A 144,179-nucleotide genomic window follows, 5' to 3' on the forward strand; every position below is an offset into this window, starting at 1 on the left:
TTAACTGCGCCGCCCCACAACGCAGCCTGCTATTCGCTTTTGCAGCTTATGGTAGTATGCCATCTACGAAAAACATTGTCATGTACGGTTTTACTGGCTACTGTTACAGGCTGCTCAGAAATTCAACGTTTGCTAAGGTACATTGGTCCATAAAATTTGTTGTAAAAATTTGTGCACGAACACTCAATCGGTAAGAGCATCGCATGTGTAATGCGGAGAATCAGGGTTTGGCTCCCACCGGCAGCAAGTTGTCCTTTCGTTCATTTTGATTTCCTTTTATTGCGATAGCAATTATATGGACACTCAAAAGCAGATTTCTGCCGTCGGCGTCGCCGTCGCCGTCGGCGTCGCCGTCGCCGTCGCCGTCGCCGTCGCCGTCGCCGTGAGGTTCCGTATGACGTCATTTGGAGATGAAATCGTCGCCGCGCGCCGAACGCTGTATGTGCGAGTGAAAGGGCGCGAGGGGCGCGTCTTTCACGGGGAGTGAACGCACGGCGGAGAACAAACGCGCGTTCTGCGCCGTGCTCGCTTAAGGGCTGCAGAAGTAGGCGTCTCTTTTCTCCTTTACAATCACCATATATGTAGAGCAAACGCGCCTTCTTCGGACGCGCGAGAGGCCGTGGGGGAGGGGGAGGGAAGGGAGGCGACGTTTAGCTGCGGCACCAAGTGCCTATTTATATCAGAGGCTCCAGCAACAGTCACCAACGCCGCACGCATTTTGAGCTAACGCGGGCAAAACGCCGATGGCGTCGACAACAGTTCTGCGTGTTGTTGCTACCAAAGCCGCTCACCTTACTTCGTATGACATTGCTGTGTTGCTATCGCATTCATTGCTTCGCCCTTAGGGCGAAACTGTGACATTTTTTACCTTAACAATATTTTTTCCAAAGTTTCCTTTAGCTTCGTTATCTGTTGGTTTCAGTTTGTTACGACTAACAAAAATTCGGGCCATCGTTTCTCCTCTTCTTCTCGCTCAATGTGTAAATAGGAAGGAGTACGTGCGGTAGCCATGTAGCAAAACAATCATAAAAATAATAGTAATAGTAAATGAAAACAAAATGATGCTGAACTAAGAAAATTGGAAAGAGGAATTACGATCTAGCGGACCTTGGCCAATAACTTATAATGGTTTAAAAGCACGCTGCGCTTGGACAAACACAATTTACTCAAAGTTATCGCAACGCAGTCTACCGCACGAAGCACAATTCGATTAAACCCGAGCGTACGTGATCGCGACTGCAGATGAAAGTACATTTATTTTCGACGCTTTTGAGATTTTCGTTCGATTTCAGGTGTTCCGTATCTAAATAGTGTACATAAAGTATATTTTTTCGACGAATTCGTTGCTGCGAAGTGCACATTACAAATTTTGAAGAGATCAATAATATAATTATTTACCGACGCTGCCTGGTGCCGTTTCTGTTCCCAGGACACTTGAAGTTTACCGTTAAATGAACTTTTGGCTCGGTGCCAACTCACATTTTCCTATTAAAATATTTGTAAAAGTCAGAAAATGCATTGATTAAGCAACCGGTCAGCCACTTTGAATGAAATTTGTTGCGTCAAACATAGCAGAATATTCATGAAGAATATCCATTTAGACCTAGAAATATATCTTAAAATCTGTAAATTATTTAATTTCGAAAATACCTTAACCCTGCATTCAGAAATGTGCCTTAAGTTAAAGCCCATGCTAAGGACAAATTTTTTTCCTCAACTTCGAAACTTTGTAACTTGTAATTTCTTGCCACATTTGTGTTAATGACAATTTTGCCTTTCATTACACTTTCTCCATCTTGCAGTAATCAGCAGAACTGATTTTCCATTTTGATTTAGTCTACAGGACGCATGACGTGAATGCGCCGAAGGAAACGCTATGAGCGCTTTGGGCGCGTTCACGACAGGTGTCATCTAAATGAAGTCAAGCATCAGCTTTAGGTTAAGTCGAATTTCTGAATACGGAGATTAGTTCGAAATTGCGTAGCTGTGTCCTAAAAAGAAAAAGAAAAGCATCGCTATAGCCCAAAATGCGCACATTAATGCTGCTTATTGCAGAGAACAATATTTCTGTCGCAAATCGTTATTGTTTACGTTACTTTCAGAAAATAAATATTCAAACGCTAAGGATATCTTAGTGTCCTGCATTAGAATGCCTTAATTTGGAGTACATTTGACGCGGTCAGATATTTGATGCGGTTCACAGTATATACTCTAAGCGTTCTGTCGAAGAACGAGGCTTGCTTAGTACTTTCATTGATTTAATTCTGTATGTGCACATAAATATCGCCGGGCTTTATTAATTCTGCATTTAACAACGCCAAAAGTTATACTGAATCTATAAAGTATAGAAATTGACAATGATAAATATTTTTCAACAATTCATATAACAATTTCAACAATTCGTATATAGAACACAGGTGCGTTGAATAGAGATCAACATCAAGGCGTAGAATGTTGTGCTGAGTTAACAGACGAGTAATATGGCTGAGATTAGCGTACATTGTTGAGCTAGCAACGGGCTATCGCGCTCAGTACGAGGTACAACGCGCGACTGCTTTGCCACGCGCTTCCGCGTTGTAGCCCGTACTGAGCGCGACAGTACACTGACCTATGCAGCCAGGTAGCCGAGTGCCTAGAAAACTGCGGCTGTTTTGTCCCTTTCTGAAGTTCTGATAGCGGGCAGCGACATGACCTCTTCTTTGTCTTCGGGCATAGTACTGCAAGAACTCCAAGTATACCTATGGCTTCCAAGGGAAAGATGTCGTCGGCTCCTTCTACGTGAGCGACGAGGAAAAGAAATTCATCAGTTTCGACGACTCGAAGGCCTTGGGTATGAAGGTGAGCGAACGAGCGTTGTCTGGCCGCTAATACAAGAGGCGCAAAATCCGACACACACGCACACACAGAAAGAGACAAGAACAATGCCACTACAAATTGTTTCATTGAACCTTCAAGACTGGTCTACAGATTGCACACAATACCTCGAAAATGCGCAGAAGCGCAAGACTACTGAAAAAGACAAAAAATATGCAGAGATCACACACTGTTGGTATCTGTGCTGGGGACATCAAACGGGACATTATAGCATTTACGATGGTTATATATATATATATATATATATATATACAGGGACGTGTGAAGGTCACCCCCTCAAGTTCACATAAACGATCAGTAATTAACATCCAAATACAAAAGGCAGAAGGAGGAGAGGGGTGGGGAGGGTTAAAATCCAACGACACCTATCCTTTTAGAAGACCATGGGCGCGTTAAGTTAAGGCGCTCGAGCGCGCTCTAGCCAGCAGAGTGCGCTCTTTAAACTTAACGGCTAAAAATGACTTCCTTTGCGCGATTACGGAGCGCGCTCTACGCTCTCCACCCGTGGAAACGGTGCGCGAGAGCGCGCGCCTTCTACGGCTTCCGGAAAAATGACGTTAAGTTAAGCTCCGAAGGCGTCGCACTCGAGCGCACTCGAGCCTGCTCCTTTGGAGTTCGGAGCGCGCTAACTTAACGCGCCCCATAGCTGCATGGTTCTTGGCCTCGCGTCGCTAGTTCGAACGATGGAGTTTCTGAAAGACAGAAGATACGGACGTGCGACTGATGCACTTACCTCAGTTTTTTCGTGATGTAATTGGCACCTAAAATTTCCCTAGCTAGCGTGTTCTTGCTTTTGCTATAATGTCTACATTTCAAAACTTCCCCGTCTCGAACGGCCGCACGTGCCAATATGCGCTAGCAGTTAAACATAACGAAGGCGCGCACTTCTCTACACATTGTGGCTCTTGTGGGTATGAGTTGTCGGCTAAGTGGGAAACACATGTGCGACGAAAGTACAAGGTTCAAGGTGGGTAAGCGCCGCGAAAATGGCTGCTCCTGCCTGCTCGAACATATTAACATATTGTAAACTTTTTGGATGAGCTTCCGGTACGGCTAGAGTCGTACGAGGATCTGGTTTCTCCCCACTCATGTAGGAAACACATCTATCCTTGAGGTGCGAGGGTGGCTTTCGACACGACAAATATACACGAGAAACCGACTGCATTGCTTTCGTATAGCCATTGTCTCTACAAATACCCTTCCTCCCCCCTTTGCATACACTGATGTCGTGCCTTATGGGACTTTGGGTTACTAAAAATAAATCAAAAGAAATAAAATATTTCTGCCCATCCTGCATTTTCAACCAAATCAATAGCTTTAACTGCAGTCATGTTCCCAAATTCAACGTTATAACTGCAATGAGTTTAGTTTGCAAGCATTATTTTGTAATTTCAAATATCTGTCTTTGTTTCTTACACATCAGTTCTGCAAAGGCAAAAAAGATCTGATTGACGTCAACTACGGCTTCATCGCGTACAACGTCGAAATGGATGACCCCACCAACAAATGCGGCAAAGGTGCCTACCATCGAGTCAAATTCCTCAGAAGGCTCGCCGAGTTCTTCCGTGACAACTTCACTACACCCGACAATCTGAAAGAGTGCATGAAGTTGACGTAATGACACTGCTTGCGCGAGAAGCCGCGATGCACTGGGCGAGAGAAAAATAAACAAATGGACTTGTTTCCTGAATAGTTGGTGCAGCTAATCGTACGTTCTTTTTAACGGCATTGATGACAGACTATTGTCAGAACAAATGAGTTTGGAATGCCGGCTTTGTCACAGCAGAGAGCTAGACAGCATTGTTACAGAGTATTGAGTGGGGTAGGTGGTGATCCATGATCCAAATTCACAGCGCAGAAGCAAGACAAGGACAAGGAGAATGGTCACGAGCACAGCGCTTGTCCTCGTTCACGTTCATCTCGTCCATGTTCTAATTCTAATGGTCCACCGGTTTTCTGCCCTACTCATTACATGGCCTGCCCAGCTCCATTTTTTGTTATCCTAATGTTGACTGGAATATCGGATACTCCTGCTTGCTCTCTGATCCACACCACTCTCTTCCTGTCTTTCTACGCCTAACATTTTACATTCAATCGTACTTTGCGTGGTCCTCAGCTTGTTTTCGAGATTCTGTGTAAACCTACAGTTTTATGCCTGATATGTTAGCACTGGTAGAATGCACTGGTTGTACACTTTTCAACTACAGTGCTAAGCTCCCATTTGGGATTTCGTAATGCCGGCAATATTCACTCCAACACATTTTTATTCAGTAAATTTCCTTCTAAAGATCAGAGTCCCGCGGGAGTAATTGACCTAAATAATCGTACTCATGTACAGACTCTAGATAAGACTGGCGATCATGAATTCTTGTTCAATTTTCACGCTATTGAACACAACCTTTGCCTTCTGCATATTAATCTTCAAGCCCACTCTTACACTGTCAACGTTGATGTGCTCAATCATTTGTTGTAATTCGTCCCCTGTGTTGCTGAAAAGGACAGTGTCATCTTAAGCCTAAAGTTGTTGATATATATTGGCCGTTGTTTCTCACTCCTAAGCCTTTCCACTCTAACAGCTTGAATTATTCTTCTGGGCATGCATTGAATAGCATTAGAGGTACTATGTCTATTTGCCTGTTTCTTTCTTGATCGGCAATATCTCACTTTTCTTGTGGATAAGCAAGGTAGCTGCGGAACCTTTGTGGGTATTCACTAAGATACTCATGTAGCCCACCTGTACATCTTGATTATGCAATGCCTCCATGACCGCTGATATCTCTGCTGAATCAAATGCATTTTCATAAAAAGTTGTCGCAGTTTCACCTGAAAGGCGAAGCATCAATTGCGATAGCAAATTTGTAGAGAGCTATACGGAGTAATGATAGTAGCTTTACCGGCTGTATAAACTTGGACATGCAGCAGCACCGGTCACACGCAGAACTTGTCGACGCCGTCGGCATTTTGCCCGCGTTCGCACAAAATGCATGGGGCGTTGGTGACTGTTACCGGAGCCTTAAATAGGCACTTGGTGCCGCAACTAAACGTCGCCTCCCTTCCCTCCCCCTCCCCCCCCACGGCCTTTAGTGCGTCAGAAGAAGGCGTGTTTGCTCTACATATATGGTGATTGTAAAGGAGGAAAGAGACGCCTACTTCTGCAGCCCTTAAGGGAGCATGGCGCCGAACGCGCGTTTGTTCTCCGCCGTGGGTTCACTCCCCGTGAAAGCGCGCGTCCCTCGCGCCTTTTCACTCGCACATACAGCGTTCGGCGGCGCGCGGCGACGATTTCATCTCCATTGACGTCATACGGAACATCACGGCGACGGCGACGGCACAAATCTGCTTTGGAGTGTCCATATATAATTGCTATCGCAATAAAACGTTGGAGGGCGCTTAAGCTTCACCTTTAAGAGTGGAACGCCAAAAAAATTATGTAATTTTCAGCTTTCTTTTACTGTTTGGCACATTTAAAATTTCAGTCTGAGAAGATTTAACATAAAATGCATGCGATGTCGGTGATTTGTTTCATGTAATTTGTCTGTGGGCTGTCATTCACAAAATTCTAAAGAATAACTTCGTCAAGAATGTAAGGCAAGGTATGAGCAACATCAGTGATAGAATGGTGTGGCAATACAACCCGCATATGCCATATACGGATACCATATATGAATATCTTCAACTACTTGAAGTATCCGTGGCATATAGATATAACACATACGGTAATTTTCACTCCCGGAAGCTCCGCCGACGCCAGCGTCGACATCGACACCACGTTTTCTGCGACAGGAGACCCTCGTCGCTATCGCGTTAATATATGAAATTCATATATATATATAGATGTTGATTGTACTCTGTCGGTTTCTCGATTACTTTATTATTGCCATAGCAATTATATGGACTAGAGCACCGCACGGGCTCGGGCTTACCAGAAATCCCGGGCGCGGACCGGCCCACAGGCCGGGCCGAGCTGGGTAGAGCAGTTTTCTAACGGGCTCGGGCCGGGCTCGGGCCGGGCTCGGGCACGGCATCTGCTTTTTGACCCGGGCCCAGGCCGGGCTCGGGTTTTTTGAAGCGGGCCCGGGCCGGGCTCGGGATTTCTGGTGGTGTGCATGTAACGTGCAGTGATTTATCCTCGCGCGTCTCAACTCTGAAAAGCATGTACTTTTCGGTCTAGGGCCGGGTTCGGGCTGGTTTCGAGCCGGGCTTGGGCCGGGCTCGGGCCTAAGGTAATGGGGTGGCGGGCCGGGCCGGGCGGGTAACGTAGATAATTTCCAGGCCCGGGCTGGGCCCGGGTCTCGCCATAAATGTTTTGATCGGGCTCGGGCGGGCAGCCCAACGTAAAAACGGGCCCGGGCTGAAAAAATCGGCCCATGCAGTGCTCTAATATGGACACTCTAGGCGAATTCCGGCCGTCGGCGTTATCGTCACTGTGGGGTTTCGTATAAAATCCTCGGGCGATAAAATCGTCGCCGCGTGCCGTACGCTGTATGTGCGAGTGAAAGCTTGCGACGGTCAGCCGGCAATGGCGGCTCGCGCACACGAGGGAGGGAAGCGGGAAGGTCGCTTGCAGTCTTCCAATCAGCGCGACGCTCCGGAGCGAGGGTAGGGAGGTGGAGGGGACGCGCTTTACTGCGGTCGCGCGGTCCCATTAGGATGGAAGGGTCCGGGGGGGGGGGGGGGGGGGGATTTGCGCCGGGACCGCTCTCCCGCGTGGCTGCATCTTGAAAGGCATCTACGGCAGGGGCCGAGTCCGCCCTCCCTGTGTTTTCGCGGCTAAAATCGCGTTGATGCGAGCGCCGACACGAAGCTCAATTCGCTCGCTGCTGCTGCTGCTCTACTGACTCACTCCAGCGTGTTGATAGCAAGTTTCCACAGTCATCGAGTGAGACGCATTCATGTTTACTTGTGCTCGCGTGACACCGTGCTCATTACCGTGCTCTCCAGGGCTTCTACATGAAGGATATATACGCCAGATTGAATTTGTATACCGATGCATGGTTCGCTCAAATGAAGCGATACCTTCATCCCTTCAGGGATTGTTCTTCATCCACTTTTGTTCGAATACTTGAAGAGCAGCGCCCTGTCCTTCTCTCGGGAGAGTAGTTTCCAATATAAGGACGTTGCAGTTTCACCCGAAAGTCGAATAATCGCTATACGAAGTAGGGATGTTAGTGTTATCTGCCGTATGAACATGCAAACATTTGCTTACTAACGAAATTCACAAGCACGGTGTCACGCGCGCACAGGTAAACCTGAAAACACCTGGCTCGACGACCGCGAAAACTCACTGTCAAAACGCTGCAGTCAGGAAGAGCGGCAGCAGCAGAGAAGGAATTTACCTTCGTGCTGTATCTTGCGTCAACGCGAACTAAACGCCGAAAGCACAGTGCATACGAAAATGCCGGAACTGGGCGTTCTTTGCCCACATCGCAGATCGCTTTGAAGATGAGGCCCGCACGGGTGCGCACTTTGTGCACGTCGCAGATCGCTGTCAAGATAGGGCGCCCGCGCGGCCGCGCCGTAAGCAGCAGCCGACGGTAGTAGAAGTAGAACCTTGGTCGATCCAAATAGGTCCCGAAGCTTCGGGCGAAAAGCGGTACAGAACAAATTGTCAGCGACGTCAGCAAGCGCGATTAAGGGTGCAGCGATTGAAGTGCAACTATGTGAGGAGGTAACAAACACTGGTAAAGAAAAAATCGTTCTTTAATTAAAACGAAATACAGTTGATTGAATAAATAAAATAAAATTCCCAATCACTTTATATACACGTGGCGAGGAAAGAAAAGACAACTGTATGTTATTTGTCATTATCAATAAATAACTATCAGCGGAACTGTTTAAGGTCGAGGCTGATCCCTACGGAGTGATGGTGTTCGCAGTTTCGAGCGAAGTGGAGAGAGTGAAATTAGGAGATGAGGTGCAGAGAGAGAAAGAAATTAAGACAGACAGAGAGCGAGAGAAATAAGTAAATAAATAAAACAAAATAATCTTTCTAGGCGAGGCGGCATTGGACCCCGAGTGCCCATGGTCAGAAGGCGAGCAGACGTCATTATCACTAGTATATACACCCACACTTGAAGAACATAAATTTAGGGAACCACATGATTGCGTTGTACCGACGATTGTAACAGAACTTGCTATTGGCGAGAGAGAGAGATACAAAGAGAGACAGAGAGAGGGGGGGGGGATTTGAACTTGGGTATTGTTATCATATTACATAAGCGCGGACTTGACTTTTCTTTAAAGCGCCCTCCATTAGAGGGTGCTTTGCGTTGACGCCGATATCACTTGCAATACAATGCAGCTCTTGAAGTGTGCAGAATGGCGCGCGCGTAATTTTCGCCTGTTGTAATACGCCCCCCCCCCCCCCCCCTCACACATTGTGTCGTTTTGTTTGTCGACGTTTGTCGTAATTTGGTGGCGCGGGTAGTGTTCCCGTTGCTTAACCTGTTCAGTGAAAATGAGTGAGTTACGATCGCCAGAAAATTGATTGCGTTTCCAGCTTTCGTGCGGCTACGCTGGCCGACGGGCTTGGCGTCCGATGATGGGACCAGCACTCTACACCCAAAGCATTCGTCGGCCTCCAAAAAATATGTTCTGTGCAGGGGTGCGATCTCAACTTTCGTACGACAGAGATTTTGCTGCATCGCTGTGTGCACTCAAAGCTCAAAACACCCATCAACTCGAATGTCGGGACATTTGAAAATACAGCTCTAATGGCACGCCACCAAAACAAGTTTCTCGCCTTTCAGAACAAAATGACGTTACTTATGTTTTTCACGGTCATGGCGTCACATTATTTTTTTTCTTCCGCCGGAAGTTTTGCGTCGTGACAGATGTCGCTAAGCCCCATGAACCGTCGATGAATCGGCATGTTTCGAACGTATGGGCTCCTATGAAAGCTTCGCTACGAGGTATATTTACCTTGGTAGAAAGCCCCCTTCACCCCTCCCTGCCTGCCTGCCTCCCCACCATGCCTCGCGCGCGACAGAAGACTGCACGCTTCCGGCCTGCCTTTCTCCCTCACGCTCGAGATTGAGCCGCGATCGCCGGGTAAGGGAGACGGGCCAGGCGCCGGTCTCTGCGAGGGTCTCAGCTCCCCCGAACGTCTCGTGTTGCTGAGACCCTCGCAGAGACCGGCGCCTGGCCCGTCTCCCTTACAGCCGATCTCCGTGCCCTCGGCCACATCGAGCGCCTCTCTCGTGCCCCGGGAGCCGGCTCCATCCTGTCTTGCCTGCGCGAACTTCATAAGTCTCGAGTGGAGAAACTCCTTGAGCAATATGACAGCATCGTTGTCGACAACCCTGCCACCCCTCCGGACTGGCCACCACCAAACAAGCGTGTGCCTTTGCGAGTGTGCCTCGACCTCCCAGGCGTCCGCTCCAAGCACCGCACGCCTCACTGCGCCATCGTGCAGGAGGTTGCTGCACGCATTCAGGACGACCTGGTTGGGAGAGCACACCTTTACACAGACGGCTCTGTGCGTCAGGACGGTTCTGCCGCCGCCGCCTGTGTAGTGCCGCACCTCGACATCGCCAGACAGTGCCGCCTCTCATATCGCGCCTCCTCCACTACGGCTGAGCTTGTCGGGCTCCACCTGGCAGCCGACATCATTGAGGAGATGCCATTTCTCAACAGAGTGGCAATTTTTTGCGACTCTAGGGCCGCTCTTCACCAGCTCCTCCTTGACGAACGCGCGCCACTCCTGGCTCAACGAGTAGCCTGCAGACTCCATACACTCCAACAACAGGGGTGCGACCTCCGCCTCCAGTGGATACCATCCCATGTCGGTATCGCCGGAAACGAGTCTGCAGACGACATTGCCAAGCGCGCCCACGAGCCCTCTTCGCCTCTCTCGCTGCGCGTCAACTCTTTCGACACCGCGCGGCGAAACATCAGACGGGAGCTCGCCCTCCAACACCCGGACACGCCACCCGGACAGCCGCGTCGCACAAGAGCGCCCGCCACGCCCTCTTCCGGAATCCGGTTTTACGAGAAGAGAGCGCGCGTTCCTCCTCGCCCTACGGACCGGTTCCGTCTGGCCAAACGAACGAAAACATCGCCTCCGTGGCGCCCCCTCGCCCCTCTGCTAGGGTCGAGACTAGAGTGTACCTACCTCTGCCACCTACCTCACCCTACCTCTGCCAAGACTAGAGTGTACTAGAATATGGTCGAGTGGGACGAGCGGCTGGGGCGGCGCATGCTTTGCCGTGAGGCGCCCGACGTGGAAAAATACTGGGGCGGCGCTGCGGTCGAAGTGGATTGGGCCGCATCAAGGTCGCGCCGTTGTAAACTGCTGGTGATACTTCTCGGCAGGGTCATTCGTACTACTTCGCGCGCTGGTATTTGCGTTCAGACCGCTCAAATGGGGTTCATAATTGCATATGACATGTATTTATGCCTTAAGAATAAATGACTTTCTTTCTCTTCTTTATTTATTTTTTATTGTTTTTAATACCGCTCGGTCATTGCGCGTGAATGCGGCCGCAGTGTCGGCTTTCATTCTACTATGTTATTGTACGGTTCCCATCGGAGAAAAAATATTTGTCTCGTTGTTCAAGCAGCATGTATCTCTCGTGTGTATTGTTGCACATAAAGTTTTTCATCAGTAGGTCCTGCGAAACGCAGAATGAGAAAGATATGCAACCTTCCTGCTTGCCGCTTCAAACAAATCAAACATAGCTGCCCATCCGGTGCCTTGTCCTCAGATTTACGGGAAGTATTGTTATAGAAAAAAAGGCTGCAGCGCAACATTTCATTCAAGTTTTCGCCTTTCTCGCGTAACAGAATGCGGAGTAATCGTTAACGGGTCATTTATTGCAGTCGGACCTCGAGCGCCGAAAACGGTTTTAGTTAATTAAATCAAATCAAAGGGGAATTTCATTAGACAATAATATAAAAAATGCGTATAACGATATTGGGTCCCATAGCCTAAAGCGGCCATTCTATATGCTAATATTTGGCCGTAAGCCGTACGTGGATTTTTTTTCCAGTTGATACTTCAAAAAAAAAAGAAAAAGAAAAGAAAGCCTGCGCGGTAGCCTAATTAGTGGCTATATAGTATAGTGAATACGGTCGTGAGCACGCGAGTTCAATCCAGGTCGCGGAATTCCATGGGAACTAAATGGAAAAAGACTCGTGTACTTCTATTTAGGTGCACGTTAAAGAACCTCAGGTGGCAAAAACTATATAAACCGGGTGCCTTAATCATATGGTGGTTTTGCCAAGTAAAACCGAAGAATTTGCTTATATTAAAAAAAGAAAAAAGCAGGTGGCTGCGTTCTTCGGCTTATTTCTCGGTGTGTCAATAACATAAATTATTCTCGAGTCTGATTTCCGAGAAAAACATGTTACGCTTATCATACAACTCATGCATAAATGTAATGCAGTTCTCAAATGTATGACCGCTTAACTCAGCAGCTTGTATATTATAAACAGTAATTCGGTGCACTATCATAACGACCATAATGAAACACGTAAAGGAACGGCATGTCTCACATACACGCAGAGATATGTGCAGATCTGTTGCGTTCGTTGAAGAAGATAAGTGTGGCACCACGTGGGGCACTCAGCTTTAATGGGTTGAAAACACGGTGAGTGTGTCAAAAATCCTTATCTGAATCAAGTTAGCAGATTTACAGGCTGCCCTAAAACGGGGCGTTCATATTGATTGAGTGCTAGGAACTTGTTAAGCAGGACTTATTACCACCCGACCGTTAATTCTCTCAGGAACTACGCCCCTGCGCAACAGCCACAACTCTCCGGCAGCACAATCATTCGGAATGACAGTCCTCACTTGCATGCAGTCACTCACCTTTGAGACTTCAATAGAGCTATTATGCGTTACATTCGAACGGAAACGACTATTCGGCGTCGTACACACACACACACACACACACACACACACACACACACACACACACACACACACACACACACACACACACACACATATATATATATATATAAAAGATGGTTTTGCCTGCTATGAATATTATTTCTGCGAATGCGAGTTTTATCTGCAGTATTCACTAGTAAGTGTGTTTGTTACTGCAAACACGTGTGCTTATTCCGGTCGGGAGTTCTCACTTTTTCAATTATTGCATTTCGAAGATGTGTTATTTTTTCCCTTACATGTATATCGTGAATATATATGTCTATGTACCCTTTGATTTAATTACCTAGAAACACATTGGTCATTCTTCGCGCCACGCAGTTAATAAACCTGGTTTATTTCACTCTATTATTGTTTTCTTCGCTCATTGTCCCTGATCAATATCCAGCAACAAGAAGCGCGCGTAAAATGACACGGTATCGATAATAAAATTTTCAACGTAGCCTTCATGGTGCGGAGATACCAGTTACTTTTAGAGGACAGTGGTAAAAACAGCAGTACACCTGGCTAAAACTACATTTGGTACAGGCCGTCAAGAGTCATGGGCACACCGAAGCAACTAAAACATTTAAAAAAAGTACTGCACACAGGTTCTGCGATAAAAACTGGGCGTCCCGCGCTCGCTAGCAGACGACGCGCTTGACAACGACAGCAAAATTGAAGACGTCGCGTTGTATAATCCATGCCTCAAATATATATGTTTGGCAAAATGGTGTAAACATAAATTTACAGTTGAAATAAAGCACTATTTTAAGAGCGTACTATGCGCAATCGGCCTCGGCGCCCGCAGCGAAAGTACGTTGAATATGCCGCGGAGCGCGTCTCCGCCCCAATCCAGTTCGCTCGCAGCGCCCTCGCACTATTTTTCCACACGCGGCGCCTCAGGGGCAGAGCGCCGTTCGGCCCACTCGACCATTGTCTAGTACACTCTAGCCAAGACTGCGGCGCATCCGAAACGCTGCAACATCTCCTCTGCGAGTGCCCTGCATTCTCCACGGCGCGCGCCACCCTCGCCCGCATCTACCGTGCGCACGGCCTCTCATGTTCCACAACAGAGGAAATTCTGCACCCCTCGGGCTGCTCATCAAGTCACGCGAAGCTCTTCCGTGCCCTCCTGAGCTTCGTTGACGACACCGGCCTCACTGGCCGAGTCTAAACCCTCACCTCCCCTTTCCCGCGCCTCCGGCGCATCTGACGCTGCTGCTGCTCTTGCCTCTGCGATCTTTCTCTTCTCTAACTATCACTCCCACTTCCCCTCTGTGCAACGCGGTTGAGGTGTCCTCTATAGAGAGACAGTTATCGCGTTGCACTTAACCCAACATTTCACCCCCCTTTTCCACAAGAATCTCACTCTCTCTCTCTCTCGCAAGCTTTCATTCGCACTAAGAGCGCACGGAGCGCGCCGACGATGTTATCGTATTTGGACTTCTACGGGAACACCACCGCGACGGTGACGGCAGAAATGCTCTTGGAGTGCCCATATAATTGCTACCGCAATAAAAACATTGCCGATCTGTTAACAAAGCTCCCGTGAACATTTGAGCCAAATAATATTGCACTGCATGCAACGGGTAATTTAAAATGCCATGTCAGAAGCAGTGAACGTTGCTTGCACTAGCATGCGCTGTGTCGTCATCGATAGCTGATCGAAAGCAGTTGGCCGACCAATGCTATTGGTTGATTTCGATATCGCGAGAACATGCTCAGTAATACCTAATTACTAATTTCGATATATTTAAACGGAAAGAAATATAGGTCTGCAATCGCAAAGAAAACGCAAAATCGTTTAGGTTTGCACTGCGCTTAGCTGCGTTTGCTGAGCATGGCGTCCGAGACGGTAGTGGCGTGCCGCGTAGCATGGTCGAGCTTCCAGTGCGCTAGCAGAGGCCAAAATATCCGAAAGAAAGCCGGGTGTCGGTGCTATAACTCCAGACTCCAGATATAGTTGAGGATTCGAAATATTTTGCAGCATGAGATTCGTTGGACGACGTACATGCTTTAATAGTGAGGCTATGCTATCAGTTAGAAAAGTGTTTCAGGGACCCCTTAAGCATGCAACGTTTGAGAGCCCAGTAGACCATCCTGCGGATAATTCTTTCGAATAGGAGAGTGTGCGGCCTCGTTCAATGACGAGATGGCGCGTAGATGTGATCTACCGTGTGTCACGTTCCGAAAAAGCTACGAACGAGCATGAAAACGGCCGAAATTTAGAAAAAAAAAGATTGAACAAATGTTTGAAGAAATTGTCTGCAGAAATATTTAAAAAATCAGAGGCACAATTATCGATCAAACAGTGTGAAAGTAATTATGGCGCATGCTGTTCACGTTGAATCGGGTTCCAGATTTCTCACTTTTTTTCACAGCAAAAGCGTGTTACTTTATAGGGCACATTTTAAAATTTTGCGTTTGTGGCAGTATACGCCGTCTTTTACTCAAATTTTAGTGCAGCTTTAGCGCTGCGCCTGGCCGGAAAGCGGACCCTTTCCACAGAGCAGCCGACGCTGTAAGTTGTAGACGTGACCGAAATACGCCATGGATGGATGCCTTTTTATGGACATACGTGGGCAGGCCGACCACGGATACAAATTCAAAGCTGTCTGAGATGTGGCCACCCATTTGCTATATCTTATCATACTAATATACATTTGCTCGATACTTGCACGGATTTGCAGCCATGAGCAGATCACGCCTCGAAACCGCGGCAATGCATAGAAGACAGACGGAGAAAATCGGCTCAAAGCTTTTGCGTTTAGCTTTAGTTGGGAGAGGAATTACACAGACGCTCAAGGCGAATCCAGCTGTCACCGCTTCGGTCGCCGCTGTTGTCGGTCTCTCCAGTGCTGACATAAGGGTTGTGCGCACATACACACTATAAACCCACTAGCGTTCCTGCCGAGCAGCTGTGTGAATGGTGTGGCCTTGGATAGCAACCATCAAGCTGGCGTTGTCTATTACTTCAATGGGCGCAGACCAACGCCGACAGTCTCCATGTCGGCTTCATCCTGCACACTATCGAGGTACAACGCTCGCAAAATGCGAGCTTCACTGTACACAAATTGCGGCACAGAAAGTAAAAAAGAACACCAACAACGACAACATATATTTCAGAAACAGGCGCGCAAAGAAACTGTGGTATAGCGCTGTGTATCTGTAAGCATGGAAGTTAATAACGAAGCTCGAGAACAAGTTAGGGACCTCGCAAAGAACGATGGAACGATGAATGTCAGGCGTAACGCTAAGAGATGGAAAGAGAGCGATCTGGATTAGGGAGAGCAAACGGGGATGGCCGGTATTCTAGTTGACATTAGCATAAAAGAATGGAGCTAGGTAGGCTATGTAATGCGTAGGCCAGACAACCGATGGACCATTAGAATTACAGAATGGGTACCAAAGGGAAGGCAAACGCAGTCGAGGACGGCAGTAAATTAAGTGGGATGATGAAATTGGGAAATTTGCAGGATCAAGCTGGGAAGAAGCTGTCGCAAGACAGGAGGTTGATGAAGATCGCTGGGAGAGGCCTTCGTACTGCAGTGGACATTCGAATACGCTAACGAGGATGATGATGATTATTATTATTTATAAGCACACAACGCCACTGGTGGCACTCATCACGCCAACGATGTAAGACGTTGTTCCTTCTACTCTGCAGGAGTTACCTATCATGCCACGTCGCACCTGCACCTGCACCTGTATACAGTTCGAACATCGCTCGAGATGTTCGAGCGCTACGCTCGAAAGCACATGTACAGGAGGCTTAAAACGATGAGGCCTCCCAAAGCAGTGCGAACAGCAAGTAGAACTCGCTATCAGAACCAAAATATGCATAATTTTACACATCTAAGAAGGACATATATAAAGGAAAGGCTACAGACAAGTGGCTCCGCCAATCTGTGCAAACACTAATCATACCTTGCTATCCCCCCAAAAATAAAAGAAACAAAACAGCCGCAGAAAGGTAAGTCGCCCTATATCTAGACACTGCTAAAGGGCTTTTATAAATGTGTTTGGTCAGCTTGAATGGCTACTATATCGGGCCCAGTAGAGCGTCTCTAAGCATACTTCGAATTATTGCTTGTGTCCGACATAGTCACAGCTGTTTGATAAAATCGGCCAGGAGACTTGATTGGTCTGTTTATAAAATGGTATTACAAATCACAGCGCGCAGCAGAGAGGGACGAGGTGGAGGGACAGAAGATCATGTGCCTGTCCACTGGCGCCGTATTATTTGTAATACCATTAGCCCGGTCCCGGTCCCTGGTGTGGTCAATAAAAGCCGGATGTTTTAGCCAACGTTGCCAGAGCGTCCTTGGCATTTCTTCGGCGTGAGTTTCGTACTTCATTATCGCGACTCTGGCCAGTACCCAAGGAGGGCCGTACTATAGTGTAGAAACATAACTGTGCCTGCCATCTCGCGATTATCCATTGACAAACGAGCGACGAGGAAACTCCACGTATATCCTGTTCTACCTAACGGCCCGCTTCAGCTTTTATAATTCCGCAGGTATGTCTTGCGGAGTTTTTCGAAAAACATACGCAAGAATAGCCCATGTTCTTCCGAGGCGTTGCAGCTTGCTGAGGCTTAGCTATAGTGAATAAATCCAGTGTGTGCTAAAGAGCACCATTTCGATTTAAAACGGCGCACATGAAAACGTAAGGCGAGTAGTTTTGTCAGCCGTATAAGCTTGTAAACATAGGCGCACTAACTAAATTAACAAGCATGACGTCACGTGCGCACACGCATACACGAACGCATCTCGCTCGATGACCGCAGAAACTGGCTGTCAAAACGCCGGAGTGAGTAAGCGCGGCGGCAGCAGGGAGAGAAGCCGGCGCTCGCATCAACGCGATCTTAGCCAGAAAAACACAGGGAGGGTGGACTCTGCCACTCCACAGAACGTTTTTAATATACAACCGCCCGGGCGGAACCGTGATTGCCGGTTCGCCCTCGCATGCTTTCACTCGCACATGCAGCGTACGGCGCGCAGCGACGATTTTATCGCCCGTGGACTTTATACGGAACCTCACGGCGACGACGACGGCAGAAATTCGCATAGAGTGTCCATATAATTGCTATCGCAAAAATAATAAATAAATAAATCAACTACTTTTCTGTAGCCCCAACCAGGAGATTGTCTCTACCTCTGTAACTTCGCGTTTGGCGTACTTTGTTTCTATGTTGCTTACGATACCGGCCGCATTCTACCTGGTAAGCTTCCTAGTTCGTAGTGCGACGCCTGCAACGCCAATGGCGGTGCTCACGACACTGGTAGCTACCAGGGCGCTGTTCCTTCTGCGCAGCAGGAGTTGCCATGAGTGCTGCTTTGCGCCAACACGCCGTAAACGCACACAGTTACAACATCGTAGTCCAAGGAGTTCTAGCGCAATGTTAAAACCTTGCTCTCACTGTCCATGCTTCACCCGTCGGGCGAAATTCTCAATAAAACAATTACAGCAAAACTTCCAGGTTGCACCATCCATGTTGTTTGTGGTTCCTATATACATATGAACTGCCTAACAGAAGGCTGATATATTTTAAGCGCAAACTCAATTAAATTTCTCTCGGTTAAAAGAATATGCTATTACATTAAAATTCGCAAGGTGTGATGGAAATCCTCTGAAAATTTTCCTTCTTGAGCCAGTCGCCGAAAGTGTTGATGCAGCACTTAATAAAAATGCTTGAGCATTTCCAGAGTCGTTACGCCGAATGAGTAAGGTAGCATGCGCTAAGCATTATTGAAGAATGGGCTCCAAAGCAGTCTTGCAATAGTGTGAACGTGTGTAGAGTAGTTCACAGCTAGTATTGCATCGTCCATGCGGTATTACAGTAAAGCAGCTAATGCGACTACACGTTATATGCCTTTTTTCGCGGTTTCAATAGGTAACTCACGAAGTTCCATCCATCCATCTATCCATCCGTGACATCAGTTGTAGTAGCTGTTTTGGCTTCAAAGTTCATTGATCTCGAGGCGGCACCTTCCAAGCATTTCTCCAATGCTATTCACTGCATGCTTAGAAGAAGTGTTGAAGCTCTTAGACTGGGAAGGCTTAGGAGTGAGAATCAACGGCGAATATCTCAGCAACCTTCGGTTTGCAGACGACATTGTCATATGCAACAACAATGGGGACGAATTACAGCAAATGAATCAGGACCTTAACCGAAAAAATGTAGAGTGGGGTTGAATATTATGCAGAAGACAAAGATAATGTTCGAATAGCCTGGCAATGGAACAAGAATTCAGGATCGCCAGTCAGCCTCTAGAGCCTGTAAGGGAGTACGTTTATCTAGGTCAATTACTGACAGGGGACCCTGACCATGAGAAGTAAATTTATAGAAGAATAAAATTGGGCTGGAGTGTATACGGCAGGCATTACCCAATCCTGACTGGGAGATTACCACTGTCGTTGAAAAGAAAAGTGTACAATCATTGCATTCTACCGGTGCTAACATATGGGGCAGAAACTTGGAGGTTAACAAAGAAGCTCGAGAACAAGTTAAGAACCCTACAAAGAGCGATGGAGCCAAAAATGTTAGGCCTAACGTTAAGAGACAGGAAGAGAGCCGTGTGTATCAGAGAACAAACGGAGTGAGTGAGTAAAAGCTTTATTGAAAATACATAAATAAAAGAAGCCCCGCTGGTTGGGGCCCCTATTCCAGGGCTCCACTGGCCCGAGCTGCTCTTTGGGCTTGGTCCAGAAGAGCCATTTGGCTCTCCGGGTCCTCGTCCGCAAGCCATGCCTCCCACTGCCTATTCCTCATGAGTGGATGTTTCAGTATTATTGGGCTGTCTACGTGCGGAGGCCTATTGGGACACTCCTATGTGATGTGTTTTAGTGTGGGTATTTCTGTGCACCACGGGCTCTCGTCAGCGAACCTCGTGGAGTGTATTCTGTGTAGGTGGTGCAGGTTGGGGTATGCATTCGTCTGAATACGACGTCAGTCCCTCTCCTGTTGGCTGTTAAAATTTGAGTGAGGATGTCCAAAACGTCTCCGCTGCTGCCTTTACTGTAAAAGGATCTCACAAGAATTCGCTGGAAGGTCATCGCTGGGCCCTGCCCTTGCTCGGATGTTTAATCCTCGAGCAATACGATCTGCTCTCGCGTTCCCTACCAGTCGCTCGTGTGCTGGACACCATATGATAGTGTGGTGCCCTATTAGTCGATTGCGCAAAATTTTGATTATTGACTGGGGTGCCGTCCCATTTAGAAAAAGGCGGCAAGCTGCTTGTGAGTCGGATAATATGACAGCCGAATTGGTTTGGCGCTCGGCGTCCTGAATGGCCAAGGCGATGGCTGCAGCCTCTGCCACGCATGCCGAGGAGGTTTTGAAGGATGCCATTGTAACGTTGTTCTGACACGTAGAGACTACGGTGAACGTGTCGGAGCTGGTTCGACTAGCATCCGTGTAATACACTCCCGGTCCCATGCCGAAACTCAAGTAGAGGCCATCAGCCTGGTCCACACATTCGTTATCAGCCGCATCACATACGCCCTTCCGTATAAGGCCTTGACGAACCAAGAGATAATACAGGCAAACACGATAATCAGAAAAGCCTTCAAAGCCTCCCTTGGTCTTCCCGAATGCGCTAGCACAGAGAAATACCAAGAGATAATACAGGCAAACACGATAATCAGAAAAGCCTTCAAAGCCGCCCTTGGTCTTCCCGAATGCGCTAGCACAGAGAGATTCGAGGGACTAGGCTTGCACAATACTTTTGACAAGTACGCAGTCACGACGTTATATGCTCAGAAAGAACGACTTTGTTCTTCAATTCAGGGCAGGGAAGTATTGGCGAGGTTGGGCTTTACACCGAGGCCCCAGTATTGCGGTGAGGAAACGGCGCAGATAGACCGCAGTGTTCAATCGCACATCGCGGTGGCCCCAATTCCCAAGAGCGTGCACCCCAAGTACCATCCCAGACGACGCACAACAAGGGCAAAGGCTCTTCACAAACGTTCCGGCAGATAGCCGATATTCTAGTTGACATTAAGCGGAAAAAGTGGAGCTGGGCAGGCCATCTAATGCTTAGGATAGATAACCGGTGGACCATTAGGGTTACAGAAAGGATACCAAGAGAAGGGGAACGCAGTCGAGGACGGCAGAAAACTAGGTGGAGTGATGAAGATAGGAAATTCGCAGGCGCAAGTTTGAATCAGCTAGCGCAAGACAGGGGTAATTGGAGATCGCAGGGAGAGGCCTTCGTCTTGCAGTGGACATAAATATAGGCTTATGATGATGATGATGATGATGATGATGATGATGATGATGAAGAGTAAGCAACAGCCTGAGGACTCACCTGCGCAGCTCAGAAGTCGGAGCTCATGCTTGTATTTAAAAAAAAACGCAATAAGGCCGCCATACCACCAACCATCACATTGCATCTCAATGGCAACCTTATTGGGAGGGTTGACCGACTCCGTAGAAAAAGATGTACTCCGAATCGTGCAAGCCCTCATAATTAGCAGACTAACCTACCACCTCCCTTACTATAACCTGACTCAGACTGAGACGAATCAGATGGACACCCTCCTCTGTACGGCAATAAAGGCAGCACTGGGACTACCCCAACATGCGTCCACGCAGCTCCTACTACGACTCGGGGTACACAAAACCGTCCAAGAACTAGCGGAAGGCCACCTTAACAGCCAGTTACAACGCCTCCAACGAACAAGGCAGGGCAGGTGTCTCATTCTATCCCTTCTAGGATAACAAACACCAACAAAGCCACAACAGGAAGACCGCACACTTCTCACGCTTAGCATTCGAAACAAAATTCACGTAGCCCCAATACCCCGAAATATACACGCTGACCGTGATAAAGGCCGGAGGCAGGCAAGAGCACAAGCCCTGGATCGAATCTTTGCCGATTGCACATCGGATACACCGGCCCTTAAGGGTATGGGTACAGGGTACACATACCCACAAGGGTATGCTGTGTGTGTAGTCGTACTGGATAGCACAAGCACTCTGAGAGCTTCGGTCACGCTCAAGACTGTGCCATCGTACACCATCGTACCAAGACTAGCCGTCGTACATGCTTCAGCTATACCGGCACCGGATGGCCCTATCACAGTGGTCACTGATTCCCAAACCGCATGCAGGACTTTGGAACAAGGGATGGTGACACCCTACGCACACCGCATCATTACATCATTACACCCCACAGCGTTACACAGGGTGCGTATCGTCTGGACACCTGGACATGCCTCTCTCCATGGTAATGAACAGCACTAATGCAGTATGCCGAGAGCTCGCTAACCGGGCGCCATTGTAAGAGCTGTCGAACACAGATGACGCACCGACAGAACCACTGAACTACACTGAAACTCTACAACATTTTATAGATAGCAGGAGACACTTCCCGCCACCACACCAGTATCTTAACCGAGAAGATGCCGTCGTGTGGCGACAGCTACAGTCCAATTCATTCCCGAGTCTCTTCTACCTCCACCTCTTCCACCCCACACAATATCCCTCATAGTGTCCCTTTAGTGGAGCAATGCCCACAGTATGTCATTGCACCTGGGAGTGCTCACACCCTCCGGGCTACTCCCCTATTACTTCACTTTAACCTTCTTCCTGGGAGACTGCACTGACCAGCTCAGACCCGCAAGAGCAGCGACGGCTGATACAGCGGGCACGAGGGGTGGCACGAACCAATAGAGCCCTGAACTAAGTGCTCCACCCTACTTCGAGGAAGTCGCCCACCTAATGAACAATTAATGTTTTCTGTCTCTCTCTTGAGTGACAAACACTGCAATATAGGGCACAACAAAACTAATAAATGGAGACAGGCTTTCTGGGTAGTCAGCTCGATGGGTGTAGTCTTGGTCCTCGGCTTGCAGTATGGAATGTCTTCGCGTCGTGGTGACAGCTGTAGTTTCACTCTCCATAGACAAAATAACAGATGAGCCAAGGACAGACACAACGTCCTGTGAACAGTTTTCAGATTGGGATGACTTCACTTCTGTATGCACGAGAAGACGCTTGTAGGAAGCCATGAACTGGGCTGCTGTTGGATTATTATTGAATCCACCTCTCCCTCCTGTACAACCAAAAATGTATCAGCATGATCTTGGCTCATCTTGTGAGTTAGCAAGCAATTCAAAGGGCCGCTATTAACAAGCTGATCAAAAATGTCAGTGCTTTGCATGTATATTAGAAAGCCGAGAAATCCGGTCTTAACACCTTCTAGAACAGGCCGTCCTGTTGGCTCCTTGACGGCGCTTATACACGCTCGAGCTCAGCTCGGTAGCGCCAGCTACCGAAGCACTCAACATTTGGACTGCCAGCCGGATCTTCATTTTTTGTTTCGCCCACTCGATGTGCATTTTTGTTAGCTTATTCCCAAGCCTCAGTCCTTCCACACACTGCAAAGTGTCTAGTACTTCTATATAAGCCCACTTTACAAACTGCCCGTCAACATCGACGATATGGCTCCCAGTTGCTAACGAGTTTCTGATCACCGTGATCATATGGCAGGCATCTAACATGTACTTTTTAAAGAACCATTTGGGTTTTCAAAACATGCCGAGACGTGCTCACCACCGACGCAAAGCTCAGCATCCAAACTTGCAGCCATGCTAAAATTAGACGATGCACCATCAAATGTCAAAGAGATGACCGCAACACCTACAGAAACTAGTTTTGCAATATACTGATTTGCGAGTTCAGCTCTTTCTGAGCCGGCAAGAGGGTCAATCAGAAAATACCCTGCAGGGACATTAAGCCACATGTTGACCCCAACGAGTACATAAACACACGCATTCCGCGCTTCAGGGAGGCTGTCATCTTCCAAACCCATGCCGAAATCGACATATCTTGCCACTCTGTCACCGACCAGCTCAATATGCTTTCGTAGAGCCATGTCGTCCACAATGAGTGCACAGTCGAGGACTTCAGATCGAGTTTGCACAAGATACTCCATGAAAAGAGAATGCTTCTGCTGTGAAACCCTGACGTTCATCCAGGGATCGACATCACTCACGGAGTGTCCGTTTAGATGGTAGAGCATCATTGAACTTTGAGTGAACGGATTCATACGCTGCTGATGTGCAAAAATGCAGTGCAAGGGTGAAGGTGTGCAATGCTGGAGGAAATTTCCCTTTCTTCTCGGTTCCTGCCCTATGCAGCAGCTGCTGTATGTCACTTGCGAATGCTCCGCTAAATATTTCAGCCCCTTCATGAGACAGAAGTTTCCTCTCTTTGATTGTCTATATAATTTCCAGGGATGCCTCATTTCTTTGCTGTAGCCTTCGTTTTGATTGTTGCAGAAGCTTTCCCTTTTTCTTTAGGTGCACTGTTAATTTTCTTCTATAGAGGTATGCAATCTATTTCTTGTACCATTCCTTGCTAGGTAAAGGAGGTGAAAGTAAGGTAGCTTCCTCATTATCATCAGGTGTTGCCGGCACTTCAGCATCCTCATTACATGGAGATTCTCGGAACATTGGTGGCGGCCGTTTCCTTGTAACCTCAAATATAAAGTTTCCTTTATTCTAGAGCAAGGCAATGTTTCTCTCCAACCTTAATTAAGTGAGTGGGATAATGCTAACATGTCAACTGCTTGTACGTCAACTTTCATAAAAACACCCGGGCGCGCAAGAAAATTTTGGAATCCGCACAGCACCGAGCACGGCAAGATACGACGACCCGAAACGCATAAGCGAACGACACTGAACCACTATCAGGATTTACGCGCGAATGAGAAAGAGTAGAGACACAAGTTCTCAAATGTTCAGCACGCATATCAGAATGACAACTTAAGGGCGCATATGTTGTCGTTTCTTCTCGTACCGTCGTCGGGGCGGCAACCCGTTCCTTATCAGCATGCATCCCACAAAGTAGTTTCAGTTCTCTTAGAATAATAGTCGCACGTGGCTCCGTCTGCCCTCTATCTTTGTCTTGAACATTTATCATGCTTACCGATGCCTGCAGTCGTTCCAGGAACGCAGGAAAGACTGTCAGCACTGTGCCTGAGCGCAGCCGCCTCGTTTGTCCGGTCCGGTCAAAGCATTCGGGAGCAAAATCAGCTGAACAAAAGTGGTCTGCGTCTCTTGCTCGCCAGACCTCGCGACTAACAGCTTGCTCCCAAAGTTTCCGTATCTCATCATCCTTCGGAAACCTAGCAGCAAAGAAATTGACGGTTTTAGGCGTGCAAGTACTCTTACACGCGGCGCAATGCAAGGAGCATGGACAGTTCGGAAGGTTCGGAATAATCTTTCGCGTGGGCAACTTACCTGTGAAATGTCACTCCTCGCGTTCGTCTTCGCACGGTTTGTGCAACCGTAAGCCACGCATGAACCAACCATGCTTGCTCTGCTCGTGTTACATGCCATGCACGTGAATAAAAGCACCACTTGTCCGTATACACACTGGGCGCGCATTGGGGCGCACTTGTCCATCTACGCACTGGTAAAGCCCAGTTCCATAGAGAGCACCTATAAGTGTGGATATAGTTTTTCTTTTTTTTAGGTGAGTCGCTAAGCTTTTTGTCGACTCTTCGTGCCGTGACAGCGCTTTTTTGTATTTTCACGCGTGCGTTAGTTTTCAAGGGCATGTAATGTATAAGTCAATGCCTGTAACTCCTATTCTGTACTTGTTTGTGTGTGTGCACGCGTGTGTGTGTGTGCGTGTATATGTGTCCATGTGTGTATGTGTGTGCATGTATGCGTGTGTATCTGTGTGTGTGTGTGTGTGCATGTGTGCGCGTGTGTTCGTATGTCTGTGCGCATGCGCGCGTGTGTTCCTATGTGTGCGTGTGTGTGCGAGCCGAGGAAAAATACTTCGTAGTTAACGTGGCACTTTTTATGGAACAACCCAGCGGTCCGGTGTGCAACCTTCGGCGCCGCCTAGATCATTCAGTAATTCAGTGCCGTCAGTAATGAAACACTGGTAGCGATTTTAATCGTGCAAAGAAGCGCGAATAAGAATTAATTTGTTGAAATAAACTAAGCAATTGTCCTCTTTCCTGCGTATAGGCTTATGACCGCGTGAGTTCGTTAAGCGAAAGTAAAGATAAGTCAATTACCAACCGCTCAATGATATCTTGGCAGCCGTCGTGAAGTAAATAGTAGTGCGCAAGAAAGCGATGTTACGTATCTGGCATGTATTATTCGCGGATGCTCATAAAGTACAAGCCACGCGCTTTTCATAATCTCCCTGAACTCCGATTAACTTTACATCTTGAATGATGTAAGTTAATTATCAATTGCCATAGTCTGGAAAGTTTCCGTGTCAGCAATCGGCTTTTTTTTTCTTTTTTTAGAAACTTACGGTTGATGGAATAGAATTTCTCGTCGTTTCGTCTTGACGGAATACAGGCGCGTGCAACAAGTTCTATATTGCCTCTTTCGCAAACACAGCACGTATTTTGCACAGTGGAATTGGTACAAAGGCTTCTGGCCCACAGAATCCGGCGAACTTACTTTAAATAAACTATCACCTTTCTTTTGGCTGTCGTCTTTCAGCTTTTTAACAGCCACGATTATAAAACAAGTTCTCGTGTATATTACATGCTGCTTATATTATATGCGCTCAATCCACCTCCGCATTACGGACAGCCTAAGTTGCGACAGAGAGGCAAACCGCTCAGCCACTGCTAGGTACTCATTTTTTCGGAACGCTATCGCTTATCTTTATCGAAGCGTCATCAAAAAAAAAAAGTTACGCCGTTCTATCGGAAGCGTATTTCGTCACGACAGTTTCACAAGGGATAACTTCTCATATAACGCTTCAGAGGGCCGAATAAACAAGCGCGCGCATTGGTTCTAATGCGGCTGCAGCGAGCCACTGGAGGGTTCAGCGTTGGTCTCATTTCGTGGGCCATCGAGATACGGCGCCTGCAGCCCCACTAGCCGTATAGTTAGAACAACCCCGAGCAGTCCAAGCGCTACGCTAAATTTTACTATTGTTGTCAATGCTTCACGCGTCTGGTCAAACAGTCAATATTTAATACGGCAGCGGTAAGGGCCCCGTGTCGCAGAAAATCCGGCGTCGGTGACCGGCGTGCGATGTCGGCTCGGTGGCGCAGAAAATCATCCCAAACTACCCCAACCATCTCGACCGCGCAGGCCCTTCAAGTGGTGCAAGGTTTTGGTGAACAAAAATTGAATTTCTCACAGTGAAATCCATCGGAAAATTGGTAAAGTACGACTTTACCATTTGGCGTCGGATTCGCCGTCGGATTGTAGTTTGAATGTACGAGAAAACCTGATTCTGCTACGAGGAAACTCAAACACAAACCCATTTTCCAGCATTTCTACAAGACCTACAGCCATGCGTTCGGGTACTTGCGAAAATGATATCCAGATGGCGCTCGCATCTATAGGCAGGTTAGGGTTCCTCGATGCGTGCGCCCCCCTCCGCCGCCGTGGAGGGTGGAGACAACCGCGTCGTCTGCTACGGCGTCCGCCATTACGATGCCCTCTCCGCAGGCAGCCTATAGCCAGGATAGGCAGCAAGCGGTACTTTGCGCAGCTGCACATAGAGTTCGTTGTGTAAAACGTGTGGCACTTTAACGATATGACGAGAACACAAAGTTTTCGCATCGGCAGTGTGAAGGTCTCCGATTTACGTTCTGTAATAATTATTTTTAGAGCGGAATTTGCAGCCGGTCTCACTGGCAGCGGAAGACTACCATCCAAGCCAGCTGCGTAAACACCTTAAAAACGCGTCTTGTTGGGCTATATATTGGGTAAACGTGCGAAACACACACACACGCACACACACACACACACAGAGTCCCATCGCATTTCGTTGTGTCTGTGTTTTGTGCCTTCAACGAAATTGTAAAAAAAAAACATTCGTGTTTTCGAATCAGTTATCACTCATCAGCTACCCCATTTACGGACTGCATGCTGCAACGCAGGGTATTCTCAATTTTTTTATTTCGTTTACCGTCCTGTAAATGTGCTGATGGGTAAAAATTGTTGAATACATGTCAGATGATTTGGTGCTCTACACATGGCTTTTGTGGCATTAAATCATGGCTCTCATGCAGGCATTGACTATGGAACCTTGTTGAGCATGTTTTCCGCAGCAATAAAGCGTAAACCGGTAATTGTTATAAAGCGGCCGGTCATCGATATCTTTATTATAAAGCGGCCACACGGCTTCTCAACGTAGAGGAAACAAAATGCATTCAATACATATAGCGACTTTCATGTCGTAGATTGTTTATGTCATTGACGAAACGACCAGGAGAGCACAAAGTTGTAGGCGGCTAGATAGAGAGATAGATAGATACGCTCAAGGTCGCCGAAGTTCCCTAAGAAATGCTTCGCATTTAAAAGCGCACAACGTAGGCGCAGATCTTTACGCACTTGCAGCTCATGCACAACAAGCGTTTAAGAACAGCGCATTTTGTGCTATCCAGAAACGAACAAGTTAAACACGCACGTTTACATGCCAGATATCAAGACTACAATACGGACAAACGCTACGGGAAATAGCGTGCAAATGAACGACTATTATACACGATGCACTGGTGATTGCGATTAATCCCGATCGGGATCTGATTTCTCAACAATGATCGGCTTCCTTCTACAGCTTGCGCAAGGCAGCTGATCAGGATCGAGAAATTTGATCCGGATAAGGCTCGATCGCGACCAAAAGTGCCCGTGTCACACAGCTTTAACTCCCCAAACACAGAAAGGGCATAACTTATGCTGCACGAACAGGAACGGTCCGTGGGTTGCCACTTGTCGCTCCTGATCTTTACCAGCCACAAGAGTCGCCTCTTCGGATCTTTCGGAAATCTGAACATCTTCCAGCCATTTCGCGAATGGTTTGTGCACTGTGGCACGCAACACTCGGGCATTTTGCCCTAGAAGACGCCGCACACGTGTCTCACTTAACCACCCGCGACAATGCGTGGGGAGCGCAATGGCGGCCGCCGGTCGAAAGGCGGCATTCACCCCTTCACAGAATGACTCCACCCTCCACGGCGGCGGAGGGGGCGCACGCATCGAGGAACCCTAAGGCAGGTCAAATTGGGACTTTGCCTGCCGATTCGTTTTGGACACGCGCGCGCGTCGGGGCAATAACAAACAATTAATAAAATAATAAAAAGTGCTAGAGCCTTCACATTTTCATATAAGACGACTTATGTGGCCCCTGGAAAAACGTCTTTCCAGCAATGCATTTCTGTTTAAAAGTGAAGCCGACTTTAAGGTGATCGGTGTAACCTCGGCCTTGGTAAGCTGGCTTTTACACATTCAGTGTTGCAGTATATGTAATCTATTTGCCGTATGCGAACGATGTGATGCGAACGGGTCCCGATAACGCTACCACGTTCTACTCTTTAAGGCAAAGCTTAAGCGTCCTCCACATTTTTTTGTCCTTTACTGCGTACCATTGCTTACCTTTTACCCGCGCTGTGACAGAGTAGCGCTTTTGACCCTAGAAAACTTCCAGTCGAGTGTTACGGCATTCATGTTTATCAACAAAAAGAAATAAATTTGGCGTGCTGTTGAGTATAGGCACATGTTCTTGATGTGTTCAAATATAAGAAACACGCCACATGCGAGGAGCTCGTGTTTGTAGCTTTCCTATGCATTTACGAGGAAAATTTATAAATCGGAGAACATTGTAACTGCGTAGTAAGACTACTGCCAGCTGGGGGGTTTTGTTTACTTTAGACTATTGCAACTGGTTTTAAGCTGCGGTTCACTCAATTCCATTCCTCAGCTCATGCAGTTTCAAGGCTTTGTGAAATGTTGTGTGAGACGGCTGTGCCTTCAGGGACAGCTACTACAAGCACATGGACAGCCAATTCTTCACCTGATTTACCTTCTAAAGTGAAGGATTTTCACTGGCAATATCAGTGGGGTATTCTACCTACAAGAGACAGGCTTGAACGCTGGGATATGGTAGCGAATGATATATGCATACATTGCGCACAAACAGAGACCAACACGCATGTAGTAAAGGAGTGCGTTGTAGCGCGCACCTTCGGGAAGCTGGTTGGAAGACTATTTGGAATATCCATCGTGCGGGCACCACGGCGGCGAGATCGGTTTGCGAATCTCGTCTACTACAGCCTTAGCTACGTTTTGTGGTGCTTCCGCAACATTGCAGAACGATCCCGGCAGCCAAATAGAGCAATGTACCCCAGAGTGCGCAAACTAAGGGTGATAATATGGGGTCATCTTGAAGAACAGCTCTTCAAGCTCGGTGAAGCGGAGTTTCTTCGCCGCTGGTCTACGCGGTACCTAACCGTGTCTCGAGGCAAAGTTTTGCTACAGCCAGAATAATGCTCAAACTTTGTTTGCCTGAGTAGAAAAATGTCAGTTTCGCCCTAAGGGCGAAGCAATGAATGCGATAGCAACACAGCAATGTCATACGAAGTAAGGTGAGCGGCTTTGGTAGCACTATGAATTGTAGTAAACATGAGCTGATTAAGTAAGCAGGTGTGCTGCGGCGTAAGTAGACCGACATGAAGAGAGACTCGATGACCACGAGAAGTCGCGTGTGAAACGGTGGTGTTGATGAGAAGCGCTTCCCGTGGGCAGCGCGTGCGAAGGGACACACCTGTAGCGCTGCACTGCCGATCCGGGCAGCATTGCGTGTGTAGCGTGCGTTGGAAAATGTGGCCCGACTATTACGAACTGAATGAACAAGCGTGGTCTGAGCGCGCACAAACACGAAGAGATCACACTGAATGACAGCAGACAACGACTGTCAAAACGCTGGCAGCAAGCATACGCCGCAGCGGGCGAAGGTACGTGCGGTCTATCGCTTCAACGGAAACTGAGCGGCGAATGTACTTAAAGGTCAGAGCCGTGTGGAGATAAGAGACGGTGCGAGCGAGCGACGAGCGCGGTTGTTGGCAGAGAAGTGCCCCCCCCCCCCTTGCTCCCTCCGGCGCTGGCTTCCTGCTTCCTTGCTTGCGCGTGGGAGATTGAGTGCGTTCGCTCACCGTGATAGCGCGCGTCTCCGCACGCTTCCTCTCGGGCATACGGCGCGCGGCGAAGATTTTATCTATAGGGAACCTCACGGCGACGGCGACGATGACGGCGACGGCGACGCCGACGGCAGAAATCCGGTTCAAGTGTCCATATAGTTGCTATCGCAATAAAACTGTACATGTCTGTGCTTCGGATGTCATTCATGAATCCGAGGCTGACATTTATGATTTTGCATGTACACTGTCGTAGTGTTTGTGAAGTGTGGCAAAGTTAATGTCAAGCAGACGCAATTTACTGTTCTGTTTGCTCATCTGTTCTGTTTATATGAAGTACGATGTATTGCATGCGTGGCATGTTATATTGCATTGTATACGTTCATACAACAGTTGTACGTACGCGTGCCTACGGTTAAATAAATTTCCTTGTCAGCTATTTCAGGTCGCCGTAGAGTACTACTATACACCCGATCAGTTCAAATATTAATTACAGTACAGAGAATTTCAGTACAGAGTACAGTATGCTCGACCACGCCTGGTCTGCAGTACGCATCTCGCGAAACGCGCGTTCCAGACCAGCCGTGGTACGATGCGGTGCGCTCCGTCATCAATAGCGAAATCATACCTTTCTCGCAGAGGACGATGCGGTAATGGGCGATAATAGAACACACAGGTTAAGTCGTTCTGTGTGGTCTTGGGCTGCTGTGTGTTCTCTTCAGCGCCCATTACAGCGAGATGAATCTGTAACAACTAGGCCTGCTTTCAATTTTAACAGCAGCGCTGTTTAAGCTTTTGGTTAGGTGCATACAAAAAATCACATCATCTCACCCTACGGGCAACCATGGTGGGATGCGAAAGCATCGCGAGGGGTGCGCATCGAGTTTCCGTTTCGTTTCACTTGGCAACACAACCCAATGAAAGTTAGAGAGAGAGAATGTATTGAGAATGTATTGTATTATTGCTGAACTGGCGTCGAAGCACGCCGACGGCCGGGTTACACTGACGTTCGTTCTGGACGCTCCCGACCTTGCTCAGGTGGACGTAAGCCGGTCGCATACGTTGCAGCTGTGCCCGAAGCTCTGATCCAGCAAGTAGCGCTTGAACCGCACGTCAGCACCGTCGAAGCCCGGGCGTTGTAATGGCCCCGAACGTGTTGCTGCTCTGGCCTCATGTTGCCCCGTCGCTTCGGGATCGGGAGCGGCCGCTCGACGCTGCCGTTACGCTTCGACTTTCCGAGCCCGGTGTTCGGGGTCGGCTTGATAACGCTGACGTTCCACTTTGTCGTGCAGAGCCCGTGTTGCTTCCGAAAAAGTTTCCTGCCGACGTTGACGTTCACGTTCGGCTTCCCTGGCCCGAAGTTCGGGGTCCGCTTGCCGACGCTGACATTTACGTTGATGATGATGATGTTGTATGGTGTTTAATGGCGCAAGGGCCAAGTATGGCCAAAGAGCGCCATGCCAGTGTTTGTGAGTTTGCAGTGGAGCGATGAATTCTGAGAAATAGATGAAGCGTGGCTGTAAAGAGGCCTAAAATAGTCGCTGTAAAGTGCGTAAAACATACATGTATTAAGATCATGGCAATGGCTAATGAGGTGTGCTATGAAAATGAAGAATGCATTGAGGGAGAATGATACGATTTACAAAATATAACAGATGCAAGAATTGGCCAGAAGCACAATTGCCTAAACAAAGCGCTTGAAACACAAGGGCCTGAAGGCACGTGCTATAAAAATAAACTATCACAGCAGCATCCTCTGGAGAGAGGATGCGCTATGAACTTATTGGGCTAATAACGTGTAGTACAACATCGTTCAAGAAACGGAGAACTGCTTTGGCGTTAAAAAGAGGTTCTTCACCAATAAACATCGTAGGATGAAGAGGGATATGATAGTGGTATGCTACAGGGAAATGTTTCCTTCTCTCTGTTTCGGCTTCCCGACACTCCAGTAAGACGTGGAGTACGGTCAGCCTTTCCCCACATCTGCCACAGAGGGGAGGTTCAGCACCAGTTAAAATATATGAATGTGTACCATATGTATGTCCTATTCTAAGGCGGCAAAAGAGAACTTCAGTGTGTCGTGACTTTGTTAATGATGGCCAGTTGCCCAAAAGGGGCTTAATTACATGGAGTTTGTTCAGTGTTTGTTCATCCCATAAGTGTTGCCAATAGTTTCTGAGTTTTTTGCGTAGAAATGGCTTTAAGTCTGTGGCAGGAACGGGTATGGAAAAATTGCTAGGTTTTGTTGCTATGGAAGTTGCCATTTTGTCGGCAAGCTCGTTACCCTCTATATACCTGTGCCCAGGCACCCAACATATTACAACGTGTTGATTAGAAGCATACATATTGCAGAGTAATGAATAGAGGTTATTTATAACAGGATTTTTCTGTTTTCGTAGAGATTTCAAAGATTTCACGACACTTAAGGAATCTGTGAATATAATGGCCTTTGGGAGCTTGGCTTTCTTGATGTGTTTAGTAGCCGACAGTAAGGCATAGGCCTCTGCCGTGAAGATACTGGCTTCAGGATGTAAAACGTCAGATTCAGAAAACGATGGGCCAACAGCCGCGTAAGAGACGCCGGCTTGTGATTTCGACGCATCCGTGTAAAACTCTGGGCAGGTGTACTTCGACTGAAGCTCTCGAAAGTGCATATGTATGTGCGCCTCTGGGGCGTGTTTTGTTACATCTACAAATGATGTGTCGCATTCAACGATTTGCCATTGCCACGGCGGCAACAGCTCTACTGGAGCCATCAGGCAATTTTCGAGGATTGGGACATTCATTTCATCGAAAAGTTTTCTGACCCGCATTGAGAAAGGCTCTCTCACTGAGGGTCGATTATGGAATAGTGCAGCAGATGCCATATCGTTAAGATGTTTGTAGCAAGGATGTCGAGGGTTAGACTGTACTTTGAAGAAATATGTGAAACTGCTGTATGTTCTTTGTAGGTGAAGGGACCACTCATTTGATTCTACGTATAGACTCTCAATAGGGCTTGTTCTGAAGGCGCCTGTGGCTAATCGGATACCCAGATGGTGGACGGGATCCAGTATTTTTAGCGCGCTTGGCGCGGCTGAGTGGTATACCATGGCACCATAATCCAAACGTGATCGAACAAGGCTCTTATAGAGGTTAATTAGGCACTTCCTATCACTTCCCCATGTTGTATGAGAGAGAATTTTCATTAAGTTTATTGTTTTTAGGCATTTTGCCTTCAGATATTTGATGTGCGGAATGAAGGTCAATTTTGCATCAAGTACAATACCTAAAAACTTGTGCTCCTTGTTCACAGGTATTCGTTGCCCAGACACTTCGATACTGGGATCTGGGACTAGTCCTCGCTTTCTTGTGAAAAGGACACAGGAACTTTTCTGGGGGTTCAGGTTAAATTCGTTTTCGTCTGCCCATTTAGACACTTTGTTTAGGCCTTGCTGTATCTGTCGTTCACAAACTGCGAGGTTACAGGATTTAAAGCCTAATTGCACATCGTCTACATAGACAGAATAGATGATTGCTGGAGGTAGTGATGCACGGAGCGAGGTCATCTTAACAATGAACAGCGTGCAACTGAGCACCCCTCCTTGAGGTACACCAGTTTCTTGTGTAAATGGGCGGGACAATACGTTACCAATTCTGACTCGAAAAGTACGGTTAGACAGGTAGCTTTCTATAGTGCTAAGCATATTACCTCGAATGCCCATGTGCGACAGGTCTCGTAAGATACCGTACCGCCATGTCGTATCGTACGCCTTTGCCATATCGAGAAATATAGACAAGAAATACTGATTGTGTACAAAAGCATCGCGGATGTTTGCTTCGATGCAAACGAGGTGGTCGGTTGTAGATCGGCCTTCCCTAAAGCCACATTGAAATGGGTCAAGCATTTTGTTAGACTCTAAGAAATGTACAAGACGGCGATTGATCATTTTCTCAAAAAGTTTGCAAAGGCAGCTCCTAAGTGCTATAGGCCGGTAGCTGGTCACCAATGATGTATCATTACCGTGCTTTAAATTTGGGATGACAATAGCTTCTTTCCATTTAGCTGCCAGATACCCAGCGGCCCAGATAGTATTAAAAAGTGTGAGTAGTGTGATTTGCGTGTCGGGGTGCAAGTGCTTAATCATATCGTACATGATTCGATCCGGACCCGGTGCAGAGCTCTGACATGCTGACAAGGCAGCTTTAAGTTCGGCAACGCCAAAAGGACGATTATAAGGGTTATTTGGGCTGCATTTTCGGTTTAGTGGCTTACATTCTTCTATTGCTTTGCACTTCAGGAAGCTCGCTGAGTAGTGGGTGGAGCTAGACACATGCTCGAAGTGTTGACCAAGTGCGTTGGCCTGGTCTTCCAACGTGTTTCCTTCTTTATCCACCACGGGCAACGGATGAACTTGTTGTCCCTTAAGCCTCCTTAGTCCGTTCCATACTTTTGCCTCCTGTGTGTATGAATTGATGCCGGACAGGAACTTCTCCCAGCTTGCCCTTTTAGCTTGCCGTCGCGTTCGCCTTCCTTGTGATTTTATGTTTTTAAATTCCATCAAATTTTCTGCAGTTGGGAATCGGCGAAGTATGCCCCACGCTTTATTTTGTTTTTTACGCGCCTCCTTGCACTCATCATTCCACCATGGAACTCTTCTTCGGGATGAGCGACCGCTTGATTGTGGAATGAACTTCTTTGCTGCCTCGATGATAAAATCGGTAAAATACGCTGCCGCGTCATCTATACTAAATTCGCTGATAAAATCACGGGATATAAAAGTCGATTCCTTAAAACGTTTCCAATCAGCAGAGCCTAGTTTCCATCTAGGTACATGTGGAGGGGAGTCACCTTGCGTTACTAGGCTTAGAGTTAATGGAAAGTGGTCACTTCCGAATGGGTTTTTGATTACATTCCATTCTAAGTCAGGAAATAGGGAAGCAGATCCAATCGCCAAGTCTATCGATGAATAGGAATTGTGGTGAGGATTATAATATGTTGGCTCCTTCTTATTAAAGAGGCATGCACCGGAGTTTACTAAAAGGTTTTCTACGAAACGGCCTCTCGCGTCGCATCGTGAGTCTCCCCACAATGTATTGTGGGCGTTAAAATCTCCCACGAGTATGTAGGGCTCGGGAAGTTGATCGATAAGATTATAAAAGTCTGTTTTCTCGAGGTGATGATTTGGGGGTATGTAAATAGAACATACCGTGACCAATTTGTTAAATAGGATAGCCCGAACAGACACTGCCTCAAGGGGCGTCCGAAGGGCGACGTGTCGACAAGCTACGGACTTGTCGGCAACTATTGCTACACCGCCGGAGGCGTTAGCCTCGTTACGGTCTTTTCGGAAGATGGTGAATTGACGAAGGAAGTTTGTGTTTGTAGGTTTCAGATGTGTCTCTTGAACACACAGCAACTTTGGATTATGTTTGTGTAGGAGTTCTGTAATGTCGTCGAGGTTGTGAAGAAGTCCTCTGACATTCCACTGAAGTATTTGTGTCTCCATAATGACAGATGTGTTTGTGCTGTGTGTTTAAGAGGTGAGGATTAGCTCACGGGGCTTTGCAGGCGCCGTGATACGAGATTTTTCTTTTCTGGAGCGGTCGAGAGATTCTCGCCGCTCCTTAGGCGCTGGTGGCGCCGTCTGGCCGGTTGTTGCGTCCATCGCATCTTGCGAGGCGCTGGACACGCGCTCTTGCGAGCGGTTAGTTTGACGTGAAGGCCTCGTCTCGAGGGACGAGACCTTGGAGGCCACCAGCCCTGAGGTCGATGGCCCCGTGTTCTGAGATGGCGGAGCAGCCTGAGCTGCAGCCGCCGAGGGGGCGGATGGCGTCGCTGGCGGCTCACTGCGTGTGAGCCGGACAGCCGCCGGAAACCGTTGTGTCGCTGCCCCCTGACGCGTCACATCGGCAAAGGTGTTTTTGGGCAGGTATGATACCCGCCTACGTGCCTCCTTGAATGATATGTTCTCCTTTACTTTGATTGATACAATTTCTTTTTCTCTTTTCCAGGTAGGGCACGACCGCGAGTATGTGGCGTGCTCCCCATCACAGTTTACACAGTGGAGAGAGTTTTCACATGATTCAGAGAGGTGTTCGTTCGCACTGCATTTCGCACAAGTCTGACGGCCTCGGCAGTTCTGTGAACTGTGGCCAAATCTTTGGCATTTGAAGCAACGGAGAGGGTTGGGGATGCACGGCCTTACTCTGATTTTAATGTAACCTGCCTCGATGGTTTCTGGCAGCACACTGGAACCGAATGTGAGTATTAGATGCTTAGTGTCAATTTCTTTACCATCACGCCTCATTCTGATCCGTTTTACGTTGATTACATTCTGTTCTTTCCATTCTTCCAGAAGTTCAATCTCGGTAAGCTCCATGAGATCAACATCGGAAACTACACCGCGGATGGTGTTCATGGTGCGGTGTGGGGTCACTGAAACGGGTATGTCCCCAAGAGACACTAGGTTAGATAGTTTTTCATGTTGCTTTTTGTCGTGAAGTTCCAAAAGAAGGTCCCCACTTGCTAGTCTGGATGCCTGATAGCCTAGGCCAATTGTCTGAGTTAGACATTTGGAAACGAGGAAAGGCGAGATCATTCTCGTTGTCTTTCCTGGTTTCTCACAGTGAATTACTTGATAGCGGGGGAAGTTCTCGGTGTTACGGCCAAAAAATTTAAATACTTCTTCGGTGCGCCCTCGTTTCTGAGGGCGATCAGGGAGTTTGGGAAAGGATCTATCCATCCAAATTTGCAGTTTTCGGCAGTAACGCCAGCCGCCCACCATGGAGCCCAACAAGGGGACGCCACAGGTCTTACAGAAAACAAGTCCTGCGGACGCCAACTGTACGTCACCACTATAACCGAATGTGAAGTAACCTAGGTTGGCTCCTCACACAGGGTTAACCCTCGCTGCCAAGAAGGTCGGAAGTAATATAGAAGAGAGTAGACGACAGGAAAGATAAAAAGGCGAGAGAGAAAGACGAAGATTGGAGAGAGAAACAGGAAAAGGCAACTACCGATTTCCCCCGGGTGGGTCAGTCCGGGGGTGCCGTCTACGTGAAGCGGAGGCCAAAGAGGTGTGTTGCCTCCGCCGAGGGGCCATGAAGGTCCAAACACCCGGCTTCGGCTCAACCCCCAGGATCCCCTTTTCCCCGGACACGGCTAAGCCGCGCACGGTTAGACGCGGGAGGGTCCAACTGTCGTGTGCTTGGGTACGTGGTGGCGCAACTCACCAAACGCCTGCTTGCGCAGACGCCCCTGCGGGTGACGTTTACGTTCTGCTTCCCGAGCCTCCCTCTGCTCCGCGGCGGTGCCGCTGCCACTGCAACTAGCGCCGACGTTATTCATGACGCTTCGCACATCGTTGCTCAGAGAGAATGACGGAAGCACAGCGAACGCGCGCTTTATCCTGCGCCGCGACACTTGCGCCGTCTACCGGCGTACACTTAGACAGAGAGTGAGAGAGAGTGAGAAAGAGAGTTATATGCAATGATTTGCTGCGCCGCACCTGTGGCGGAGAGGGGGAGAGGGGAGGAGGAGAGCGCGCATCTGCGTAGGAGAGGAGAATGAGGGAGAGTAGCGCATGCGCAGTATGGGTGCGGACGCCGCAGAACTGACACTGCCCCGAGCATAAGATGCTCTCGCATCTAAAAGGTCACAGGCCTGCGCCGCACACGCAGCACAGTCACAGCGTAAGCTGGTGGAGCGGCTCAAGAGTAGCTCCAATTTCAACACGACGCGCATCAGGGTCTTCGCGAGAAAGCTTCTTCGCCTCGTTTTGACGAGAACGATCTGAACTGTCCGCCGGGCGTAGATGGCGAGCTGCGAAAGATGGGTTTGCAGGCACGTTAACTAGATGGCGCCACCATATTTGCGCAGACTGGGGATCGCGTTTTTTAGATGCGAAGGATCTTATGCTCGGGGCTATGTCACTCCCTACCTCCCTTCGTGCATCCCTCCCTCCATCCGCCGTACGGCGTCCACACCCCTACTGCGCATGCGCATCCTCCTCCCCCTCGTCTGCACTCCTTGTCTCATCTCTCTTCTCGGCATTCCTCCTCTCCGGATTGCGCAACGAATGGCAACACCTGCGGCTCCGCGCGCGATAATGCGAAGCAGCTTAGGTTAGAGGCGCGACGGTAGGCGCCCCAGAGGCACCGGCAACAAGCACCAACACCGCGCACGTTCGGTGCGAACGCAGGCAAAACGCCGACGGCGTCGACAACAGTTCTGCGCGTTACTGGTACTGCTGCATGTCCAAGTTTATACAGGTGATAAAACTACCTTGAGTCGACCCCATGGCTGCTTCGCATACTACTCAGGGTTCCCCGTGGTGCGAGCACGAACGGGCTGATATGGCCCATATACTTTGGGAATGTCAACGCCCTGAAGAAGAAGGGCCAAGAGGAAGGGGGAAGATAACAGCAGGACCTTCTGAAGCGGGGCGCCTCGCTGAGAGATGGCAAGCCGCCCTCCTCAGCGAGGCACCCGAGGACCAGGAGTGGGCCGTCCAGCGTGCCAGGGCTATTGCCGAGGATCTCGAAAGATTTTTCTCCGGCGATGGACCCCTGGCAGCCTAGCCCCGGGCATCAACAGCCTTAACCGCTGGACAAATAAAGTTTATTCCTATCCTATCCCATGGGAAGATGGTGTACTGTTTTTTGCGCGCCTCGTTTGAATGGCATCTCTTCGTCTGCGCCTTAACTAGATGGCGCCACGATACTGGCGGAGGCAAGGATCGTCTGCATATGAGTTTATAGGTTTTTTTTTCTAGCTATCACTTGTGTGGCTTGCGTGGCTCAGTAGTGAAGTATCTGACTCGCGCGCAGCGGTCCTAAGTTCGATTCCGGCGGAGACCGTGTCCTTTTTTTCTCATTTTCAGCCATAGCGGTTGCGCGGCGGGGGCGGCGGCGGCATCATCGCGACCCGAAACGGCGATTGGAGTGATCTCATAACAGCTTACGCTGTTAAAGCTGCGCCTGGCAATGACGTCACTGCGCGTTGCCAGCAACCACCTAGCAAGGCGGCGTGTGCTTCGCCTACTCTCCGTGCTGTGCACATGTTGCCATGACATGGGACGTTAAAGAGAGAGAAGGAGAGCATGCGCACCGCTCGCGCTATGCTCGGGAGAGAGAAAGAGAAAATGAGTGCGAGAGAGAGAAAGAAAGAAATTGTAGCAGCACCAACGAGATAACGCGCAGAACTGCTGCCGACGCCGTCCGCGTTACCCCGTTTCTCGCGTTCGCGCCGCACGCGCGCAGTGTCCCGTGACTGCAGCCGGCGCCTGTGGTGGCGGCTCGGAAGGTTCCGACCAGCCACGCCCCGGCAAGTGTGGAGGCGCAGCTTGACCGTGACGTCACCGGGGAGATAAAACTCGGAGCCGCCGCGATGGCGGCAGAACTCTCGTTGACTCTGTGGCGAGTACATATAGCCTTGAGATGGGACCACTAAAGAGGATCCGGACACCCCAAGAAGAAGCCGCTTATGTTGAAGCGCGTCCCGCATCATTGAGTCGTGACTCGCCGCGCCGAGCTCCACCGCCGGTGCGTGCGCTAGCCGCTGCTGGCATGGCTTATGCGCTTTCCGCAGCTGGGTCGTCGCCTGACCACGTGACTCACCGCGCCCCTGGCCAAGAGGAGCGCCGCGCTCGCCTAGTAAGTGCGAGCTTGGGCATGGATGAGAGCGAGACTGGGCCGTCTTCTCTGAGCGTTGCGCGGGAGCAGGAGGCTTTGAGCCGTCGTCGGCAAGCGGCGCTTGACCACCGTACGGATAACGCCCGGCGAGCTGCTTCACTGGAGAGGGTCCGGAATGCCATGCGCGCCAAGCTATAGCATCGGAGACTGAGGAAGAGCGAGCCGTTCGGCTCGCAAAACGCCGGAAGCGCGACCGCAACTTTGGTTAAGCTAATAGAAAGGTTAACCAAGTGAAACCAAGGCTTAACCAGGCGAAACGAAGCTTTCGCTTTGCATATCCAGGGTCAGCTGAGCTTAGCCGCTGCCATTTCTTAACAGGAAGCTTTAACTCGGTGCCTGCTATCTAAATACATAAGAAAGGAGAAATCGTTTTGCTCGGCAACCACTGCACCAAATTGGATGACGTTTGTTGCATTTAAAGAAAAACGTTAAATTCCAGCGATTGCTGGTTGCAAATTTTTTATTTAGTTTGTCAATCTTAATAACAATTGTCAAAAATCGCAAATTTTCAAAAAACAAAATTATCAAGTTTACAATTCCGTAACTGAGCAATGAAAAATGAATAGCACAATTCTCTAAATTGCGCCTAATGGCACATCTAAAGCGGACAAAATTGACACATGGTACATGGCTCTCAAATAGACCACTAATGTGTGAGTAGAACTTTTGCACAACACTTGTAAACAATGTAACAAGTTCACGTAAGGTATGAAAAGATGGAATGTGCCCGCTTTGGATGCTCTAATGAATGCAGTTTACAGAACTGCGATATCTGTTATAGGTACGGAGCTATGAACTTGCAAACATCGTGCTTCTATTTTCTCTTTCAAACTTACCAATTTTTGAACATACCATAAAAAAATTCTTCGGCCCTAAATCGAACTTCCGCATCCAACCCTCACCAGAACTTAACTTTCTCGCTCAAATGCAACAAATTTTATTAAAATCAGACCAGTGGTCATTTCAGAAAAGCGTTTCTGCGTTTTACATGTATCTGAATAGGCGGCATCGGAGTTGGGCCCGAGCTGTAGCTTCCTATTAAGCATGAAATGCTTGTGGCTCCGGTTGTCGGCGACCGTCAAGAGAATTTGAGCCAAAAGCAAGAGCCGTTATCCGGGCACTCAAACGGGAATATCCGGGCATCGTTGCGAGAAAAAAACGAGAACTTCCGGGCAACTAGTGAGAAGTTAATGAAATGCGATCTCTGGCCCCCAACCATTTGTACAGGACCGCATTACATACGCTGGTTGCTCTTCAAACAAGTTGAAGAAAGTATTGCTTCAGAGTTCTTCGTAATGTTTCTTCACAACGTCACTCAAGCTGTAGCTTCCAGAGTACGCTGAAGTTTTATTTGTCACTTCCAATAGCGGCGTTCAAAATGCAGGTCAGGGCACCATACACTTGATGGTCATCTTTTGACGCTGAGACAGGGTTGCCTGTGCTGTTTTCAACGCCAGCGGTCCGCGAGTTCCGCGGCGCGGGTTTGGCGGCACCTCCTTCGAGAGATGGCGCCACGCTGCGTGACCAGTCCGGCGCGCCGCGGATGGCTGAGTTGTGTCGTGTGCTGGGTTGTGCCGTTGCGAACATGGCACTATACCAATTTTAAGATTGAGGCTAGTATCATCTCCAACCAACCTGCTTTGCCGGTAGCCATTTCATGCTTACATCTACTCTCGATTGCGGGACAGCCCGCATTTTTTCCCGGTAATGACTGCAGTCAATCATTAACTCGTTAGTCTAGTTTTAGTCGGTGACACTAATACGTCTATGACAAAAAACAAAACACGCACATAACGAAAGTTGCATTTACGACCGAAAGATGAAGCATCAATTGGGTAGCAAATTATTGGACAGCTATCGGAAGTAAGGATAGTAGGTTTCTAGGGCGTATGAACTTGTAAACGTAGGCATACTAACTAAACTAACAAAGATGGCGTCACGCGCGTACAAGCAAACATGAACACGTCTGACTTGATGACCGCGGAAACTCGCTGTCAAAACGCTGGAGTGAGGAAGCGCGGCCGCAGCAGTCAGTGAATTGACCTAAGTGTGACCTTCCGCATCTACACAACTAAGCTGCGAAGTGCTGCTTGCCTGGGCCAGTTGATTCATACTGTAACTTGAGAAAATCCAGCGAAAAAATTATGAGACCACCGTCGTCGTGTCTCTTCTTTCCTTCGTATTTGCGTCTCATTTTTTTTTGCCGATTTCCTCAAGTTATGTCACAGAAACACAGCACGCGGCAATTTTTCGTGTATTCGCGGGCTTCGTTCGCGCTCGGGAAAACACTTTTATGTTGCAGGTATTGAGGAATAGAAAGCTGGATCGGGAGTGTTTCATGTTCCTCTACAATTTTCTCATTGACACTTTTCATCTAATTGTAATAATTGACAAGTTGAATAATTATTTACACTAATTGCGTATTTAAGCGGAATGCAAGAAATTATCTGAATATCTCCAAGTGCCGGCAATCAACATTCAGCTATGTGGCATCTGCATATTTTGAAATCTTGGTCCATGATCGTTGGGATACCCTGTACAAGAACCCCAACGTTCCTACTCGGTATATGTACTGGTTTGAGCGGAATGGAGAGTAGACGTTATGTAACATTTCACTGGGAGCGCGACGCCTCTAGCACTATATAGTAGCAGCGATCGTTACCGCGCCAGCGTTTTGAGGCGCCTGGTACAGGTGACCGGGAGCTGTTCTTTCTGCGCTGCTAGAGTTGGCTTGCGTAGGGAGCCTACATGCAACGCCGTTTTGCGTTGCATGTAGGCTCCCTAGGCTTGTGTGCTGCGTCGCGCCAACTTGTCACTGCCGGGTACAGTTAGAACACCATCCGATGAGTTCAAGCGCAAGATGTGACTTCGCTATCGCTGTCAATGCATCGTTCTCCGGGTGAAACTGCCATTTATTTTATATACCAGATGGCGCCACACCCCATTTGACATTGGCCATTGGTTCTTCAAGCAGAACGCTCGACTAGAACAATCATGGAAGATGAGGACATTCGTAGATTGTAGCCGTAGCCGTGTTGCGTGCTTTGACGTAAAGAAGCGAAACGCTAGACAAAACTACCTAATTTTGCCGCATCGAATCCGTGCAAAACAGTGCTTAATAAATGGAGCCTATTTTCACTAATTAAAAGTTAGGTCATCGAGTTTGCTCATTTATTGAGGAGACGCTATTCCCCATTTAACGGCACGGAATTCAACGTGCAAGTGTTGAATAAAGAACAAATAAAGGGCTCAATATCTCGTCGGTTCCTGCTTTTGGTCAATATAAGTTACCAGGTACAGACAAATGGAGGAGTCTATAAAGCCTGACAAATAACATACCATTTCGTGCTATTCTTAAGTAAAAAGAAATTTGTCGTTTCACGCCTACCGTGATCAAGCTCAATTTTAGAGCCGTGCGCAGAATTTGTGCCCGACAATATACAGCATTGCTAGAAGAAGCTCTTATGAATATAGTGTGAGACGACGCTCGAGACGAAGGCAGATCTCTTGTATTGTCGCACAGCGCGAGACAGCCCACGAACACCAACCCGACAAAATGATGATGATTATGAGGATGGGTATATACACATGAAGACGATGATGAACTGCACAGTTAGCGCTCACACTAACTTCTCCCCCTCACGAAAGCGGCCGGTAAGGCAGCGAGTCAGAAACGGTCGGAACGCCGAAGATACGGCTTCAGGCGAGAGACGTGAACAATTTCAGTGCTGCGGCAACGGCGGTCAGTAACCGAGGTAACAGGAGCTACGCGATAGTTCACGGCAGATGTTCTTTCAAGCATGGTATATGGGCCGCGATACCTGTGAAGAAATTTTTCACAGAGCCCTGGCACTCGAATAGGTGTCCACAGGAGCACTTCGTCGCCTGGGCGGAACGACATGACACGACGGGTCGCATCACAACGGACTTTCCTTTTGTCCTGAATGGTCGCGGTGTGGGCGCGCGCAATTTCGCGGCAGTGGGCGATGCGGGCGGCGAACTCCTCTGGTAGAGATGTGGATGGAATAGAAGGCGTAGAGAGAAAAGTGGTGTCCAAAACGAAAGACGGTACACGGCCGGACACGAGGAAAAAGGGGGCTGTAGTTTGTTGTGCGTTGAACGGCAGTATTATATGCAAGCGTGACGAAAGGAAGTATAGTGTCCCAGTTTGTGTGGTCGGGTTTCACATACATGGAGATCATGTCGGACAGAGTTCGATGGAAACGCTCGGTAAGACCATTGGTCTGGGGATGGTACGCCGAGGTAGTCTTATGGATGGTGTTTGAGGCTTGCAATAGCAACATTTAAAAGGTGTCGAAAATGGAAACCCTTCTGAGTGTGCTTGTGTTGCAACTTTGTGTGAAATATGCAAGGTCTCTTATTAAAACGAGTTGGAAGGTAGACGACTGATTGTTCACTCTCGGTATTAGTATGCCATCATATATCGGGTTCAGTTCTTTATCCTTTTTTCACCATCTCTCACAATGTTACAAAGTTGACGGATGGATGCTTTTCAAGTATGTTAGACATAAAATATTTAATGTACTCGTATCTGGTGTTCCTGTAGGTAGTTCTAGCATAGATTCCATTATCCTGTAAACATTACAAAACTCACTGAAGGAGTGAAAAATTCTTAATCTGTTTTGCAGCAGTACGCTTTTCATACATCCAAAGATAGAAAACAATTGTGGTGAAAGTAAATTTTCAATGAAAAAATTCATCGACATCTGAAGGAGCTATAAAATTTTGAAATTTGTGACGTACGTTACAACTTTAATACACATGCAGTAACTTTAAGGACGCCCACACGCCGTAAATGCGAATACACGCAGAAAATTTCCTTTATTGCCAAACATTGGACGAGGAGAACGCAGAAACCATTAAAGCGCATAGGCTCATTTCAGAAAAACTGTTTCGCAAATACCAAGTCCCGTGTTCAGCATTAAAGAATTCATGTATAAGAGTCACAGAAGTGCCCTATCAGTACTTTAAATCATCGCAGAGCAAGTTACCTAGAGTAAAAGGAAAGAAAAAAAAAAAAACGACAGACTTCGCCTTGTGCGTTTCCAGAGAGCACGGTTCAGTTTCTTCATAACGGTTACACGGAGTTCCCTCCAGGCGTAAGAACTAATCTCCTGATGAGCTCGTTGTTGCAACAACGACGCCGTTTGCGTGCAGCACGCGCCTTCGGTCCTTACTGGCGCTGTGCATAATTAAAGGCTGTTTCTTCACTAAGATGCAGAGCTTCCAGATATGTTACGGATACGTCAGGATATTAATTGAAGAGGTGAAACGCGGCAAGGATCAGCCAAATGTAAATATATCAGACTGAATTGCACTCACGGATTTGCTTGTAAACCTACAGACTAACATTTTAATGGGCTTTAGGTGCAAGAGAGAAAGTTAGTCATTCTGGCCTTTTTCGTTAATTAGCGCCAGTAGAACGTTGCAATCGAAGTTTTTTTGTAAACACTCAACAGTTACAGGAACAGTGGCTGCTTCTCTTTTCATTCGATTTACTATACATATATTTCCTATTTCATTTCTGCTCTCCTTTCTTCACGTGCAATGTACTTTGACTTCAAAGGTACTGTTTCTTTAATTAGGACCTGCTTATTTCTTCAAGGCAAACTGTCTTCCGTCACCGATGCTCTCGTGGATATGTGCGCGACAGGTCTGAAATATGTAACAGTAAAATAAGATAGTTATATCCCAAAGTCAAATTTGGCTATAAAGTTAGCAACGTCCGGCCCTGAAAGATTTCGATCACCTAGGTTTGTCTAACTTGAAAAGAAAGCTACGTGTGTGAGCGCCCTAGCTATCACTTACATGGAGCTGGGCTGCCACATCGCATTCCGGCCGCAGTGGATCAGAGGCTATGACGCTGCACAGCTGAGCACAAGTCCGGCGGCTGCATGCCACTGGAAGTGGAATGCAAAAAACTGCTTGTTCACCGAGCACTGGCTGCCTGATAAAGAACCTCACTTGGTGAAAGCTATTTCCGAAGTACCCCACTACCACGTCTCCGTAATCAGATCATGGTTTTGGCGCGTAAACCACAGAACTTACTTTGATTATAACGTATGGAGTTATTGGTGCGAGGGACAGATATAGCCACAGAGCACCGTGCAAAAGGCGATGAGTTGTTAATGAAAAAAAATTATTGCGAATCATAGATTTACCATAGTTGTAAAGAGGCCAGAAAATAATCCCTCTGAAAATTGCGTAAACTATATAGATTTTAAAATAATGACAATGAATAGTAATGCGTTCTTTGATCATGAGAGTTTCGGTACAAAGGGATGATGCAAAACACTTCGGTGACAATAGCACGCGCTAGTGGGCCTCTTTGAATATGCAGTCCCGGACTCTCCGCAAACCGTTTGAGGCTTCCGATCTCACTAGTTCTGACAGAAGAGCGCGTCACAGTCACGTGATCCACCTGTAGGGGACTGTTCGAGGTTTCGTTCGAAAGCACCGCGACCTGAAGTCACTCTCTTGGCTGCCGTCGTCTGCTCTTAGCTACTCGTAGATAGCCCTTACCCAGATAATTAGATTGGCCTTCCGAAATGGTGCAGTCTCAGAGGCTACGTCGTCTATGCAATCATAAAGCTTGCATAGTGGAATCGCAGCCTTAGCGCATAGAACGTGTTCGCAAAGCACAGTTTATGTCGCGCTCCCACTGCTTCTTGCACCTTAACCGCTGTGTATAAGCTAGATCATTGCCAGCGAAATTTTGAGCGGCATTCCCACACGGACATAAGCAAAATCACGCTCGTTCCACACCACTGTTCTTGCAGAAAGCACCCACCGATATCCTCAAAGCTCGTGAGATCGTGTTACTAATTAAAGGCCCGACGCGCGTCTTGGACACTGCGCGTGTACACTGTCTACTAATCCCGCATGTCAAAAAGCAAACGCTCGGACTTGGCAACAGAAGGGGTCAACATATATGTCAACAGCAATTGGCGAAGCTCCGATTGTATACCACTCCAGCTACCGGCGTGAAATAGCCACATTCAATATGATATGCTTCAGCGCACACCAGTTTCACTCACCTGAAAAAAAAGTTAAATCTACCGTTTTACTACGCATAGAGCAATTAGCATAACATATTTGCCATGGGTCCATTTGCCATTGTCCATGGCGCCACCACGGCATAACATCCCGTGCTGGCTCCCATGGACCAGCCCTTTCAGATTTACCTCAACCCACACCTCTAAAATCAAAGGGTAATAAATCAGACCTTTCGTTCCTTTATTAGGCGGTTAATGGCACTATACATAGCCCGAAGCTTCTTGATCATGGACAATTTTTCGTGCCTCACAAGTATACCAGGCAGCACTCCGCGATTTCGGCGTGGCCTTGTTGCATTAAATGATGTGTGGTGTTGGCGAAAGGGCCAGCTATGGCCAAAGAGTTATGGCAAAAGACTATCTATGGCTCGACTGCAAAAAAAAGCTTGCCATAAGTCTTCTGGATGTATTGTTATATTTCAGAGCTCATTCCCTGTGATGTGTACAAGTGTAGATAATAATGCTGAATGTTACTCCCTTTTAAACCCACGTCCTTGTTTTCTGTTTCCCCTTTTTGTTTCTCTCCGTCAAAGTGTTTTTTCTACCAGATTGGTATTTTCTGTACATTGTGTTTTGCAAGAACCATGATCTGATTATGAGGCACGCCGCAGTGGGGCACTCCGGATGAATTTTGACCAGCTGGGGTTCTTTAACGTGAACTTGAGCCTAAGTACATGGGTGTGTATGCATTTCGCCCTCCATTGAAATGCGGCCGCCGTGGCCGGAATTCGATCCCGTGACCTAATCCTTAGCAGCGCACCATCAAACCAACTAAGAAGCCACGGCGGGTTAACGCTTGAATGATTCAGCCTACTGGCCAATTGACAAATCGTTGCCAGCATCAGGACAGACTAGAATATTCTTCTACGCACAATTCCAGCATAAGATATTTTTTGCGAATACACGCTCTGGTAAGAGATTGCCAAACACGTGCTTCCTGCTACTTCCAGATAAGCTAAAGCATTGTAAGTGATAAGAATCACTTACAAACAAAAGGCTGATAAATAACATGAAAAAAGGCTAACTAAAGAAATGGTAGAGGACGCAATGTGACACTTAAGCGTGAAATTTAAAAATAAAATAAACCGTAGTTCGAACGCACGCGCACTCTAGTACTTGGACGCAAGTTTGTAAGAAAAAAAAAAGAAAAAAAAACTATACAGCTCATGTTACCCTCAAATATAATGGTCAATGGCGCAAATATGGTAACCACCAGTACAAACATTTATCGAACAATGTTATTTACCTGTGTCGCTAGTGGATCTTTTCTCGAGTCATTTTTTTCAACGGGCCATCACCTTTAAATATGAGTAGTATTGTTTTCTCTTCCCTTTTTTTCAGATAGCCAAGTGTATGAATTCTTATTCACTTCTTTCGTGAGTAGTCACTAATGGCATTCAAAACGCACCACTCAGCCATTTCCCGTGGATGTGCAGAGAGTTCTATTTTCCCTATCTCTCTCTCTCTCTCAGGAGAGAACCGACCAGCTTTCGGATCCCCTGCTTACGTTTTCCATCTCCCTATCCTAACCAAGCCCTCCTATATACAACGTTTACCTGCCTTTTGTTTCTTAGAAAGCGGATTCTAGCCTACCTTGTTTGTTGGCGAGTCGTCGCTGAAGCGTTCACAACTCATTAGCCCCGCTTACGCCCTTAATTGCAAAACACCGCTAAAGCACCAGGCAACATTTGGGAACGCGTGCTTATGACACGGGCTTTGTACTCGCTGCCCTTGGTGCCACCACCAACGCATGCATCAGCCAAACCAAGGCCCGTGTAGCAGTCGCAACAGCACAGAAAGAAAAAAGAGGATGTTGGCGTACCTGGTGTAAAGCTTACTATTAATAGTAATCTCTCTTGTTCAGGAAACACTTTGAGTGACTATGAAGCTCAGAATCTCGGTGACCAAACTGCTAAGTTGTCAATTGCTTGCTTGGTAGTTAGCGAGAGAGACAGAGAAAGGGAGAATAGAAAACGAAAAAGCAGGGACGTCAACCAGTTGGCCTTTTGTTCTGCTACGCTGCGCAGGAAGAAGGGGTGTACTCGCCTTTGGCAGCCTTTTCTCTTCAATTTCATTCGATTGTACTGAACTCACTCGAACTCATTGATAGCCCAAAGTATCCTTCGAACAACAAAATAAGATCTAAAAACAGCTGTACGCTTCGCCCCCAGAGCTTACTCTACATAAACCGTGTTGATATATTTTCAAAGCGAATACACGCTTCTTGACTATTCATGTTATCGGCTTCTTGACTATTCAGTTGACAGTTGCAACAACTTCATTTCTTTATCCACTGATCAACAGTCGACAACGTCAGGGCCAGCGGCTATTAAATTATACGCCAGAATATAGTCCAATAACAACTTCTTTTAAGCGACTGTAATGCAGACAGCCCTGGACTACATCAACATGAAACACCTTATTACGAGGTCTATGTTTGCTAACGCCTCCTCTACAAAGCATAGCGCTTGCTATTGCCTTTTTTTCTTTACATTATGCACGTTTTCATGACGGTCAGAGAGTAATGCCGTCCACATAACCTGAGCTGCATGCACTGCAACAGGTGATCAAACGTATGTTAAGGAAGCGCTAATAATTAACAACGGGCAATTGTAACACATTCCAAAGTACCATCGAAAACTTGTGGATGAAAAACTCCAGATCAACAATTACATTTTCGCCCTTGAGGTAGAATACTTAAGACACTTGGCATTTAGCGCAGGACTTGCAACATTTCAGTGGCTTCCAGAACACTGCAGTATTACAAGAAAAATACGGATGAGGACAGGTATGACACGTAAGACTGGAGGACTGTGTGACAGCCCTAAGGGCCGCTATTGCGTCAGATTTATAAAAGTGTCTTTCTCTTAAAATGAGGCTTCAGCTTTGGGGAAGCATTATGTTCCCATGGCGCAAAACAAGCTGTTAACGTTCCATCAACCATAACGTTTTCTACAATATTGAGTGCAAGTTCAATAAAAGCTAGCACAATTGATTACCGCGGCATCCGGAGACCACCTATAACCGGCTTCAAGCAAGCGTTGCTACATGAGCCATCTTTTTTTTTTTTCACGCAATGGCCAGAATACAATTCCATGTTACGACAACGGCGGCACCGTTGAGTCTCTAGAGCACATCTTGCTTCAGCGCGAAACACGTCCGACTCCGATATCGAATGAACATGGAAAAGCTCTCTACCATGGCCCCTAAAATTTCAAGCGGATGCTGGTTCCCAGGTCGTGCCCAATCGAAACAGCGCCAAGCCTTCAACTTCGTTTGTATATATTTATGGTATATGCGTGCTGAATCAGATGGCTTTCTAAAGTGCGGCCCACGAATTCTATCTTGTAAAGGATTATTTTTTTTCGCAGTAACCGGTCAAGCTTTATAAGAACACCAGTCTTGGAAACATGTTACACTTATTGAGCAGCTGCCGATAACATCAGAAGACGTATACATTTCTCTCGTCATTTGAGGTGCGAAGCACCTTTTGCGCTCGGGCTGTCGGCGTCTCCTGTCGTCGTCGTCACGGTAAAGGTAGCGGCTCGTGCTCGCGCTTGGCACGCGCTCATGAACGAGCGCGTGCTAGGGAGCCTACATTTCACTTGTCTTCTGCCGTCGTAATGGGGAGCCCGCGTTTACGGGGTTATGAGCCATTGCTTAAATTATGAGCCCATTAGCGGCGCATCACGGCATGCTTCGCACCTCCCCAGGTTTCACGGTAGTCGAGCTGCATTTCGCTCAATGGGTCATTTGACACTTACGCGCATAAAATTTAATTCAACGCTCAAACCGAGCCTACGACTTAACTCGGGCTAACTGTAATAACTAATAAAAACCAAAACAGTAAGAAAGGTGTCCATAATGGCCAAATTGCTGAGGGAATTATAGAAAACAATGATGGTTTCGGTAATACTTCATGATGAAGACATCATCAAGCCGGAATACAAATTTTTTATTGGTCTACCCACCTTATTCCAGGGCCTTTCTTTTCCTTCCTCCTATTCCCTGCAAAGTCGCGTATAGACGAATATAGGCCGGTTGGACAACCTTATTTTCGTCAAAGAGTTTTTTCGCTCTCTCTCTAAAAATAAGAATGGGCGAGCCCAGTTTTACCTGAAGACATTTTAACAACTTGCATGATTTCTTTCACATGTCCCCAGCAAACGCTCAAAATGCCTGGAAAACGTATTCACTTTATTCTTATTTCACTATATGGATGCGATGCACTTGAGAGTTATGTTAAAGGCAAGTATTCTTGGTGCGGTCCCTGACATAAGAAATATCGAGTGTTGCTCTCTTGCGCTTCATATCTCACCGTAACGTGACTTTATCGAATTCGCGTGAATGCTGCTTACAAAAGACACTATCTATTTAAAATCCTGTTTGTCCAGCACGCTATTGTGTCCCACTTGTGGAGCTGGCGAGGACTTGGGTAATTTTTGCTGCACTTGTAGTCGCCTGCAACATCAAGGGCTTATTTGAGGAACGCTTTGAAAATGCGACTTGGCACGTGACTTCAGCTGCGAGACGTTCTTTGATCGTGGCAAAGTCCCGAATCTCACTTGCTCCCTACGTAAGCACTTTGGCATTCCGGCGGGATATATGTTTCAGTGTGGTTCGGTAAATAAATTTTGCGTTAGTATATTTGTGTCAGTGTGCGCGTGTGTGCCTCTGTGCGTGTTTGTGCGCGTGCGCTTAGTAAAGTTGTTTTTCTGTTACACCCTTTCTTTGATCCCTCACCATATCACCTCGAGTAGCATGCCAGGCCGGTCGCTACAGGCAGACCACTTCCGATTTTATTAACTTTCTTTCTCCCTCTTCATGTAACACAGAGGACGAAAGGCGAAGCCTGGCCAGTGTTAATGTCAATTCGTTTGGACAACGCCCCAAATAGACACAAATGTGCAATGTTGCGCCAAATATCTTGCATACTGCCGCGGCGGCATACCGTATACAGGTTCGTGGAACATGATTTCTCAATCTGCCGAATCAGCGACAGATGAGTCCGCGTTCAAGGAAACCTGTACATCGAAAAACTACCACTGACGTTGCAGCGTCTGTCTCAGCTTCATCAACATCAAACGGATTGCCGACACCAGAAAAGGGCAATACGAATATACGTGTTCTGGGCATAAACGTAAGCCAGTGAGAAGGGATCTGAACCGGCACTACGGACTGTGCTCTTGCAACAGTTACTTTCGCCACCATTAAAACCAAACGGCTGAAGCAACGTGAGAGGATGCCATGATTTCGTTCCCACAGAAATCGTAAGAAGTTCAACCATGCTGATTTGCTTTCGTCTTGGCAGAAAGTATCAGGGAGCTTACGATATAATATGCAGAGAGGTTGCTGGGCGCATTGCGCTGCAAATCTCGAGGTGGCGGGATGAAATATCGGCCACGACGGCCGCATTTCGATGGGGGGATATCTAAAAAAACAAAAACAAAAAAAACCCATGCACTGGGTGCACGTTAATAAACCCCAAGTCGTCAAAATTAATCCGGAGTTCCCCACTATATGGCGGGCCTCGTAATCAGTAGCCCATGCTGGCACGTAAAAATCGTTATCTTCTTGTAATTCGTGCGCAATGCAGAATAACAAGTATTTATCTTATTTTATTTTTCACATGCATTGCGGCAAATTCTCCCGAAGGAAATAAATAAGAGAAAGTCTCAGCAACTCGAATCCACTTAAATCGCCACATTATGACACAGAGAAGCCGAAGCAATTTAAACCCGCAAGGCACAACCCATCGAAATCATGATTCAAAAGCAGTGCGGTTTCCCGCAGCGGAAAGCTGTTTGGCGGCCTCTTGTGAACAGCCACATCCGCTACGAAGCTGCGGCACATACATAGAGTTCCCGAAGTTTCTGAAAACATGCGTCTGAGTTGCCAGTTTTTATATCCCTGATATAAAAGAGCCGCATTAGAAGCACGATTTATTATCTTTATTTTGTCCTTTTATTTCAAGTTTGCAGCGGAACATTCGGTTCTTTCGTACCTTCAGATTCGATTTAGCTACAAAGTCAGGTGGAGAGATTGGAAGAACGGTCCTTCTGCTACTCTATTTGCGGGCGAAAGCACTACGAGTGATGAGAATTACTCGCGAATTACTCGTGAATGGAGTGCTCTTCACACGTTAAGATCTTGCAAAAGGCCTTGCCGAATTTCGTTATGTTCGTGGCCCAGTATACGGGATGTTTCATTTCATACAGTAGATCAAAAAGAACAGCAATGAAGGAATAACATTTGGCTTTAAGGCAGTACGAGAAAATCTGGCTTCCCATGTGAAATGTACAAACCTCCAGTGCCTTGAAGAGAACGCATCAGCCCCAAATATCTAGCATAGAACTATCCAACAAAATAAATATCTCAGGTGTATTCGATGCATTGAAAAGAAAATATACAGATCGTTTGAACGGACGTTTCTCTCCAAACCCATTTTTAAGCAGTGTCATGCAGTGAAGGAAAGTAATTAAGAAAAGTAATTTTAACGTTTTGGCATCACTTACGAAATAATCATAGACATTTACTTCCGTTACTCGCAAGGTACTAAGAAAATCAGCTTCACTCAATACCGTTGTCTCTTTTCGGTAAATTTTCTGCTGTCGTGAAATAAAACGAATAAACGAACAACCACGTCAGATACAGCCGCATGGATCTTATTAGGGTGTCATAACTTCCACAGACATGACGTTCCTTAGTTTGGATTAGGCTGCTTTCGTCAGAACCGAAACACGCAGCAAGCGAGGTCTAGTGCAATAATATAGCGCAGTGAATATTTTCTTCTTTTTCCACGGAGGTCAAAGACCTCGACGCGTCTATCGAATGATGAAGGCAGACAACTGAAATGTGGTCCACGTGGCCGTGGAATGATTACCCTGAGAACGAGAGAAAAAAATGTCACAGTTTCGCCCTAAGGGCGAAGCAATGAATGCGATAGCAACACAGCAATGTCATACGAAGTAAGGTGAGCGGCCTTGGTAGCAATATGAATTGTAGTAAACATGAGCTGATTAAGTAAGCAGGTGTGCTGCGGCGTAAGTAGACCGACATGAAGAGAGACTCGATGACCACGACAAGGCGCGTGTGAAACGGTGGTGTTGATGAGAAGCGCTTACCGTGGGCAGCGCGTGCGAAGGGACACACCTGTAGTGCTTCACTGCCGATCTGGACAGCATTACATGTGTAGCGTGCGTTGGAAAATGTGGCCCGACTATTACTAACTGAATGAACAAGCGTAGTGTGAGCGCGCACAAACAAACATGAATAGATCACACTGAATGACTGCAGCCAACGACTGTCAAAACGCTGGCAGCGAGCGCATACGCCGCGCAGCGGGCGAAGGTACGTGCGGTCTATCGCTTCAACGGAAACTGAGCGGAGAATGCACGGCGCATAAAGGTCAGAGCCGTGTGGAGATAAGAGACGGTGCGGTCGAACGAACGACGAGCGCGGTTCGTGGCAGCGTATAAGGTACCGCATTTGTGATGCGCCTGGAGTGTCCATACAATTGCTGTCGCAGTAAAATAAAACCTTGGTTGGAAGTCAGCCCTTCTGTTTGTCTTTCCTGTGAGCCTTCAGTTCGCCGATGCGCTGTTTCCGCGTAGACGGCCAACCATCCTGCTCACTAAAGTCGTGCATTGTGAGACCATTGATCCCGATGTATTTCCTATTAAGTGGACCGCGTTGGTGAGGAAAGAATTGTCAAAACCTGGTAAACTCTATTTTCTTTCGTCTTTCTTTTTTGCTTTAGGAGGAATTAAAGTCCTTTATTGGTAAACAATTAAATCTACGCTCGAATAGACGCTGTCAAACCCCTTACGTCACGGATAGCTGGTACTAAAACTAGGGCGGCACTGGTATGTGCCTTCAGCTTTTGAGTCTTTTATAGCTAACCAGTTACCCTATACCTCACTGTAAGTGTGACTGCTTTGGAATTCTAGGATCGTAATTTAATAACAGCGTCTAACGTAACTTGCCTATTTGGCATCCATTTTTAGAGACGATAAGACAAACAGTGGCCATGACCTCTCAGGGACAGCACCTTAAGTTATAATACGTACGCATTTGGCCAATAAGCTAGTGCTGCCTGTGCGTCCAACGCTGCGAAGGTGCTTTTAACTTGCCTGCGAGACATAGATCTCAAGGAGATGCTACAAATACTGTATGTATTTGTGGTACGATGTGTGCGTGGTATGTGATCCTTCGTATGTTGTACCACTCCGTTGTATTAAGTTTCTTTTCTCGTTGCATATAGCTGGAGTTTCACACTGTATTGCCAGGCAATCCTCCCCAGGTTTCAATAAAGGGTATCTCTCCCACTCCCTAGAGATTTCTGTTGAGTCACGAGGTCGTTCCTTATCCCAGCAAAGACCCATTTCCGGGAAGGGTAAATGTGCCTGCTCCATTTCGCCTTACGATCAAATGATGTAAGGCTGCAGCCACGTTCGCCAGTTTCGCTGCCAATTAGGCCGTAATCTCATCAATTTTCGCCCACCTTCACGGCTGCAGACCCTAATTCACAGCGAACAAGAACCGAGGCAGTCAACTACTTTAGATCCGCTTGCACGTATGGAGGATCGGGTAGTGTGCAGAAGCAGGGAAGAAAGTTGGACGAGTTTCGCTTCCTACGTTGTGAGTCGAAGGTGAAATGGAGCTCACGTTCTCTCGCAATTACTCGATTTCTCGTACAGGCTAACGCCTATCTTTAGTTGTGTGTTGCTGGCGGTTGGAAGGCGGCTGATGTAATTTCGTTCTCCAGATACAATACAGTAACTAGTGCTATAGTGGAGCTAAGTTGATAGCAAGTGTCTACCTTTATTGATAGAACACTGTTTTGCGCCAAACATGTGCGCTTTCCTGCTAAATTTGTTCCGGTCTGCAGATAGAGTTATGTTTCTCAGACTGCAAGAGCTACAGCCGGTGTCACAAAAACAAGGCGATCGTTACTGTTTTATGCGGATCACGTAGCAGAGTATAAAAATGACTACCCTTATGATGGAACCGATTTCAGTGGACGCAGATGGTAGACAGGCAGTCATCCTAAGGAAGTTGATTATGATGATGATGCTCTAAGATGGCCCAATCTCACTTTGGTATATCGGCCAAGATTCGAGTTTCTATAGTACAGAAAAGCACAAAAACAAAACAACACTACCTTGAGTGAAATGAAAGTAGTCAAGCTAGGAATTGCAATTACAAACATGAAAGAAAGAAAGAAAGGAAGGAAAGGAAGTCGTCTGGGGAAAGCAATGCCTCACAACGAGAAAGGCCATCTTGCAAATGGCACCAAAAATTGTGCCTGAGTTTAGGTTTCTTTGTAAACAGCGTAATACGATGCCAGGGCTACTTTCATCTTTATCATTGTTTCACCTTGGCAAGCATCTTGTTATCTCTTGCTAGTCACGTCTTGCTCCTTGCGAGACCAAAACAAAAATAGCGGTGGTGAGATTCACGAGCACGACGAGCTGAAATAGCAGCCGAAACTGGCGCGTGCGGCAGCAAACGTTCTTCGCATACATAGTGGTATCGTGGGCGCAGTATAATTTCTCGCAGGCACAGCCGCAAACCAGATGCTGTTTGTTGTAGCTGTGGATTCAACTTGTATATCTCTCTTTATTACGCCAATCTAAGCCATTATCAAAGCATTGGTAAAGGTATTTATGGGAAGATGTTTGCGCTTGTTAGAGGTCCACGGTCTAATTCTCTGTTCTGACGTGTCATTAAAAATGCTTACCGTATGGCCAAAACTCGGGCACAAATTTTGGTGCCATTTGCGAAATGGCCTTTCTCGCTGTCAGGCATTGCTTTCCACAGACGACTTCCCTTTCTTTCCTTCTTTCTTTCTTTTTCTCTTTCTTTCTTTCTTTTTCTCTTTCTTTCTGTCTTTTTCTCTTTCTTCTTTCTTTCTTTTTCTCTTTCTTTTCCTCTTTCTTTCTTTCCTTCAATTGCAATTCCTAGGTTGACTACTTTCATTTCACTCAAGGTAGTGTTGCTTTGTTTTTGTGCTTTTCTGTAATATAGAAACGCGAATCTTGGCCGAGCTCCCAAAGTGACATTGGGCCATCTTGAGCATCATCATCATAATAATCAACTGAAAACGCACAAGAAACGTAAACGAAATACCTTCATAATACAACCTTAGAGTGATAACACAGACGTCCAGTAAGTGTGAAGAAAAAAAAGGGGGTCACATGGGGAGCGTAAGCATTGAAGAAGGAGTTCGAGGCGCTAAGCTCCCAAGAAACAGACATATCGCGCTATATCCCACAGCATGTTGAAACACAATGCCACGAGACATAAGGCGAGAGCAGCATTACGCCAGCACTGACGAAGGCGAAGTAGATGTGTCTCCTCGTCATCTTTGCTTGTGTTATGCCTGTGTAAGTTGCCTTGAATGTTGTTTTCAATATCTATAAAAAACTTGCGTTCTTGTTTAACAATATATGGTACTTGGAAAGGAAATTGGCTTCTATAACAAGCAGACTTGCTTACATCGTGGTACTGACCGACGGACGAGGATATTATGTGAAGCTGCGACGGTGCCGAGATGGATCGAGAGGCGGTGTTGGATGTTTCGACGCAAGACGAGTGGGGCAAAATGCATTACTCAAACATTTCTGTTGCAGTTTTGCTTTGCAAATAACTTTTTCTTGCCGTTCGTGATCGCATACAGACTACGGCGTTTTCTTGCTGGTAGCAGCTGCGCAGTCGCGAAAATAACACATCGATTATTGAAACTAATCAATACAGCGCTATCTGTTTTGGAAGGGAAACCAAGTCGAGGGTAGCAGAGGATTACAAGGAGAAACTGGATCATGAAATTGGCAGGTGTAAGATGAAGTCACCTGGCACTACAAAAATATCTGCAAACGGCTGCGCAAGCCATTTGTCTTGCAGTAGACATATATGGGGTACAGTGACGACGATCGATAAATTCTCACAAGTTTCAACTTTCGCAAAACAGCAAAAAGAAAGAAAAAGACACAAGGCACCTCGTATAGTATCTTTGCCCTTCAACTCGAGTGCGTTTCGTTGCCAAAATATTTGGCAGTTTCGGCTGACGGATGGAGCATTGAAAGCGAGGGCAATGTTGAGCGTTGCGATTGAAGCCCTCGGGCAGTGCTTTAACTATATGCGGCGTGAAGCAGCATGCAAGGCCACTGCGGATGGCCAGAAGGAACAGCGCCCTCAGCTACCAGGCGTCTCAGAACGCTGACATGGTGGGGAGCGCCACCACGTCGGTGGAAGCGCCGCTCACCGCTCGGACGAGATGAGGCCCACTGGGAACCATCAGTATTGGTCAGCACCTATAATCCATTACATACATCAGGTACAATGCTGTAGAAGCTACGCATGAAGTTCCGTCCCCGAAATGTATCATTGCGCCTGTTCTTTCTAAGCTTCACTGCACGCCAGCGGTGTTAGCTCCCGCGAGCATGCACGTGATGCTGCCGCGATGGGCTGCAAATAATGAACACGAAAATAAAAAAAATGGAAAAGCAGATTTATGTTAAAAAACGTGTATATCAGCCGTAAGTTCATGGCTTGTTTCTAAGGATTCAATCTTTTGTCATTTAGAAGTCAGCCTATATAAAGAACATTTTCACAAAAATCGGTCAAAAAAACTCCGAACTATTTCCAATCGTGAACGCAGCGATCGCAACGAGCATCTCTAGCCTCCAGCAGCATTGCACCTGATGCATGAAACGGAGTATAGCGAAATGTTATGTAACGTTAGCATTACATTTGATGTCCGTTCCACTCCGACCATACGTACACACAGCAGCTAAGCTGGAACTCTAGCATGCTTGTAGAATGAGTCCGCGCGGCGCTCATGCCAGCTGGTTGTAGTGGAAGGCAGAGCGCTGTCGTGGCTACATCACCGAGCTGAATAATCGGAGCGTTGACGGCGCGCCTACTACACTTCGCTGTTGTTGTCGTTGCAGCCAGGCACTCAATGTCTCTGGAGACCGTCTAACATTGCGGCGTGAGCTGCACATGCACCATCAATAACGGGACAGCCCGACAACGCCGACACCTGCGCCAGCGGTGGAGGCGTGAACGCGCCTCGAGCGCGCATAGACCTTGTATCACAAGGAAAAAGCGAATGCAACTGCAACGTTCTTGCGAAACCTTCTTTGGAAGCTCCACACCTCGGCATCGGCGTTGTCGCAGGAGACGGAGCATTGATTGCGAACCGAAAGAGGTTCCCATTTGCGTCACGCGAGCCATCGGAAACAATTGGGCGACCGTGTTTCCGGGCACGTTGCCAATAGGGCCAGCGTAAAACAAAAATAAAACGTAAAACTAGTGTGTAGTTTGACGTTCCATAACTAAGCACTAAGACTGCATAGTTTTACGTGCCAAAACCGCGATCTATTTATGAGGCACGCCCGGATCAATTTATACCACGTGGGCTTGCACTAAAATCTCAGTACGAGGCCCCCATCAAAAGAGTCTGCTTCATTCTACTCTGCTCCATGGGTATTGATTGACAAAATTCACTCCTGCGACTGGCAATACCAATTGGCCAGTACTTAAATTACCTCGTGAGGCAAATTTCAGCTCATATGACAGCTGGTTTGTCTGCCTGTCTATGTACTTCTTTCCCGTGCCAGCTTGCATATCTCAACTGCTAAGGTACATGTATAAGTGTAACAATGGCGGTAAATTGTTTTGTCGTTTAAGAGTGTGCCCTCACACTGTACGCTATAGAGACAGGGGTCTGATACTGGTCATAATTTTAATCATCGATATCAATTTCCCTTGCACCAATTCGTTCGAGATATCTGTAGCAGCCTCGCTAAGCGATTGATGTAACAGCTGCCGAGTGCGTGAGAAATCTGGACAACTAATATCAGAACGTACCTGACCGTAACGCACACTTGCTCGTTCGCCGTCAATATCAGGCGAAACGTGTCCTGGCGCTCTAGGCTTACCGTCACTTTTCCATTGCAGATGAGTCAGATACATTCTTGGGGTTATATTGCCGGCGGTTGAACGTCTTTACATCAGCAGTCCAAGCTTCGAAACAGCTGGTAGGAAATGGGAAGCGCTAGGACTCGGGTGCTGTTGATCATCCATTATGGATCTAGCGAAACATAGATGAACGCGAACAGGCGAAACGATCGAACACTGCGCCATGTTCGTGTGCTCATACTGTCACTGTCTGTTCACGGTACGTTTATACTCCGTTATTTGATACATGGCGAACAATACCACGAAGGCTAGATACTTTTCTGATTTCTTGCATCCACGGCCAAATAATAGTTCACGTATGAAAGCAAGATATAATTATGTGCTCTGAAATTTGATGGAAAATTAGGTCTCATATTGCAATGTTGCAAAATATTCGATATTCATTTGATCAACTGCGCCACAGATTTGAAATTACCTACGGCTTAACGGGCGCATTGGCACTGCCTTGACAGCAGCGGTCTCAGTGCACGGCTTGGACTCTCGTCCGCAACGTAGTTCACCGCATATTGGATGCACAAAGATTCACTATAAGACATGATTTAATTGATGCAGCCTTGCGTTCACAAGTTGCACTTGTATTACATTCAATGATGTCGTACGAAGCATCGTAGATCGCAATAAACTGCAGACAGAGATGCGCGTATTGAGACTACTACGACGGCACAACTTGAACAGCTTATGCAGCGTCGTCTGCTAAGTATTAAACGGAGCGTAATATTCCAATATAGCTGGAACATTATCCGAAAAGTTACGGAATAGAAAAAAAATATAACATGCACATTGCATATTTAGGACAAATCCTGAATATCCGTTCACAGTGGCAGTCTTGATGAGTTCATTGCAGCTTTCCGCCTCACTCGTCGCGGTAGCCTTTTGCAGGCTACGGTGTTCTGCTGCGCTCTGATGATGTAGACTCGATACCTACCTCATTGGCCACATTCAGATTAGAGTGGAATGCAACGAAAACCCTCGTGTACCGATCATCGGGTGCGCGTTTAAGAATCCCAAGTGGTCAAAACAGATCCGAGGCCCTCCATTACGATGTTCCTCATTACTCACCGTGCAGTATCGGGACAGAAAATGAGTTATCACCTTGCGCCAGTGTGTGATGTTTTTGTTCAACTAGGTGTCTTTTTTTTTCGTTGAATTTCCCGAGCGACATTCGCGTCACGCTCACTTTCCTCGCAACTCATCAGCGTGCGCGAATGCGTGCTGCTGCCCGACGCACTAATTAATGGGCTGTCGTGCAAAAAAACAGCGGAGTCGGCACGCAGACCGTTTCCGCGGGACGTTTGTTTGATGTCCGCTGCTGCATTCCCGCTGATAAGCTCCGCTGCCTGCTTCAAAGTTGGAGCCAAATCTCACCATAACAAAATGGGTGTCACTTAATAGAAACAGCCCAACAGTAAGCGCGCAATGCCATAACGCGCCACATTTAGAAAGTGCCACGCTTGGAGAAACGGGCATTGTTCACCAGGATGTAGCATAGAAGATGTCGCCTGACTCGTGAGGTTTTTTCCCATGTGGTTGCTTACATTTCTCTAGAACTTTGGTCTCCGGGAACGCAAATGAGGCCAAGCGTAGCGCCAGACTTAAAGATGTAAGAGCGCAGGCGAACAATGAAAATGCTTAAAAGAAATCTAATATTCTTTAAACTTAATTAAGGCAGCGGACACATCGACTGCCAGGGCATCTTGAAGAGCCAGTTCGTTCGAACGTGTCCTCAGAGATCGCAAGTATATGCACCACGCCGGTGTGATTTCTGCCGCCATCGTCCGACTTTACTTTTAGCTACTAGCCTCGTGAAATCGGAACAAAAAAACAGGTTATATCTGAGTTCGAACTTGTGTCGTCTTTTTCAGATGTTTCACAGTAATTACTAAAAAAATGTTGATAAATCTACCAAGTTGTGGGTGACGTCAAAACAAATCATCAAGCCATTCTCAAGTACACATCATTCAGGGCGAACAATAAACTAAAATACAGAGCATGATTAGTTTTCCCTTTGTGCATCAGGTGCTGCACGCCGCGGTGCCTCAGATGCTATAGCGTCCTGCTGGTGAGCACGAGGTCCCGGGATCGATTCCCGAGCCCGACACACGCATTTCAAAGAAAGCTATAATGAATAAAAAAGAAACGACCGTGTACTGCGCTATAGGCGCACGTTAAGAAACCACAAGAAGTCAAAGTTATTCTGGAGCCCTCCACTACGGCGCCCTTTATAGGCCACTGTAGAGTTTCGGGACATTAAACCGCATACAAACTTGTTATAACGAAACTTTACATAACGAAATAATAAACATAACGAAATATGTGAAATTATCATTGAAATCAACGTAGCGATTGATATTATGCAATTACGAATAAAACAAAGTAATGCATATAACTAAGTAGTTTTGGATCTCTCTTCAACTTCGTTATAACGAGGTTTTACAGTAATTAAATTTCGGCACCACGTCCCATGTATACCATGAAGCAGTTAGGTTTACAAAATGTGCTTTATCACTGGAACGCTTTTTTTTTTCAGAACACCTCTTGTTATTACGATTTGATCTTTGCTTGTGGAGAAGCCGGAGAGACGCAATATTGGTCATCATTTTCAAATAATGCAAATACGTCACGCGCCTGCATTAAAATAGACAAGCAGTGGTCGAAATTAAGGCTGTCCAAAAACTACATCGGCCCGCCATGGCAGTGGCTTTGCGAGAAGCCGATCAAGAGAAGTGTTTGCCAGCGTCGACGTCGTCAGTTATTTAAAGCCACATCACCTCAGTCAGCAAAAACACATAAATGAAAATAGGTTCCGATGATGATGTGGCTTGTGGGCAGACCCAGCATGCCTTTCTGCCCTTTTACGGCCATGGTTAGCGGTCAGTAACCCTTCAAACTGCTAATAGGCCGTAATGAAACTGTCACAAAAAAAAAAGAAAAAGACAACTGTATACTTTGAAGCAAAGGTATTTCAGGGTGGATTTACCGAAGACGAGGAATGGCAAATCTTTGTCCCCGTTAATTTTCTTTTTTTTTTTGCATAATGGATCGTGGTCATCAATGTAGACATATAGATACAGGAAACATTCGTAAAGTGCGCAAAAACAACTACTTGCTTAGTATAGTAACTAGGAAGCCTACTGCATCCTTTGAAGAAAGTATATACTATACAAAGAGGTTTAGAGAACATATATCAACCTCGGTGTGTATAGCATAGTTCACCCTTTTTTACTGCTGACCGAAGCCTGAATAATACGTTAAGAAATACGAAAATATGCGGACGAGTATGGCTACAACGAAGGATCCACCATTGCAACAAAGTTCTAGCTGCAATATATATATCGTGTCCCAGCTATCATGCCTCGCGTTTTTAAGAAAGACGGGCCATTCTAAGCGAAAACAACCAAGTGCATATTGTTGCCAGTCGAATAGAGTAGCCACCACGAATTCTTTATTGATGCCATTCTATTTATTAATAAATGCAATTAGCCTTTTTCATTACTGCTCTGAATGACTCAATGTCTGTGAAGAACTTGTAGGAAATTGAAAAAAAAAACTTAAAGTTTGTATGTTTCCCGCCGGGTACTTTTCGTCCGGTTATTTCTTCCGGCTGATGAACAAAACCCGCAAGAAATTAGAAATATCACGTGACTAACTGTCCGACCGCATCAAAAAATGTAGCAGTTTCACCTGAAAGGCGAAGCATCAATTGCGATAGCAAATTTGTAGAGAGCTATACGGAGTAATGATAGTAGCTTTATCAGCTGTATAAACTTGGACATGCAGCAGCACCGGCAACACGCAGAACTGTTGTCGACGCCGTAGGCGTTTTGCCCGCGTTCGCACAAAATGCGTGCGGCGTTGGTGACTGTTGCCGGAGCCTCTGATATAAATAGGCACTTGGTGCCGGAGCTAAATGTCGCCTCCCTTCCCTCCCCCCCACGGCCTTTCGCGCGTCGAAAGAAGGCGCGTTTGCTCTACTAATATGGTGATTGTAAAGGAGGAAAGAGACGCCTACTTCTGCAGCCCTTAAGGGAGCACGGCGCAGAACGCGCGTTTGTTATCCGCCGTGGGTTCACTCCCCGTGAAAGCGCGCGTCCCTCGCGCCCTTTCACTCGCACATACAGCGTTCGGCGGCGCGCGGCGACGATTTCATCTCCATTGACGTCATACGGAACCTCATGGCGACGGCGACGACGACGGCGACGCCGACGGCAGAAATCTGCTTTGAAGTCTCCATATAATTACTATCGCAATAAAAGCAGTGCCCTCCAACAAGCACCGCAGCATTTAGCCGAGCTGCCGGAGCTCGTCTCGTAGCAACACCATCTCCCAGTAACTCCTGTGGAGCTCGTATGAGGACGCTGCTTTTTGATACGGGTTAAGGTGCCTACATGCAACGCCGTTTTAAAACGGCGTTGCATGTAGGCTCCCTAATGCGGGTGTACGGTTAGTCACGTCGTATATAGGTTTCATTTTTCGTGAGGTTTCTTTATCAGGCGGAAAAGATGAACGAGCAAAATTTGCCTGCGTGAAAGCATGACAGTTGTAAGTTTCGTCCAGTTTTCTGCAAAGTCTTCATTGTCAGCACGCCATTGAGAGCAGGAATTGAACAATTAGATAAGTGCAATTAATAAATTGAATGGCATCAACAAAGAATTACTGGCGGCTGCTCTAGTCGACTGAACAATGTGTACTTGGTTATCTTCGCGTAGAACGGCCCGTCTCTTAAAAAGGGGATGCATGAGAGCTGGGACACCCTGTATACTTCCCTTATTCGCAGAGAAACTTCCAAATCAATCACACAGTGGTTATGCACATGCGCATCAAAATCTAAACTGAAGCGTGATATATACGCAATGCTCTGGAGCACAGACGTTTACGCGTAACTCCGTAACTACGCGTCTAGGCGTAAGTGAAAGACTCTCCCCGAATATAGGGTTTACTGAAATAAAATGCCACACTATTGACAAGAAAGTTTTAAAGCTAGTGGAGACACACATAGGGTCCCCGGTCTACTCGGAGCAATTTTCTTTGTCCTATTTATCCACTCTTACAAAATAAAGCACTGAAGAACTAAACTCAGTCATCCGGCAGCTGATTCCGCTCTCGAAGTTGCTTTATACCGGTTAGCCGACGAAATGTCCCTCTAAAGCGTAAGTAAGTCGGTAAGCTCGGCCTACTTGGTCTAGTTTGAGAACAGAATGACTTTAGAGAAAAGTATATTTGCTTGAGCCAAACGCCGTAAAGTGGGACAGCTGGCGTGACTTATCTGTGGTTTCAGAGGACAAGAACTCTTTGGGAGAAACTGCGGTTGCGATGTATCTATAGAGGTTGATGGGTTTTATTTTCGTTTATCTGGCTCGTACGTGCTCCCCAGGGCTACTACATCGAGGATTAGATACGCCAGATTGAATTCGTATACGGTTGGTTCGCTCCAATGAAGCGATACCTTTTTTCCCTTCAGGGATTCATCCAGTTTTGTATAGGATACTCGAAAAACAGCGCACATTCGGCCGAACATCATTTAAATCGACTACCATTAAATTTGAGCTTTAAGCACAACTTCTGCTAGTGAGAGATGGCACGAGTCGGGGCGGGACCATCAGCTAACATGATTACAACGACAGAATATACTCTTGTTTCTGAATACAGTGAGTCGTGGTTTGCTTGTAAATTGACGAGTCTGTTCACGCACTTATTAGCACGTGAAACGGCTTCTGGGATAGCCCAATTTCTGCTCTTCAAAGCTGTGTATCTGTTATATTGATAGAGAGTTCAAAAAAAAAGGACAAGGTTCTCCTGCTGCCGTCAAAAAATGTAAGGCACACTGAACTCAATTGGAAAAAGATGGGAAAATTTTGTGCATAGAATGAAAAAACTATGAGACTCTTGGCTAACTTATATTTATTCTTTGCAGCTCTACTATCCAATACATTATAATTCCGTGCCTGTTATCTTTCTCAAGGGCGAGTGCTAAACAAATAAGTGTGTAAAATGCATATAATTTTAGATTTTCTAGGTTAGGCTTAGAAGAGCCGTACAGCTAGAAGTTCGACATAAGCAGTAGTACCTAGAACTATGATTTCTGACCATTCTAAAATTTTACAGATTTTTTTTACATAGCCTGCTGCAGATAACATAATCCTAGTCCTTAATTGAGCTGGATTATTGAGTGAGGCGGTGATTACTTGCACGAGAAACCGGAACACATTACTTGCACAAGAACTGGTAAACAACATTTCACAAATGAACTTCTAAATTACTTTATGACAATTATCGCAGTTTATGAATGGTAGCCGGTGAGTTTGCAAGGCGTACCCACTTGGAATTTATTTCTAGAATGACACCTGCATGGAGATATGCGTCATCAAACAAGCCATAACAATGCACTGTTGTTCCACTTACCATTTTAACAAAACGTTCTATTGTGAATTGAAGCACTAAAGTAACTGGAAACAACCATGTATTTCGTCCCAGACATTAGGAAATATCATAGCGAAACTGGTGTCATCCTACATATTGCAAGTATATATATCTTGCAATCTCACTGTCTGCAATTCGTAAATTGCAATATGTTCAGTAAACTAACTAATTAGGTAGTTAATTAGTGAACATTTGTTAGCTGCATAAGTGTTTCAAATTTCTTGTGCTAGTATAGTCCGCCCCTTCGAATAAAGCTATCTGCCAAAGGCTATCTTTCAAAATTCCGTAAAACCTAAAAATGATCATCCCGCATGTGCATATCGATAACTTAAATCTAGTCTAAGTGACAGTCATGAAACGCCGTTTTTATGCACATTGTGGCTCTTCCTCACCACCAGTTTTTAAAGACAGTTATTTCAGTTTTGCACGAAGAGCCCTATCGTTTTTAAGTGCGAAGCGCTTTAGGGGCCCGGGCTGTCGGCGTCTGTCGCGTTATCACGCTCAAAAACAAGTGCTCAAAACAGGGTCAAAACAAGTGTAGAATTGATCAAAACCGGTTCAAGATAAACTAACATGATTCAGAATAATTTAAGAGACCGGAATAATCGATCATTAAGCGCATTAATTAACATAAATCCGTTAAAATTGCTTCTAACTGTCATCAGCAAAGGCTTTGGCTCCATGCGCGTGGTGGTTTTCCAACCAGTTGTGCTTTAGCACAGGTGTCAAAACGGGTGATGTATTGCTAACCACAAGATAAACACATGATATAACAAGCTAAACACAACGAGAACACGAGGGAAACATCAGCGAATCACTACTACGCACTTACCCAGCTTTCACGTTGAGTGGAACTACATTTCCGCCGAGTTTACATGCATTCCATTAGCACTGAGCTTTTTTTTTCCAGGTACCGAAGGGCAACAACCAAAAAAATTAAGAAAAGAAAACAGTATAGGCTCATCATGCACTTGTAATCCAGCCTTGCGCAAATGATTTATTCCTGAGGGAGCTTGTTGGGGAATTGCGGGAACGCGAAATAAAGACACAAAAACAAAGCAACCCGGCAGGAAAGATTTATTTTCGCCAGAGCAGTTCCACTGCGCCTTGGAGATTGCACAGAAGTACTCGATTCAATCCTCTGGCTGCCTAAAGTTTCCTTGCACACGAGTGGTTGCTTCGAGATCACCCCATCCCTCTTACCGAGTCCCGAATCTATAGCTGCGATTTACTGCGTCGACCTCAATGTTAGCGGAGAGAAAGTATAAATCACTGTAAATACGCATATATATTTGATTATTGGCGCGATCACTGCCTATGAAGTATAGGTCAGTACGAAATTGTAGAGCGAAGGGGTCACAGCAGCGATTGCTTGTATCAAAGTGGACTATTGGGTGAGTCCATTGTCGGTCATATTTGGAACAGCGCAAACAGCGCGAAATTATAGAAGTACAGTGGACAGCTGCCGTGTACTTTTTTCCACGTTTTCATCCTGTCTTAAATGCCACCATTTTTATCACATGCGCTCAATAACCACACACTGCCGCGCGGTGGGATGTTTTCTTTTAGTCTGTAATTCGATCGCCCAACATCCCACAGCACCACAGCAATTATTGCCAATATGTAGTAGAAAATGTGCGTAATGAAATTAAGCGCCGTCGCATGCATTCGAAATTTGCTACCCTAATAGTTATCTGTGTTTCGGTTACGTAGTCAGTTATACACAGGCACCTCTGAGTAGAAGTTTTGGGGCATTTCTTTTAGCATGAGCGTCCGCGCGAAAAGATAGTAACTCCACGAAGATACGTCGACAGGACGTGTGCAAACCATAAATAAAGTTTAATGCCTGCTGCACGTCAAAATACATACGTCAGTGCAATGTGCTAACGTATGTATTCTGACGCAAAGTCATTTCGTTATACATGAAAGCCGATTGGCTGTATGAGTGCGGCCCCGTGTGTGTGAGGTATTCGTCGACGCAGCAGCAGCATCCATGGTCAGCAATGTAAGGGAGGGATCGTTTAAGAATGCTTCGCTTTAAAGAGCACAAACACGGGGGCTTTAAAATAAGTTTATTTTATTCGGCGTTCCCGCTTTTGATAGCGCGTCGTAAACATCCGGACCAGCTGGGAATAAAATTCAAATGAAGATCACGTGAAAAAACAACCGCGGAAGTTATCTTCAGGCGATGCTTTCTGTCGGAAACAGACCGAGACTGTCAGGCTATCGAAAAAGTACGTTGCCGATTAATTAAACTGGCTCTCAAAAAATGCAGATGAAAATAAAAAAAAGGAAACAGAAAAAAAGAAAGATCACAATGCGCGCAATGTTGACGAAGCGCCCTCGTTATTTCACCTGGGCATAGATTTACAAAAAAAGGGAGATGCCGCTTAGCTATCTCGCTTCACCGAGGTTATCCGAGGAGCGGGTATTTATGACAGCATGCAGCGCCGTCGAAGCAACTTTTGACATCGTTTACTTCAAGTAGTGCCGCTGTTTTTCTCAGCATAAACAAACTGCTGTACGCCGGAGTTTGGTATGGTTTTTGAAACAGCTTTGTCGTAACGCTCATTCTATTGCTGAATCGGAACAACAACCCTACGAAAGATTTGTCGGTCATTCTTGTTGTTAACTCATTCCTATTGCCGGCTTTCTCTGACTGGTGACATGAAAATACTTACGCTTCACATTTAGCGTGTTTCTCCTATTGATGCAGATATGGAAAAGAGTAAATTAAACCTCAACGCCGCGTACCAACTGCATCCCAGTGCAGTTGGTACGCGGGAAAAGCAAGTAATGTGATTGTGCATGCGTGCAGGCTGGCGCAGACAGCCAGTTGGCAAGTTGGATCTTTTTCTGCACCAGTGTATCGAAGCGTCGTTCACAGCTTCTGCGGCTGACCACTGGCTTGTGTGATGGCGCGGACAACCTATAGCTACACTCGCCTATAACACGAGGGCGTGTCAAGCGTGGTACAGCGCTTGCGAACTGCTTGAACAGCTATGATGAACGCAGAAGCAAAGAACGACATAAATGATTTAACGAAAGCCGCTCCATTTGGTGCTTTCTGAACACGCGACATAACTTTTGAAATGCGTCTTATGCCGCAAAGCGAATACTTAAGAACTTCGCATAAATAGCGCCACTAATTATTACCCAATGACACTTAAAAACAATCTAACTGAAGACTATGAACAATGTGCCGTTGGTCTCATTTTTCTGACGTGTTCCGCTGTTTATTTGAGCTAGGCTCTAATCTAATAACCCGGTGTATTCGACGCATGTTCCTGTTCGGCTTTTATACAATGCGCCTGCGGTTCGTCGATACCGACCACACCGCCCTACATTGCCACCACCACCGGCACAACATAGGCCTTGCGGAGCGGGAAAATATAGAATCGACCGTCTCGTCGTGGTTCAGAATTAGGTTGCGCAGGAACCGTCGACAGAGATTGCGAATGCAATCGAATAGCCGATAGCTTCCAGAAAGCTATTCGCATTATTAAAAGATTTATGCACTTGAGAACGCTTACTTGTTGCAGTAAGGATAGTTAGGTAACGCTGGTTGTTTCGCTGTGGAATTCCCCAGACAACGAAGGCGCTTACTAGCCCATCTGTAACCATGATATAGATGGCTATACATGTAAGCCGAATTAAGGCCGCGTTGCGAAACGGGCATGCTCTACCCAATCCCATAATTAACGATTCGGAAGCTCGGTCCAGTTTGTTCGAGCGCAAGCCCCGTGCTTCGGTAAAATACTGACAGCAACTGCAGGTCTCGTTAGGAATTTCCGAAGTAATTAGTCTGAGATACAGGAAGGTTTAGGAAACATCATTAGTTTTAGCTAACCAGGAGATCCACCAAATAGACAGCGCGCCCGCGACAACGGCTAAAGTCTGATCAGAATAATAATTAGTTTAACCTTCGCTGCCGTTGTTGTCTCTCAGCATGTAAAATTAAATTACGATATCCTAAAAAAATCATTTTTTTAAAGATGTTTGCCAATTCAAGTAACTGATGGGTTAAGAACAAGGAAGCAATACAATATAAACGTGTTATTAAAGCCTTCGGAAGTCCCGTTGGCCTGCGTTGCCACTCGCCGTAATCTACCCAAGAACCTACCCAAGAAAAAACAAAATACAGACACGAGGCGAAGAAGCAAGAACTACTCAAACAGAACAGCGTGTTTCTATATACTCCCTCCGCGTAATGAACACTTGCGGCAAAGAGCTTGCTTCTTTCTTTTTTTTTGATATTTTGCTAGGTATTCGCCGGAACTCGTGACCTAGAAAGAATGCTATTGCTATTCCCATGTAGAGACTATCAATAAAAAAAAGTAAATGCCAGTCGACCAATGCCGGCAACGACCTATTGACGTTTGCTATTTGGTGATAGGGCATACTTCTCTTGCTGTTGGCACTAAGGGCAGCCAGCGATGAAAGTGAATGCTTTCTGTTTACGGTTCATCGTAGATCCTATTAAGTTTCTCTGTGGTCTAATGGTTTCTTCGTCAATGACTGGTGGTATAACGATGCGTGCTTATGGGATGCACGAGAAAAAATTCCGGCAGAACTCATCTCAAGATGACTCACGGGTTGCCAGTGTTCCAGTTATTGAAATAACATCGCAAATGTTAGTCGGGGGTATATGTCTACGAGATAACATTGCTCGCTTCCTCGTGTCATAGCAGAATATATATATATATATATATATATATATATATATATATATATATATATATTCCAATTACATTGAGACTGAAGTGTTCTATGATAGTTTATTACGAATAATTTTCTTTTATTTTTTGTTGCCTTTTTTTTTACTGAAAGAACATCAACCATGGCTTTCTAAGGAGGGTTTCTGCGCAAGTAGGCAATGGCAATAACAGAGAAAAAACATTACGTAGCGGCTGGAGTCAATTGCCACAAGACAGGAATACTTACTTGGAGGTTGCTAGAAGAGGCCTTTATCCTGCGGTTGATGCGAATAACTGTTGATGATCATAATGATTACGATTATACATTTTTTTATGCTTTTTGTACTATACAAATGAGAAAATTGCCTCCGGCTTTGATACAATGCATTGGCGGTTTCTTCTTTTTTTTAACTTTCTCGCTTTTTCTCTTGCGACACTGCTTTAACTATACCTAGCATAAGCAAAGCCTCAATATAATGGCGGAAATCTTCAAGGAGCAAATTGGCTTCGAAAGAAGGATAAAGCAAAGCAGACTAGCAAAGAATAAAACAAATTTGAAGAACTGAGCCCGGGTGCTATCAAGGAATGCGTTCAGCATTCTTTGGGAGGTGGTTGTTCCTGGCAATATGTTGCACTATGTGCTTTCATTGACGCCCTTCTTAGCACCGTGTCTCATCCGTACGCGGACGCGAACCGGTATACTTCGAAAGCGCCACTTCCGGAGAGACCAGTTTCAGAACCTCGTGCAGCGTCTGCGGCTGCCTCTGGGGCCACGACCAGAAGTCCAGCGTCTCAACAACAGCGTCTCTAAACGCAAGACTTTCACGCGGGAAGAATGGAGGAACGCTCGCTTCTACACCTCGCCACCAGGTGGTACCGCACTGCACCACGGATACCACCACACCCCCACGATAACACCATACCAGCGTTGTGGTTTTCGCCGCCGAGTCGGACTCCGCTATCCTCAGGATTGGCCCACGGAAATGCTCAGATCACACAATTACTAAACGCTTTAAAACGGCTTTTGCGGTAAACCCTTGGCAAGCAAAACTCATCCACTGATAACAAACCACGCGAATCAGTTTCGCCGGCGCAGTCGTTCATAATCCTAGCCGACCCTCAAGTGGCGCCGGTGAAACGCAGTGTGAAAAAACAAAGATCGCGGACTAAATTCTGAAATTTCCCTCGCAAAGAAATTTGTCTATTAGAGTTAAGTATACGGAAGGTATCTTTTGTTTTATGATCTCTTGTAATGATGTTTCAAAGTAAATTGGGGGCTCCCACGCAAGTCGTATTGGTGGCTGTTTTTTGATGCGGCGCATGGCGCCGAAAGCTGGCCTTCACCCACGGCTAGACGGAAACGACTACGAAACTCCCATTGACAGCTTCACTGTAATATTCTTAGCATGGAAAATTCAATTGCGATATCTTTAATAAAATGAACAGATGTTTACCCATTCAAGCATCTCATAGGTCAAAAACAAGGAAGCAATTTAAACGTGTTATCAGAGCCTGCAGAAGTCCTGGTGGCCTGATCGAGTTGCCACTGCTCGTAATCAACACAAGAACCTACCCAAGAAAAAAAATAATCAAAATACAGACACGAGGAGAATGAGCAAGAAATGCTCAAACAGAGCAGTGTGTTTGAACTCCCTCCGCATAATGAGCACTTGTGACAAAGCGCTTGCTTTCTTTTTTCTTTTCTTTTTTTATATTCTGCTAGGTATTCGCCGGAACTCGTGACCTAGAAAGAATGTTGTTGCTGTTCACATTTACAGCCCATCAAAACAAAAAAAGTAAATGCCAGTCGGCCAATTCCGGCAACAACATATTCCCATTTGCTTTTTGATGATAGAGTGTATATTTCTCTTGCAATTTCTACTACGGGAAGTCCGCGATGAAAGTGAATGCTTTCTGTTTACGGTGCATCGTAGCTGCTATTAAGTTTCTGTTTGTTCTAATTGTTTCTTCGTCAATGACTGGTGGTATAACGAAGCGTGCCATGAAATGCACGAGAAAAAATTCCGGCAGAGCTCATCTCAATATGACTCACGGGTTGCCAGTGATCCAGTTATTGAAGTGACATCTGAAATGTTAGTCGGGGGTATATGTCTGCAACATAACATTGCTCGCTTCCTCGCGTCTTAGCGGAGCATATACGTGTATATTCCACTTACATGGGAATTTAAGTGTGCTATGATAGTTTGTTGCCAGCTATTTTTTTATTTACTTTTTTGTTGCCTCTTTTATTGAAAGAACATCAGCCGTGGCTTGCTAAGGAGGCTTTCTGCGCAAGAAGGCAATGGCAGTAACCGAGAAAAAACATTGCGCTGCCGCTGGAATCAATTACCGCAAGACAGGAATACTTGGAGGCTGCTAAATGTCCTGCGTTGAATTCGAATAACTGTTGATGGTCATAATTATTACGATGATGCCTTTTCGATGCTTTTTGTACTATACAAACGAGAAAATAGCCTCTGGCTTTGATACAATGCACTTGCGTTTTCGTCTTTTCATCTTCCAATACTGTTTAAACTATACCTGGCACAAACACAGCCTTAATGTAGTTCCGAAATATTCCAGAAGGAGAAAACTGGCTTCGAAAGAAGGAGAAAGCAAAGCAGAGTAGAAAAGAATAAAACACATTATAAATAACTAAGCCTGGGTGCTACCAAAGAATGCGTTCAGCAGGCTTTGGGAGGTGGTTGTTTGTGGCACTATGATGGGCAATGTGCTTTCACTGACGCGTTTATTAGCACCGCGCCTTATCCATACACAAAAGCCAGCCGCTACTTCGAGCGCCACTTCTGGAAGGACCAGTTCCGGAACCTCGTGGAGCGTCTACGACTGCCTCTGGGGCTACGACCAGAGGCCCAGCGTCTCAACTAGAGCGTATCTAAACCCAAGACTCTCACGCGGGAAGAATGCAAGAACGCTCGCTTGACCAGCTTGCCACCATGTGGTACCCACCGCACAGTTACAATGACACCATGCCACCGTGTGGTTTTCGCCACCGAGTCGGACCTCGCTATCCTCAGGTTTAGCCCACGGTAATGCTTAGATCCAGAAATTGCTAAACGCTTTAAAACGGCTTTTGCGGTAAAATCTTCGCAAGCAACGCTCATCCACTGATAGCAAGCCACACGAAGCAGTTTCACTGGCGCCGTCGTTCATAATCCTAGCCGACCCTCAACGTGGCGCCGGTGAAACGGAGCGTGAAAAACAAAAATCGCGAACAAAATTCTAAAGTTTCCTGTGCAATGAAATTAGTCTATTACAGTTAAGTATACCGAAGGAAAGTTTTATTTTATGATCTCTTGTAATGATGTTTCAAAGTTAATTGGGTGCTCTCACACAAGTCGTATTCGTGGTTGTTCTTCGATGCTGCGCACGACGCCGAAAGCTAACCTACAACCATGGCTACACGTAAACGACTGCGCAACTCCTACTGACAGCTTCACTGTAATATTCTTTAGCCCGTAATCGCAGTCGCCAGGGTTCAATGACTATAACTACGTAACTAAGAGAAGAAGGCAGAAAAGCTCGCCCGTTGGATGTGTCCTGGTGTGGAAGCCCCCAGCTACGTAGCGCCCAAACTCTGAAAATGCTTCGGGAAGGAATACGTCCCAACGAAATACTTTACCGAATACGACACCCCTCCCCCCCCTCCCCTACCCAGTAATCCCAATGGTCTCCTAGTGCAAGTGTACAGTCCCCACCATAACACGCCTCTCTATACATCATGAAGTTAGACCTGAATTTATTGAGTGGTACAGTCTGCCATCGAGCCAAGGAGGATACTGTTAAAAAAAAACAGAAATGGTTTGACACCACAATCACCCCGTCACAGCGGCTGTTGTACTGTCTAAAGCAAGTAGAAGCAAAAAATCACCGCCCAAGCACTCCGTACAGATGGTTAACCAGCGAAGCTGAAACGTGCGGCCCCGGTGTTTATCATTGCGTTAATCCCGACGGTACATCAAAGTATCTCTCAATAATTGGTTGTGTATTTGTGTATCTTAATAAGGTTACACAGGCGTTCGGCTGCGACGGAGAAAGCGACGTCACTGACGGTATGCCTGCAGCCCGCCGTTGACGCCCATGGCCGCTTGCGATTCTTCGAAATTAAATTGCTTAAAACTCCCGCTTCGTGGACGCGGCAAGATAACCAGGCAGGCAGAAAAGAACGGTAGCTGCTGTCACCGACTACTTGGGCAGAGGAATCGCTAGCGCCTCCACTCACAACGCCACTATCGTGGTAGCAGAAGAAATCGCAATAGCCCTTCCTATCAAAGCGACGGAACCAAACCAACAACAAATAATCATCCTATCAGACTCTCAAACGGCATGCAGAAGCTCCCTCACGGGACGAGCATGCACCGCACCCCATAGGATTATACGACATATAAAACCCCGAGGGCCAGATTTTACCTTTTATGGGTTCCCAGTCATGAGGGAATCAGGGGAAACGAAGAGGCTGACAGAGTAGTTCGTGCGCATGCTACACACCGCGGGTGCTCACGGGACGCCTCTGACGACCTGATCCCGCGTGACCAGAACTACTGTTGTAGTTCATTGTCATTTACCCGACAGTAGCACGAGGCTAACGTTCGTTTTCCACGCAGAAAATCATGCGTATAGGGTAAATGGGTCGGTGTATCGGCGTGCGGGTTAAGGGATTTATGCAATGCTATAAGATTTATAAAATTTATTGGCAGAATGCGTACGTTACAGTGGCAATTCTGTCTTTAGCCCAGTCCAAACATTTACTCCATGAGATTCGAGAAGACCAAGGTAACTACTGAAAGCTTCAGTCATTCAGAAAAAGAAAAATACCCCCTGACTATGTGAGCATACCTAAGGGGGCGTTGGTACAAACGAATATCGACAATAACAAGAAAGAAGCCAGGCACGCAGTGATGAGACCAGGAACATTGCTTTTCATTTCTTTCTTTTCTCTATCTCTCTATGAATTTATCACTTTCGCTCAGCACAAAGGCCTTTTCTATTTAATTCTTTTTCGCAGGGTACGTTTGTGTGAAGTGGTACGCGTGCTAATGAAACAGCTGACAGTAAGTGTAGACTTGCGCTAACGAGACCATACCAAAAGGAATACACGCAGACAGGAATGGCACTGACTACTGACTGTTCATCTTAATTACAGCGATGAAACATATACGCGATTTTTCGTGCGATAGCATCATGCCAAGTCTTAAATATGACTTGTTATTATTTATTCAATTTATTTCAAAATACTGGGAGCCCTAGGGTAGTTACTATAGCAAATAATAAAGCGAATGACAGAAGAAGAAATGCTCACCTAAAGTCGGAAATTAAAACATACGATGTGAGTACGAAAATGCCAAGCAAGAAACAGCTTCCGAAGCAATAGAAGTATTGTTCACTTTCTGCAGCCAAATCACTTTACACGAAAACAGTGGCAAGAAGTGAGTTCCCATCCTCAACAGGAAATATGCCAAATAGTGTAAGCAGGCTTTTTACACGGTATCAAGTTGACCAACACAATATGGCCAACCTTCCGCTCACGGCAGCATTGAACCGAGAGTAGAATTCGAAAGAGCGAGAATGTGGCGTATGAAAGAGATGATCGCAAGTATAGGGGCACCAGCTCGTGCGCTTCAGCTTTACTGATAATACCTCTACGGCGACGAACGGGCCATCTTGTGTAGGTCGAGCGAGATGTGTGCAGAAACGCAGTTAGCGAATTTCGCATGATCTCCTGTAGTTCTCGGCAAGAAACTAAAATTAAAGCCGTTTGTCTTCACAAGTCGGGGTAAGGCGCCTATCTGAGAATCATTACAGCATCGTGTACGGTCTATGTGACTAAGGGACCGAATTCACAACGCTTTTCTTTAGTAAGCACGTTTTTTACCATTGGAGCTGCCTTCGCTAGTGATATGTTCAACATCAGGATTGGCCGCAATTTTGTGTTACGAACAATTATTGCATAGGATGCTTGTTATAGGATAATAACAAGAATAATCAATCAATCAATCAATCAATCAATCAAAGATTTCTTTATCATGCCCAGGAACAAACGTGAGGTCTAGGTGCTGGCGCACGTATACATAGAAAAAGAAATACAGCAGGAGAACATCACTAAAAAAAAACTATGAATAAAAAATAACAATCTTGAACAGAAAAGTTCACGTATACATGTAACCGTAGGCGCAAAATGCATACATTATAAAAAGTAGGAGAAGGGAAGTTGAACAATATGTGAAACTAAGACACAACAACAGAAAGCTGAGAGCAGAACAAAGACAGAGAGTTGTGAAAAATATCAAGCTCATGACAGTGGGCGTTATAAATTCTGTGGACGGTTGAGTGTTGGTGGTGACGGGTAGGAACATGGAAAGGTCTGTGTTCTCTGGTGTTCTTGCGCGGAATACGAAACTTGATACAACTGAGGAGTTCGGGGCACATGAGAATACCGTGAAGGAGTTTGAAAAGGAAAAGCAGGTCAGCGCGATTACGTCGGCAGCAAAGTAAGGGCAATGGCAATAATCCAACAGTGCTAGAGCAGGGCCCAGAGTCCGAGTTAGCAAAGCGGTGATATATGCTTAGAAACTTTTTCTGGACCCGATCTATAATGTCACTGTTGGATCTAGAAATGCCGTTCCAGACGACCGACGCGTATTCGAGTTGAGGAAGACAGATTGTTGTGTATAACTTGCGGAACGGTGTAGGAGAATTGAATTCTCTCGGCAGTCTGAAAACAGAGCCAAGAGTGCGCATGCCCCGCATTGCAACGCGTTCAGTGTGAGCTCAAAAGTGTAAGGTTGTATCAAAAAGCACACCGAGATCATTCATCTCACAGATCTTACGAAATGGTACAGAATCTACTGACTAAGAAAAGGAAATGCTTGCTGTCATCTAATAATAATAATAATAATAATAATAATAATAATAATAATAATAATAATAATAATAATAATAATAATAATAATAATAATAATAATAATAATAACAATAATAATAATAATAATAATAATCATAATAATAGTAATAATAATAATAATAATCTTTTTGTGTTCATCTGGTCTGTGCAAGAATCTAGTAATTTACTGTCATGTGCCAACTACTCATGCTCTTAATTAAGGGAGGAAGATGAAGTCGCCAATGGGAGCGGACGCTTCTCGCAACGGCTCCGTCGATTTATGAGTGTTTCGGCAAGTTTTTTTTAATCATACACCCAAAAGCGGCACATCATCGGAAAGAGCGAGTCACCGTGAACCCAGGGACATCAACTTTTTGGGTGAGCGCGAAGTTTTACGGCAGCAAAATCACACGCGATCTTGGGCCTCGATCTCGAGCGCGCCTTCGATAACGTCGCGCACTCTACTATCCTCGAACGCATCACCCTGCTCAACCTCGGTGAGCGCACCTATACAACTACGTACGAGACTTTCTATCCAACCGACGGGCATTCCTCTCGGTTGGAGATATTAAAACTGAGAAATTCACTCTCGGATGCGCGGGAACCCCACAAGGCTCTGTCATTTCATCAATGCTGTTAAATTTGGTCATGCACGGATTAGCACAGGAACTACAGAAGCTCGACGGCATAGAACATACCATCTATGCCGACGACATTACCATCTGGACAACAACGGGCAGCGACGGACAAATTGAAAACGTTCTGCAAGACGCCATCGATGCCGCCGAAAATTATCTCCAAGGCACGGGACTCCGATGTTCTCCCTACAAGTCAGAGCTCCTCCTATACCACCCCACGCTACGTGGACGCCCACCACTAGGATCTACGCACAAACGCCACTACGAGGAAATCCAACTCCACATGAAGGATGGTGGAACCATGCCCATGGTCTCCACCATCCGGGTCCTCGGCATGACCATCGAAGTCAACGGCGCCAACTCAATGGCTATATCCAAGATCCTCCAACAGACGGCCAATACGTCACGGCTGCTGAAACGGGTCTCCAACCGGCGACAGGGCATGAAGGAAGAAAGCGTCATTCGACTTGTTCAGTCGTTCGTCAGCTGTCACATCACATACGTCGCCGCCTTCCATAATTGGTACAAAGCAGAAAAGACTAAATTGGACATCATTATACGCGGCGCCTACAAGCTAGCCTTAGGACTGCCAAACAACACCAGCACTGAACTTCTACTCCAATTAGGACTCCATAACACCCTAGACGAATTAATCGAAGCACAGCGTCGGTCTCATCTGGAGCGGCTCACCCTCACAGAAATGGGCCGGCACATTCTAACTAAACTCGGCATCACCTACCACCGTCAACATGGAGACAAATACCCAATTCCACGCGACGTACAGACTTGGCTACATGCCGACCCTATTCCCAAAAACATGCATCCGGACTACAATAAAGAACGTCGGAAGGCAAGGGCTGCCTCCCTCATTAAAGCCTATGGCGACACCACGAGTGTCATCTTCATCGACGCAGCTGAATATCAAGACGGGCACCGTTTCGCGGCGGCTACCACAGTAGGCGGCTCGCTCAAACATGCCGCCAGCATCCTAACCCAAAACGCCGAGAAAGCCGAGGAAGTGGCCATCGCCCTGGCCGCCCTCGATCCGTACTGCCACACCATCGTGAGCGATTCCCGCACGGCAATCAGCAATTACATCAAAGGTCGTATTTCAAAACAAGCACTACGCATCCTACAACAAGCCCCTCAACTCACCTGAAAACCAAATCACTTTTTTCTGGTTCCCAGCGCACGCCGGCGACGTACATCCGCACCTCACCAACCTCAACGAGGTCGCTCACTCCGTTACACGAGGCCTTGTCAACCGTGCCAGAGACAGCGCAGGTGCACCCGCGGAACGCGATCGCCTCACTAGCTACAACGACCTTACGAAATCATTCTATCTCGAAAGAAGAGCCTTCCCCATCCCTCATGACAAGCTAAACAGAGCACAGGCAACCACCCTTCGCCTGTTACAAACACGTACCCCTCACTAACACTTTACCACAGGATCTACCCAGACACCCACCCTAGTAACACTTGCAAGATCTGTAAGACTCAGGCAGCATCGCTTCCCCACATGCTATGGGAATGTAAAGACCAATATCCGACAATAAAAACTGTGACCCTCTCGTCGAGATAGCCCGCCGCCCTGGGTAGCGGCGCACTGGGTAGCCCAACTCTGGGCTACCCAGCAAGCCTGCGAGGCGGCGAACAGGCAAGATTTCGACGTCCCCACGTGGGAGGCCTAGGCCCAGCCAACCAAACTGCTGGTTTTAATAAACGTTTGTTCCTCCTCCTCCAAAACTTCGCTTTAAAGAACGCATATAAGGTGACCTGTTTTCGTGTATCAGATTGCTTTTATGTTCACTTTTATGCCATGAACAGAAAGCTAGCCACATCGTGCAAGGACTTAGATAATAGTGTCAACGCAATTGCATGGAATTATGAAGAAAAAAAAAGTTTTTTTTTTCTATAGCATTCCTCCGCCCGGTTTACCACGTTTGTACTTTTCAATCTTTGTTCCAATTCCTGATCCATCCTTAACTATCATGCTTTGCGTCCATTCTGTTTTTAATTATTTTCTTTATTTTCCGTCTCTTTTCCTGCTATACATTATATTTACGCGCTTGAACTACGCTTGTTTACTTTTCCCTGATTGTATTTGTGATTGTGCTGTTTTGTTTACGGTAAAAAATGCGGTACCTAACCATTGGAGCTGGATCTCATGTTCGGTGCCTTGCGACTTGAAACGTTTCAGAATATATATTGTGCAGTTACCGCTGCGTCAGTTCTACTAAAATTCCATATGTCATGGTCCTGGCTGTGAACTGCGTTTCGTAGTCCAGATTCGTTATTATACCATTCCGAACATTTAGTTTGTTCGTTTCTAAAGTAAAAATTAAAAAAAGCATGCAAAATTACTTTCGTCGTTGTACCTTGGTATAAGTGGCACCCGAAAAATGATTGGTTTGAAAGTTTATTTAGCATAAGTAAACAATACAATTAGAAAGTACACACTTTTGGGACCCAACAAATTTGTTAAAGGGTCCCTACCGATTGTCATAAAGGAAAAAGCAATTCTATGGCAGCTATTATTTTATACTCAGAAATCACATAAAACAAAAGCAGCTGAAGTAACTAAGAATAACGGTATGACGTAATATGGGCGCTTCTGGCGTCTACAGTGCGGACAACCACAGCCTTCATAATTGGTTCAACTACTAAGTAGGAGGGAGTGTTATGACCACTATTCGGGGCGCAAACAAAGGCGAATTCGCATTTTTTTATTTCTTACTTGCAAACCGTGCAGAGAACAGTGCCAAATGTAATTAATACGGAGATAACAGCTATAAAATGCAAACTTGCTGCTAAATTTGAGTAATATCAAAGCAGTGGCAAGCGCAAACTGTCTTTGATGTTTTATCAGTAAATCTCACGCAGCTGTTCGAGCAATGTAGTGATCAAAGACGCAGAAGACTAACGGGTAGAGGAGCTGCTTGAAATAACCATAAGAATAAGGATAAAAAAGAAATTATTTGCCCACATTTGTGCATACAGCTGTTACTATAACATTGTTTTCTCATTCAAGCTGTTCTACCACATGTACATCTGCAACTATCTACCACATCTAAATCATCCTTCTATCACTTCTTAATTAAGGAAAATAAACACTTCGGCTCGCTACCATGTATTCTGAGTGTGCTGCATTCTGCGATAGTGCGTGGAAAAAAATAGTCTCCGTTTTACCCGATAAGTGAAACATTGATAGTGACAGCGAAGTAACAGTTTTTTAAGCTATAGAAATTGCAGTCTAAATTTGCTTACTAAGCAAACTTGGTCTCACGCGTGCACAGTAAAACGTGAACCGAGCTCTCTCGACGACCGCGGGCACTCGCTGTCACAACGACGGCGTGGGGATGAGTGCCCGCCACGAGGAACGCGCGCGCGCTTTACTCCAAGCCAACAATTCGCGCTGCCACTCGCTTCACTATTTCAAATATGCTGCACCTCCAAAAGCCAGATCACGCGACCTCCAACGGTATGCGCACCAAAAGATAGCGCGCATGAAACCTCTTGCAATCTCGGCTCACCCTTGGTTTTGGAACCTGCCGCAGACGACCTCCAAGATAGGGCACATGGCCAGCGCATGCGCTTTGTCGAGCAGAGAGCCATGCGCAGCCATTGCCGGGCGGATGAGGAGACGCACGCTCTCCTCTCCTCTCCTAGTGCGCACGCTAGATCACACGACCTCCTGGACCGGGAACGCGGGCGTATCGCGCGCATCAAGACAGAATCCCTATCGACTCTCCTTGGCACGATTGTTATCGCACCCTCATTATTATGATGTGCATGCGGCTCATTCTTCTCACACTTGGGCATTATTCGGAACACCACGGCGACGGTGGTAGTTTTCATGCAGCGCAATTAACAAACGTATGCAGATCCCACGCACGGTGCGTGTATCGAGCTCGTGCGAAGCATTTTGGCGTGTTTAGCAGGACATGCAGGGACGTTTCAGGTTATGGTAAGCGTTACTAGATGAACAAATCTGCTCGTCTAAAGCGAGCAATTGTGCGTGTAATACGAGTAAGTGCTTGACGACAGCAGCGAAACAGAGTAAATAATTCCTGGCACTGTCGTCACGAAGGCAGAAATGTTGAAGGCAGCTCATTAGCACCGCCAAACAATTTTGACAATAGAGCCATTCACGCATATAAAATATTATGAAAGCAACCTTGCGCCCCACCGGGCGCCGTAACATTAGTCCCCCCCCCCCCCCCCACCCTTCTCAAGGAGGGCACCAAGAAAAAATACGTAAAAAAAAAACCTGGCGAATCGCGCGCGATAGCAGGGATGCATTCAGAGCAGCATCAGCGTATATTCTTTTATAAAGAAGAATACGCGCACACTAAGCGTCTGAGTGAAATTGTTCCACTGTTCTGTTTTATTGTACTATGCGGGCGTTCTACCTCCTCAACGTTAGCAAGAAAAAAACTATACTTACAGGGACAGTTATCCTAGAAGAGCAGGGAAAAAATAAACGGGACAAACTTCGAACGTTCTCGATGCTGGCTGATTGAACCCGACGGCGAAACACTAGTACTTCGAAAGACAAAAGTGGAAGCAATTTCACGGCTCAGCGAGTACGCAAAATCTGGGAGCGGAAACCTTTCAGAAAAACTCACTCAACCCTCTGCACTGCAATAAGTTAAAGAGAGCGGAGAAGCGGGCCAAGGCCATATACGGCCTAAATGGTTTAGTGTGTTTGCACTGATGTTCACGTCACATACAGACGCATTCCCTGCAGTTGCTTTTATGACGGCCAACTTTCAGCAGTCGAAGCTCTGTGTCGCTGAGTAAGTTGCAGCAGCACGTTGTTTCGTGAACTATGAAATGAAGCGACTTCATTTCCCGAGAAGTTTGGACAAACATTTATGCTATCGTATTGGGGGAAACGTTGCTCGTAGGCATCTTGAGTTGCGCAATGTGCCGTAGGGAGCAACAAATAACGGGCAAAGCAAGCATGCAAAGAACGAAACATCTCAGAAAAACGGCTATAAGACGTATTAAGGAAACTTCGTGTACAATGGTCTTGAAGAGCAACGCAGAAAACAAAGTAACATCAGCTTGCCTAAAATCTAAAAGCAGTGTAGGAGCCGCGGGGTGCAACTTCATAGAAGCAAAACACACGAACGCATTGTTTGACATAAAACAATAAAATCTATCAAAAATAGTTTTAAAATATTGTATGAAATGAAGCGAGGGCATAAGAATATGCGCATGAAAGGCGGTTAGAAGTGAAATTATACAGAGACGTAATGATGAAGTATTCTATTAGGGGAAACAACTTTAACTTTCACTATGGAAGTGCAATTAAGCAGAGTCGGGAGTGCGTGTTGATATTTTACTTTTGAAAGGTATATAGAATGTCAGTACGAGGCTCACAGAGTTGTCCCATGAATGATAAACTACGAGACTTCAACTTCAACTGCAGCATTCCCTCTGTGTGGCATTGTGTGCTGCGATTTGCCTTCTTCTACTTTCTCCCCTCTTTCTCTGCCCTTCAAGCGGGTGGGTGTTGTACCCTTTCAGGAAAAATTGCTAGCCCGCTTTTCTTTCCCTGGTATTTACATGTTTTTATTCACAGTACTAACACACTTATACATGGGCATACATTATAAGCTGTTATGTTGTGATGGGGCCTTTAAGAAGTGTCTCATAGATGAGTTTTAAGAAGGAAGCATGGGGTCTATTTTGAATGCACCGCGATGTGCAGAAACGTCTTGGACATGACTTGGAGCTAGACGATAAGTTCTTGAGAAGAAAGGAACAAGAATAGGAAGGTCCCTAAATATCACATAAGGATGCAGAAAGCTACGTTTCGTTGGAAGTATGGAATAGGACATGATAAAATGAAAACAAAATGGCAGAAGTCGTCAGGGATTGGACGGTGGGATTGGCAGGAGCAGCAAAGCTGCCCCTACAAGGGTTTTCACACACCTAGCTGTCGATTTCTTTGTCATAGTGCAAATGATATCCGGCAAGTGAATTGTGACAAAAGTGCAAAAAAAAAGCTTAGAAAGTTAACATGCTCTTTAGCGATTACAAACTTCATACAAATTGTGTGTTCGATCAAAGCAGGAAGGTGAAAAGGTGGAAGACTATTTTGATCAGCGGCGAATCCTATAGAGGTCGAGCGCTTCGCGCGATAGGTGAGAGACTGCTGCATGTATCCTAAGGAGGCATCAGGGAACAATGGATTGTTCACTGGCCAATTCTGATGGCTCACTGAAGGTGAGCCAGGAAAAGCATAGGAGACGCGTTTTTTTAAACTAGAAATCTAGAAATAATGGAAGTGCAATTACGTGATAAGTCAAGTTACGGCAGCAGGGACGCAAACAAACATACTACGCATTATGCGCACGGCTGCTGCTTTACCAAGGGCCGCCGGTAAGGCCTTTATATATAGTGACGCTAGCACGCTCAAGGCTAACATCGCACACATAGAATCGTATACAGGTATACGGAACAAAGTTGACGGGAGCACGGCCGCTGTCGTAGCTTACGACCACCACACGCGTAAAATGAAGGGTGTGGGCTCGGTTCCAATCTGCGAAATGTTTTTTTGTTTTCATTCGCTCTTATTTCGTTTTTCCATACCAGTTCCGCATTTGAATTAAACATTACACATTACAGTTACCCCTTTAACGTCCATACTATCATACATAATGCCTCAAAATATTCATTTAGGCGTGGGAGTCCTTGCACAAGGCCCATACTTGCGTTTTTGATGCGCTGGCAGCATGAGAACCATTACAGTTGCCGCAATTCAGGGCCGTAGCCCGACAGGTGTCTTGCGCGTGAGGTTCAACACACCGGGGACGGAGTAACGAGTTCGGCCAGACCCCCTTGACACGTCGAAGCCTAAATCACTGATGACATTGAAGAGGCTTTTGTATAAATGGCCGAACAGGCTGTCGGAAGTGATCGACTTTAACGTGAGATGATATGCAATATCCTTTGAAAATCAGTTTGACGCAGCGCGAAGTTCCAAGGCGGCTCACATGAGTGATGACAACCCCCCTCACTTGCTGGTTTGACGAGGACAGGCAAGTCCGTGTTGGGAATGGCGACATCAATGTCATTGTCATCATCAATGTCATCATCAATTAAACCCGCTTTCTCTACTTTCCTGTCACTTGAGCTCCCCCTACCCGCTCTCTCCAGCGTAGGGTAGCCATACCAGATCTTCCCATCTGGTTAACCTCCCTGCCTTTGCCTTTTCTTCTTTCTCTCTCTCTCTTTTTGATACGCTGGAGCGGAGTTTCAGCTGTGGATACTTCACATTACTACTAACCAATTTCTGTTGTATATTTACTATACCAATTAGGTATACCGTTGGTGTTGCTTTGTGTGCAAATGTACTATCGGCCAAAAAAATTTACGGACCAAGGGATCTGAAAAAAAGCCGGCAGATCCCACGCCATGTGGTAATCGATGTTATGCGAAGCAGTGTGCGGGGAGCCTACCAAGTCAACGAAATGACCATGACAGTACCAAGACGTAGGCGGCTCTTTCATGGCCTACATGACACGCATGCCCTGACATTCATGTGATGAGTCCTCAGGAGTCTCTTTAGCTACACCTAAGAGACTTTAGGGCGAAAGCCTTAGTCATGCTCATGATTATGACATCGACCATTAACCTTTAGCCTTTTCCTTCACTTAGTACCCACGTTCGAATCCATTTCGGTGGTTTTTGAGTGTTAATCTTTTTTCGCTGAGTCATTGTCATTTTTGCCGAGTCACGTTCATGACTATGACTTCTACCATCATCCTTTAGTGTTTCCTTCACTTACTGCCCACGTCCCAACCCAATCCAGTGGCTTTTGAGCGTTAATATTTTTCGCTGCGTCATTGTCATGACCTACTTGACACGCATGTCATGACATTTATGTCATCACCTATCACTTATACTCGTCATACACTCCTTTCATACTATACCAATTTTGGTACCTGCCAAGTTAACGAAACGACCATGAGAGCACCAAGACGTAGGCGGCTGTTTCATGACCTACATGACACGCATGCCATGACATTCATGTCATAACATATCCTCTATGTTCGTCATGTACTCTTGTCATTTATGTTCCTCATGTATGCCAATTTTGGCACATACCAAGTTAATGAAACGACCATGAGAGCACAACGTTGTAGGCGGCTAGATAGATAGATAGATAGATAGACAGATAGACAGATAGATAGATAGATAGATACTGTCAAAGTAGCAAATGTTCGCATTTCCAGCCTCTACTGGTTTCCTTGATTTTCGACGAACATGCCGAAGACGCTCGATATAATCAATAATAATAATATATAAATTCACTATAGCAATGTTCACTACAGCAGACCCGCCGTAGTCAAAGCTTCGCTGCCTTCAACCTTCCCAGTAGTGGAAGGGCTCTGAATGTCTTTCTTTTATCGTTTCCTGTCTTCCTTCTTTCGTTTGTTCTTTCCTTTCATCCGTTTTTAACACGAAAGTGTTTTATGCCGGGGTCCACCAAGACTTGACTGACGTATTTCCGTCACGGAAATACGTCATAGAACATAATACAAAGAAAGAAACCAGAAGAAAAAGTTCCACAAGCATGCAAAATTTGGAAATCGAACCCACGACCTCTCGGTCCGCGACGATAGATCGCCGAGCGTTTAACCCATTGAGCCACAAACGCATTTGCAGAGAGCTACACAGACGCGCCTTATATATCTAAAGCCCAGACCACACGTACGCTTGCAAACGCGCGCGAGCTCGCGTCCGCGCGCCCACGCATGCGCAGACGGTGCGGCACGGCTCGTACGCGTCGAAACGCGGCGCGATCTCGCTGATCAGCTCCTCTCAGTTATCGCGCGCCTGGGCTGCCTCGCGTCGGCGCGCCTGGCTACGCAGCGACGGCGCGGTACATTCAACTCTCAGTTAAGCAGAATTATACCATGCAAGAAAGTGCTTCTTCTTCACTTTTTGGGCTGATCTAACAGCTCCAAAAAGATAAAGATTACGTTTATAAATATCGAAGCATTTTGAAGCACTGCCAACAACGAAATACGAAGTGGCGTCTGCCAAGGTGTAAACAAGTGATGCCAGTGAGCGCGCGCTGTCGCGCGTATTTGTGGATGCAAAACGCCATTCCTCGCTAGGCGCGGCAACCGCAAGGCGCGTAGACGCGAGCTTACGCGCGTCCGCAAGCGTACGTGTGGTCTGGGCTTAACACTCCTCCGTGTACCCGCGCTCTTGCTCGGGGCGGTGCCGCCGCCTACGAGCAGAAAAGAGAAGTACTGCATTATGACACTAACGCGCACCGACAGTGAACGCTTCTGTGGTCTCAGCACTACGACGCCTCGATGCCAGCATTCGAAGGGACGCTGGCATCAAGAAGCACTACCAACGCCATTTAGGTGGCGTTCACCGTACTCAGCACAGCGGAGCGTGGCCTCCGCAATTAGCCTCTGAAAATGTTTCTGAAGTTGATCGCGGAGGCTGCAATTACGACGCGCTGTACGCGCTGATTTGACTCGGTGACGATTCAGTTACGTGCTTTGTCTTGCGCGTTGTATTAGTGTGTCAGTTACGTGCTTCGTCTTTCGCGTTGTGCTAGCGTGTGCAGCGTAGTGCAGCTTCCATATGCACGACGGTTGCTCATGGTCATCGACGTTGGTAGTCGTGATGGAGGAGACGTGCCACCAGGCGTCAGCGTGGGTGCATCAACGCCTAAGGGCGCTTTAGCCACAAAACACCAATAGACATTATATATCAATGTGCAATAAACATTACACTACTTCTGTGAAGACACGTTTCACTTTCGTGTTCTATACCGATTCCTATATAAGAGGGATCAACCACATTTTTTTTTAATTGTCCCCCACTTCCTTTTCCCTTGCTTTCCTTTCATCATTTTCCTTCTCCCTGTTTTAATGTTTAGGTCCTTCATTCCTTCCGCCTTTTTTTGTTTTTGTTTTGTTTCCATTCTTTACTCCCATCCTGGCTCTATTCTTTGGATAACTTACGTCCACCCTCTAGTGTTGCTTTCTTCCCATGTATGACCACTCCTTCTCCTACGACACTCTGCACTCTAGTTCTAGTGTATTGCGTACAACAGATGCTGTCACCTCGTTAGTTCTCGCTTTGTTTCCTTTGTCCCCGACTCGTTGCATGTGCCGTGTGCCACAGCCGCCTCCTGGAGGATCGCGTGATACCACCAGAAGGCTCGGCCTTTGGCGAACAAGCGTTTCTCTTAGTCTTTCTCTCCCTTTTTCGCTTTCTCCAGAGCGGGGTGGTCAACCGGAATCAGTCCTGGTTAAGCTCCCTTCCTTTCGTTTATCATTTTCCCCTCTCTTCAGCTTCACCGTGTAGGCTGTCTGTCGAGCAGAGAGAATTTTCCTTCTAGCTAGCGAGGCCCTCGAGTACTTGAAGACAGCGAAATTTGACGTTTGTCGACTTCTGCGTGCAATTCCTTAAGACATTTTTGTTTTTATTTCCTATCTGCTTCCTCATAGAGCAGCACACTCCTTTCGTGAGTTTTCAAAGACACGGATGAAGTGTTACTTCTTCCTTCACATTTCGTAGACCTAATCTCTACGGCTGCCGTTTTCCGGGGTTGTTTTTATTTTTCGCCAGTGCGGTTGTTTTGCCGTGCCCGTCTCAGATTATTGCGCGAGTTTCTGGATTTGAAAAATGTTGTAGGAAAGGAAAAAGATTACAACATGGCTGTCTTCTATAGACTTGAGCGTACACATATGAGCACTGCGGAAGTACAGTCGTCCACATTTTTTCCACAGCGCTTCAGTGGCGAGTCGTGTAGCCCGGTTCGAGATTTAGCAGAATCTTCAAGAGTATAAAGTGAAAGATGCAGTATAAGATTGAAACAAGTAATACCTCGCAACTACTGAGGTATTCCTTTTTCGTTTACTCTGCAACGCGTCTATAACCATCTTGGAAGGAATGTAGATGTCTGCGTTTATTTAGACTATCGCAGCATACGCATATTTATTTCGTCAGGTATTTCGTCTGACAGTTTAGTGCTTGCTGAGTTTAGTGCTCGATGATTCTTGTGTTTGGAGTTTTACTGCGTTGTGGCCGTGTGTTTGAAAGACGCTCCATTGCGAACGCGTTCCGTATGGGATATAATTGAGGCTTATGTACCTTCCACTATACTTTACGTTCGTTAGTCTAAGCTGTGTTCGGTGTTTGTATGCCATAACTGTAGATATGGAGGCTGTTTTGGTAGCGCGTGCTGTGACTGACTGCTCGCATGTCACTGATACAACACCTTATGCCTATGCGTATTGTATACGGCGTGCTACGCGTGACTTTGGTGATGCTCTACTCCCCCTATATATTTATTGCAGTTTCTTTTTTATTTTGTTTCTTTTCCTTTTTTTCCCTACATTTATGTATCAACTACGGGAACTGCCGGAAAGAGCGAAATAACTACCGCGAATAGCACTAGTGCTGTTCTTACATCACGCTTACCACCAGTGGTTGCTCGCTACGGCTTTGTCGTCAGCTGCCCCGTGCTTATGTTGCCAAGTCAGCGCTGGTTGCGCCTCCAACTGGCGCCTGGAGTTGACATTAAGTGCGCTTGCGTTAAACGGCCTTAGGCGAATAACATATTCCGGTAGGTCAACCAGCACTGAGTTGAAAATAAATTGAAGCGAAGGCAATGGTCAGAAGCGAAAGGCCGAATAGCGACACACGTTACGTACGTCATTGTTTTCGGTGACCGATTTTCACCGTCTAGCTGCCGTTAAGGCGCGGATGTACTCCGGAGCAACGCGGGCGCGCGCCTTAGACGCTCTTCAGTCTAGAGTGTCCGGCGCACTTAGCATGATCGACGGCGTACGGCGCGCTTTGTTGCGGGTGTAGAGCATGTCCTATCGCACGGCAGCGTCCCAGAGTCGCTAGACCAGAATGCAACTCGCGCTAGCTTGGTTCACTAAAGCGAACGTGCTGAGTTTGCGCGTGCGAGAAACATGGCGCTCGCGCGCCGCGCACATGTGATCATGTACGGCAAGAACAACTGATCGGTGCATTGCTGCGGCCCGCGTTCGACGCCGTCCAACTGCACAGGGGGCAATATTTCAGCGATCCTGATGTCGCTCGCCGGTGCCTGGCACACGGGAAACGCCCGGACTGTGTCCGCGTCATTACGAAGTTATCGATCGGCCCAGAAAGCACCTGAAGGTAGACGAAATTTCTAGAATGTCAGCGCTTCTAAAAAAAGTCTTACTTTATCAGATTTCGCGGCGACATGAAGAGCTGTCAAACTTGAACCATAGGTCACATCTCGGCGAACAAAGAGTGTACTTGCCGATATTGTCGTGTTTTGGCAGTTGCTGGTTTCGCTAGAGAGAGAAACAACGTTTATTGAGTCCGTGATTTATTGAGCCCTCTCCGTGCCCCATCAAAATAAAGTTTTGTCTCTCTCTCTCTCTCCGGTAACCGCGCGCCTTTCCGCTTCCACACACTCACTTTACTGCGATTGCCTCTTTTTCTACTTTCTATCTTTCTACCGCTTCATTTATTATTTAATGTTACCCATTTATTTTTTACACGCCTTATTTCTTTCCTACATGAAGTTATTTCCTTCCTATCTAATACAGCTGCTTCTTGCTTTCTTTTTCTCTGATACCCACTTCTCACTTTCCCTTCTCTTGCTCCGTTTCTAGAGGCTTATTATTATTTTTTTTTTCGTTTCGCTTTTCCTCTCGTGACTACCTCCAATCCCATCTCTAATTCATTCTCCTCTAAGTAAACGGCTCTCATCATTTCCTCTATTCTCTCTCTCTCTCTCTCTCTCACTCACTTTTTTTTACGCAGGTCCTCAATAACCCAGTGCCTTGTATGTCGCTTCTAAAAGGATAGCACTCCTCCTTTAATGGCTGTCACCCGATACGCTAAGTGCTTCCTCAAGGCCCAGCTCCTGCCAATCTCCACCGGCACCTCCTATAGCCTTGCCTTTGACGTCACGCTTGTTTGTTTCACTTTATTTCGTGATTCACACAAAAAAGTAAAGAAATACAACTTGAAAATTGGGTGGTTCTGGAAACAATAGACATTGTCGCGTCTGCTTGTTATTTTATCGCCCTTCGCGAAATGTCAGGCCCCTTGGTTCCCGGAAGGACGGCGCAATATTCAATGGTGTGGTTTTTTGCCATTTGAGATAAGCTTTTTCTACCCTAGCGCTTTTTGTATCGCCACGGCGCGAGACGCTTAATGAGGGTGCAGACAAAATTCCTTGTAGGTCAAGGACACCGCGGCCCCCGTGTGCCAGAGAAGAACTGTGAATCTCTTGATATTTAGTCGTTCCCCGAGAGCAGAGTTTGCCGCTTACTTACTTTGTCAAAAAAAGTTAGATTTACACAGGCTTGTCTTGTAGCTGAAATGTTAAAAATACACGGTGGACAAACAACACACGCGTATCTATCTGTCCGTCCGTCCGTCCGTCCGTCGTAGTAACTGGATTTTGGCATGGGCCAAGCGTATTTAGAAAATTGATAAGCACAACTTCGCAGTTATTTTAGGCTTATTTACCCAACAGTTTCGGTCAGAGGACCGACCTTTCTCAAGGGATCCCTTGAACAACTGTCAACCCTTCCACTAGAGTGGAGATGGAAGACCAGCGAAGCTGTACTATGGTGGGATATATGTATTTCCAATTATGACTATTAAGATGTGATGGTGTAATTGCTTATTTGAACTATTAAAGAATGACAAATATATATGATACGGTGGTTTTTATTTGTTTAGTGACCACAGTGACCATGGCCTCATAGTGGCTACGGTACACCACCATAGGGTGTACGCCAAAGGTTGGCACGTTCATCATAGACACGTCACCAACGCCACGCGCGTTCGGTTCGAACGCGGGCAAAACGCCTCTGCCGTGCGCTGACCTCTATCGAGTCGTCCGTGACGTATATTCAGGATGTGCTGACCCTTTGCCGAAAAGTTGACGCCAATACGACAGAAGCCGATAAGGTCGCGCAGGTGCTGAAAGGGATCGCGGACGATACGTTTCAGCTGATCGTGTATAAAAACTCTTCGACAGTCACCGAGATTCTTACTGAATGCCGACGCTTCGAAGATGCCAAAAGCCGACGGATTGCCCACCATTTCGCCCGCCTCCCGGACACGGCAGCGACATCAACGTGTGAGAACGTTCGCATGATCACTCAGCCTTCCACGTCGATGGCTATCAGCCGAATCGTTCGACGCGAAATCGAAGCAGCATCGCCCGCACATTTCATGCGAGGGGAGCCCAGTGATACCCAACCGACCATTTCATTTATACAATCCGCTGTTCGTCAAGAACTGACAAACGTGGGCCTTCAAAACATCTGCTCTGTCAACCTCCCTGACCTTTACCCTTCGGCCACCTTCAACCCTATCCAACGCCATTGATTGTCCCACTCCGAATTATCTCGATCCAAATGCGTGGAGGACGCCGGACGATAAGCCAATTTGCTTCCGATGTGGGCGTGTTGGACACATTTTATGGTACAGCCGAAGTCTTTCACCCTCGCCTACTCGACTAAGCTTTTCCAGCTTCCGCTATCCACCCCGAAGTCAACCCCAGGTACTATCCCAAGCTGAACCAGAAACATTTGCTGAGAACACTAGGAACGCAGCCCAGTACAGCCGCTCGCCCTCACCAGGACGCCGACCTTCTCGCTCACCTCCACTACGCCGTTCCGCGTCCAACGCCCGGCTTTTTTCTTCGGAAAACTGACGACTACAGCTCCGGGAGGCGACGCTGCTGTTACGACCTGCCTTCAAATTCCTCTGTTGACGCTCCCTACCAATCAGAACCTGATCGACGTTGAAGTGGATGGCCTACATGTTACAGCTTTGATTGACACCAGCGCGCATAGTTCTGTTATGAGCTCTCGCCTTCGTCAGCAGTTGAAGAAAGTTATGAACCCTGCCCCATCACCTGTTGTACGTGTGGCCGACGGTGGTACGTCTCCCGTAGCTGGCCTCTGTACCGCACGTGTCAGTGTTGCTGGCCGTCAAACTTCTCTTTTGTTCACCGTCCTTGCCCGCTGTCCCAATGACGTCATCCTCGGTCTTGACTTTGTATCAGCCCACTCCACCCTCATCGATTGTTCCGATGGTATACTGTACAGCTTTACCTACCCAGCGTATTTGATCAACCCGGACTAATCACCAGTCGCCTCTCTTCTGCTGAGCACGACCATTTGTCGCCGCAAGCCTTGACTTGTGTTGCTGTGACGCCCTCTCCACCAGTACCCGACGGTGACTATGTGCTCGCTCCCATCACTGCCGTTCTGTTGACGCACAGTGTTGGTTTTCTTCACACTACTATAACTCTACGGGACAATCTTACTTGTCTTCAAGTGGTGAATTTCGGACTGGGCTCACAAGTGCTCCCACAGGCATTTCCCTCGCTATGCTGATGCCCTCCTACGGCCTTGTCTCCACCTGATGTTGCTCGCTCGTACACCCCCGATATCCCGTCCTCATCACCAGATCTGTCTCCTACCGACCCGAACAAAATGATCGCTCAAGACCTTTCGCCCCACCAAGCTGACTACCTCCTTCGCCTCCTCTCTTCTTATCGCGATGTCTTTGACTTTTGACCGTCCTCTAGGTCAAACCTGCGCTGTCAAGCACCCGATAAACACTGGCGATGCCCATCCGATCCACCGACACCCATACCGGGTATCTCCAGCTGAGCGCCACATCATTCAAAAGGAGGTCGACAAGATGCTCGCCAAAGGTATATCCTGCAGCCCTTGGGCTTCTGCTGTAGTTCTTGTTAAAAAGTTCATATAATTAAACACCATTGTGGTTTGAGACATCGTCATGCAGTCGGTAGCTGCGTTACGATGTTGCATGACGAAGAGGCAGCTTCGACTGCCTCTCCCAGGCAGCCGAAGCTGCATTCTATTGCCTCGAGTATGTTATAGCCATAGAAAGGATTCCTTCATGGTTTCAATTTGAATTTGTTGTGAACGGGAGGATTTCACGAACAATTCGCGCCTCGTCATAACGTCATAATGACTGTCGGTTGCTTCCATTGCGGGAGGTGTCTACCATACTGTCCATAAAGACCACTTCAGGCCCCTATGAAACCTTGCATGGCATGCAATGATTTGGCTCTTGATCTTAACCACGAACCTTTTCTTTCAGGTGATTGCTATACATACAAGAAGCACAGTCGTGTTAACAGCCATGTAGAATGCTTTTTCTGGGTGGTTGTTTCGGAGAAAGGTGAAAGTAGTATCAAACTTTTTCGTAAAACATGCGAGCATAACCCTTCTTTTTACGCACTACTGAAGTGCCCACTTTGAGTAGAACAACTCAACAGACTAATAAGAAGTTTGATGAAAGCTTCGCAGGCAGTATCCAAATACCAATATTGTAGTTCCGTGTAAAACGCAATGTCTGCCATAACTAAGTACTAAAGGAATGTTAAGTTCCGAGCGAAGCGTCGTACAATTAGAATTTTCCATACTGAATGTGCGGACATTGTTTTTACGCAATATTTAGGAACAGACACAGCACACCTCTGCTTTGCAAAAGCAGTAACCCCTGCAACTCTATATAGCTTCGGTATCCAAGCAGCAAATTTTCACGATTCACGCAGTTTCGAAAAAGAGACTGCACTTTTGGCGTGACAGCAGAAAGCAGCGAAAACATCCTTCTGGAAGTACGGCTGGCGCACCCCATATACACCGAGCATGCACGAAGCGAACGAGCGCGCGCGGCAAGCGAGCAAGCCGGAGCGAGCCGCGTCCGGGCCGTGACGTCTCGTCACTCTGGCGAGGGCGCCACTCCAACTTCTTGCCGCTAATACCCCATATGCAAACAAAACACTGCATGACCGGAGGTCTGTCTGCGGCGGCTGCTGTGAATCGCGCCCACGCGTCACCCAGGCGCTGCCTCTCGCACTCTCCTGATTAGCAAGGCAGTCTCACCACATTTCGCTCCGTTTGCAATGTGCCGCACAAGACAGATTGTTTGAGCCCGCCAATATATCGCGAAATGAAAAGACGTACGTTTAGAGATGCGTGCAAACTTCGCATTAGGCAGTACCGTAATCGTCGGTGAATTTTCCACCTCCGAAGGACGAAATGTCACAACCTGCTCCGTTATGACTTGGATAGATCCCAAAGGCTGTACAATGACGCGAGTTGCTTTCGCAGTGCTATCCATCACGAGGAAAGGACCGGGTAATTTGGGTCCATCCCGAAAGCGGTGCAATCTAGCCCAGCGTCCCAATGCGCTAGCTGCCACGTGGGAAGAATGGGAGAAACTGACAAGCTCCCGCTCGCGACGCAGGGGCAAAGAAAGGGATATGTCGCTCTTTGAGCGGAAGCTGGAGCGCTTGCATGAGGCCCTGATCCTGCTATGTGTGGTGCACTACGCGCAAGTCGGCTCAAACAGCTCCTTCGGCACGAGAGAAACACGCGTGGGATCGTGGTCTAACACAATAAAAAAATGTGGTCTATTGGCAAAAGCAGCCGGCTGCTGTGCTGTGACACAATATTTCAATCCCTTCGTCATGCGCAAATGCTCTGCACGAAACGAGGCCATACATGAACCTACATGCCAGCCTATTTACCGCAAGGTGTCTGGTGTGAGCCAAATAATGTTGCGCTTTGAAGGAATGTTCCACGAAGAAAATTACCTCAATCTGAAACATGCAGGTGCTTAAATGGTATGTCATTGCATAAATATCAGGAACACGAACTGGCGACGTTTAGGACTTGAACTTTACGCCTTAAGTGCCGAGGCAGCTTACAAAGTGGCATGGAATACCCTTGAAATCTAATGTTGGAGCGTAAACTTACCCCCTAGGGCGAGCTAATTTTTCCGCCTACAATGCAAGCATGTGGTAGTTTACATGGTCAAGCTCGATGCCGTGCAATTAAAGATCGGGCGTAATGAAAGGAAGCTAAACTTAACAACACGAGATATCATTAGTAGATTAGATTGATTTAGTTGTGGGATTATCTGTTAAAGTTGACACCAGGTGCTTCCTGCCCTTCATTTTAAGTTCTAAGTGGGCTAAGGCGCTGAGTGATGAAAATTATGCTTTAAAAAATACTCATGTAGATGAGAAAAAAGAACAAAAAAATAAATAATGGAGAACGTAACGTCACACTGAAGCAGTACAACTTGAAAGCACAGATTTTTACAGTGACCTCTTTAATGGTGAGCGTAAATAGCGATGTTAAGTTCTGATTTGTATTCCCAACTAGACGTGATGCGCATGGAAACCAGGAAAAACTGATGTTTTATCGAAACAAACGCACTGAGGCACAGCATATTTTATATTGTGAGTATACACACCGCAACCTTGCAGGTCCTTTATAACTTTTTTATTTTGATTGTTATAAACTTCGCGTATCTGCTTGCTTACTGTTAACATGAACTGTTTCTTCGAGCGTTAAGAATACATTTATGCTTGAAGGTATTTTCCAGCATTTATTAAACTCGTGAGCTTAGGTGACCAGCTGCTTTACATTTCCTTTACCATTGCAAAAATATGTCAAACAAAGAAACAAACTAAAAAAAAAACGCCGTCGGAACATCTCCAAAATTTAGGATGGCACATAAGTGTTTGAGGAGAACATTACAGTGAGAATTTCTTCACTCAGGCCATTGGCTACAATAAGCTGCGAATTCTCGATGCAAACGGATTTTTTTTAGCCTAGTTTTCACGGTATTTTCTATTTCTCGCTTTGCAAGAAATGCTGAGTGGGCAGGGGTAGAACGACACCAGTGCTCGCTTTGGATGCTTGTGAAAGAGAGAGAGAGAATAAATATGTCAAACAAGTATTGACAATAACGACCAATAGGTCTGTTCTAAATATTTATTCGCAGCCTTGAAGGCCACACGTCAAATTGAGAGAAAAGTTTTCAAGAATCGCTTAGCGTCCGTACCGCTTCCTAGTCCGAGCGAGCCAATGCGTCTACGGCAGCAAGGCGAGGAATTGCGCCTCTTTTCGCAACTTTTCACAACCAAAGACGCTGCTTTTTGCTCGCACCTTCAATTTACTTGCATCGTGTGAAGTCTGTCTAGCAAAAACGGCTCTCAAAAGTTCCTTTTGTGCTGGGCTAAAGCACTGTGTGCTCGCTGAGCAGTTCGACAATTCTTGAAAGTGACTGGCGTAAACAATCTTTCTGCGTGCTCAATCCCTTTTTGGGGCATTCAGCCCGCTTATGTGTCTGCTTTTTGCTTTTTGGATTGAAGCGTTGGGGAGCACTTGTCGAAAAAGCAACGCGACGTGTTTTTCGCCCATCTGTATCAATTTTATCTGCCTTCCAAAATCCTAAACTATATTTGGAACAACCTGAGAGGAAAAGCTTTGACCGAGAAAGAAGTTGACGCGCAGTGTAGCCAGATATGTTGACTGGTGAAATATTTACGTTGAAAAGTGATGGAGAAATCTCACTGAAGCAGAAAGAAAGGAGTACCGCCCTTTTTTTTTTTTTGTTTTGCAAATAGACTGGCGTAAACACTGTCAAAAGTCATAACGTCACGGTGAGTTGGCGCAATATCTTCAGAATCGCGAAGCAACTCGTGGTTTTCTTTTTGTGCCTTGTCGTACCAAGCCTCTGATGAGTGTAAGAGCAGTCACATTGCTCAATTTTTTTCTACAGCATTAAAAATTCTTCCTCTATACCAATCTCTTTATGTAAGCGTGAAGATATAACAAAGCAACACAAAAAAATTCATAACAGAAAGAAAGCAGTATCTAAGTAAATCCCACAAAGCCCCAAAGCTCGCGGACATTTCCGTCAAATGTTTTGACCGGAAGAGTACATACCGACGACGAGGTCTGTAAAAGCATTGTATTTCTAATGAGCCGTTTCTGCTAGAACCTGCGATAAAGGCTGATAAACAAAGGCTGACTTAATGTTTGTGAAGCCAGCCTGATAAGAACGTCGCCTTTTTGTTTTTCTTTGAAAGAAAAATAAGGGGGAATCTCACCGTGTGCTGTCCATAACTACTGCTTTACACTTGGTTCTTAAATACTATACGAAAAAAAAAATGAAAACAAAAAGCAATTTTTTAACTATATGTGTGCAAATGGATCATAAGCAAATGTTTTACCTTTCAGTTGTAGGCGTCATTGATGGAAACCAAATGAAAATAGGTTAAATTCAATATGTAACTGTCTTTATTTGTCGCATTTCTAGAGCTGAACCTTATTCACTGAAGTGCGTATATGCTTTAAGATTGAAAGTGGCTTGTTCCTGACACTGCGCTTCGTCGAATTTTGCTTATGAATTATCTGCGCTTCGTGTAGATTGCTGACGTAAGCTCGAAATGGTCGGAAGACTGTGCAGGTGCTACATTTGTTTCAACTCTCTCCATGAATAAAAAGATAATTATAGCAAGCCGGAAAATTTTAACTAAGTAGCGGAAGGCAGAAAGCTGTCCTGGTTGCACCACCGAGCCCTCTGAGTGGCGTATTGGAACACATTACATAAAGTTAAAATGGATCCCTTGAAAGCCAACTAATGTGCATATTAAAGAAAAAGTAGCGTAGCTTGCACTAGTGGCGCAAGGCTAAAGAAACATCGGAGGTGATCGGCACCTAGCTGGTCCTGGCCTTACGGATTATGCTCTTCCGGTATTTATTGATTACCTGTTGATTATCGATTAGCTATTGATTGGATATCGATTGACTATCGTAAGGTATTGGCTACGTATTTGGGCTAGTCATCGCCAGCATTTTCTGGAATTTATGAATCATTGATCAATTATCGATTAGCCATTGATTGGCTATCGTAAGGTGAAGCGAGGCACAGCTGTGCGCAGTGACGTCATCGCTAGGCGAGTTTCTTGCGAACGCTACGCGGGAAAACGAGAAGCTTAAACAGCTCCTCTGTTAAAAATGAAGTGAATACATGCTTCGACTGAGAGCATGGCGCCGCTTTCATGAACAGCTCTTATCGTGACAATAAACAATGCCGGCTGCTTGTAGATATCACGTTCGCATAGTCTTGCCCTTCGAGCGTCATCTTTAAACGCTGTGGATCAAGGTAAAGCCTCCTGTATATTTAGCTATATCGCGCGAGCGTCCATCCCGCGTCATTTTAGCAAACCTTTAAACGGCGATAACCAGCGAGATCGGCAGAAGTACTCTCAAGTGTACTAAGAACTGTCCTGTGCAAGAGTCGTCCAATGCGATGTTCCCTTCACGACGACGTACGACCATATTATAGAGCTCTCGCGCGATATAGCTAAACATGCGGCAGGCTGTACGTCGCGAATACAACATTCCAGTACTCAGAAGCATAGAGTTTCCTACAATTATCACTAAGGGGAACCCTGGCACTGCTATCGTTCAGCCACCCTAGGAGTGTTGGTCAGTACACGGACTTGTCTGATCTTCGTGCTTGTGGATTAAGACGTTCTTGTGGTTTCGTTTATCACGCTTTATCTGGGCCTGGATTGGCCTAAATTTCAAATAAAGTTACACTTTTTTTAATTAACAAGGTAATAAGACTCCGCAAGTACGCGTAATCACTGCTAATTGCAGTGGTTCTCCTTGCCCATGCATCCGTGGCGTAATGGTTCCCATATCGGACTGTGCTGGAGGTCCTGTGTTCGAAGCCTGCCGTCGGACAATTTTAATAATGACGAATTAATTATAACGCAGTAATTCCTTAAAAATGATGACTTTGCAAAGTGACGAAGCCATTTAAAGCCAGAAGTAGGAAGTTTAGCAAAATTCATGTACTACCTATCATTCCAATGCTGGCACAACTTCCGTAGACAATAGCGCCACAGTTCTCTCTTCTAGTATTTGTATGAAACTCTATGCTCAGAGGCAGCTGGAGAATCAGCCTTCTACTTCATTATGAAGGTCGTGTCCCTTATCGCCGGCGTTGTTTAATACTGACACGACAAAACGTAGTGCTACCTCCTTCTCAGTAAAGGTTGTTCTGTCCCTAAAGCTATACAGGCATAAGATAACGCTCCTCCTGCTGAAAAACATGCAAATCGGAGACTGATCACGAACTGGCTTTAGCCACAGAAATTTGTTCTCATGGTCGTGTCAGACTATACCGTCGCGGCACAAAAACATTACCATGTTAATTTCCAGAGATCAAATTCATTCTTGCATAAAGTCCTGATTGTTCTCAAAATCAACTGGATACCTCTTATTTGCCATTCTAACATAAATCTCCTGTTTTCTTCTGTTACTCATGTGCAAATGTACGCCCTGCTTGCGATTAGTGATTGCGCTTAACATTGCGGTTTACGGTTGTGGTCTGGTTACAGCAGGCGGTATAAGCGCGGCCTGCTTGACCGGCAGTTATTCCGCCTGAGCATCCCCATGTGCTGTTAGCACCGATGTTTCACTAAACGTTCATCAAAGCGGTATCTGGGAGTTAGGCAAATAACAGGCGCAACTCTTTACCTCATTATTCCGGGGGCCATCGAGGAGCACTGCGTGTTGTAAAAAAAATGCATGAAAGAAGACCCTTACGCACACCGTCAAGTAACGCCCTTCTTTCCTCCTAGAACCGCAGGCACACCTAGGCAAAATGTTTCACATTATACCGATATCACTACATGAAGCACAAAGCTGGAAAATAGATCATCCATTCTCAAGTAGCCCTTCCTACGCAATCGGTACGGGACGGTAGTTTCGCGTGTAAGTCCTTTGCATAAGGGTTGATCTATAATTTTCGAAGTGTCTGAAACTGATCGCTGATTGCGCTGTTTGTCTAGCACAAGTATTTAAGGGCTACCAGTTTTGGGGTGTTGACAGCGCGTCGCACGATAGTGTTAGGTTTGTCATACCTTTGAATTTCAAAATTTAGAGCTTACACCAGACAAAGATGAAGCTAGAACCCCGGCCTGGCGTTCGGCTTCCTTCAGGGGTGATATGCTTGGGAAAGGAGCCTGCGCCCTGAATTCCCGTCGAAACCAACGTGAGCACGTTGGTTTCGACTATACCGCAGCGATGGCCTAGTGTTAGAGCATCCGCCTCGTATGTGGGAGGTACCGAGTTCAAATCCCGGTGCCGCCGGGAACCCACCGGTTTTTCTAATGGGTAGAGATGTCCCCTGGCCTGTTGCTCGGCTGTCGTGGGGGTACACATCTCGAAAGAGGGCCCAATAGAGATTTCAGCTGTTGTCTCTGGGCGCCTCTTGTCCAACCAGAGACGGCCTTGTAGACGAGCATCCGCCGCGGCTGTGGGAGGCAAGTGCTGCCGCCGGGTACCTACTGGTGAAATAGGTACAAGCGCGTTCCCGGCCTGGTGCTCGGCCATTATGGGACCTCAACGCTTGGAAAGGGGTGTTTGACCTCAACCCGAAGGCGTCCCCACCTCAATAGGTGCTTGGGGCGCCACATGGGAAATGACCGCCATGGGAGCGGCCCAGACACCACTTGATTTCCGTGCTCACGTTGGTTTCGACGGGAATTCAGGGCGCAGGCTCCTTTCCCAAGCGTATCACCCCTGAAGGAAGCCGAACGCCAGGCCGGGGTACGCTTGTACCCTTTTGAACCAGTGGGTGCCCGGCGGCGGTGGGAATCGAATCCACAGCCTCCCGCAGCCGAGGCGGGTGTTCTACCACACCCCGAGCGCTCACTATCAATTGAGGATTTATTTGGGGAAAATGGGCATATAGAGAAACAATTTAATAGTGCAATATACGCAACGAATTCCTGGTCTCACTTGGTGATTTTTTTTTAATTTACATTCGGTATGTATCACTGGGTTTGTACCTATTTTCGTTCAGTCTTCCAAAATGTGCGTTTGTCAATATGGCACAAGAGGCACAAAATCCGAAAGCGCAGCAAAATACGTGTCGTGTCTTTCGGAGCATACACTTATCATACAAGGCCTTCACCCTCGTGATATTGTTACGTAGATGTCTCATACTGTCCATGCCCATGTTTTCGTGTTTGAGTTTCGGCACGCTTTGAGAATGTTGGGGTTCATGAACATATAAGTTGCATAAAAAGGAAGCGGTGATCTTAGCGCTAAATAAAGAAGAAAAGCGTTGCATGACGCTGTGCGCTGCATGGGATGAAAGTAGGAACATGGCCATTAGTTGTAGAGGAAATAATCCACCCTGTTTGACTGAAGTTTCGCTTCTCATAGATTCAAACGTGTAAGTTGAACCTGCATAATTATATTAGTTAGATTAACTGCAAGGTCATCTGTCAGTGCACACTGCTCCACATCTCCATTTCGGCTGTCTCAATTGATAACAGCACACAGAGTTCCAGTTTGGCCGATCAGCTACACGACCTTACTCGACCCTTCAACCCTATAGTCACCCTCAGAATAAATAGAAAAAAAGACACATAGTTCCTCCTTCCTTCACGCTTATAGCTGAGCACGCTTATTTCGCCAAGAAGTTGAGTGTACCACTCGAGATGTCTTCCACTTTCAGACGACAACAACGCGAGGCGCTTGATCGAAGAGTACGTGCTCCAATGCCTCGTACCCATCTCCCCTCACTCTTCGCCGAATCAAAATTCAAGCCTTTGAGTTGCACTCAGCCGCATGTGCATTATGCATGAGCGCTGTAAGTATACAGCTTGCGTTTGCTCACCGTGACTGCGCATGAAAAATTTAATGCTGCGCGCCAGATGGAGTCGTTGGGCTTTTCGGCTGTGCTGTCACACGAAAGTGTAGCGCTCGCAAACTGAGCTGACCTCTTTGTATAGTTCGCGCCTGCATGGGCATGACAAACGTGCTTGTGCGCGAGAAAGTATGCTTTCAAGACAAATCTTATGAACTTTTGGCATGCGTACGTGTGCTTGGCGGCAGACATATTTTGTGTCTATAGTACGCGGAAGACAAAGCACAATAAGAACTTTGCTTGTAACTGATAGTATCGTATCACTCTTAGTCAACACCAGCTTAAAACAACGTATATAACCCATAAAGGTCAACTTTTCAACGCTTGTGCATGGTTTAGATTGCAAGTGACCAACTGCGTATGCAGCCTATAGCAATATGCGGCCTTTTTATAGGCGGCTCTTGCATATGCGACCTGCTAAGCGGCCCCAGGCGCTGACGAGTAGTGCCGCTTAAAGAGTGGACCACATAGCACCAAATATTTATGAAGTATTTAACATCAATTTTGTCTTGGTTATACTAAGCAGGTCAAGAATATGCAGTTCAAATTGATGCGGTCCAATGGAACACTTTGCATGAAGGAAGAATGAACTTACTATGCATAGGCGCCGCTCAGAATCATGCTGAGCACATTTTCATATTGCCTCCATCCTGGCTAAGTTTAAGGCCCGAAGTGAATAACACTTACGGCAATGCGAATTGTGAATGCATGCTGGTGCTGGTGCAAACGCTTATTCATTGAGTAACAGTTCATTTCGATAGTGTACACTATGCGCACAGGGTTAAGAAAACAAGGAACGGGCTAGAAAGTAAAAGAACATGCTTATAAGTGATTTAGTTCGACAATACGTAGCTCAAGAAATGAAACAGTAATTAGTTTATTGAATAGCACGTAATCTGTTATATATATATGTGTATGTCTAAGTAACGCTTAAAAAGGCAAAGTTGCCAAAAAAAAGTTCGTTTTTCGGACCCTACTGCATAATTTGAGAAGTGCATAGCGTACACAATGAGAAAATAAAGAGGTCATTTTGCAAATCAGTGCTCTGAAATTATGGCAGGACAGCCTGTGAATATCGCCCGAATGGCACAAATTGCTCACGTGAAAGTGTGTTTGCCTTTAAAAACTCGGAGACACACCCAGCACTACTCTTTAGCCCATATCCGCGGTCTCAGCACTGTGAGTTGCGATGGTTTTGTGTGCTGCCTCGGTGAGGACATTCCCTATTTTGTCTCCCTCATAGTTATTTGCCATTCTCGGCTGGCGATACTGATGATGACGCAGTGGTGACATTTGACGCAAAACGCGCACAAATGCAGTAGGGGTATTTGTGTGCCGCTTTTAGGTAAACTGAGATCCCGTATTCTTATGTCTTAAAGGCGACGTATGGTATGAAGAACGTTATTTGGGTCCTGAGGAGTCAGTCTGGGACTGATGCGGGCCGCTCCCACGTCGGGACAGAGAGGCCGAGCCCCTCTGCCGCCACACGGGCCCTCTGGACAGCCCCGAGTTGGTCCGCCAGCACTTCACTGTGCAGCATGCGCTGCCACCACCGTTTACCTTGGGAACCATCACCGGCCAACGCCGAGCAGCGCCAGAGCATGTGTAGCCTACACAACATTTGCTTTTATGGTAGCGCCATGACAGCCTTTTTGGAGATGAAATCAATGAGGCTATCAGTTCGAGAAAGAATAAAATTAGTGGCGCTTCACTTCAAGAACGCGGGTTACGCGCAAGTGTATGGACGCCGCGGCGTCGAACTACCAACGGAAAGGACGCGAACGCGGCGATTCTCTTCTCCCCCTGATGGCGCCTACGTCCTTCAACGCGCGCTTCCCTCACGGCGACAAAACTTAATTGCTCCGATTTCACAGATGGGGAATCTACGCGTGCCTGTGAAAGTCAATAATTACAATCAAGAACCTGTTTAATGACGAGCACGACAAGGGACTCTTTAGAGCCGAAGGGGGGGGGGGGGGAGACAGAATAAGATCCAAAACCGCTTTGAAATATGAAGGCAAGAACATTCGTTCCTCCCCTTTAGAATATTGCGAGGAAATCAATTCGCACGAAGCTGTTGGCATCCACACGGAGGTCGTTCGGCATGCTTTCACTCCATTCGTAAAGCCTCTGATCGAATTCTGCGAGTAGGCACAAAATATTTCGTGGCGGTGCCGCTCTGAACGTTCTTTATATAAAATGTGAGATGGGAATGTCAAGGATTATCGAGAGCCACGCGTCCTACGCTTCATTTTTCTAGCCGCTAAGCCTGATCGATAGCTTAGTTCTTTCATGGAACGCAACGACTGCGCTGCTTGCACAGGCTTATGACTTCTCTTAGTTCTTGGCTTCATTTTATTTTCTTCCCTTTCATTCTTCACTTTTCTGAGTTTCAGCTTTGTTCCCTGGTACAGAGCCACAGTACGCGTTTGAACGATGACAAAGAGAAGGAATGGAAGAAAATATAAAGCTTGTCCAGTTTGATACCTAGAGAATCAGTAGGAGAATGGGGGAGTGAAAGACAGAGAGGTAAATGTTTTTATTATGCCACGTGCGCTAGACAATGAGCAACGTTTGTACAGTCTGGCCTCATCACTCATAATCCAGAGAGACACATCAACGTCAAGGACAACCTCAAGAACTGCGTTATTGCTCTGGTCTCACATTTCTTTTTTTCCCCGACCCGGACTTCTCTTTGGTTAGAGTCATGCTAGACATTGGACATCGCCAGTACACAAAGTGTAAATAGTCAACTGTGCTTCCACTGTACACATGTAAAAACTATGTGTAAAGCAACTTTTGTTGTAAGAGCATCTTTCGCACCACCTTCTTGTCTTTCGTGCCATTTCTTCCTTCACTTTTTCCGCCTTCTTTTTTTTCTGTTGCTCGCGCTTGCTGCTTCCTCTCGCGATCTCTACAAGTGTGCACTGGGTGGGGGGTTATATTGCAGCCCAGCTAAGATGTGACTACCATGAAGGATCACCTCACTATAGACACAACACTATAGGGACCGGGCAACAGTAGCCGACACAGAACCTGTCTAATCGCAGCTCATTCCGTCTGGTTTCGTGGCCACGCGCAAGAGCATTGGGCTGATGATTGTGGGGTTCTGGGCTCGAATCTTGTGCTGAGCCAAGTGTGTTTTAGACATTGCTGCATCATTACACTATTTGCCTCGTTTGGCTTCTGCAGTACGTGTTCTTTTGTCCTATGCTTTAACACCAGGCCTGACACGGAGGGAATATGACACGTTGCTACGTTGTTACTGGGCCATCCCTGCAGTGACAAGGGCCAACCACTGACTTGCGCCGCTCTGAGCACATATCATGCGATGGGGTAAAAAGAGCTCCCCTCACTTTAGAAATTAAACTATTCTGACGGTCCCCCTCAGCGTAGAGAGTGCTGCCCAATTAACACCAGCTCACACAGAATGAGAGGCACGCGCAGAAGATTAGGTCATCTCAGTAATGATGGCGCAGTGACTTTGTCACCGGCATCTTTATTTCCGCGGAGGCCACGTCCTGCCTCAGAAACCTCGAATAAACGAGGACGATACAAGGCCCCTAACCGTCTCCCCAAACAATTCTGTATTCCCTCAAAGAAACGGACTTGAGTGTGCTCTAGCTATCATATATTTCTTTCTGAAATGACGCCGACCCTAAATAAGACAAACTGCAAATGCAGTAGCCATAATACCTCAGTTACACTCAAGCGTCAAGCCAAATTAAATCGGAGTCGCCTACCGCCGTTATGCTTTTGTGTATCGGCACTATCGTAATTTTGTTATCAATGGTAATCGTGTATATAAACGGGGCTAAATTTTTCTTGTAACTCTACGTCATTGGGTAGACCTCACCTCAGGTGCAGATCAGCCGTAGCTACCTTGGTCGTGTAACAAGAATACGACAGAGTGATATGTCAACGACATCTAAATGTCGAGACAAGGCAACGGCAGCTCTAAGTAGCACATCACACGAATAAGGTGAATTCAGAACTTAGCTGCGCTGAGTACACTGACTCGACGTCCAGTATCAGGCCACATGCCCGGGCCATTCGAGCTCTCTTATCTGTTATGTTCGCCTTTAAAACTTTATTTACTCTTTCGTTTTACTTTCTTACATTATTTACTCCGATCATGATTCCTATCGCGCTTAATTGTATTTACCCTCTTAGCGCAACACGGGGTAGCCAGCCGGGTAGCTAGCCAATCTAAGCACTGGTTACACTCTTAATCTGGATCCACCTAAGATCCACTTAGTAGCTGGAACTTTTTTGCAAAAAAGTTCCACTTATATATTTGGAACCACGTTCCACATACTTTAAAAAGTAGATGGAACAGTGCACCACTTATTGTTACTTATCAATTATGTGGATCGTGGTTCCACATAAGAGTTTATATGGAACCCTGTTCCAAATAAAAGGGTTGTTTCAGTTACTGGAACGTTGATCCACATAAAATAGCGATGGCTATATCCGGTGCGCCGTTCCAGGTATTTTCAGACCTGCTTTTTATATAAAACAATGTTATAATAGACAGTTAGGAAGCTGCCTATGGGTTCCCACTTCTGCAATATTTTTGCTTTTCTCTGTCAGTACAAACTGAGGTCATATGCCAACGGTCTTTTTCTCTCTTCCTATCCTTAGCACATAAGCACTACTTTCAACTGACTGTATTTAAGAACAATGCAATCGGGTAAACAATATCAATATAAAAGCACTTCCAGCCACAGCGTCAAAGACAGAGGCTCTGAAATGGCTAGGAAAATTAAGATGGCAGCATCGGTTTCTCTTCAGGAGTGCGATATTGACATCGTGAATAGCGTGCCAAATAAGAAAGGCAATGAGGCAAACTTAGTAGTCCGTTTATTACTCTAGAACGAAACGCAATGCTTTCCCGACTGCCGCTAAAAAACGAAACTGTCAACTTCAGCACTTGCATTCACTTGATCTGACCAACATGTGTAAATGAGCAACTGAAACATGAAAACAGACGCCTGCCTGACGCTAATGTTGCAAAAAGATGTGTTCAGTGGAAACATTTGCGGAATCGCCTGTCGGGCGGCATTATCAAGAATGACGTAGAGTGTAATGAACATCTTGAGCATGTGTTTTATTTTACTTATCACTCAGATAGATGAATACTCCGTTCTTGCACTAGCTCAATTTAACAGATAATTTACTACAACCAATACCAAAAGTTTATATGTCAGAGATTGCAACATGCAGTCAGCAGTAAATAACAGAACGCATATGAGGTGCCTTCTTTTTGTAGAGTTTGGAAAAAGAATTTGCAAGGCGTTACAATGTAGATAAACAATGATCTTGCATACAACGAGCTGTCAAGAGGAAAAATTACAAATAGTGACTTGGAAGTCCTTAATGGCATCTGGCAACTTCACGTTTTTTGTTGTGTATTGCCCACCACAGGACAACTGGACAAATTTTTTTCATATAATTGAGCGAGAACTTTACTTTTTGGCTAGAAATTATATTTGCTACAATTCAGGTCATTTCAACATTGATATGTGGAATGGGGGAATGCGTACACCGCAATCACAAATGTCAGTTGCCCTTGAAAGTGTCAGTTTCAAGAACTTGATCAACAAGCCAGCATGCATCACAACTACGGGCTCATCCGTTTAGGCTCTCATTATTACAAATGAGCAAAACAACTCCTACCAAAAAGGTCGTACAATTGCGAACATCAGCGATCATCTCCATTTAAATGTCAAATTATTCATAAGACTCCGCTCCAGCTTATGACTCACATTAGGCTTGATACGTTTAAGAGCCGCATCTCAAGTGTTGATTGGAGTCCTGTATACAACGCGATTTAAGCAAGAACTGCTTCAACATCATCATCATCATCATTATCATCATCTTCAGCCTATTTTTATGTCCACTGCACGACGAAGGCCTGTCCCTGCGATCTCCAATTACCCGTTTCTTGCCCTAGCTGATTCCACTTGCGCCTGCAAATTTCCTAACTTCATCACCCCACCTATAGTTTTTGCCGCCCTCGACGGCGCTTACCTTCTCTTTGCACCCATTCTGTAACTCTAATGGTCTACCGGTTATCTACCCTACGCATTTCTTAGCCTGCCCAGCTACATTTATTTCTCTTAATGTCAACTAGAATATCCGCTATGCCCGTTTGCTCTATAATCTACACCACTCTCTTCCTGTCTCTTAACGTTACGCCTTATTTCATGGCTCTTTCTGCGGTCCTTAACTTGTTGCCGGGCTTCTGTGTTAACCTCCAAGTTTCTGCCCCATATGTTAGCAGCGGTAGAATGCAATGACTGTACACGTTTCTTTTCAACGACAGTGGCAAGCTCCCAGTCAGGAATGTGGCAATGCCTGCCGTATGCACTCCAACCAATTTTTATTCTTCTGTAAATTTCCTCCTGGTCAGGGTCCCCTGTGAATAATTGACCAAGATAAATGTGCGCCTTTGGAGACTCTAGAGGCTGACTGGTGATCCCGAATTCTTTTTCCCATGTCAGGCTATTAAACATTGTCTTCTGCATATTAATCTTCAACGCCACTCTTGCACTTTCTCGGTTAAGGTTCTCAATCATTTGTTGTAATTCATCCCCAGTGTTGCTGAATAGGACGATGTCATCTGCAAACTGAAGGTTGCTGAGATATTTGCCGTTGATCCTCACTCCTAAGCCTTCCCAGTCTAATGGCTTGAATACTAAGCATGAAGAGAATAGCACCTGCGATGTTGCGTGTCCTTGCCAAGAACTGCTTAAACTCTGCTTATTAGTATTATCACTCCAATTTATAATAACTATTTTCCGATTATTGAAGTTGCTCATTTTTTGAAGGCGAGGAAACCAAAAATGAGCCGCCGTCTTGTCCGCCGTGTTAATAAAGAACACAACCTCTTCCCGAAATTCATCAAAACTAAGGGCAGTGAAGCCCTTGTATGTTTATGAGTATTTCCGTAAGCACCTGAACAGCGAAATTAGATCCTCATAAAATGAATATTATCAAAAAAACTTTTTTTTAATTTTCGTCAGGCTAAGAGCCCTAAAAAGTGGTGGAGGCGTGTAAGTTGCTGTTGCATAAACGTGAACAGAGCCCCAACCCCGAAAGCCTAAAAGTGGATTGTAATAACCTATCTGGAGTACGCTTTGCTATAGCCTTTATTAAATTGTTCATTACTCAAAGTGACAATGTAAGTTTGAATATTATAGGGGCAAAATAACGTTTCTTAGGCGAAAGAAAAGCAAGATAATTTTTCTTACAAACAACCGCGGAGTCTAAGGTGTACTCATTTTTTAACGCCTTACAAAACACTAACAGCCTTGACGTGCATAACATACAATAATTTACATAACATACAATACAACATACATAACATATAATAATTTCTCCGCAAAATCGTACCCTCCAGCGCATATATACAGGGTGTGTCAACAATCCTGCACCAAGATTTAAAAATATCCAAATGACACGTAGCTGGACAGCACCAAGGTAATTTTGTTTGCCATCGCTTGGAGAGAGTACTCAGATTTTCTGGCATTCTGCCTAATTACATAATTAGTCTTAGTTGATTATTCAAGTTCTCAAATATAGTTATTAGATGAAACGTGTCAATGAGAAAATTGTAGAGCAAAAAGAAAAACTCCCGGTAAAGCTTTCTGTTCCTCAAAACGCGCTGAATAAAAGTTATTCCGAGCGTGAAAGAAGCCCGAGATTGCATGCACGCAAAGTGCCGTGAGCGACCGGTCGCACGGCAATTTTGCGTGTATATATATATTCGCGAGCTACTTAACTCATTCGCGAGGCTGCTTACCTCATTCAATAATAACCTCCTGGCTAGTTATTTGTGAGCCTCAAGGTCTTTAAGAACATCACCTGTTGGCTAAAGCGTACACCTCGGATCCGAGCCTAACGCGGCAACGGATTACAACAATAAAAATAAGAGCGAGTGGTTCGCTGAGAACTTCATTATCTCCTCGAAAAGGGCTCGAGGTAATTGCTTCCTGATAATTAGTTTCTCCAGAGGCATTCGGCTTCCGATGCGAGCTTACTTAACGCACTTCCCTGCATAATTGGTGGAATTCTCTTAGCATGGCACCTCGGTTGTACAAATACATAGTCGCGTTGGCGAGTGCGTGCGCACTGAACGGTTCCGATTTGCGAAACAAGACTGCAACCCAGGGTACAACGGGTAGGCACGCTAATTGGCACATACCTCACACACGCATTGGTCGGCAAACTCCGCACGACTTAGTTCAGACTGGATTAGTTCAGACTGGATGAGAATACACAATCTATCGCGGTGCCTTATGTGTTGCCACGCGCACGAAATGCAGGAAGTACGCAGTGAAGGCACACGAAAAAGTAACTCATCCGCACCAAGAATCCTAGAGCGCGTCAAGTTATGACGGAGAGGGACTCGCAGGCACCTGTACTGAACACACACACGCAAGCACGTTTACGTGCTCGTGTGTGCATGCGCACACACACACACACACACACACACACACACACACACACACACGCGCGCGCGCGCGCGCGCGCGCGCGAGTAACATGAAACAAAAGCAAAAAGAAAACAGACAGAAAATTTATAGGGTAGCAGAGTAGTGAGGAACCGAAGTAGGAAACATTTCAAAATCGACAATATGACGGAATTTTACGGTGCATCTAGAGGACTTGTCCTTTGCTCCAGCACCCCATAAGCCGTATTTTCTGCTTTCCGTTGTAGAGACACAGCGGACTATTTTAAAGACGAAGTCAGTCTTCGCGCCTCGCTCCCCATTTCCGTATCGATTATGTTTCTAGCCTCGTGGGTCTATCACGGAGACATTACAGTACAAAAAAGTCACAGGCCTGCGCGGCACACGCCGTCACAGCGTTAGCTGGAGGCGCTCCTCCATGGGAGCTGCATTTCGGGCTGCATGCACTGGACGGATCGTACCTTGCGAGGAGGCGCCATAACATGTACCGAAGAGTAAACACAGGTATCCAGACTGCGCGGCGTACATGTCACATCCCTTAACCCGTGGCACGATACGATAAACTGTTGATGATGCTAATTTATTTGCATCCCCTTTGGAACCAGGTGTTCCCAAATAGTCACCTAGCCTGCTTGAGTTGAACAGGTCCAGCTGCACGCAACATGTAACTGCTACATGCAACTGTTACATGTCAGGATACTTAGAATACAACGCAACTGCAGCGCAAAGTGTGCACATAAAAGCCTAGAAAGTAGTAAGGACGCTACAAGCCAACGAGTGATGGCGTGGCTCAGTGGTAGAGTAGCGACTCCCCAGTAGTGGGCCCGGTGTCGGTCCCGCCGGGAACTGGGTACTTTTATTCCTCATTCCCAGCGATAGCCGTGACGGACGGCGGCGGGCACAGGCGGCGGCGGCGGACACCATTGTCAACTGAAACGGCTATTAGAATTAGTTCATAGCAGTTTACGCTGTAAAATGCGCGCCGACCCCGAAGACAGATCTGGTACCAGTTACACCTGTGGTATCAGTACCTGTAGTACCGCCCTGCGGTGCGCCGGTGCTACCGGGGACAAGGGGAGTGTTCTGTCATTCTTCCCCATTGACAGCTAGCGTTTTTAGGTGCTGTCATTGAGATGCTGCGCTTCTGGGCGAAGACGCAGGTGCTGCCCTTGGAGACACTGTGGACATCTCCGAAAAAATTACACGGTTCATACACCCCTTTCTCACCCACAAACTCCCTCAAGAAGACTGTTTCATCCACTTCAAAGGGATGTAGAATCGCTTTATACCACTTTGATACCTTCATGCGATGGCGCTTATCGCCCAATTTAAAGCGTAGTATTTGGCTACTTTATCATCTCATCCGTAAGATATCCGAAATCAGAGACCCGAGCAAAAGCTCCAAATGCTACTACCCTTATCACCAGGAGCATGCCAACTCAACACAGCTGAGTTATTGGGTGAACGTTTCCGCATTCTTTTAATAATCTTAGAAGGAAACAGCAAAGAAACGTAAGAAAATATAACAGTGTAGGGTTGCACTGTGAAGTTTAAGGCTATAGAGATAAAGAACCGCCGGGAACTTATGAGTAACAGCGTGTTGCTGTGCCATTCTTGAGCCTTGGTCCGATTGTTTATCGCGCTGTAATCCAGATGGAAAATCCACTCTTGTTCAATCAACATGCGGTTTCGGCACAAGTCTTTAAAAGCCACCACGTCATGAGGCCTCCGCATTGCCGTCTATTGATTCTTCTGTAGTCATGTGCGAAACATTCCTAAAGAAATGGTCGAAATCAGTGAGGATCTCGCTTTTAGTCTTGAATGAGTCCGCTGAGATTTCTCGCTTGCTATGCATTGGTTCGCTAGCCTAGTTCAATAAAACAGCCTGTAGATTGCGCTACGTCGAAGATTGAAAAGCATAGGAAGAGCTCTTACAAGACTCATATTTTCAAAAGGCGGGGGAGAGCATGAGGAACGTTTCTTGAGTGTTGTTATGTTGCGACTGCCTTCGGCGTGATATTTCGCAACTTCGCACCCAGTTTATAGTGATCAAACATTAACACCGCTCAAGACGCACTTGAGAAAGCTCCTCTTTTAAAACCTTCCTCCATTTACATATGATAAGCTGTACTGTCCGTGATCTAGAGGGTTTTGTGCTGTAATATTTACAAGAAATTTGGATCCTTGCGGCTGAAATCTGAGATGGTATTATAGAGATAGTCAATTTGTGTCTAAAACAATATAAATGAATCAGTTATGTTGTGTACTTCTAATATTCAATATCCTGCCCATACTTGCGTTGCCTTTGTTCTGAAGTGCGTGATGCCGAAAATGGTGCTCCAATGGAGCCACTTCTCCAGCAGCTTACGCTGTGACTGTGCTGCGTGTGCCGCACAGACCTGTGACTTTTTTTTGTATACTTCGTGCCTAAGATTTTAAACATGCCGACCCTTTACGCGGCCGAGCAATTCCCTATTTCACAGCTCATAACATGAAAAGGCGTGCATTTTGCGTAGTAGACTCGCATTATTCATCGCTGGTGATAAATTTTGTGTATGCGATTCCTCTAGCTTCTCAAGCGCGCCTTCATATTAAACATATTCGTGACGCAATAAACCTTCAAATATACCTTAAAAGTTGCAACCTTCTGTTTGTGATCGCAAAAAACAAGAAAGCAAGAAAAATAATGAGCATTACGTACGGGAATTATGATTCTGCGAGTTTTGCTAGAACGAACGTATAGAAGAATGTTTGCATACAGTACGCAGGCGCCTATGAACGCACTACGAAAGAAATTACTCGAAGGGCATAACGGAAGCCTTGCAAGATGCGAGAAGGAGCAAAACTGCACCAGGGTAAAACGTGTCGCAAGCAAACACATTGCGTGTAAGTTAACAACCAGTAATACCTCGCCGATACGGTTCACCGCCCCTTCGCAAGGTATCATCGTTACGCAAGGGCCAATGGTCGGGAACTGGAACCTTGGCATTCTTTATCGATCCATAGGAATGAAACTCGGCAGTTGGGTCTTGTTGGCGGACGCCTCGGCAACACGTCGGATTGCTATGCTTGCACCCATCTAATGACTCAACGCAATAGCGTCGACCTGGGGCAACATTCGCAGTGTCTATTAATCACACTCAGGATGACATTCGGAGAAAAGGTGGTTGCCCTTAGACTATCATATTTCATTAAATTTATACACACGCCTTCTCCGGGGAGTAAATTCACACAACACCAAGAGTTCGCACCTACATGACACTGTTTTCCGCATATATATATATATATATATATATATATAGAGAGAGAGAGAGAGAGAGAGAGAAAGAAACTTTATTGGACTGGGAAATTTGTGAAGGAGTAAAATCCGTAATTTTTGTTTGTAACTTTCTTATGAAACTTGTTTACACGGCTAAGGAAAGCGAAACTCCATAATTCCTCCTTCCATATACCATCACGCTTTCTCGTTAAATCTAGACCAAGATATTAAAAATGAAAAGGAAGCTTACGATGCTTTTTTTTTATTTAGATATAGAAACATCGCCCACTAGTAAGACCATTTGAATTGACAAATGTGCGCAGGGATGTTCTAGATATACCAAATTTGAGCATGGTATATGTAAACAACCGTTCGGTTCAATGATGGGTTTGATAAATCAGGTGAAGGGGTACGTTCCAATACAGATGCTTAGCACACTGATTTACTTGGTGTTGCTGAGTCTATGTCACGATTTTCTGTTTTTTTTTTCCACCCATGAAAGATGTTTAGAGCGATAAGAAAGACGAAACACAAACACGAAATACACATTGCGGGCACTTGTGACATTGCCCTGAAATTGATATTAGTAAGTAGTAGAGCACTGCACGGGCTCGGGCTTACCCGAAAGCCCGGGCCCGGCCCGGCCCACGGGCCGGTCTGGGCCGGGTAGAGCAGTTTTTTCACGGGCTCGGGCCGGGCTCGGGCACGGCGTGTGCTTTTGACCCGGGCCCGGGCCGGGCTCGGACTTTCTGGTGGTGTGCATGTAACGTGCAGCGAGTTATTCTCGGGCGTCTCAACTCTGAAAAACATGTATTTTTCGGTCTCGGGCCGGGTTTGGGCCAGTTTCGAGCCGGGCTCGGGCCGGGCTCGGGCCGGGCTCGGGCCTAAGGTAAAGGGGTGGCGGGCCGGGCCGTGCGGGTAACGTAGATTATTTCCGGGCCCGGGCCGGGCCCGGGTCTCGCCATAAAAGTTTTGATCGGGCTCGGGCGGGCCGGCCAACGTAAAAACGGGCCCGGGCCGGGCTCTGGCTGTAAAAATCAGCCCGTGAAGTGCTCTAGTAAGTAGTATTCAGCTACATGCTCTGGGACCGCCTTCTGTATACTTATGTAAGCATTTATTCCACTTACGAAAGACAAACTAAAACTGAAACTGAGTATTCATTTATTATCTTCTCCTTAATTTATATAAATCATTTAGGTTTCGCTCCATTTTTACCTCCTGCGGTCATATTCATGGCAGATACCCCTGGTGGGTTCACCCATTCCCAAAGGCACCGAACCAACCAAGGAGAAGGAGTATATTTTAATGAATAGAAAGGAAGAGAGGTCGACGTTGAGAGCGTATCACTAGCCTGCTACTCCTAATTGTGGTAAGGGGAAGTGGGAGATACAGGGCAGGTTGTACAGAGGTACGTTGCAGTTGATTATAACAGGGACAATAAGCTATTACACGTTGTCCAATATGCGGGTGCGCGCTTTAGACACACTACACGCAGGAGTACTATTGTCTACACAAAAGATACAAAAGCTTGCACAACGTCGATCCTGTGTGGTCGTCATAGGGGATTCGCCGACGAGGGGATTGCCCACACTTGAGATGACGAAAACCCCACACAACAAGGAACAAAATGAACACAAAAGACGCATTTTCCATTTCCTTTTTTTGTGGTTCGTCTTCATTAGTGCTGTAAGCATGTTTTATAACGCCAAGAACCAACTCACCAAGCTTTCAGTCATTGTATGACACTTCACCTAACATGACGTGACATCGCATGTAAAGAGACAGAGAAAGAAAGGGGAAGAAAGACAAGGAGGTTAGCCAGTGTAAATACCGGTTGGCTACCCTGTCCTGGGGAAAGGGTATAAAAGGTGATAGAAGGAAAAAAATTAAAAAATGAAGTACGAAAAATTCGCACAATAACGCGACCCTACACGCTACAACGTTCCTAAACCGATCACACAATTCATAAGCCCTTAAGAACTTCAGCAGAGCCCTTAAGGCCTTGAGTGACGAAACCTCTCTCTCAGAGTAAGGCTGTATAAGCGGCCTGCGCGCCGAAACTAGCAATGGGAGGTTGAAGAGTCTTCGGCGGGCATGATCTCTGGTTTATGACATCTATTAAAAGCCCCGTGAATAGTAGAAAGGCATACTCACTTTGCTGAGCATTGTCCTTATCTGCATCAATGTTGAGACCTTCAGTTTAATGTCCGAAACTTCACTCTGGTTTATGATGCACACGCCGTAGCGGTTTTTTTTTTCCACCAGGGGTTCAATGAACACCCAATGCACGGTGCGCAAGCGTTGTTACATTTCTTCACCATACAAAGGCGGCCGCCGTGTTTCGTACATACTGTGAAACTAGTTATCAGCGTCATCCAGTGGCACAAACAAGCAGAAAAAAGGCAGTACAAACAGTTCTATCAGCCAACAGCCTTAGTTGGTCCTAAGCAGCCCTGGCTCGTCATCACCACCACTGTTCTCACTTTCAGCTATCAATCTATGTAACTGCGTGGACGTGCGCTAAGGATACAGCGCAACTTAGCTTCGTTACGCTGTACGGCTCCAAACTGATGTTTGCGGGAAAGAAACAGTAAAAGAAGCTGCAAGTTGTGACGCCACAGTATTTTCTCTGTCACTTACAGATGCAATAAGTTGGCGGGGCGCAATATCTCTGTTCACAATGCTATCAGTAGAACGGTTTTGGTGCTCTGTGTTGCATAAACAAGTCGAGCATTTTGCCAGCGATTTGAACATCACTGCCGCGATAGCTATAGCGCACTACTTACGTAACACAAAAAAATTAAATTGTGGGTTTTGACGCGCCAAAACTACGACCTGATTATGAGGCACGCCGTAGTGGGGGACTCCGGAAATTTGGACCACCTGGGCTTCTTTAACGTGCACCTAGATCTAAGTACACGGGTGTTATCGCATTTCGCCCCCATCGAAATGCGGCGGCCGTTGCCGGGGGATTCGATCCCGCGCCCTCGTGCTCAGCAGCCCAACACCATAGCCACGGAGCAACCACGGTGGCTTACTTACGTAACACACGGCACGAAGCTAATTTCATCATCAGCAACAAAAGCAGCAGCTTATTTTTATGTCCACTGCAGGACGAAGGCCTCTCCTAGTGATCTCTAATTACCCTCGTCTAATATATTACATATCTAAGGCAAACTTAACAAAGGGAAAGCGTGATGTGCGTCCGTAGCTGTATCTACGATGCACGATCAAGCAATATCGCATCGAAAATACGAAAGCCGCTACACAAGTTTAATCCTTCGATCGTGTCTGCTGAGGACCAACACTTTTCGAATAAAGCATCACCAACACTATAAGACCACGGCTAAAGAGAGATGTGGGTCACACTTACCTTCAACGACGTAGCAAGACATCCTTTCGGACGAGGGAAACAAGACAATGTCGACGGCAGTTTTACCGGCTTCTCGCCACCGCTTCTCGAAACTTCGGGCGGTGCGGGATGTTAACTCGTTTCGGCTCGTCCAGACAAGTCCCGAGTGGCGTAAGAGTGAATCACGTGGTTCCTGGACAAGCCACCGCGAATCTTCGCGAGACAGATAACTCACTCACATTTTATCGCGTTCCCTTGTTTCTGTCTCACCACACGGAGCATGCGCATGGCTTTGTAAGCGAAAAAAAAGAAAGACGGTGCTTTTCGTCGTTGAAGTGATTGCCGTCATACAATCCCGAATATGCGGGCGCGAAACGACTAAGAACAAACAGCGATCGTATATTGTCCTACACGTTAAGCGTATATTCACGCAGGCGGCTTCGGACAAGCATGAAACGCTGTTCAGAACAATGCTACACAACTCACGAAGAGTTCCCCTAACCCTAGCCTGAGTATCACTGCATATTCAGCACAGCAACTTAACGTGTATTGTGCGATTTAAGGAAAGGACATGTGTGTACCCATGGTTCGTAATGTCGAGTATCTGATGAGTTGCTTTTTTTGGGCGCTCGATCAAGTGTCCTCGTTTCTGTGGCAAGTTTTCTCAGGGGCGTCCTGATCTACTTCCAATAATATAAAAAAATGAGAAAAGGCGGATCAGTGTAGTAGTCACGTCGCTTTGTGCGCTGGTTTTCCTCTTCTTTCTGTATTGACTAGTCGATCTTTTTTCTTTTATTTCGCTTCTGGGTTTTGTGTCGTGCCAATTACCATCGCGTTAACTTACCTGAACGCGCAGGCTCCCACTCCTAATTGCCCTGAGCGTCCCAGAAATGCCGTGGCCGTGCCTTTCACCATCAACTATTCTGCACGGATTTCCACATACTACGTGAATGACCCTGACAGTACAAAAGAACAGCAAGTCTTTCCACTGGCAAGACCAAAACGGCTTGCACAAGCCGATTATTGCCCCGGGAGGTAGGCATATAAATGAGGTTGTTGTTTGTATTGCTCATTTCGTAAAGGCCACTGCGAATGTCGTCCATTGGAACCAGTCGTAAATTACAGAAGGTCAGGTCTAATGTCCGACCTACCAAGCAACAGACGAGGTTTTTCATTGAGTGCCTTCGCTTTCAAGCCTAATGCCCTCACGTTACTCGATCGTTAAGCGAAGTTACGAAATAACTGCGACGAAGCATTTGGTGTTTCCTGTACGTAAAAAAAAGAGAAAAAAAAGGAAAGGAAAAGCAGAGTTAGGGCCCGGGGAGCGAACGGGTGGGAACGCGATGGGATAGGAATAAGCTTTATTTGTCCAACGGTTATGGCTGTTGGGGCCCGGGGCTAGGCTGCCAGGGGTCCATCGCCGGAGAAAAACCTTCCGAGATCCTCGGCAATGGCCCTGGCCTGCTCGACGGCCCACTCCTGGTCCTCGGGTGCCTCGCTGAGGAGGACGGCTTGCCATCTCTCAGCGAGGCGCCCCGCTTTAGGTGGTCCTGCTGTAAATTACTTATACTCTCGACTGTAGGTGTCAGAGATGCCACAAGTCATTTTGTTCACAAGTCACAAGTCATCGTATATTGTTCTACACCTTAAGTGTACATTCACACAGGCGGCTTCGGACACGCATGAAAAGCTGTTCAGAACAATGCTACACAACTCACCAATAGTTCCACTAACCCTAGCTCGAGTGTCACTGCATATTAAGCACAGCAGCTGAACGTGTATTGTGCGATTTAAGGAAAGGACATGTGTGTACCCATGGCTCGTTATGTCGAGTATCTGATGAGTTGCTTTTTTGGGCGCTCGATCAAGTGTCCTCGTTTCTGTTGCAATTTTCTCAAGGGCGTCCTGATCTACTTCCAATAATATAAAAAAATGAGAAAGGCGTGTCAAAGCTACCTGAAAAACAAACTCGGTTGTTTTTAATCTTCCGAGATCATCTTCGAATTCTACTATGCGATTGTCAGGGAGGCAGCTTACCGTTGGTAAAATCATCCAGAAGAATTTTTTTCTCCTGGAGAATGTTCACAAGGTGGGTGCCAAGGAAAGCTTCAGGAAGCCGCTTTTAATGGGGCTGCATACTACACAGTTGCAAAAAAAATAACAAATGGATATCAGATTCAATACTGATACCATATTTGTACTTGAGTATCACACATGCGTTTATATATAAAGATTCAAGCCCAGCTGCATTTTTTATTGCGCTTCCCTACTCCTAAAGACAGAAAATACTTGCTTCAGAGAATTCTGGTGATGCAGTATTTTACATACTCTATTTCCCTTGCAACAACGCGATAGTTTGTTGTATGCGGGCACAATTCTCGGTGTCGAGTCCACTGATCATGTGACAGGTGCGATAGTCAATCTAACTATGCAAATTACCTCCGCCAAGCTTGGAACGGTCGAAAGACGTCGTACAAGAGAGAGTGCCATATTGCGTCTGTTGTGTGTCCGCGGACGCAAAAAAAAAAAAAAAAAACGCGTGCGAGCCCATTTGTGCCAGGCCGTGTCGCCGCCTTCTGTGTCTTCGCCGGCCGCGCTCAAATCACGTACATGAACCAGTAGCTGACTTTGAGAAACATGAAGCTGTTGGGAAAAACGACGCGCTACACGTCGTGAATGAGCCGAGCCCGAAGTCGACCCTGCGCTCTCCGGCTAGGCTGGCACTGAATACGTGGATCATGCAACAATAGCGAGGAGCTTACTTGAGTCGGCTTCGAAGGTGCATCATAGATAGCAGGGATCACATATGCGACTTCCGCACGCCGTTTCATAACCATGTATTATAGAAAATATTGGGAGGTGTGGCGCATGACGCCATCATCAACTCCCTCGAGACTATTGGAATCGGCGGCCGCATCGCAAGCTTCGTTGGTTATCCGACTACATAACTCGCTGGTCATTTTTTATTCAAACAGAAGATGCATACGTCAGTTGAAGTACAGCACACCAATACGCATGCGATGTTCCATTTTTTTATGTATCGTGACTTCACGTGTTATCCAGTGCGCCGAATTTCTTGACATATATGTGTCCTAGTTTTTAAGTTAAGTAGTGGTGTGTTATGCATGACGTTCGAGAATAATTAACTGCAGACGTTTTGCACTGGTGTCGTGAATTGTAACACTGCTTGTGATACCGTTACATTTGAATAAGGTTTGAATGATGATGACAAGGCAGTTTGGAGCACCACCACCATTACTACATTTTCTAGTGTTATGACGATTAAACCATTGTTTACTGATACAGAAGACAGCTTCAGAGCCGCTTTTCCGCTCGTTTCCTTCGCCAGTGTCTTATCAACCGGACACTGCAATCGCTGACTTGCGTTGCGATAATGGCTCCCTGATGTCCTCAGCAACGTGTCAGACAACTTTATCGGCCAGTCCCTTCTCGAGAGAACTGAAAGGTTGAGGTTTGCAGCACACATTTCTCAACGCAAAATAATAGTGATAAAACATAACAGTAGTTTCTAAATGACGATACGCTTTCGATTTAGCGACACAGCAGTGGTAGTGGATGAGACGAGTACAGCTTCGTAGCCTGCATGTAGCTGTTAACTATAGCTGCAGCGTTGCTGCTGCTAACCTGAGGGTCCCGCACATATTTCAATGATGATGAGCTGGGTGAAAATGACGAGTTCAGTTTAAAATTTTGAAATTGTTACGTACAAAAAATTAGGGTGCGAGAATTTTTTTCTATTTAAGAAAACAAATAAACGTAAATCAGAATGAGAAGAAACAATTTCGCAATGTAATTTATTCGTTTGATTAAGATATTTCCTAACATCGTAGCAAATATTGCCGCCGCTGGACTCAAGGAAACAGGCTCCAAGAAGCATCTTTACAGGCACATTCGGAAGAATACTTCGAAGCGGCATTTGAAGTGTCTTTTCCTGACTACATTGAAACGTCAACAGGACACAAATGAATTATCTGCTCTGTAAGCTTCGCCACAGATTAGGCCTAAAGTGGAGAGGGCGGGCGGAGCGAGGGACAGTCTGGATCAGTGTAGTAGTCACGTCCCTTTGTGTGCTGGTTTTCCCCTTCTTTCTGTATTGACTACTCGATCTTTTTTTTTTCTTTTATTTCGCGTCTGGGTTTTGTGTCGTGCCAATTACCATCTCGTTAACTTACCTGAGCGTGCAGGCTCCCACTCCTAATTGCCCTGAGCTGCCCAGAGATGCCGTGGCCATGCCTTTCGCCATCGACTATTCTGCACAGATTTCCACATACTACGTTAATGTCCATGACAGTGCAAAAGAACGGCAAGTATTTCTACTGACAAGACCGAAGCGGCTTGCACAAGCCGATTATGCCCCGGGAGGCAGGCATATAAATGAGGTTGTCGTTGTTTGTATTGCCCATTTCGTAAAGGCCACTGCGAATGTCGTCCACTGGAACCAGTCGTAAATTACAGAAGATCAGGTCTAACGTCCGACCTAACAAGCAACAGACGAGGCTTTGTATTGAGTGCATTCGCTTTCAAGCGTAATTTCCTCACGTTACTGGATCGTTAAGCGAAGTTACGAAATAACTGCGACGAAGCATTTGGTGTTGCCCGTACGTAACAAAAAAAAAAAAAGAACAGAAAGGAAAAGCCGAGTTAGGGCTCTGGGGAGCGAACGGGTGGCAACAGGAAATTACTTATACTCTCGACTGTACGTGTCAGAGATGTCACATGTCATTTTGCGTAAGCACTTTTCCCTCTTGCATATAAATGGGTCGCTCTCCGCAGCGCAACTAGCAGTCGAATGCAATTAGGAAGTCACTGTATAGAGGGGATGAACATGCAAGGTGAACTGCCCGGAGTTGAATTTGTACGTGAATTTCTACGACTGAATAAATTAACGAGCCCTTCGGCACTCGTGAGCAAGGTGCATTCGACGAGTCAGAACGTTTCCTTTTGTCGCGTTTGCTCGTTTTCGTTTGAAACAGTTAGAGAGCGGCTGTTATTCTTTTGTTTGTTTTTGTGAATACTTTGCCGTCTCATTCACGGTCAGTCGCATGTCACCACTTTTTGCTTTGCGCATGTTAGATGAGACAGTTACTTCCTGAAGAAGATGGCGATGTAGGCTATACCACGTCATGTAGAATTATTGTACGTGACTCTCAAAGGGAGCCATATCCCACTGGAAGCCGAATACAGTACTTGAAGTTCCATTGCTGGCTGGCATACAATGCCTGCAGCACAGCATTCCGTCTGCTGGTAACCTTACTCACGTGTAAATAAGGTCATATAAACCGCGAGCACACTAAATTCTCAACATATACGTATCTGCTCTGCGCATCGTTAAATATAAGCGATCACATTGCCAGGAACGCAAATCAAAGTGTTGGAATCACGGTTAGCAGCAACGCGATATCAAATACACAGGTTAAAGAAGCACTGGCATGGTGTTTTCCGCAACCTACTAACCCCGGAATAAATACTGGTGAACCTGAAAATGCCCTAAATAATTTAATATAATAGCTTTCATACTGCCACTTTCATTTTCACTTATACTGCGTCGTGACGTCGTGGCGCTGAACGTAGACGCGTGGGAACACTGCATTGCTAGATTTTGACGTCACTGCCAAAAAACGACGGATGCCAAAACAGGTATATGCACGTGATGCGTCCAATGGGTGAACGTGTGGTAAGAACGGACGGCGTTTCCGGTCGAAAGTATGGGGAAAAAAACCGCATATCCACGAAGTGAGCAAAGCACCGGAGCATCATTCGGGTAACCGTGCATCCCCCGTATATATATATATATATATATATATATATATATATATATATATATACTGTACACGTGTACAGTATAGATAGCGCTTATATAGCCCTTGTGCACTGCAGCGCCCTTAGTGGTCTCCATGCAAACCAGAGCTACGGACGACTACGAGGGACAAGGCTCGGCCCTAAGGTGCTTCGCCCCTAAAATTGGAGGACGCTTAAGCTTCGCCTTTAAGAGTGGAATGCGATAGGGTATAGGGCTCCGTTCGCATCACATTTTTTTTCCTTTGTGAGTAGGCTTTGCTGCCACACACAAAGTGGGAAAGCCAGCTTACAAAGACCAAGTTTACACTGATCCCCTCAAAGTCTGCTTCATTTTTATACAAGAATGCATTGCTGGGAACACATTTTTACAGGAACAATTTAAGCCGTCCGATATGAAAATGTGAAGGCCCTAGGACCTTTTTTTAATAATTTTATTAATTGTTTGCTGTTGCCCCGAGGCGCGCGCGTGTCCAAAATTTAGAAAGGCTCGGTTTTCAACATTCCCCTCAATGTTACTAAACTACAGCGAAACACCATTAGAATTAGATCACGCTTAAGCTTCGCCTTTTAAAGTGGAATGCGACAGAATTCAAAGAGCCCTGGATGCTTATCAGGTGTTTTTCAACAGATGCTCTACCGCAGCGGTTGCCTAGTTGTAGAGCATCCCGCCTCATATGCGGGAGGTACAGAATTCAAATCCCGGTGCCGCCAGGAACCCACCGGCTTTTCTAATGGGTCTTGCCCTTGTGGTCGGCTGTCGTGGGGGCTGACATCTCAAAATAGGGCCCAATAGAGACTTCAGGGCTTGTCTCTGGGCGCCTCTTGTCCAACCACAGACGGCATTGTGGACGAGCATCCGCCGCGGCTGTGGGAGGCAAGTGCTGCCGCCGGGTACGTACCTGTAAAATAGGTACAAGCGCGCTCCCGGCCTGGTGCTCCGCCATTATGGGACCTAAACGCTTGGAAAGTGGTGTTTGACCTCAACCCGAAGGCGTCCCCACCTCAATAGGTGTTTGGGGCGCCACATGGGAAATCGCCTCCATGGGAGTGGCCCAGACATCACTTGTTTTCGGTCCTCACGAGGGTTTAGACGGGAATTTAGGGCGTAGGCTCCTTTCCCAAGCGTATCACCCCTGAAGGAAGCCGAACGTCAGGCCGCGGTACGCTTGTACCTATTTGAACCAGTGGGTGCCCGGCGGCGCTGGGAATCTAACCCACAACCTCCCGCAGCCGAGTCGGGCGCTCTTCCACGAGGCCACGGCTATATATTACACACATAACCCACTAGACTGGGTATATTGACTGGGTGTGTAACTTACCTCCAAAGATAAACTGAGTTACCAGTCAGCGCCTGTCTGTTACCTTTGCCTTATTGTCCTCGTTTCTTGCGTGCGCGCTGCAGTTTCAAGATAGACAGATGACAGACAGGCACATGACAGACAGAGACACTCCCTCCAGTTCACTCGGTCGCCTCGCATGCGGCATTGGGCCTCGTACAAACAGCAGTGTAGGAGGCGAACGCCTGAGCCGGAGCCAATGCCAAACGACGTAATGCATACGTCCCTGTTGATCACATACTGCGTCATGACTTCAATATGCAGTAAGGGTCCGCGAGGCGAAACCGAAACTGTCTATTAAAAAGTTATAATAAATTTTTAGAACGATGTGAGTCTTTTGAGCGGTATTTTACAGTGTAGTTGTTGAGAGCTAGTTCCCCCAGCATCGCGTCCGCGTGTCGAAAACAACTATCATCATCAGCATTTCGGCTCCATGTGCGTGGCGGTTTCCCGCCAGTTGTGCCTTAGCACAGGTGTCAAAACGGATTACTAACATGACTGATAGGTCATGACATCAAAAACCTCACATGCTCGTCAGTTACGTCACGGTTAACGATAATAAGATCACGTGTGGCGCATATCCGCATTGGATATGCGGGTATGAGCCAGGGACAAGAAAGCAAGAAAAGAAAAGGAAGGAATGAAATAAATAAAGAGATAAAGAACGAAAGAAGGAAGGAAGGAAGGAAGGAAGGAAATCAAAGGAGAAAGAAAGAATGAAGGAAGGCAAGAAATCACGTGTGGCTCATACTCGCGTTGGATATGTGGGTACGAACCGCCGAGAGCAGGAGCGGAAGAGATCGCACAGGATCTTGAAGCTGCCGTGCAGTGTGTCGCGGCTACGAAAACGCTGTGGCTTATACGCTGGTCTATGGCGTTAGGGCGGACTTGGCGCAGCAAACGTACTACTTGGCCATGGCACCGGGCGAAAGCAAGACGCCGGTGTCCTTGGTCTTTGACGAACATGCCGAATACGCTCAATATAGTATACTATAATTTCACTATAGCAATATTATCTACAAGAGACCCACCATAGTTACAACTTCGCCCGCTTCCATCTCCAAGGCAGTTGAAGAGCTCTGAATTTTTTTTCTAGGGTTTCAATGTTTAGAACCTTCATTTGACGCTATAGAATAAAGAAAATGAAAAGCAACGAATGGCAACAAGACATTTTGTCAGTACTGAATTGACATTTGCGACTCATCATTCTTCTTTGTCTGAAATGATGGTAGAAAGTCGTTAGGTCCTGTGAAAATATTAAAAAGCGTGATAGCGCGGTAAATAATTTACTGCCACACTTGTTTCTGCGAATCAGTTTCGGCTTCGACATCAGGAAGGTGTACGCCGCGTCACGACATCATAAACCTCTGGCTGTATATTTTTCTGTCAAATGTGCAAAACACATCGAGAATAAGCATATTGAACGAAAAGAAAGAAAAAAACGTTTTGCGGAAGCTTTTTCAGAAAGAGGGAGAAAACATCAGGCAGGAAACTGGAAGTGGGCTTCACCCAAAGCTACACATAGCTTCGTTTGCAGTTTTACAGAGAGCTCTCATATGTGAAGCATGGGTGTAGATTTCATTTGCTTCACATCACGTGCGTGTGAGTGAGTGGGCAACACGCACGTCGGGACGTGCCTGTTACCACTGCTGCCTGAGATTTTGCATCAGGCTGTCGCCTGTGACCATGCTTTCAAATGAAATCGAGTCACGTGCCAAACTTCTGTTTCCTCATCCTTTGATCCCTGCTCTAAGCCAAAAAATGACGCTTTCTCGCCTGTCACTGTGTTGACCTATTATACATTTAACCAGAAGTTTTGTACTCGGTACTTAAACTAGGCAAGAATAATTTTTTTTCTAGTATGCTCCCTGTAGGCAACACTCTTCCCTAAAAGCGGTGTGACTGACGCACGAGAGACACAAGGCGTACCTCAGCAGAATAATTTTGATATGAATCTACCTTAGTACTTCGTTTGTCTTAACGGCTTTTGTGTATTTGCATGTACGTGCAAATCTAATAAAAATGCGTCCGATTGAGTCCCCGAATCTATATTCAGAAACCCAAATGGATGGCTAAACGTTTGACAACGAATCCCTCAGAGGACAATGTAGTCTAGGATGAAATAGCTGTGCTTTGAGCACACTCCATCTTGACTGCCAGTGAGTGTCGCGCTAGACGCGCGACGCTCCCGGACCCGCAATGCGTCTATACGGAATAGGGTCAGTAGCCACGAGGTCACGCGCCATAGACTCTTCCCTCAGAGTGGCGACGCCGGCGCGTCCGATGCAGTGTGCTGGAAGAAAGAAACCGAGGGGGAGTGCGAATCGCGATGCCGCAACGAGAACGCCGAGAAAGGAGGAAACGAAGATTCCTTCTCTTACCCGCGAACCCGTCTACGCGCCTGCGAGGGATCGATAATGAGCGCCAGTTGGCCGAGCCTGCAGCGGAACCCAACGTAATGTCTGTCGCCGCCTTGGCGAAGAAACCGCAGAACGGGTACAGGAGTGGCCTTGAAGCTCTTCGCCCCAATAAGTGCTGCGCTCATTATATGTAGTTGGTTACAACGAGTGAACGATACACTCTTGTTCTCTTTCCACTGCAGTTACACTTAGTGAAACCTTTTTGCTAGTATGTTACGCTGCTTCGTGGAACATTCGTGGGACGATATTGTAATGTTCCACTCATTAGGGTGAAGTTTATGTGGAACGAGGTTAAAAGTGATACGCTCTAACAGTTGAAAGAAGCTCGAAGAAGGAAGAGTCGACACTTGAAGATATTTGTTTCCCACGAATTGCACCTCCTAAGCAGAACAGTTTTGGAAAAACGTTTCACATACTTAGTGGGACCGACGTGGAACGAAATGAAGACTGCACAGTGAATGCCATATAACAACGTCTACTATCCTCATCGTCATTGTGGTGAATGAATGAATGCTTTCGTTCGTACCAGTCACTTATGGAACGGACGATAAATGGAAGTTGATTGATGACATCTAGCGCCCAGAAAACCAGCACGAACAGACATCACCTAGTAACAGCATGCAGGTTCCATATTAGTATATAGGTGACGAAACAATCTTGCAACCACCAAAAACACAAGAAACAATAAGAAACATTGTGTCATGAAAGATATTGAACGAAAGTCCACACGAGATAAGGGGCAAGAAAGATGCATGCGCCAGAAGTATCTTAGATAAAAAGATATTCATGATCATCATTATTACAAATCACGTCGACTGCTGTGAAGGCCTCTTCTAGCGATTTCCAATTCGCACTTTCTTCCGCCAGCCTTCCTCATTCTACATGCCGGCTAACTTCCTAATTTTATCACATCTAATTAACGAAATGGAAATATTGTCATCAATTCACACCTGTGGCACGAAGCAACAAATGAAACCCGTGCGCATCTCGGAAAGAAAGCTCCGCAGTTCACGAAAATATTCGTCTTGGTCCGGGGAAAGAACGGGCTATCAAAGACATTCAGCTCCTGCCGCTTTACCATCCGAGCTTTGTGATACCTTCCGGATGAAGACAATCTTTTCCTTTGATTGAAATCCCTCCACCTTGTCAATTTGTCACAGGACCTATTTGTTGTCTGGAAACTGCATAACCTACCAAATTCCACCTTTTTTCAACTAATCTCATCTACAATATCAGCTGCACTCGCTCGCTCACGAATGCCGGCCCTCCTGATTTCACGCAACGTTACGCTTATTAACTTCTCTTCTATCGCTTATTGCCTGGTCCTCGGTTCGTTCGCAATGTTTCGATGCGAAAGCGTCAAATGGCCCATTGAGCAAGCAAGCCTTGCGTCTGTCGTCCGTAGGAGCGAAACGGCACCTAAGCTGCCATTGCCATTGGCTGCGACGCCACGTCACAAGCCCGCCTCGACACACCAGAGCGGGCGAACGGGAACGCCTGCAGTAGCAATAGCGTGCCTGGTGTTGCGTGAGGGAAAGGGCTTTGCCGCGACGCCACGTCACCCACGCTCTCTCTCGGAAGTAGCGCATTCCTTGTCCGCGCAAGCTCTCACCTGCGCTCTAATTGAGCCTCGGTAAGGCCAAATCAAAACATGCCAAGCGTCTCAACGAGCTCACTTGACCGCGATGAGTTCATAACTCGAAGGAGCGCTCAACGGCGTTTAATTAGACATTAATGCTGTCGCATTCGCAGCTCGTATCAAGTGCTAGGTGTCCTTGGACTTTTTTAAACATAGCTTTCTTTGCCCAGCCAACGCAACTAACGACATGGACGCATTCACCCGCCTACAGAGGCCGATGATATCCTCAATGTAACTTGTGAAGGTCTCACCAATTTGTTGAGATCGGCCGCGGAGGCTGTATTCAGCGCGAAGCTTGCGCACCGCTGGCCGGGCGAAAAACGAAACGAGGGTCTCTTTGAACGCTGACCAGGTGGTAAAATCAGCTTCGTGGTTCTTGAACCACAGGTTGGCCACGTCGGCAAGGTAAAAGATGACGTAAGTCAACTTGTCGCGCTCATCCCACTTGTTGTGTGCGCTAACACGTTCATACTCGGCCAGCCAGTGTCGTGACCGTCAGTGCCACTGAAAACTGGAGGATCACGCTGACGAAGCACCCCAGAGCACACGACAGGTGTGGGAGCGGGGCAGCTCGCGAGGGGCCGGCGTCCTTGGTCATAGCGAATGCAGATGGTAGCGTACGGCTGCGGAGTTCCAGGACGCTGAAAGGGACGACCCAGCACCTCCACCAAATGTGACAAGAGAGTTCGGCAGGCAGACTTGACGAAGCTTGACGGTTAAAACAAGCTAGCTCGTTGAAAACCGACCTAGCGCGAACCACAAGATCGTCAACGTCTCCTTCCACACTGGCTGGCACATAGCTGGTGCCGATGTGCTCCGGTACAATCTATATACATATATAATCAGCCTACATTTATGGCCACTGCAGGACGAAGGCCTTTCCCTGCGGTCTCCAATTACCCCTGCCTTGCGCTAGCTGATTCCAACTAGCGCCTGCAAATTTCCGAACTTCCTCACCCCACGTCGTTTTCTGCCGTCCTCGACTGCGCTTCTCTTCTCTTGGTATCCATTCTGTAACTCCAATGGTGTACCGGGATTTGATCCGCCGACCTCGTGCTTAGCAGTGAAGTGCCAAAGCAACTAAGCAGCCACGGCGGGCTCAAAGCGATCGCCTCTCGCATTGAGAGATAACACAATAACATCGATTATTCAGTGAAAAGCCACGACAGACAACGAGTAAAAAAAAACGCAAGTGTGGCAATATTGCCGTAAACAGACTTTCATTCCCAGAATGAGCGACGCCGATGGACTCAACGCTCGCCCGCCTCCACGGCAGCTGACGTCAGCATCGGCACCAGAAAACAAAAGTGCCACCGTCTATAAGTTATACGCACGCCACGTGGCCCAGTGGGAAAGAAAAGCCCAAAGAAAAACGCTGATGATGAAACTGGACGCTTTCAGAAGACGCCTTGTTGGTTTGTTGACACGCCGGCTGCTCCCCGAAGGCTGTCGGGCGAAGAAAACTTTTTTTTTGTATAGCAGTGTAGAACCTAATAGCCACCCTTCCATTTCTGTTTTCTCATTTCAAGTCGGGAAACGTTCCCTCACGTTTCCTCGACTTTCCCGTTGCTCTTCTCTTGTGGTGGAAAGAAGGAAATGTGAAGTTAGAAGTTTTAGCGTTTGCTGTTAGTGTATACGCGTGTACTTCAACGGGAGTCTTACTTCGCATGAGGAAACAGGACCGATGGCGTATTTCCTAAAAGATAAGTTCGAGAAGCAGTTCCTGTAAGATGCTTCGCTGCGCCATTTTGTAGAATGTGTTTTTGTTTCTTTTCGGACTTGCCGCAGTCCTGCTCGAGTTGTAAGAAGCACAGAAGGTCGCACTGAGTGGAGTGCAGAGAAACGGTGGAAAAACTGTCACTCCGTATGTGTATTTGCTTCCTTCCAAAACCTTGCTTGGGTAACGATAGCCTTTCCATTCTAGTTTCTTACTTCGGCTGGATAAGAGTATTGCAGGGATATCATTTTGCCTTGTATGTCAACGGCATTAGTTTGTGTACTGTGTTTGCTGACAATTACGCTTGTGCTTCATTGCTGACGATGTATTAAAAAAAAAAGCCGGGTCAGCGAGCGAGTGCTTTTTACTTAGGCTGATCAGCAGACAGATGTGCATCTATGAAGAAAACAATAATTTTGTATTCGTGCTTTCACACCTATAATATATGTGCTGGTCATTTTCTTTTCACGTCATAGTAATACGAATCGCTTCTATACACCAATGTCCTCTCCGGTTCATGATAGAAGTATAATCTTCTATTTTGGCAAACCAGCACGCACTGCCAAGGCGTATTTAAATTCCAACACGAAGAATGAAATTACAAGCCTGTTAAGTATTATTACGTCAAATTACGAGTTGTCACGGCGTAACTTGGTCATAAGTACTTTCTTTTGAAATATACCATTGTATATTGTAGATTAGAGTTCATATTAAATTTCATTAAAATTGATTGGTTTTATGCTCCATTTCATATTTTATCAACATTGTTTGCTTTTGTTGATGACACTGTTGATTTTATATTTTGATGATTGTATACTTGATTTTATTTATGACGTTTACCATGTCCAAATAGCCATTGTAACAAAAAACAATTTTTTGGACCCAAACTAGCCTAAGGCCACTCAGTGTGTGCAAATTTTATGTACCAAAAGAAAGAAATAAAGGCAATCAATCAATCAATCAATCAAGTACCCAGTGTGGTATACCTCAGTTGCTATGACGTGGCGCTGCAGAGCTGGAGGTGGCGGGCTCGATCGATGCCGGCCACAGCGACCGCCTATCGACAGGGGCGGGATGAAAGAATGCTCGAGTACTCAGATTTAGGTGCACGTTAAAGAACTCCAAGCGGTGAAAATGAAATTCAGCGCTGCACTACAGCGCGCCTCAACATTATAGCATTGTTTAGGCACATAAAACACCACAATAAATTTAACCAAAAGGTACGTCGGTTAACGAACAAGAACAATGTCACAAACACTGACGAATGTAGAAAGGCGATTGCGAGTCCTGGTTTTGCTTTCGCGCGTTCTTGGGTGGGCTAGCGAATTGTACAAACTCTAGTTCACCTCCTTTTACTTATTCATTTCCCTCTCTCTCCATCTATTTTTCTCGGGCATAGAAAACGGCTCCACTTACGCATCTCTTCTTTGTTTCTGCTCCTCTGTTAATAATTGCTCGTTCTGGAACTAAATATATTTTTATGAAGAGAAAGAAACAATGATAAGTGCTGCCCGTAAGCTTCCTATCACCAGACTCTATTAACAAAACTAGTTCCTTAAAAATGATGGGTTTAATCCTGCGCCTTAACAACACGGCAGTTCAAAACTGCTCTTTATGCCTGCCTCTTTATTTTCCTGAAGACAACGACGTACAAAAGACAGGCAACTAAGAATAAAGAAGAATATTCTCTTCAAATCACGAATCTTGCTGGTTTTGCTTCTTGTGCGGCGAAGTCTCAAGGGTGCGACATGAACTGTAGGCGGGCGTCGACAAAAATAATAATCAAAAAGCCATAGCCCATAAGTACCGAATAATGATTCTAACAGAAAGCATCATAAGCATAAATTCAATGAATATACCATACAGTGCTACAATCAGGCTTCCAGCAATCGCATTCTTGTACGGTTAAGCGGCAGCTTTCTTTCCTCCTATTATTTAAAGCCTCTGCAACTTCAAGAAGCAAGCACTGTGCTTTTTTACGCTATTCGCGCTGCAAAATAAATGTGATCACGGGATTTTACAGACTTTTTCTGTTGTTCTTTATGCCGTCCGTGCCAAGAATACAATGGGATACTTTGTAGCTGCCTAAGAAAATTTTCTAAAAGCCAAACTCAAGCGTTTGACGTGGCATAAAACTTGTTCCCGCGACTTAAATGTTTTTTGTTTTGTTTTGCTAAACTTAAAGGCGATTGTTTCTTTTGTAACCCTCTTGGGTAAAAAGATGAAACTAGCGTTAGACACTGCACCTCCTTAGGCGAACACTAAAACCCTTCCACAATAACAAAAAAGAAGAAAAATAAACACCTCGAGCGGACAGTCACGCGGCAATTTTGCGTGTATTCGCGGACTTCTTTCACGCCCGGAAAAAACACTTTTATGTAGCACGTATTGAACAACAGATATCTGTATGGGGAGTTTTAACGCGAAAGCGTTAAGGGCCTTGTGTCGCAGAAAATCTGGCGTCAGCGGCGGTGTCGATGTCTGCGCAAACATAGGCGTCTGGCGGAACTAATCATGCCTAGCCTAACCACATCATCCCGATCCACCCCGACCGGTCGGGTCCTTCGCGTGGCGCAAGGCATTAGTGAACAAAAATTAACTTCTCAAAGTAAAATCCGTCAGAAAAATTGTTAAGTACAACGTAACCACAACCTATAGAGATGATAGCGTCGCATTGTAATTTGAATATACGAGAAAAAGGCCTGATAAGCAGCCAGGAATATTTGAATGCTATCGTGTTCCGCTCTTAAAGGCGAAACTTAAGCGTCCTCCAACTCGGATGATGTTTCTCTGTACTTTCGTTCTGGGCAACATTGAGGGGAAGGTTGAAAACCGAGCCCTTATAAATTTGAATCGGGCCCCATGTCACAGTAAATGCGGTGTCGGAGTCGGCGTCAACGGCATCCAATAACGCTATCGCGTTCCGCTCTTAAACGCGAAGCTTAAGCGCACTCCAAGTTTTTTTTTATGCTGCTGTGCCATTTTCTCATTGACATTTTTCATCTAATTATAATATTTGAGAAGTTTAATAATTAATTAGGACTAAATATGTACTTAGGCGGAATGCAAAAAAAAAAATAATCTGAGTATCTCCAAGAGATGACGAGCAATATTACCTTGGTTCTGTCCAGCTACGTGGCATTTGCAAGTTTTCATGTCTTGGTCCATGATACTTGGGGCACCCTGCATATCTGATTTCAGATGCCTGCATCCAGCCTCTCCGCCACCGAGGTGCTTTAAGTTTCAAGTAAGGGTAGCTAGGGCGTCCATCGGTAAAGGCGAAGACGCGACGAGGGCATCTCCGCGCGGCAAGTTTCATTAAAACATTTTCTTTCTTTCTTCTTCTGTTGTGTTTCCAGCGAAAATGGGTATAGTCGAGACCAAACGTTTTGGAAGTACAGTGCCGCAAACGTTTTTTTTTTTCTGCCGCTTAGCATGCCAGAAAAGCTGATACCAAGTCGTATTGCCAACGTGCGCCTGTTTGACCAGCGTCATGTAATGAGGCAATTTCATGTTGCAATTATTACTTACAGCGCGAACAAATCAAACACGGAAAAAGACAAACGTAACACGAGCGCTGAATCACGACCACGGTCTATGATATACCGGGTGTAGAAAATTAAGCGTTACAGTATTTTTGAAAATCGCCGGTGGCACGTACCATAACTGTTATCGTTGAGTCGGGTTATTTGAAGAGGCGGACATTAGTAGCACGAGAAATGGAAATAAATATTCAACAAATAAAAAATGCACTAATTAACTTCTTAGTTAATTACTTTACGACACTCATTGCAATTTACGAGTTATCACCGGTGAACTCGCCAGGCGTGCCCACTTGGAATAAAGTTCCAGAATGAAACCAGTTTGGAGATATGTGCCACCATACTCGCCGTTAAAATGCACTGATGGAATGTTCTAATTAACGTTTTACCAAAATGTTGTTTTATACATTGAAGCACAAACGTAACTGCAACGCCCGTGTACTTCATCCCATACTTTGGGAAATAATATCTCGAAACTGGTGTCATCCTGGAAATTCATTTCAAGTGGATGCGTCTTGCAAACTCACTGGCTACAATTCGTAAATTGCAATATGTGTCGTAAAGTAATTAAGTAAGAAATTAATTAGTCAATTTTTGGTAATTAGTAGAACATGTGTTTCGACTTCTCGTGCTACTAATGGCCGCCTCTTCGAATAACCCAGCTGAATGATAAGAATTATGCTACCTGCCACAGGCGATATTCAAAAATTCCGTAAACCTTAATTTTGAACACGGAGTATATTTTACACCATGCTCACGACTAAAATTTTATTGCTTACAAACAATTATACAAATACAAAACTCTCGCATGCCTATACCCGCACAGGTCTACGTCGGGTCTACGTCTTGATGTCCATATGTAGTCAAGTGGTCGGGAGGCGATGGCGTAAGGAGCTCCTTTGTCATAGAGCGCAAGGTTCCAAACTCTGCAGTGAAATATTGATCCGTATACCGGCTGTTTCAGCGAGCACTTGGTTGTTAATAACTTTATTTAATTGTCCTGCAGTTTTCAAATTTTGTTAAAGGTTGCTGTGGCAGATAGCACAATTCTAGCTCATGAGCCGGTCTACTTGAGGAGGCGGACATTACGTGCACAAAGAATTGAAATGCCTAGTCGACCAAGTAACGAAAATTCAGTAATGAAGTTTTGAACTAATTACCTTTTGGTCCGTATTGCAAATTACAAATTCTAGCCGTGGAGCTCGCAAGGCGAATCCACTTGGAACGAATTCTCAGGATGACACCGGTTTCGAGGTATCAATTTCCGAATTTTGCGGAGAAATGCATTGGCGTTCCAGTTACTTTTGTGCTTCAATGCACAAAACGACGTTTTGTTAGGAAAGTAATTCGATCGACAATGCATTTCTCACCAAAGTTAGGAAATTCATGCCTTGAAACTGGTGACATCCTCAGAATTCGTTCTAAGCGGATGCGCCTTGCAATCCATGGTTATCAGTAAATTGCAATATGGACCAAAAGGTAATTAGTTAAAAACTTCACTAGTGAATTATTGGTAGTTAGTCAGCCAGGCGTTTCAATTCTTTGTGCATGTAATGTGTGCATGTAATTTGATGCAAATGAAAGATTAATATCTAAGAACTTGAAAGGAAAATTGTCGTCCACCCGAATATAGCACGAGGTTGCATTCGGGAGGATGACAATTTTGCCCTTTCGTGATGCTTCCTCCATCTTGTGGGATTCCGCAGAACTGATTTGCCATCTAAGAATTGAATGTTATTATTATTCAATATTTCAAAGGTGAAAAGGTGAACAGTCTCACATCAAGCATACTAAAAATTCACAGAATAGTTTTTCCTTCGTCAGAACAATAATATGGTCGCTGCTTTAGAAGAACCAAATAGTCGTCCACGCAGTAATAAATGCGAGTAACTGGCGAGTCAGCTAAAACGGCTCAAATGCGGTTGTCACGGTTTTTAAAAAAATGTCTCAGTAAGAATGGGTTGTATGTTCGATTTAATACAAATATGAGTGCGTTGGACATAAAAAATTTCGTTGTGGTTAATGGCTGTTGAATACCCGCTGGGGTGGCTCAGTCAGCTAAGGCGTTGCGCTGCTGAGCATGAGGTGGCAGGATCGAATCCCGGTCCCGGCGGCCGCATTTCGATGGAGGCGATATGCAAAAATGCCTGAGTGCTTGCGTTGTAGTGCACGTTAAAGAACCCCAGGTGGTTAAAATTAATCCGGAGCCCTCCACTACGGCGTGCCTCATAATCAGAACTGGTTTTGGTACGTAAAACTCCAGAAAGAAGAGAGGATGGCTGTTGAATGAAGATAAAATTCTGACAGCGGGATGAAATTGTCACCGTATATGCTTACTGAGGTTTGAAGCTCTTGTTCACCTGTTTCATTGATTGTCTTCACGTACAGCAGAAAGAAAACCATCGCAGAGAAGTGAATAATACAGATCTTCCACATCAACAAAAAGCCACTTGACGACATTACCATTTGTAACGCAGGGTCCACTTAGTTCATTTTCAAATTCTTAAGAACTTCTCACTAGGTCGGGGTAATTCACCGGCAGCTTCTTTAGATGGCCGTGCACAAACTTTCGACACGTAACTGCCTCAAAAATCTTTGCAGGGGTGCTATGCAGGATTCGCCGAGTTTCTCGTTCACCCGAGTTTTACCCGAGTTTGCTCGATGGCAGTCAGTGAACGAAGATAGCAAGGAACGTGCAATAACAGCAGGCAAAAAGAAATGTCGAGATAAAGCCGCGTATGACAACATGAGCGCACCCTGCGCGGCACAGTGCTGCCGGGCTTCAAGCACAGAGGACTGCGCAACAAAACGCGCCAGCGCCGCGTATTGTTATCAACGTATTATCGCAATTTAGCAATACCGTCACTGTCCCGCTGTCTGTCTGCACACTTGCCGTGAGCCGCTTGCCACGCCTTTCTCGGGCGCGTCAAGGGCGTGCCTCCTTTTTCGGGCATTATCTTTCTATCCTCCGTCGAATGCGAACAGGGCACATGCGGTGCATTCTTGCACCTATACTTTCCCTCAATCGAATACTTTGAAATACAACAAATAATATAACCAACATTTTACTTCTTAAAGTATCGTTTTTTTTTGTTTTTAATGCTGTAAATTTGTGATGACAAACGGACATATAATGAATTATTAAATTTTGTACTTTCTTGCCGCGAGTGGCGATAGTGAGGCGAAAGCTTACAAGCGGATACATTCTAGAGGGTCACACGCACGAGGGAGTTCATGCGGTGAGCAGTCGCCAGGGGCGCTGCAGTGCTATGTTCGATAAAGTCAGTCATGACAACGATCTGCCCATTCCCTGTCTAATAGGTGAATGGCAACGCAGCGCTGCGGCATGGCTGTTCACCGCAGGTGCTTCACTGCGGCGGCTATTAAGGCCGCCGCTTTACCAACTGAAACGACACTTTAGCCATAGAGACGGGAGCAACGGCTGTCGCTGCAAAATGGCTGTGCGGTATTCTGGGTCCGTAGTGACGCAGCCCAATAAAAATGCACCAGTTTATCTGCGTGCGCGAAGTCTCCGCGATGCATTGCGAACACGAGCGTGCTGCCCAGCGACACAGTTCGTCGCTTGTCACCGCTCGCCCACTGAAGGTGCCTCCGTGCGCATGTGCGCAGAATTTGAGTGTGTTGTTCACTCCAATGTGCTTGCCGATTGCCTCTGCTGCTGAGCTAACAGCGATCGCAGATGGATATCGTAACGACAGCGCAGCAATCGCATTTTGTTGGGTGAGGGCTGTTGTGTGCAGTTAGAAAATTAGACTTCGAACGCAGGAAGGTGTTGCAATTGTTTAGTGTGCCGTGCTTGTGATGACAAAATGCCATTGCACTGGGTTTGTTTGCGCTGACCGCTGACCGTGTTTGCTGCACTATATCAGTTGACAGAGCAGCCATCTCAAATGACAGCTGCGATACGTTGCCGTTGGAAAACACTACGCACTGCTCAAGATCGTCGTCCACCACGGCGCATCGACGCCTTGCAAGCAGCTACAGTGACGTGCGGATAATTATTTGCTGTGCGCTACGTAGCCACAACGCAGGCAATGAACCGTGTTGTGGGGTCATCACAGCCCAAGAAGACATATGCATAAGGCAGCGAAAGTCGACGCTTTTTTTTTATAGTGGTGCTGAGTACATCACCGATGACAGTGCGTTGTACGTGTTTTATTTCGCCGGTCAAGATTGTTAATTCCTCTCAGTTCCGCACCACGTCGCTGTTGTCGAAAAATAAGTTGGGCGTGGCCCAACCGTGGTGGGCGCGCACAAGAGTTACATGCCTCGCTCGGGGCAGTGACCTATGGTTTTGATTGACACGCGAACTCGGGCCAAACTCGTACATCGCGAAACCCCTCTCGAGTTAAACTCGGGAGCATGGCGGCGGCAGCAGCAGCCTGTGTCATCGCATCCAGCGGCGGCAAGCGTCAATATGACCATCTGGACCCGTTCAGCTACATGACCGACGTAGAGTTTCAGCGTCGTTTTTGCCTTTCCAAAACGTCAGTGCGCTGGTTGTGCAACGAGTTAGGCGAACGCCCTTGTCTGCGGAGACTGCGTGGCGGGCATATTATGCTTTCCGAGCACAGACTGGTGTGACTAGGCTGCGGAGGAAAAGTTCGTGCGATCGCTTCGGCTCTCTCCTGTTTCAAGCGCTGCTCGCCCACCGCGCCCTAGCCCCAGGCCAGGTCCGGCGTCGTCATCGGAGTACTGGGGCACCTACGAGCACCTGGGGTTCAACCCGGGCCAACCAACCTGCGTAGGCGAAGTGGTCACATTATATTGGAAGACTCAGAATGGAAGCCGGGCTGCCTTCCGATGCAACAGGTGCCGAAATCAGTTTTCGCAGTTACACGGTAAAGCTGCACTGCACGGTCAGAGAGGCGAAGGACGTTACTTCGCCAACACGGACCGCCTCGGCCATCCGAACGACCACCTCTCCAGGCGGCAAATGATTTGGCTGACGTACTGCGTGAGCAAAAGCGTAGACATATGGCTGTTGAAGGAGATGACCGGTGACTTGTTTCCTCTATAGGAGCACACCATCGCAGACAGGACGAACTACCCCCGTAAGGTCGCGAGGGACGAGCTGCTGGCGCAACCTCCACTTGGTACCCCGGGTAGATAGCGCAAATTGATGAGTGCCTTCTTCGCGGCGAGCAAAAGTATACAACCGAGGCCGCCTAATGACGGGCGACAACTTTCCGCCAGCCGCCAAAATTACGGCGGTGTTATAGTTGGGGGCCCATGGGTCTTCGGCATGTTCTGCGCGACCAGAGGGGTGTTGCGACTTTCAAAGTATACCGACGAAAGGCGGCGACGCTAGGCGCCATTATTGCAGCCAATGTTCAACCGGGGACCATTATTCATAGTGACGAATTGGCCGCATACAAATGTATCCCAAATTTAGTGGATGCTAACGGGGCTATGCCTCAATCCGCATTGGTAGACAGTCAACCAAAGCGTGAACTTTGTGGACCCCATCACGGGCGTTCACACGCAAAAAAAAAAGAAAGTTATTGTCAAAAAGTGAAGCGCTCCCTCGTCAGCGATGGGTACAGGGTAACTGCACCGATGCTGGAGTCCCACCTGGGATGCATGTGGTGGCAGTCAACATCCACGTGCGCTGCAAATACCCTTTCGTGCGTTTGTTAGAAGCCACGGATCGCTCGGGCTAGCCACTACAAAGACTCTTTCCTGCGGTTGTTAGAAGCCATCGCTCGACGCTTGCCAGTATGGAGGTGTACCGCAAAGTAAAAGAAAATAAAGCGTAGTTTTCTGACCCTTGTATGTGTGCTTTCCGGCATTCCTGTGTGCTTACACGGTAAGCGCACGGCAAACCACTTATGCGCTAGCCGACGCTCACTTCGTCTTGTAGCTGGATGCGCGCGCTACTCGCAGCTTTTCTTTAGCGCGAGCAACGAGCGATCTGTTAAAAGCCCAGTGTGAAAACCAGGCGCACACCAATCTCTGCTCGGAAATGGGAGCGCAAGCACGTAGCGAGCCGCACCAATCCAATCTAGAGCAAAGGAGCAACGAGCGATCTGTTGGAAACCCAGTGAGAAAAGCAAGCGCACACCAATCGGTGCTCGGAAATGCTAGAGCAAGCACGTATCGAGCCGTGCCAATCGAATCCAGAAAAAAAAGAGGGGGGCGAGCGTCCCCTCATGGCATAACGCGAAACGTATTTAAATACAAATTAGTCTAGTACACATTCCGTGTACATCGTGGAAACATTAAAATGCTTACAACCCACGTTAATGTGACTAATATTATTGTACTAAATGAATTTATTTTATAACTTGCTTGTGCCTGTATTGCACTCGGTGGAACGACAAACAAGTGAAAGAAGGCACCACCATGCACCGACCGTATGATCACGTGAGCCCCAGTTTGTCGACTGCCCATATGGCAACGCCCAAGGGATAATAGCCACCCAGAGTGAATCAAGATAAACCAATGAAATTGGAGGTGTTCCGATGGACAAACGTCGTCTTGTTACCATTTGTTCTTTGATCTTGGGGCGTCGCCAGAGCTCGTGAAGATCCCGAGTTTCGCCAAACTCGGGGCATCCTGCATAGCACCCCAGGTACTATTACCGTCATCGGGTAGTTCGGCCTTGTGTGTTTTGCACATAAAGAACACTTCCAGATACCCGGATTCTGTTTTTCAAGTAACTTCTTTAACGGTCCAAGATTATTTTCCGAGTAGCTTGAGAGCAGCTTTTCTTTGCTGTTTCGGATCGAATTTGACTGCCTTGAAAACCTTCGCAATTTCTTCGGTGGCTTTTTCCTCTAGGAGGGACCCTGGTAGCATGGCAAACCCTTCTTCCTTGTCAAGCTGCAGGACATTCATGCTGTTAAACATCACTTCTTGAAATGGTAGTTTAGGTGCCTTTTTGTGCTGCACGGTCATTATAACGCAGTCAATGCTTCCTGTAGTTGCGTAGACACGTTCATGTTGATCGACCTTGTCTACCATATCTCTGGCCACGACCAGGAACTGATCAGCAGACAATTGCGGTTCATAACTTAATTCTGGCCCTTTGCCGAGAACAACATTTCGATCATCAGGAACAGTCACTCCACCCATTGTGGTGAAGTTATTAAGAGGCCTTGGCTTCAGATTTGGTTTGCCTAAGGAAAGCCAGATGCACTGCCAAATAAATTCGGTTGACTGACCTGAACGTTCCCTGTATTCACGCAGAGAGCAGGCGTCCGCGCAAGGATCTTTACCTTGTTGATCTAATACTTGAAATAATACTGTTTTTGAGAACACCGGCCCATGGTGCAGAGTATGAGAGAAAAAAGGGGCAAATACTGCGTTGGGCTAGATGTTTTGAGTGTGTAGCATTATAGGTGGAGTAGCTCCCAAAATTATGTCCGTCATCCGTGGCTAAAAAATATGGGCCGATCCCGGATATAATACAACACTGGGCCGAGCGTTGCCCAATATACAACCCTTTCTCTATACAAGGGGATCATACGCAGTTAAAGCCCATTGAGTGCGTGATTGACTGCGGCTGGCAGATGTGGCGTGATAAGAACTCATTGTCCGCGCAAACAGTAGGAGCTTCGATGTCTTCTTACGCTGAGCCTTCTTACGTTGAGCCTTATTACGTTGAGCTTTCCTGCGTTGATCCTTCTTAGGTTGAGCGGGTATGGTGCCTTCATACGTGTCTTTAAGCAGTTTGATGGCAAACATCTCACTGCATCCAGAGCAATTATACGTTTACGTATAATTTCCACGTAGGATGTCCGTACATGATCCCAACCAATATCGACCAATATCGGCCACTGTGTACCCATGTTGTAGGCAACGTGGGTACACTACTGTAAAATAAAAATGGACACGATCGAGCAAAGTGAGCACCATGAAGTGTGACGTCTGTGGCTGAGCTTCCCTAACCCAACCATAGACAAGATCCTCAGAGCCCAGACGCAGCATCTAGAGACTGCGCACATTCACCCATGACGGGTGCCCATTCAAAGAAGAACGGTCACCGTTACGCCAAGCTAGGGCTTTCACTTAAGCGAAACCACATCCCCCTAAACGCAAACACCATTGACAAGTCACAGAGGGCTACGTAGGACAATGCCGTATACGACTACGCCAAGAACCACAGTTTGAAGTTGATCCGCGTCGCCCTCTCCAGAGCAATGGGTCTGGATGGCCCCTCTACCTTACTTACCTACGCTAACAATGAGTTCACGTTCACGCCAAGCTGTTAAAGAAAAAAAAAACGATTGAATATCACGGCGCAAGACAAGAGTTTCAGACCTACATGGTTCTATCGTCAGGCTTCTGACGACCGAACCGCGTGGCAGTTATATTCGCTACGCATACCTTGCATATATATATATATATATATATATATATATATATATATATATATATATATATATATATATATATAGATCTATCTAGCTTTCAAAATAAATAAAAGCTGTTGAGTAGTTCGCAGTTTTGGAGGCGAGGGGACGAATTCACGTGGACACAATTGCATACCTTACCCCGTAACTACCAAACTAACAACACAATATTGTTGTGACGAGCTACAGGGTGGACCCTTAGGTTTCGGTGGATCCCAAAATAAAGCATACAAGACACGCCAGCGCTCTGCAAGGCTCAGTTTTAATTTGCCGAAGGCAAGCCAGTACTTCCGCGTGCTGCATCTGGAGCATCGGCTTCGTAAGGATGCGAGTGCCTGTTATAAATGAATGCGAACCCAATGCTGCGGCCGCTATTATATAAGAAGCCCATATAGGTTTACGCGAGACATATATAATGTGCAGCTTTTTGAAGTTTGTCACTATATACTAAAGTTCTATATATACTATAGAGTATATATACACCGTATATATATATATATATATATATATATATTGTTACGGGGAAAAGGAATAAGAAATGTATTTACAGTGTATTTACAAGACTGGCAGCGGCTGACAAGATCATAGTAAGCACGC

At 46.3% G+C, this 144,179-nt stretch overlaps 1 long non-coding RNA gene across 1 annotated transcript; it reads right to left on the bottom strand.

Moving 5' to 3' along the window:
• Nucleotides 1-45,898: 45,898 nt before the first annotated feature.
• Nucleotides 45,899-118,899, bottom strand: LOC125940669 (uncharacterized). The gene is made up of 3 exons (XR_007463864.1): nt 118,751-118,899; nt 46,168-46,259; nt 45,899-46,014 (listed from the first exon to the last, which is right to left on the bottom strand). It is a non-coding gene; the product is annotated as an uncharacterized LOC125940669 (long non-coding RNA).
• Between the last annotated feature and the right edge of the window lie 25,280 nt (nt 118,900-144,179).

This window comes from Dermacentor silvarum, chromosome 10 (assembly GCF_013339745.2).
Source record: "Dermacentor silvarum isolate Dsil-2018 chromosome 10, BIME_Dsil_1.4, whole genome shotgun sequence".
NCBI classification, from domain to species: Eukaryota; Metazoa; Arthropoda; class Arachnida; order Ixodida; family Ixodidae; genus Dermacentor; species Dermacentor silvarum.